This window comes from Microcebus murinus, chromosome 26 (assembly GCF_040939455.1).
Source record: "Microcebus murinus isolate Inina chromosome 26, M.murinus_Inina_mat1.0, whole genome shotgun sequence".
NCBI lineage: Eukaryota > Metazoa > Chordata > Mammalia > Primates > Cheirogaleidae > Microcebus > Microcebus murinus.
The window spans coordinates 16,919,753-17,063,931 of NC_134129.1; the positions used below are offsets into that span (position 1 = coordinate 16,919,753).

General features: G+C 43.9%; 4 protein-coding genes across 14 annotated transcripts in view; 2 read left to right on the forward strand and 2 right to left on the reverse strand.

Moving 5' to 3' along the window:
* Positions 1–5,357: 5,357 nt before the first annotated feature.
* Positions 5,358–37,193, reverse strand: SPATA18 (spermatogenesis associated 18). Of its 3 annotated transcripts, XM_012768760.3 has the most exons (13): positions 36,868–37,193; positions 29,299–29,404; positions 29,050–29,165; positions 27,649–27,761; positions 21,686–21,781; positions 19,441–19,689; positions 17,022–17,319; positions 14,875–15,033; positions 13,865–14,040; positions 11,170–11,293; positions 8,902–8,985; positions 5,833–5,878; positions 5,358–5,536 (listed from the first exon to the last, which is right to left on the reverse strand). In XM_012768760.3, the coding sequence occupies exons 1-13, from the start codon at positions 36,952–36,954 to the stop codon at positions 5,529–5,531; spliced, it is 1,662 nt and encodes a 553-aa protein (XP_012624214.1). In that variant the 5' UTR covers positions 36,955–37,193; the 3' UTR covers positions 5,358–5,528. The 3 variants fall into 3 exon arrangements, 2 of the variants coding, with proteins under 2 accessions (XP_012624214.1, XP_012624216.1); XM_012768762.3 differs by lacking the exon at positions 21,686–21,781; XR_001155152.3 differs by lacking the exon at positions 5,358–5,536 and having other exon boundaries at positions 5,831–5,878; positions 11,120–11,293.
* A 9,134-nt stretch (positions 37,194–46,327) lies between these two features.
* Positions 46,328–59,506, forward strand: SGCB (sarcoglycan beta). Its single transcript, XM_012768759.3, has 6 exons — positions 46,328–46,409; positions 48,731–48,940; positions 51,362–51,547; positions 52,231–52,422; positions 52,750–52,881; positions 55,975–59,506. Exons 1-6 carry the CDS (start codon positions 46,377–46,379, stop codon positions 56,176–56,178), a joined length of 957 nt encoding a protein of 318 aa, XP_012624213.1. The 5' UTR covers positions 46,328–46,376; the 3' UTR covers positions 56,179–59,506.
* Positions 59,507–59,537: 31 nt separating this feature from the next.
* Positions 59,538–78,194, forward strand: LRRC66 (leucine rich repeat containing 66). The gene is made up of 5 exons (XM_075997919.1): positions 59,538–59,901; positions 63,175–63,672; positions 67,388–67,557; positions 73,298–73,487; positions 74,898–78,194. The coding sequence occupies exons 2-5, from the start codon at positions 63,180–63,182 to the stop codon at positions 76,928–76,930; spliced, it is 2,886 nt and encodes a 961-aa protein (XP_075854034.1). The 5' UTR covers positions 59,538–59,901; positions 63,175–63,179; the 3' UTR covers positions 76,931–78,194.
* A 14,987-nt stretch (positions 78,195–93,181) lies between these two features.
* Positions 93,182–144,179, reverse strand: part of DCUN1D4 (defective in cullin neddylation 1 domain containing 4) — an 80,542-nt gene continuing 29,544 nt past the window's right edge. For 4 of the 9 annotated variants that reach the window (XM_012768751.2, XM_012768755.2, XM_012768752.3 and 1 more), the window contains 10 exons: positions 140,969–141,039; positions 140,741–140,780; positions 131,716–131,830; positions 127,873–127,964; positions 120,068–120,138; positions 115,537–115,628; positions 110,211–110,319; positions 98,918–99,022; positions 96,623–96,725; positions 93,182–96,522 (listed from right to left, as the gene is read on the reverse strand). In XM_012768751.2, coding sequence (XP_012624205.1) covers positions 96,467–96,522; positions 96,623–96,725; positions 98,918–99,022; positions 110,211–110,319; positions 115,537–115,628; positions 120,068–120,138; positions 127,873–127,964; positions 131,716–131,830; positions 140,741–140,780; positions 140,969–141,039 — 854 coding nt within the window. In that variant the 3' untranslated portion in view covers positions 93,182–96,466. Of the gene's footprint in view, positions 96,523–96,622; positions 96,726–98,917; positions 99,023–99,044; positions 101,289–110,210; positions 110,320–115,536; positions 115,629–120,067; positions 120,139–127,872; positions 127,965–131,715; positions 131,831–140,740; positions 140,781–140,968; positions 141,085–141,174 lie in introns of those variants that run through there. The other 5 variants (XM_075997813.1, XM_012768753.3, XM_075997816.1 and 2 more) reach the window with 4 other exon arrangements.

Sequence of the window (144,179 nt, forward strand, 5' to 3'; positions counted from 1 at the left end):
TAGTTAGGGAGGGCAGAGTCATCCAAAAAAAAAAAGTGTACAAACTTTGGTTTCCAACAATCAATGTCATTTTGACCTACATCACCACCTCTGGCTATTCAACGAAGAAAATCTGAATTCAGACAAAGAAAACATTAAGAAGAAAATCTGTCATTTCCACCAAAACATCTCTTAGAATGGTTAGCCATGCATGTCGGCTGAAATTGGGGTTACACTCAGCTCCTTCCTAGAGCTTTTTAGACTCTACTTATCACTACCTAAGACACGGTAGTGCTGAGAGATTATATTGGGTTCTAAAAGAAAAGAAGAAGAAATGCTTCAGGTTTCATGAAACTAAGACAACTTCATTTCCAGGCTTCTCTTTGGGACGTTGGTACTTTGCCAAGTAAACAGACAAAGCCAGATTTCTCTATGCAATGTTCGGGAAAATTCCAGTTGAGGTGGGCCACCTGTGAGGTCTAATATTTAAATATCAGTTCCTCTCTAGGTTAGATTTTGCTCTAGAGACTCGTATGAATGATCATAAAAATGTTCCCAAGTCTGAATCATCCAGGTGACTTCTAGCTCCCTTGGCAGACGACCATCACTAATCAAACTATGACCAATGGGGACACATTACTCTAAGTCCATGACTCCAAATCACAATTATACACAGTGAACACAGATGTATTAAGACGGAAAGGAATGACTTATAAAGTTTAATCAGAAAAACATTCTGACGGCTCAACCAAGAAGCTGTCCAAATATGAGAAAACAAGAGAGAAAAAGTTTAAACTCTAGGGAAAGATAAATAAATTGCTACTCATTCTCAAACTTTCCCTTTTATTGAAAATTTGATTGTATAGTCCATAATTAGCCATATATTTATATGTACGTAGGCAGATAAAAAATATGTTTCACTAAATTTTCAGTAATTTACCTATTTCTGGATTGTAGCAAATAATTTAACATTCTCAGAGGCTTTTAATGAATACATCATTTTCCATTTAGAAAGTTCGAGGGAACATAACGCATGCCATAAATTATTTCTGCAATATTCTGCTTGTGGGTCATTAAAGTGTGGTCCAGACCAGTGTTTTTCAAACTTGCCTGCTGATGTTGAAACTACAGATGCTCCCAGAGATCCTGAGTCACTGAGCTTAAGGTAGGATCCAACAATCTGTCTCCAATAAGCATGGGTCATTTTCATCATCAGACAAATCTGAGAATTACTAATAGACATTGTCATTGAAGTTATTGAAGATCCAAGTATAATCATGGCTCAGACTTATGGAAAGCATAATTTATATAAAAATTAGCCATAAAAAATGGTGATCTAGTATCTTTTGTAACAACCTCGATGGGAATGGATACCATTCTTCTAAGTGAAATATCGCAAGGATGGAAAAACAAACACCACATGTACGCCATACTAAATGGGAATTAATCCATCAATGCTTACGTGCACATACGGAAGTAAAATTCAACGGAAGTCAAGCAGATGGAGGGGGGAGGAGGACTTGCGTAAATTCACACCTAATGGGTCCAATGCACACCGTCTGGGTGAAGGGCACACTAAACCGCTTTTCTAAAACATATTTTACAATAAATTTTAATACATTATTTCAACCGTGTCACTAAAATAATGGCTTACACTATATTGAAATACACCTGTTACCTACTGTACCATTTATCATAGTCACTTGTTGTTCACCCAATAGAAAATAGACACAGCCACCCAGTTTTGATAGGCAATTGCCAGTGACACCACGGAAAATATGATATCCAAATGCTGACATTTAGTAGGCAGTTTTTTAAGGGTCAAATTTTTCCATCACGTTTTATTTTAAAATGAGAAAATCAGTTTCTTCTTTATTTTTCAAAGCCTCTGCCCACTGACTGTATTAAGGCCAACACACTTCACTGCTTCGGTGTTTAAGTGGCATATACTGAATGTCACTTGCCCATGTGGTTCCTAGGCTCATATTTCAATGACCTCATGTAGTGTGATACTGGCTTCTTAAAAGCCCTGTAGCACCTTACCCTTAATTATAGGTATGAAATTATTCAAAGCAATACTACTAAGAAATCTTCCAATCAACCCAAACTTTACAGAATGCTATTGGCAGGGGTATGCCTCACAAAGGATTTGTGGGGTGCCTAAAAGCAAGTTAGCATGGCCTGCAAATTACTGTCACTTAGGAATGTAGCAAGTGGGGCACACAGCTGCATAATGGGAGGTATTTGAATTGATCTTATGAGCCCTTCTTCCCCTCCCTCCTATTTTTATTATTAATGATCTAGGAGTATAGGCTCAACAGATATTTGCTAAAAGATTAATTCACCTGTAGATGGCATAATTTGAGTTATATTCTCTTATGTACTTCACCACACTATCCTACCATTCATTGCCTTTCATAGCTTTTTTATGTAGGTATTTGCCCCATACATTCATGTATTTAAGCCCTTCAATTGATATGTAACATTTTCTTTTTTGCATTTGCTATACTCTAATTCCATTTTTTTTTTCTTTCTCCCGTCATATCTGCTCTTTATCACAAGAAAATCACCAGGGAATGCAACGGGACATGGCATTAAACTCTATAAAAGCCAGAACCTTGCCCACTACTGTATTCCTAGCAGTGTGGACTATGGGTAGCACACAGGAGGTCTTCAAGAAGTATTCGATGAGTGTATGAATGAATAGAAGAATAAATAAACCCATAAACAATGGACTGAAATGATATGTCATGGAGAAATAAAAGAAAGCAGGATAGAATCTTATTCTAAAATAAAAGGCCCCGGAACAAGACTACATAGTGCATTGGATGAACAGCTTCCTTGCCTATAAAATTGAGGACACACCTAGGTTTGTTGCGTGGAGGGACCGAAATAATGTAAGCGAAAGCTCCATGAAAATGGTGAAGCACTACTCAGAGACAGCATCTTGAATGTGACAATGAGCTGCGAATAAAATAAAATAAAGCTGGCAATTTAGCCTGCAGTGTGGAACTGCAAAGACACCGGAGTCATCCTCAGAGCAGGCTGCGGCCCATAGGTACTGAATGAATTTGGAGATCTGGTTCAGGCCTCACAGATCAGAGATGGAGAAATACCATTGAACTTGGGACTATGGGAGGAAGGCACTTCCTTGCAAAGAACCAACAGCTGCAAAAGCACTTTTTTCTTGATTTTATTATTAGATGTTAAACCAATAATACAGAAAACTAACATTTACACAGTTTACAAGATAAGAGCTTTTCATTTTTCAAAGTCTCTAAGGTTAAGGTACACCCCCAGATGAGCTATGTGTGACCTTTTTCCAAATCAGGGTACGTGTGTTCAGTTCCTGAAAAACAATTCTAATATGTAGGCATTCTCATTACTTAGCGAAATTTTAGGAAAAAACATTTTAACATATAACACAAAGTAACTGTTGCATGGGGGTTTTTTTTGTTGTTGTTTTTATTTTATTTTAGCGTATTATGGGGGTACAAGTGTTAAGGTTACATATATTGCCCATGCCCCCCTCCCCCCTCAAATCAGAGCCTTAAGCGTGACCATCCCCCAAACGTTGCACGTCTCACTCATTGTGTTTGTGTATACATTGCATTTTCCGGGAATACAATTGCTGTGTAAATTAAGATTGTTAAGTTTTGTGTTTGAAACATTACTAAGAGTTGACCACCATTTCAGAAAGTCGTATCTGATAACTACCCTGTGATTTTCCACTGTCAATATACATATTGATCTGCATTTGTAGCTGGTTACTCTACATACAGGTTCAGGCATCTAACAACTTAATTTTATCTTCTAGGGTGGTTATACCCAAGCTTTTTTACTGAAATACATTTTATTAAAAAGTTCTTTTCCTTTTTTCTACTTTATATTCAGTTAGAGTACCAAGTTCATTGTTTAAAATTATACATGGATATAGGTCATATTAACTTTGACTTTCATTTCAGGATATCTGGGATAAAATATCTGTCATAAAAGGGACATTGAGTCTGGTAGGGTGAAGAGAACCACTAAATTCATCCAACCTCTTCGCTCTGCAATGAAACGGAGGCTCAGAGAGGTACAGTAACTTGCTCAAGGCCACAAAGCAAGTTAATGACCAAGGTGGGACTAGCAGCTACCTGGGCATCTGGTGCTCCTTCTAGAATACTGCATTGCCTCAAAGTGATGACTACATAAATACGCAAAGAGGGAGAAAAATTGAACTCACACCTCAGAATGAGTGGGTGACCATTAGACTCGAGGGGTGGGGACTGCGGAAGTCCCCCCCACAACCCATCTACCTTCCAGCCCAGGGGCAGGATGCTCTAGAGAAATTGCTGTGTTGGTTTGTTTTCACCTGAAGAGCACTGGGTACTGGGTCTGGCACTGAACTTATTGCGGGCTGAGCTGTGGCCAATTCAAAGCGTCTCTCTAAAAGGTATATAAAGAAAGCAGACATCTGTGAGGCTTGAGTTGAAGGCTGGCTTGAAAGTAAAAATAAAATAAAAAAAAAAAAAAGCAGAATGAACATTATCTCAAGAAAACAACATCCCATTCTTATTTTGAACGTGAACTTTCAAGAGTACTTGACGGTGAAGTCAAGGGATATATGCTCAATTTAAAATAAATCACTGGTGCCCCTAAATCAGATCAATAAATAGTGCCCTAGTTTTAGGCCTTGAGTTTAGGTATTTTTAATCAGATGGAGTTCATAGGAGGTCTGAATTTGCAAACGACTAGGTAGAGTTGGTAAAATGCATGTCCCAGGTAACTTTTATATTTAACATGTGCATTAAAACAGTATAAAGCATTCCCAGGAGATAAACAGGAGGTAATTAACATTTATCTCACAGCTGACTCCTAATCAAATCGCTGCTCCGCATTTACAGAGCAAGAAAATTCTCTCAACTAAGCAGCTTCCACGTTCCTTCAGTATTCAACTAAACCAAACTGGGCACTCCCAAAATAAGAACAGAGGGGAAGCAAGCCAACTAATTATATTCTCTTAAATTTTCATCTTCTACATTTAGCCTTAAGTCACTTTGGGGAACCTGAGCTCCCCAAACCTTAAAAGGAAATTAAAGCACCCAATATTGGTTTCAAGTGAAAGCTGATACCAACTATCATAACGTTTGTGCTCACTCTGTAAATTAAAATGACTCCTCTTCTCTTTTGGACTCAGTGTGGTAAAAACACTTTTCCACTTGAGTTCAAGACAGTTGCTACTGAAAAGAGCCTGGTATTTTAGGATGGAAATCCTGCACCTCTGTAATGGACTCTGCTTCGAATGAATATGATCCTAAACGCCTATGCAATCGTTTTTATGAAATTAATGGAATTTGTGTCTATAAAAATAATAGAATAAAGTGCAATATATCTGAGGTTACAAACACGCTAAGCCAAAACATTTAACTCTCTGTGCGGAGTGATACACAGAATTGCCTTTTCACATTATCTTAAGTGAGGTCGGAGGCAGACAGCAGGCAGGTGGAGGCCCCGGGAACTTAGCTGTTACGACGAACTGCGGCAAAGGAACATGTCTAGTGGCTTTAAAACCCTAGGGAGAAACATAAACAGTTGATTACTATGGCCGCTTGCTTGGATTTTTCTTTTGGAAGCACCTAAATGAAAGAGGGGAAGCTGATCTAGGTTTGCAGCAATAAGACTTCTGGGTTGGGGTCACCTCCCCCGTAGCCCTTAGCACCTGCTTGGGAGGCCCAGAAATGACAGGTGTGAGGTGGATGGAGGGAAAAGGTGCTTCCTAGGAAGCAAAACATCCATTTTGCCGCACAGTGTTGAGTGCTAGAGTATTAAGGAGCAGAGAACTTGATCCGTCTTAACTGTCCCACTTACTTGGCAATACACATCTTATTGGAGAAGGGCTCCGACTTCGAGATATCTGGAAGACAGAAAAGGGTAACATGAGGCACATAGTAGATGGGGCCCAAAAGACGAATCCTTTTGAACATCTTTTGTCCTAAAAGCAGCTAAATAATCGGCTCCAAGGCACTTTAGAACTATGATTTTTCTTCCCCTTACAGTTGACCACTGTGATTCCTTTCATACTTCCTGAAGTTAATGGGCACCCAATTTTAAATTATATGGTATATTATATATATATAACCATATATATATGGTTTATAATTTACATATAAATTATATGGTTTAAATTATACTATTCGTTAAAAGCTGGGCCCAGTGGCCTAAGAGCAGCCATATTGAATTCAATGCTTTTTAGAAAATAAAAATAAGTATTATAATCAACTAATTAAAGCTAAAATAATGATATAATCTCCGGGCAGATCCTTTATATACATTAATTATCTCACATGTCTAAAACTCTGCCTTATTAAGGAAGGTCACCAAGCAGCCAGAAAAGAAATCATTTCTCAAATTTCAGCTTTACTTGCACTAAGCAAAAGGTACCATACTGTAATCCCACTGATGCTACAGGCATCATTCTTACTCTGAGTTTTCAAACCCATTAGATAAACAGATGCTAATGGAGATGGAATCTGTTCTGGATGATTCAATACCTCAAATAAGCCACACCTAAAAAAAAAAAAAAAAACCAGACTAACCAAAAATATCCAATTTTTTTTATTGTGCAGGTGTACCCAGTTTTATTGTAGTGAAAGGATGATAGAAAGAGACAGAAAGTTGGCAGCAGTTTCACCTTTGAGACTATTTCCTATCTAATGTTCAAATTAATTTGTTCTTCCTAAGCGAAAAAATTACGAGAAAGAGAAAGAAAGTGGTTCAAACCTGTCTAGGGGCTCATCACAGAGGACACTGCAAATGGATGAGCCTTCCAGTAGAGTCCTGAGTTAAAGTCTGCCCTGTCTGTAGCACAGTAAGTATCTAATCTTACTCTTTATTCTGATATGTCATCTCCTCTTAGAATGGGGAGGATTGTGATTTGCCCAGTACGGTGCTCTCAAGATTTCCTTTTTATTTATCAATCCACTGAATGCACTATCCTTTTGCTTTTCCCTACTGGAATACTCATTTGTAAATAAGGATAATTAAACTGTATTACAATCGCCACGAGCAAAAGGACTGTGTGTCAGATGCATGACTTTTCCATTTCCCCAACATTTCTTGGGCCATTTTCTTCACTCGAATCCTCCTCTGTTTCCCAGCCCACTGCAATTCCACCCACTCTGAAAGGCCAGATCAAACACCCACTCCCTCATGAACCCCTCCCCCTTCCTCATTCCCAAATCCAGAAGGAACCTTGAGCTCCTTTGATGGTTCCAGCCCCCTGTGCTTCTTTATGGACTGCATTATACTGTGTCACAGTATAAACTCAGCGATTTATAGACTGGGTCACATTCAGTTACTTTGTTTAAATCATATTGATCTTCCTATATTGGGACCCATTCAGGGAAGAGATGGTCTTTTAGTCAGTTCTGTGTCCCTCTCAAATCTAGCACCCCCAGATACAGAAGGAATGTTTGATAAGTACCATGTTTCCCCGAAAATAAGACCTACCCATAAAATAAGCCCTAGCAGGATTTCTAAACATGTGCGCAATAGAAGCCCCACCCTGAAAAATCAGCCCTAGTGATGGGCGTGGCTATGAAAATCAGCCCCAGTGATGGGCGTGGCTATGAAAATAAGCCCTAGTGATGGGCATGGCTATGAAAATCAGCCCTAGTGACGGGCGTGGCTGCGCAGCGCATCTGCACAACCCATGCGTGTGGTCGCAGAGCAGGAAAGAACACGAGCAGCCCTTCTCATCTGCCCCGTGAGAGCTCTAGTGCTCCACAGGAGAGATCGGGGCCAGTGGTTCTAAAGGAAACAGAGTTGCAAGACATTCAGGATGGGATTCGGGGTTTGGAGAGTGAGGATGATGTTCCAAAAGAAGATGACATTTGAATCAATGTAGATTTTTGTACTGTACTTAAAAAAAAATAACACATCCCCTGAAAATTTGCCCTAGGGTGTCTTCTTGAGGAAAAAATAAATATAAGACCCTGTCTTATTTTGGGGGAAACATGGTAGGCATGCTAAAGCCATGATAGATGCTCACAAAACCCAGTAAGGAATCCGGGTCTTAGGAACTGTTGGAGTTTTTGTTTTTATTTGTTTGTTTGTTTTTGTTCTTGCCAAGGAGGTGTATGTCACACCACTAGGGCCACAGCTGCGTGTGCCAGAGACAATTTTGGGGAAGGAGGGCAATCTCAGGTGTGGTTCTCCTTCACTCTCTTCTAAAACAAGGTTGAACAAATACTTAAAAGAATTTTTACTGGCATAGCCCTGTCTTCAAAAGGTACTGACTACACATCATGTGTTGAATAATGAACAGTGGTGAATCATAATAATCATTTTAGAGATGGTATCTCCATAGTGTTCAGAGATGTTTTTGCTGTTGTTTTTTTCTTTCTTTTTGAAAGACATATTAGTAATCTTTCCAAGCGCTAACACATAAAGAAACAAGTCTTATTTTTCCTACTTTGAAGCTGGGGACAAATTAATACCTGCAATGCCCTCTATAAAGCATTGAAATCCAGACCATTTGAGTAATTTCTCCAAACTCACATAATACTTGCTACAGGAACCAAGGACCTGTGTCCAAATCAGCTGACTAAGGTATCCTATTCTCTGTTTAGAAAACCATCTGATCTTAAATAGCCCATTCCACCCACAGATTAAAAAAAAAAAAAACTATGAAATAAGTAAAGTCTATTATTCCTTGAACTAATCAAGAAGGAAAAAAAACTACCTCTACTTCTTTCTAGAATGATAAACTCCCAAGCCCGCAATGGTAGAAAAATCAACTTGGGGTTAAGCATTCTTGCGACAGGTTCTCTGTCTACCTGTAGATTTATAATCACCTCTTTTATAGGCGACTGCTGAAGCAGAGAAAGTGTCAACCACAGACGAGCTTTGTGTAAAAATAACTAGACGAATACGTACTGCGCTTAATCCAATACGGCTACGGGAGCAAATAGGACTCAAACTCCTGCTTCGACATCGACTTACAGAACGCACCGAGCTCCACTTGAAAGGGAGAGAGAGAGAGAGAGAGAAACAGTCAAGAGTTTGTGAAAGCTGGCATGGCTTAAAGCAACTTGCATATCCCGCATGATTAGCAATTTTACTGATGTGATCACACTCGCCCACTATTGTGGAGACCCCCAGCTCCTGTCATTCCCTATAGCTGCCCAATATCTGGCACTTCTCAGATAGAATCCCATCACAGTGAAATTTGGGATATTCCTACTCTTGGTGCTAGCAGAATTTTTTTTTTTTTACGAGTAAACTGTTAGAAATTTACATTCCAGTTTGTAAGCGTAGGAGAATATAATCTCCCTGTGGGCAGGGATTTGCGTCTGTGTCCTTTTTATCCATTGCTAAATCCCTAGCACCTAAATAGAGGTGGCTTGGGTCCTAAATAACTACTGAATAAAAATAAATCGTTGAATGAAACGAATGAATGAATGAATGAAACACCACTGTTGCCCATCTACTCTCTAACTAAATGAATAAGTAATAAGAAAACTATACACACTAAAATGAGATTTTACTAGTAAAAAATCCTTCTTCCACATCTCCCTTCCCTCATTATTTTTCTTTTCCAAGTTCTTTCTTTCACGGTATTATCATTTTGTTTTAGACTTTAAGTCCAGGCAAATGTTGGTGACATGTTTGACGGGAGAGAAGAAGGAAGTTAAAAGGCCATGACCATTGGATGTGGGACATAAGAAGAGTGGCTCTTTCCCCCATCCCCTTCCAAACTGCAGGTAAGAGTTTCTTAGCAGAGGGTGATGCTGCAGGAGCAAAAAGGATATTTTATGAGATCGTTCATTATAGAGCACGTGTAGCTGTCAGATCAATAAAACCTAGTTTCACTGGGCTTAACTTTATTTTATTTTTATTTTTTTGAGACAGAGTCTCACTCTGTTGCCCAGGCTAGAGTGAGTGCCGTGGGGTCAGCCTAGCTCACAGCAACCTCAAACTCCTGGGCTCAAGCAATCCTCCTGCCTCAGCCTCCCGAGTAGCCGGGACTACAGGCATGCACCACCATGCCCTGCTAATTTTTTCTCTATATTTTTAGTTGGCCGATGAATTTCTTTCTATTTTCAGTAGAGACAGGGGTCTCGCTCTTGCTCAGGCTGGATTAGAATTCCTGACCTTGAGCGATCCTCCCGCCTCTGCCTCCCAGAGTGCTAGGATGACAGGCGTGAGCCACTGCGCCTGGCCAAGCACGTTCTTTTGAACCGGCCAAACGGAAGCATGACATGACTATAAAGATAGTGTTTTCCGTAATGGGATTGTTAAGCTAAAAATAAAACCCCTCTTCTTAAGTTCTTTAAAATAAACTACTCCACTATATGTGTGAAGCACGTCCCCTAACCTTCAGTTCAAAGAGGACAAGAACAGAGACCAGCCAGCTGGGGGCTTTGCTCTGAACCGAGGGACTTCGCTTCATAATTAACTCTTTCTAGAAAAGGCAGGGGTAAAAACTACATAGCGTGAACCACTGCATAATATCCAAGCCCTCGCGGCCACCAGTCCATGCCCCAATCCCCAGTCCCCACTGCAACCCACACACGCTCACTCGCACGCACACAGGCACGATGCCTAAGGCTCCATTCCGAAGGCTGCTCCATTATTTAACATGTTCAAAACATTCTGTAACCAACGGCTGTAGGAAGCAACCTTCCCAGACAGATTGGTTCCTCTCTCCCCACCTCCTCTGCCCCCTGCCTCCATCCCTCCCCTCCATATCATACCAAGGAGAGAAAAACAAAGCACATTCATCGTTTCCCAAGGTGGAGAACGGCCAGTGAAAATTTGGCAAACTGATTCCTGAAGGTTCGTTAACCACTTTTAAGTGCTCAGAATTATAGGACAGCCTCCAAACGAGATGAGTACAAAGGAATGCGTCCTTCAAACATCATCAGATTTCTAAGATGGGGCAGGCAATTGCGCGACTAGTCCCATTTTATAAATAGAGCAACAAAAGAAAAATCACTGCCAGGAAATTATGAAGAATCATCGGAAGAAGCAAAGACAAGAATCTGTTTCTTCCCCCAGACCATCTCCTTCCTCTCCTTGGTATGAAATCTTATCAAACCGCTCTCTATGAGCTTCTTTTATAGAATCTCTGGGTTTATAAATGTTCTCGAACTTGTGAATCAAACACTTGGGATGAATTGTCACTATGCAAGGCCACCGTACAAAAGCCCCTCTCCTGGTGACAGCTTCTCCCTTCATAATGACACAGTCATTCTCCATGAGAGCAGGCCACACGTGGTACAAGACCAGGGGAGCAGTGAAGTCCGAGTCGTAGCTGCGGCGGTACCTATTTTTTTTAAACACACAAAGCGAGAAAGAGAAGTTAAGCGATTGTGCGGCATAACTGGGGAGGAGACAACGGTATAAATTTTCATTGTTGTATTGTGCTTAGATCTAGATTAAAGGTGGATCCTGACTCTGTTGCTAAAGAGAGATGGTCGTGGGCTCTTAGAACAGGAACCAGTAATCACCAGGGCCCGGCACGGACTCACTAGGCCCAAGTCATGCCAGACTGGTCTTATTCCTTCTCTTCTCAGGATGACAAAAATGGCGATTCAGGGACATGCTAGAGATGTAGCCTCTCTGAAATCCCCTCAAGGCTTCCTGTAATATTTCTCTTGCTGTCTCTGTGGACAAGATTTTAAAAAAATAATAGGTGGATGACTGACTTAGTAGGTGGATTAGAAACTAGTTCAATGATCATATCCAAAGAAGGGGCAATTAATGGATCAATGAGAACCTGAATGGAGAATGCTGAGGGCTCTCTCTCTCTCAATCCAGTGATAAGTCAAGGTGTTTATCAATGACTTGTATTGCCAAATATGGAAGCCATACTCAAAGGTGGGCGTGGACAGTAAAAAAAAAAAAAACAACTAGGTGCAGTAACAACAAAATAGCTCAACAGGCTGGAATAATAAGCTGAATTTAATTAGATAAAATGCAGTGTGGATGTCTATGAGGTCCTACAATTGAGTCTAAAAGTGTTCAACTGCACAAATGGAGGAGATATATATCTCAGCCATATTTCGCAGCACAAATGAAACTACAGCAGGTGTTAGTTGTACTCAAAATGAATCAACGGTGTTATAAGGCTTTTAAAAAAAAGAAAAGAAAAACCTGCAAATGAGCTGAATTAACAGAGAATAAGAATAAAAAGGATGTTAGTTCCTCTACCCTGGTCAGTTCAAACTAAAAGCCTACACTCGGCTGTGGACACCTTCTTTAAAAGGAGTACACAGAAGAGCATAGAACACAGGCCAAGAAAACAGATCTATTTGTCAAGAAGTCGCAAACCCACTCCGTATGAAAAAAAAAAAAAAAAAAAAAAAACCTGAAGCCACCAGGCCAGGAGGAGGAGGATTTGGGGAACTGCTTTCAAATGCATGAAAGGCTGCCAGGGCGGAAAAAGCCTCAGCCTTGACCTATGAAGTCCTAGAAGCAGAAGCAAATGCAATCACTGTTAGGAACTCCGATTCCTAACTCCAGTTCCTGCGCAGCCGTCCAAGTGCACAGGCCACACAGAATGCCCAAGGAGCAGCACATTCCCTGTGGTTAAAGTCACGTAAGCAGGAGGCCCAAGGGAGGACGGTGACACGTGGAGAGTCTATAAACTAAAACAGCGGATGGTCCCGACTGGTACTACCCATCCTCTGCAGGAGAACGGAATAAAGGAAGACAGATGAAGTCAATATGCTCCATAAGGGCGTCCAAAAGATACAGCTGCAGTGTCATGACCTGATACCCAGCTCTTCTATGAATGCGTGCATGTTAGGAGCAGTGATCTGAACGAACTAGAAACAGGGCAAGAAAATACGACGTGCCATAAGGCCATCGAAAATTGGGCTCACCATTTTTGGAACTTTCATGAGTGAAAGAAAGGTATACGGTCTCCCTCGTGAACAAGCCCACAGGAGCCCTGGGTAGCCGCCTTCCGCAACTCTACATCCTGAACAAACACCCAGAGCTAACAACTCCTGAGCACCCGCCCCATGCCAAGGCAGCATCCTTAAGTGCTTTATCTGAATTATCTCAACTAACCTACAGCTCTAGGAAGTACGCATTATTATTTCCCCCATTTGACAGAGAAGAAATTAAGGAACAGAAAAATCAAGTACCATGCCCAAGATTATACGGCTAATAGATGGTGGAGCCAGAATCTGAACCTAGGCAGCTTGAGGCCAGACCTATGATCTTAACCAGCAGCTTGGCCTTTTCCCAGATAATCTACAGCTACATCCTAAGATATTATGAAATCCCAACACAATGTTTTGATTTCTTCTAATTTGTAAGGGAAATATTTGCCATCTAAAACTTGGTAGCAATCTAATGGTCCTAGACAAAAGAGGCAAGAGCATTTGTTTTCTCACATTAGTGTGCATAAGGAACAAGCACTGGGTGCTTGTTAAATCTGCAGATTCCTGAGCCCCACCCTACGCCTACTACGTAAAATATCGTGAAATGCAGTCCAGGAGTGTGCATTTTTAACAAGTACCTTGAGTAATTCTGATGCAAGTGATCCACACATCATACTTTGAGAAACATGGCCTAAATAACGCAATAAAAGTTAGTGAAAGGTAATACACATTTGTATTTATATAGCGCCTTGCCTTTACAAAGTTCTAGACAGGCTCCAGAGAACTCATTAGTTCTCCCAAAAGACCAACACCTTCCATGGAAAATGGCGCCAGGAGAGAGTCCTGCCTGCAGTCCAGGCACGTATACAGCGGGGCCTGGAATACAGGTAGTGTCTGTGGGTTTCCCACCCACTGTGTTCTTTTTTCCTAAATTGTTCTCAGGGCACAGAGAAGAGAGTTTCTTTCATGAGCACTCCCGTCGCTTCTGCGCCTATGTCTCTTACTTGTAATCATTGAAAACTTCTCCGTCTGCCCCAAATGCAATATCTAGGGGCGGTTCTAATGCCTGCATCGCAAAAGCAATGCAACATATCTCCCGGATGAAGTCGCTGAGGATGCAAAAGTCAACTTCAGGAGGGAACGAAATCTTGGGGTTGATATTCATGGCCCGGATCACGTCCTGAAAAACAAAAGATGGCATCGCCTTGTTACCCACCTGTGGAAAGAAGCTCTGACACCTTAAGGACGTTATGGCTGACGAGAGGTGGGAAAAGGACACGTGAGTGACAATAAGTTAAACCAGAAAAACATGCGCATGCGCTACAAGGAGAAAGATGTTGTCCCTCATTGATAAGGAGAGAGGAAGGAAGTCAGGGTACAAATGACAGGCTGAGAGAGTCTCTCTAAAAAGCTAAAAGAAAAAAAAAACCTTTCATGGTTTTTATTTATCATTTCCTTATTTTTCTATTCTGAGGAAATGCATGATGTGCCAACACAGAACTCTCACTTGTTCAAAATCTATAATAATAACCATTATAACAGCTTGCTTTTATTGAATATTTACTATGTGCCAAGTCTTGTTCTCAGATTACCTGCTTCCTTTCATTTCATCTTCTCAATAACTCTGTGGGGTAAGGGTCATTGTTGCTCCCACATAAAGATTAGGAAACTAAAGCACAGAGAGGTTAAGTAAACGTGTAAGATCACACAGCCCGTAAGTGGCAGGCAAAGCCAGGAAGCAAACCCACACGTACCTTTCCCAAAGCCCTTGCTCTATCTCCCAATCTTAACAGCCCGCCTAAAGAAGCTAAGACCATTTTTTTTCCCTCATAATATAATTAAGGAAGAAATAGCAATAACAATGAGTGCTGTTAAATAAAACTGAATGCTGTTCCTTTCTTCTCTTCCATTATATAGAATCAGCATTAAACACTGGATGGATTTCTGGGTTATTAGCATTCAGTGTAAACAGTGCCAGCAATGAACCACTCCCAGTAAGAGACCCAACACTTACATTGACACTGCTTTGGACATCATAGGAATCGAGGTGACAGATGATATAATCCGAGACAGCATTCTCAAAGTCATTGGACCCTGCGTAGGATGGCGTCAACGATTTCCTCACACGGATCTTGAAATGTCTGAATGCCATTTTAGCTACATGGAATGCCTCCTGCATGCAGAAAACGCAGCAAATTTATTTGGTGGGAAGAGGTAGTTTGTAAAGAATGTCAAAGAGAGAAGTTAGAAAGAATCTGAAATTCGTCATCGTATCATTGGTCTTCTAATAACTAAATGTTGAACAAAATAATCTCTAAATCTTGAAAAGTACACAAATACATATATGACAATCCATGTTTGCTAATTTCAAGACAGATGGCCGTTGTTCTGGTAATTCTGAGTGCAGGAAGCAGAGATTCAAGGACACAAATCCTCTGCTAGGAGCCCATCGTGATATCATATAACTGGTCAAGAAATAGGAGAAAATTATCAGTCTAGTGTTTGTGTTGCACATAAATACACACCAAGAGTTGGGCATGTTTCCTGGCCTCTGTTAATTCAATAAATATTAATTAAATGCCTATTATTTGGTCTGCACTGAGCAAACACAGTTATGCAAGACTTGGTCTCTAACTTAATAGAGCTTTAACCAACTCAGTGAGAGATTCCTAATTATATAAACCAGGGGTTGGAAATTTTTTTTCTATGAAAAACCAGATAGTAAATATTTTAGGCTTTTCAGGCTACATACAGTCTCTGTCACATTTTTTTTTAACTCTTTAAAAATGTAAAACCATATTTTTCTTAGAAATACAGGCTGGGTCTAAATATGGCCTATAGGCCATGGTTTATAAACTCCTGATATGAATGAATAACTACAGGATAAAGTTCCATATTTATGATAATTCTGCCCTCATACCAATGTGTTGCTTTTGTACTTGAAAAGTACAAAATGTGTTGCTTTTTTAAATTTGATGATTCTCATTATGAACTCTTAGTATCTCAGCACGGTGCCCATCACTGGAACAAAGATATTTGCTTTGGAAAGTGAGGATTGCATATGTACACTTCTAAAATCTGTCATACTCAAGTAACAGAAATGCTAGCAGTTTTAGTAACTATTCATAGTTACATAAACACAACCACAACCTTCTGATTTGTCTAAGAACTGAAGGAAACCAATCAAACGATAGCCACTAGCAATGCTACACTCACTGTGTGTGCATATGCCAGGATTAGACAAAAGGTACCATGCAAATCAACTACGTATGATTACACCCACTTGAGATAGTCCTGTATTTACAGATACTTCTTCGACAAATATCTGGTCAATATAATGAATATGAATAAATAGATATGAGCAGTTATTGACTGTGAAAAACAATTCACCCCCAAGTGTTTGGGAAGGAAGGAAGGAAGGAAGGAAGGAAGGAAGGAAGGAAGGAAGGAAGGAAGGAAGGGAGGAAGGGAGGAAGGGAGGAAGGGAGGAAGGGAGGAAGGGAGGAAGGGAGGAAGGGAGGAAGGGAGGAAGGGAGGGAGGGAGGGAGGGAGGGAGGGAGGGGAGGGAGGGAGGGAGGGAGGGAGGGAGGGAGGGAGGAGCAGTTATTGTAAAAAAACGATTCACCCCCAAGTGTTGGAAGGAAGGAAGGAAGGAAGGGAGGGAGGGAGGGAGGGAGGGAGGGAGGGAGGGAGGGAGGGAGGGAGGGAGGAGTAGTTATTGTAAAAAAACGATTCACCCTCAAGTGTTGGAAGGAAGGAAGGAAGGAAGGAAGGAAGGAAGGAAGGAAGGAAGGAAGGAAGGAAGGAGCAGTTATTGACTGTGAAAAACGATTCACCTCCAAGTGAGGAAGGAAGGAAGGAAGGAAGGAAGGAAGGAAGGAAGGAAGGAAGGGAGGGAGGGAGGGAGGGAGGGAGGGAGGGAGGGAGGGAGGGAGGGAGGGAGGGAGGGAGGGAGGGAGGGAGGGAGGGAGGGAGGAAGGAAGGGAGGAAGGGAGGGAGGGAGGGAGGAAGGAAGGGAGGGAGGAAGGGAGACTATGGAATCTCCTCCCCTCGGTGACCTCAGGATCTGCCAGTCTTTATAAGACATTCCATCACTTTAGGCAACCTCTGTCCCGGCTGCCCCCCCGGCGCAGGTCTGCGGCCCAGGGCGGCGCCACCTACCACGGTGGCGATGTAGATGATCCGCTGCACCGTCTCGGCCTTGTCTATGCAGCGCCGCAGCAAGCACTGCGCGTCCAGGCGGGCCTGCGAGTATGCGTCGCTGAACCGGGACAGGAGCGCAGCCTTGCGCGCCACGTTGGACAGTTTGGAGCGGTTCGGGGACGGCGTCCTGATCTTCAGGTGGGTGGAGGGGCTGCCAGACCGGCTGCGGCTGCGGCTGCGGCTGCGGCTGTGGCTCCGGCTGTGGCTGCGGCTGTGGCTGCAAGGGTCCGGGCTCGGAGACCGGCTCCTGCTGGGCCTGTCGGGGAGCAGGAATCAGCCACGCGAACGCCGCCACTCGCTTCTCTCCGGTGGCCCTGCCCTCGTGTCCTTCCCCCCAGCAAACGGCAACGGAGCCTCGGACCCCTGGGCGGGCCGGCAGCTGCCTCCCGGGACCTCACCAGGCCTCGTGAGAAACGACTGCGTCCTGCAGCGGCCTCAGGTACGCCAGATTTGCGCCGGGAGTGACAATTAAAACGCACCTGCACTCGCTCAGCACCTCGCTTTGGCCTTTAAACGGCCAAGTCTGGTCGCTGGCCAGTGTACAGAGGAGGGACTGGGCGTCCAGGAAAGTGCACAAGCCCTCCCTTCCTGCAGCAGCCCAGCCAGCGGGAGCCAGGGTTCGAGGCTCTTCTCATCCTTCAGGTCTCAGCTTAAATGTGACTTTCTCAGAGTCCGGCTGTGACTGCCGCACACTGAAAGGTCTTTCTCCTCCCTGCCTGTAACTCTCTCTCAGGGACCGACTTTTCTCACATTAGTGCAACCACAACTGGGAACTTGGAAAAATCGACTCGACTCGTACGCATAGTTACGACCCGTCTCCCCTACTAGACTGGAAGATCCAAGGGTCCCTGCCTTGTGGTGTGGCTATTTCCACGCTGTTGTGTCTACAGCACTGAGCACCATGCCTGGCACGTGGTCGGTCCCCATTAATCTGCTCAGGGAATGAATGAATGAATGTGCGAGCAAACATTTACATGGAATGCTACCCTCACCTAGGGGTGCTTACACGTGATTCAACAAGCACGCCACACAGCCTAGTGGTACAAAATGGAATGAACAGACCCTTGAACAATGAGTTCTGTGCTCTTGTCCTAGAGCCTATGGCCTCACCCCGCCGTACCGGTGGGAACGTTGTGATCGTTCCTCCTCTCCAGAGACCGGTTTTACATGCATCATTTTTGCCCTAGTTCAGGGTGAGGGTAGAGGCTGGAAGATCAGGTGAGCTACTACGTGTGGCAGCACCACCTGGTGAGTTGCAAAGTACTAAGTGGAAAGTGCACCGTTATGAAGGAGGAAGTAAATTATCAGACTGGCTAGCCCAAGAAAATGGGCCCCCCAAAAGGGAAGTTTTATAGAAGAAACTATGGGCTCGTTTATAGTGTCTGCCGCTTCCCATGGTGTAAACACTCTACCGTGGCAGAAAGGCACGGAACCGGTTCTTGGGAGCCAGTACACGTCAGCACCAACGCACCCCTGGCAGAGTGATTCCCAGAACTGAAGGACTAAGGTGACAATTAGCAAAATCGAGATGGGGGCAGGGGTGGTGGCTTCGATGGCCTGGATCAGGGCACACTGGGGGAGAGGTTGTCTAAAACAATAAGAGAAATGCAGGCCAGGCAAGGTGGCTCACGCCTGTCATCCTAGCACTCTGGGAGGCTGAGGCGGGCGGATCACTCGAGGTCAGGAGTTCGAAACCAGCCTGAGCAAGAGCGAGACCCCATCTCTACTATAAATAGAAAGAAATTAATTGGCCAACTAATATATATAGAAAAAATTAGCCGGGCATGGTGGCGCATGCCTGTAGTCCCAGCTACTTGGGAGGCTGAGGCAGGAGGATCGCTTGAGCCCAGGAGTTTGAGGTTGCTGTGAGCTAGGCTGACGCCACGGCACTCACTCTAGCCCGGGCAACAAAACGAGACTCTGTCTCTAAAAAAAAGAGAGAGAGAAATGCAGAGACTCCAGAAAGAAACCTCCTGCTTTGTCCTTAGCACTGTGTTAATGACCCGTCTTAAGATCTGTCTGTCAGTAGAAAGGGATTTCACAAGAACGCTTAACCTTGCACCTGCTACCAAACTGAAGCAAGATACAAAAAGGGAATTCCCCGCGGTGACATGGACAGTCATGCCTGGAGAGAGGACTCCTAGGCCTCCGAGAAGAGGGCCCTCGTGTGTCACGGGAACGTTCCCTCAACACTTGTGCGGCAGACCCACACGAATCTGCTTTCAAGCAGAAGAACTTTCCTTCCATGTATCTCTCAGCCCCAAATCCCCCCTCCCCCCCTTCCTCCCCACATACCAGGTGTTGTTTTTTTTTACCACTAACTGGGCAAAAAGAGAGCTCAAATGCAAAAAAAAAGCTCCGTGAGAGTGTGTCCGACCTTCTTTGGAGCGGGGACTTTTCTGAGGACAGAACGGCTATCTCGTCCTTGAGGTTTCGCATCTGGCTCTCGTAGCGGGACGAGGGGTCCGCGTCGCGCTGCTCCGAGCTGCGCCTGGACGAGCTGTGCTTGGTCGTGACGCGGGGCGAGCTGCGGGGCGAGCTGCGGGGCTCCGGGCGCCGGCTGTCCAAGTCCCGGCAGTCCGAGCTCCGGTGGCGGGCCTTCTCCTGCGATTGCAGGGACTTCAGCCTGGACAGCAAAAGGCAGGGGGGAAGGGGGGTTGGGGAGGAAGAGGAGAGGGGAGGGGAGGGAGGGAAGGAGAGGACCGAAAAGTCATAAGTGACAATTGCCATGTTTAACAGCAGACGCTTCTCTACTTTGCCATTGTTGCATTGGAAAACTCTGACCAAAATTGCACACCCAGAGGGCCAGGCGTGGTGGCCTACGCCTGCAGTCCTTGCACTTGGGAGGCCGAGACCGGAGGATCGCTCAAGGTCAGGAGTTCGAAACCAGCCTGAGCAAGAGCGAGAACCCCGTCTCTACTAAAAAAAAAAAAATAGAAAGAAATTAACTGGCCAACTAAAAATATATATATATAAAATATATATAAAAATATATATATTTATATATATAAATTAGCCGGGCATGGGGGCACATGCCTGTTAGTCCCAGCTACTCGGGAGGCTGAGGCAGGAGGATCTCTTGAGCCTGGGAGTTTGAGATTGCTGTGAGCTAGGCTGATGCCACGGCACTCTAGCCTGGGCAACAGAGTGAAGTGAGACTCTGTCTCAAAAAAAGAAAAGAAATGCACACCAGAAACACAAATTAGCAAGAGCAGAATTGCCAGGGTCCAGTGTCACTCCCAGTGCGCCGCTTGCATGGGAAAAGGTTCCTAAAGGAAGGATGCTATTCACAGAGATCACTAGCAGAAGCAGCGTGGACCTACAGACATGCCGTTCCATATTGGACTGATCTTAACTGCACAAAACTCTGAAAACATTTGAGCTCCAAAACCCAGTCCAAAAGCTGGTCGAAGATATAATCTCCTACCCTCACTAGAGCTCTTCAATTCTCTGAACGGGAAGAATACGGGGCGAAACTACCGTGGAAATTAGCTAACATCCACAAGACTGGCTGGAAGTGTGGAACTGTGAAAATAACGTAGCACAGAAACAAACAAAACCCTTTAGAAGTAAAACTGGCATCCTCACCAAGATACAAACAGGCATGGCCACCAGAAAACAGAAGCAAAAGCCGTAAGAGAGAATGTGCTGAGATGAAAAAAGGCAAGGGTGTAAGATGAGAAGTAAGATTAAGAAAGATGTAGACAAGCTAAAAATGTAATAGAATGAAAACCTGCGCTAGACGCAGTAAACGAAATTGGTGCTATGGGAAATCAATGAGTAATATGATCAATGACTTTGAGAAAGTATACCAAATAGGAAATAAGAGATTAAAATGATGATGAGGAGGAAGACAGGAGTGGAAAACAGAACACCATTCCCAGCTAAGATTTATGGGTGTTCCTGATGAAATCAGAATAATTGGAACATGTATGAAGACAATCAAATGGACTGTGTGTGTGTGTGTGTGTGTGTGTGTGTATAAAATATCCCTCCCATTAGCTCATTTTGGGGGGGAGGGGGGGTCAAAATTAAGATCAAGGAAACTATGACCTTAAAGGATCAGTGTTTATTTTCCCCTTTGCCTATTCATCTTTAAGGAATAATCTGAAATTTAAGATTTTCCATAAAAATTATCCCAGTTTTATTTCCAATGTTGAATATTAGTATGCAAATAAATATGCAATATTAGGGAAATACCCAGTTGATGGAACATGATGAACTTATGTAAAACTAAGTTCTGCAGTATTTTTTTTCTTAGTGATAGAGAAAAACAACATCAAGTGAAAAGGTAGGATCCAAAATTGTATACTTATATACTTTACTCTGTAGTCTCAATTCTATTTTTAATATATTAACCAGAAAGAATATCAAATGTTAACAGCAACTGGCCCTGGAATTATGAGAGGGTTTTTATATTCTTTTACACTATGTTATACTTTGGAAATTTTCTATAGTACATAGATAGTATTTTTATAGTTAAAAACAAATGTAAAACATTAATAAAAATATTGCTGCCTTTCCTCATTGATTGTGAACAGATTTTTTTAATGGAACACCAAAAAAGCTAAGTTTCAATGATTCATCAGCAGGCTGCAATAATCCTGTCATTTTTTTCTTACTGCTTTTTTAGCTGATTTATTTCCTCCTCTGCAGCCAAAAGGGATATGGCCGATCTGGTCTTGGTTTCTTCAAGAGTCTTTTCAGTTTCAGCCAGACTGTAAGAGAAATCAGTAACTAAAGATAGATTTTTTTCAAAATTGGCAGACTTTCTAAATCAAGGCATAGGTTTTTGGGGGGAACTTTTGGCACATACTATAAATTCAACATAAACAAGATGAAGTTATAAGACATCTGCATCCAATCAGATAATATAATGTTACAAATATTATGGTGGGCTTGTATGCAAAAACATGCTGACACCCTTTGCTCAACGTCAAACACAAAGAAAGCTACTAAGACTATGTAATAACCATTAATATTAGAATGTGAAGGACAAAGAAATGTGTTCGATTCCTCCATCTCACCCTCCTAACTCATCTGCTCTGATTACACCAAATTCCCAGGTTGCCCCTCTATAAAATTCCCATTTTTCTACAATAGACCGATATCTATTCTCATTATTTTGCACAGGACTTTAAAAAACCATGCGCCCACCTATAAGGAAATCACACTTGACTTCCAAGTCCTTCACATCTTCCTGCCTCTGACTTCCACCACTTACTGAGCACAACTTCCCTGAGTTTTCACCATAGCTCAGTCATTGTACTTTCAAGGACTTTCTTCATTGTAGACAAATCATAATAAATCATACTCTTTCTTTAGGTCTATCTAAATTTAAAAATAAATGGGGGCTGGGCGCAGTGGCTCATGCCTGTAATCCTAGCACTCTGGGAGGCCAAGGCGGGAGGATTGCTCAAGGTCAGGAGTTCGAAGCCAGCCTGAGCAAGAGCGAGACCCCATCTACTAAAAATAGGAAGAAATTAATCATCCAACTAATATATATAGAAAAAATTAGCCAGGCATGGTGTCACATGCCTGTTGTCCCAGCTACTCGGGAGGCTGAGGCAGGAGGATTGCTTGAGCCCAGGAGTTTGAGGTTGCTGTGAGCTAGGCTGGCACCATGGCACTCACTCTAGCCTGGGCAACAAAGTGAGACTCTGTCTCAAAAATAAAAGTAAAAATAAATGGGAGTGGGATGAGGCCAGGCTCAGTGGCTCAGGCCTGTAATCCTAGCACTCTGAGAGGCCGAGGCAGGAGGATTGCTTAAACTCAGGAGTTTGAAACCAGCCTGAGAAAGAGCAAGACCTCATCCCTACCAAAAACAGAAAAAACTAACTAGGTGTGGTGGCACATGCCTCTTGTCCCAGCCATTCGGGAGGCTGAGGCAGGAGGATCACTTGATCCCAGGAGTTATGAGGTTGCAGTGAGCTATGATGATGCCACTGCACTCTAGCAGGGGCGAGAGAGACTCTGTCTCAAAAAAAAAAAAAAAAAAAAAAAGAAAATGGGAGTGAGATGGAAGACATTGGATGAAGACCAATGGTTCGCAATGAAGTTGCCCCCAGTGAGACTTGGGGTTTCTTGACTTCCCTGTTTCTTGACTTCCCTGTTCCCTGACCCAGCCTCCCTGCATCATCACACCAGTCCTGGGGCTAAGAGAGTAAATCTGCCCTCTGCACTCACACCAGCCTTCCTCCTTCCCTCTCCATGGAAGAACAGCAGAAGGTAAAAACACTGGGATTTTCACCTAGACAGTGAAGCAGGCTGAGAAATGATAGGCTATCAAGATCCCTATCAATCCTGAGGATCCCAACCAATCACATACTTACCCAAAATTCCACCCCACGCCCTCCTTCTCCTCCTGTAAATGCCCACTTATCCATCCCACTCCACCTACCATCCAACTATCTTAAGCAAAGTGTGTCTCCCCTACTCCCGAGCTCCACTCCCATCTATCTCATTACATTCATGCTGTAACTACTCGAGCACAAGGATTTTTATTTTATTTATATCCCTACCCCCAGGACCTACAACAGTGCCTGTCACATGGGAGATCTTTTTGTTTTTTAATGAAAAATGAATGAATGAATGAATGAATGAACAAAATGTTTAAAGCCTAAAAGAAAGCCAAAGTAGCATTAATTTCCTACATATAGCTATTGGAGGCTGCAATGAAATTAGAGTGTATTAATTCAAATACGAATATGTTACAGGTTTTAAAAAGTAAATATGGGAAAATAAACATTTTTTTTATCAAGAGAAAACTGTAGAAAGTGAAAAGAAAAGAAAATGAGCCAAGAAAGGAAGGAAAATATAAGCAAGAAGAAAGAAGATTTTTTGTTTCTCTCCCAGCACCTACAAGCAAACATACATGCTCATTTCACATGCCTGGATGACACGCAGAGAGAAGAAAGAGAAGAACATTCATGTGCCAGAATTGCTTCGTGCAGGTTAGCATTCTATTTAAATGTTTTGTTACACATTTATTCATTCACTGAGCAGATCATTGGGAACTGACTACGTGCCAGGCATGATGCTCAGTGCTGGAGACACAACAGTGTCAAAATAGCAATACAAGACAAGAATCCTCTGGATCTTTCGGTCTAGCAGAGGAGGCAGATCAGAAACGTGCAAGCAAGTCCATTTTTTAGAGTTCTCAGTTGTGGTAAGTGCTCTTACGAAAAAAGCAGGTCACTGTGAAAGAGAATTGAAGACGGGGAGAACAAAGACCTTCCAATGCACGGCACAAGTCAGACTCTTGAGAAAGTCGCATTTAAGCTGAGACCTGAAGGATAATAAAGAGCCATGCATGCAAAGTGCCAGTGGGAGACTAGAAAGTTCTTTCAGGCAAAGGCCTCACGGTGAGGAAGTAGGCAGTAGACCGGGTCAGGGAGACTGACCTGGGATGAGGGAGGTGCAGAGGTTGGGCCAGACCCGGCAGGCTGCTGCAAGAGCCTGGTGAGAAATCTAGAATTTTTTTCTAGGTATAAAAGAAGGAGACTAACAGCTTTTAATAAGAAGGGTGACAAGATACCGTAAAAAAAAAAAAAAAAAAAAAAATATATATATATATATATATATATTTGCTAAGCAGAAAATGTAGTTAAGCATGAATGGAAGCAGGAAGCATAAAGCCAGTTGGAAGGAAGACAGCTGGTAAGAAAGCCAGTTGGAAGGAAGGAAGAGATGGCAGAGGGCAGTGGTGGCGGAAAAGAAAGAAAAGGACAAACAGGAGAGATTAGGAGGCAGTTTCAACTGGACGTTCTAATAGATCAGATATAGGAGATGAGGAAAAGCGAGATTCATAACCCAAGTCCAGGCATAAAGTCCCATGGTCTTCCACTGTCTGGAGTTCCGTCAAACCTAGGCAGACCCGAGCCCATCAGCCCTGTGTTATTGGGATTTGCACCTTTGGAACTGAGCCAGAACCAACCCATCAGCACAAGGTTAGACACAGGGAGCCTCGTTGGCTGGGCCATTCACTCCAGGGCCTTAGGAGACATGTGAGCAGAGAGTAAAAGAAGGAAGAGAGAGATGGCTACTATAGAACAGGGGAACAGCTCCATCATTTGTGATACCTTAAATTAAAAAAATAGAATAAGAACTACAAGTGGGTTAACACCAAACAAAACTAGGAAATCCAGGGAAAAGCAGCAAGCCCCTTCCTGCAGACAGCTTTCAGACAGTTGGGGTGGGTGGAGAGTGTGTACACACAGATAGAGAGCAAACAGGGGGAGATGTATATAAAAGGATATGTGGGTGTTCTTAGTACTGTCCTTGCAAATTTTCTGTGTTTGAAAGTATTTTCTAATAAAAATGTTTTTTTTTTTTACAAAAAAGCATGCATTGGCCGGGCACGGTGGCTCACGCCTGTAATCCCAGCACTCTGGGAGGCTGAGGCGGGAGGATCGCTCAAGGTCAGGAGTTTGAAACCAGCCTGAGCAAGAGCGAGACCCCCGTCTCTACTATAAATACAAAGAAATGAATTGGCCAACTAAAAATATATAGAAAAATTAGCCGGGCATGGTGGTGCATGCCTGTTGTCCTCGCTACTAGGGAGGCTGAGGCAGAAGGATCACTTGAGCCCAGGACTTTGAGGTTGCTATGAGCGAGGCTGATGCCAAGGCACTCTAGACCGGGCAACAGAGTGAGACTCTGTCTCAAAAAAAAAAAAAAAAAAAAAAAAAACAGTGCTTCTGTCTCACTCCTGTAATCCTAACACTCTGGGAGGTTGAGGCGAGAGGATCCCTTGAGCCCAGGAGTTTGAGGTTGCTGTGAGCTAGGCTGATGCCACAGCACGGCACTCTAGCCAGGGTAACAGAGTGAGACTCTGACTCAAAAACAGAGTCATTGTAACAAGAAAAAGAAGAGGGAAGTCCTGGCCTGTACTGGTGCTGACGGTCACCAAGAACCAGCAACGTTGTGAGTCCTGCCTTACAACTAAAGGCACATGAAGGGGCCCTGGTCGCCTGCAGCAGTTGCCAGCTAATGTCCCAGGAGACCTGACCAGACAAGGCACAGCTCAGCACAAGCACCAGCACAAGACACTGGTGTCTAGGTGGAACCAAGGCCAGCAAGAACCCAGAGAGCAGGACAAGACCAAAACCCCTTGCCTTCCGCACCGGGAGAAGATGCGAGCCTCCCTCCCCTGGATGCCAATCAAAAAAAGGACGAGGGGAAAGGAGACCCCAGGAGAGGACAAAAACCAGTCTTAATGCAAGTTTGCACTCGGAATGAATGAATATTTACACAAAAGGGACGCCAATAAACCAAAAAAAAAAGCCTGTGTTACTTTAATGTAGCAAATGTAAGGATTCTCCTCCCCCACTCCAAATTCAGCTGACATTAGTTGAAGTAAATTGGACATTTTATCCTTTTTGCATATGACGTGTGTAACTTTTGACTGCCGCAGTAACACAACTGCACTGCCTATGATCCCAACTGGGAAAATGGATGGGGGTGTGGAGGTGTGTGTGTGTGCCCAGGCGCACAAAGAGAAAATGTCTGGAGTGAAACAGACCAAAATGTTAGCAGAGATGAGGTAAGTGGTGATTTTCATCTTTATATTTTTGTTTGCTGTGTGCATTTTGAGAAGGAAATTTGGATAACTTTTATAATCGGGCAAAACAAAATCCACAGGGATGTTTTCCTTTTGGGGAGGAAGAAGGAGCTCTCAGCACATGTTGTCCCACTACAAGCCTCCACTAGTTTAAAAAACAAACAAACAAACAAAAAAAACCACCTCCTTGCTGTCTCTTCCATTCACGCCAGCACGCGCAATGCTGTGGTAGGAGGAACACCTTAGTGAGGGACTTTTGTTAGGCACGTCAAACCCATCTGCATGCCTTCCTCAAGCACAAGCCCAAAGTCTGCAATTTTCTTTGCGGTGATTGCCTAAGATCACTCCCCTGGCTCTGCCCACAGCATCCATCTGAGATCTGCTGTTGCCCGGCACTGCTTCATTTTTTTTTTTAAACAATACATTTTTATACCTAATAGCTATTCCAGAATCTTGAACTGTTCATCTCTTAAGGAGACGAACTCTAACCCTCAGCCAGGCGTATATGTTCCCCAAGGTGAGAACAATGATCAGATAGATGCAGCCAGCTTCATCTTGCTTTTGCTCTGTCTCTTAGTTTTCCTCTTGACCTGACCTTTCACCCCCGTTCACTCTTTCCCTTCTGTCTCTTTTTTTAAAAATTTGCCTCCCAAATGATAGGTTTTCATCTAACAACCTTTACTTGTTTATGATATGGGCTGATGATGGCCTATGAAACCAAGGAGTCCTAAAATAATAGAGAGATTCAAATTCAAGGACACAGCCTCCAACTCTCTCTCTCACACTCACACACACGCACGCACACACACATGCACATACGCACACGCGCACGCGCACACACACACATGCATATGTGCACGCGCACGCACACACACACACACACACACACACACACACACACATTATATTACTTATTTGCAAATGCCCACATTTTACATAAGCCATTATTCTCCTTTCAAATTTAAAATGTAATTAATCTGAGAACAATCCTTTTTGGAAAAAGATAACTTGCATTCCTCTTACTCGTCTTGAACCTTGTTGAGTTGATTACGGGTCGAGTTCAAATCGGAGTCTAACTGTTGTAAGTCTCGATCCCGAGAGCCAGAATCTTTATGTCTCTCCTTGTCAAATGTGTCCTGAAAGATACACGAATCAAAAAATAATCTGAACACATGACATGGTATGGATGTTACAAAATACATTAGGCTGAGCAAAAGAAGTCTGGTGCGTAATACACGGTTCTGAGTACGTGGGTGGCTCACGCCCGTAATCCCAGCACTCTGGGAGGCCCACGCAAGTGGATTGCTGGAGGTCAGGAGTTCGAAACCGGCCTGAGCAAGAGCGAGACCCTGTCTCTACTACAAATACAAAGAAATTAATTGGCCAACTAATATATAGAGAAAAAAAAAATTAGCCGGGCATGGTGGCGCATGCCTGTAGTCCCAGCTACTCGGGAGGCTGAGGCAGGAGGATCGCTTGAGCCCAGGAGTTTGAGGTTGCTGTGAGCTAGGCTGGCGCCACGGCACTCACTCTAGCTTGGGCAACAAAGCAAGACTCTGTCTCAAAAAAAAAAAAAAAATCAGAAAACTGGGTGCCCTGGGGGTGGCACAAAGAATGCTCTGGAATGATTGAAATGTTTTATATTTCAACCAGGGTGTGCGTTTACATGGATATATGTACATCAGGGAGATACATATATATATATATCAAAACTCATCAACCTAAATTACACTTCAATTTAAAAAAATAAAAAGCCTTTGAAGCATCATCCTACATCTCTGTACCGAGAATGGCACCCCCAGGGGGTGAAAATCTGAGAAGCATCCAAAAATCCTCAGTGAGAAAAATTTTTTAATGACACCTGATGTCTGCAGAGAACTTTCCATGTGCTAGGCTCTGGCCAAGTTGTTTCATGTACTTGTCACATTTAATTCTCACAGTGACACTATTAGGTCAGCAAAATCATTGTCCCCATTCAACAAATAAGCAAACTGAGACATAAAATGTAGCCATCTCCCGAGGGCCATAGAAGGACTGGTTTTCCGCCCGGTGATCTCCACGCAGGAATCCCTCGGCCACTACTATCTCTAAGGCTCTCTTGCTCAGAAGGGACGGCACTGAAGCCTGCCATTTCAGAAAAGAAGTTGGGTTAATCCCTATAAACATCTAAAAGTAACATTACTGATGTGTTGGTTGCTCAGACATTATGACGTGATGCCTTAAGAAGGTTCGTGTTCTTTTCCAGTCCGGTCTCCAACTTTGCAAAAACTGGCACTGCCCTATGGAAACCACCAATGTCAATCACAAACTGTGGACACTCTCTGCCCGTCTACTGGGGTTAAGTTTCCTTCTCATCCTGGGAGTTTCCGATGAGCTTCATTTCCCTGTTGCAGAAAGTCAGGGGTTGTCCCTCAGCATCCTTACCTGCAGAGAGGGGACCCTGCTGTCGACAGGTTTTCCCATGGAAGCAGCAGTGAAGGAATTCTCCAGCCAGGGCAAGAGGCGTGATTTGATCGTCTCCACGCCGTCATTGTGTCCTCCTAAAAGAAGACACACGGCAGGTCGGCGGAAGACACGAAACTAACCGCGCAAACTCCATCAGAGAACACGGGAAAGCAGGAAGCGGAGAGAGAAAAGAAGAGACAGCTGGAGGGCGAGCAAGGCCGTTCTCACCTTCTTGGGCCGCTGTTGTCAGGATCCCAAAGAGCTGTCCCTGCACTTTGGCAACTTGTTCAATGAGTTCAAGGCAAATGTTTAGATTTTGATCGCACGTGTTTGTCTGTGAAGGCAAAACAATAGGTATCAGGGCACTTCCCTCGCTCCGGGGCCCACTGCAGGTGGACAAGGGCCTCACGTGGCCCAACGGCTGCCCGCTCTGGTGTGCTCCTGCTGGCAGAGACCGCAGTGTGGTCACCAAAACCTTCTTCCCTTTGCTCCCAGGCGCACAACTAGACAACCTACCCCAGTTTCCCTGGCAGTTCCTGTGGTCGTGGAACTGAGTTCTGGTTACTGGGACGCAAGGCGAAGTGTGCCCTGTCCAGGCCTTGCCCAGAAGAAAATGTCTTGGGCGATTCTTGTCCTTCTCTTTCCCCATCTGTCAGCCAGATGCAGAGGGGCCAGCAGAGGACTGGGGTGCTGGAGCCACGAGATTTGTAAGGCTGCTGACCAAACACTGCACTGAACTGTTACACGACTGAGAAAGTCGGTGTGTGTGTGTGTTAAGCCATTGAGATTTGGGTGTTTTTTTTTTTTATAGCAATAATCCTACTCAGTAGAACCCCACCAACAATCCCTTTATAAAGTGAATAGACAAATTCATAGACAGATTCATTCATAAACAAATTCATTCAACACAATTCACATCACTGCCCAGTTTATCTGCTTTATTGGTTCCTGTCCTCCACAGAAATTCAATTCATATATTGTATGTGCACAGAGAACCCTACTTCTCAGCAGCAAGGAGGTATTGCTGGATTGAGGGTACGACAGAGAATAAAAGGCATATCTGCGTCAACAAGGGAAATGGTTCAGACAGGCAGTAAACTCCTGGAGCACAGACAGCGTGCCCGTCCTGTTCAGCCCTGCATTCTATAGCGTCTAATTGTTCAAACTCAGCATGTTTTGGATGGATGAATGCAAGTGAGACGATTCACTCACTTTGTATTTATTATATACTTCCTATACGCCAGGTACTCTTGGTGCTTTACATGAATAAACTCAGTTAATCCCTGCACTGGTACACTATGAGACAGAAGTACTATGGTCATCATTCCCATTTCGGATGAGGAAACTGAGGCACAGAGAGGCTAGGTAACTTGTCCAAGGCCACCCAGCTAGTAAACTGTCAGAGCTGAGATTGGAACCCACGCAGGCTGGTCCCAGAGCCTGCATTCTTAGATCACGGTTAGTGCTGGGAGGAGAGGGAGGACTGGACAATGAGACAAAGAATGAATAGGGACAGGGACACATGTGGTGGCTCACGCCTGTAATCCTAGCACTCTGGGAGGCCAAGGCGGGTGGATCGTTCGAGGTCAGGAGTTCGAGACCAGCCTGAGCAAGAGTGAGACCCTGTTTCTACTAAACATAGAAATAAATTAATTGGCCAACTAAAAATATATAGAAAATCTTAGCTGGGCATGGTGGCGCATGCCTGTGGTCCCAGCTACTCGGGAGGCTGAAGCAGGAGGATCGCTTGAGCCCAGGAGTTGGATGTTGCTGTGAACTAGGCTTATGCCACGGCACTCTAGCCCGGGCAACAGAGTGAGTTCTGTCTCAAAAAAATAAAATAAAATAAGAATGAATAGGGAGGGCAGCCAGGGAAAAGCCCCCTGAGGAGGGGACTCTTGAGAAGATTCAGGGCAGCAAAGCACTGGGGAAAGAGCATGGCGGCTAGCAGGAACAGCAAGGGCAAAGGCCCTGAGGCAGGAACAAATTTGGCGACCCTTGTGGACCAAACGTAGGTCAATGTGGCCGAAGCACAGAAGGTCAGAGAGGTTGACAGGACAGAGCCTGGGTGGGATGTGGGTGGGATGGAGATGGGACGGACTTGTAACTAAGAGGGCAGCCAGTTCACTTTCCATGCCCAGCCAGCGGGCCCTGGTGACTAGCTCCCTCACGGCGTGGATCCCTCCTACAGCCGTTTTCCCCCCTTCTCACTCTTCTATTCTCTCCTCCCACAAGTCCATGAGTTCTTTTAAAAAGTGACCTTGTCTTTCTCGTATATCAATTGCCACTAGCAACCTAGCAAACTGAAGGGCCCAAACAATGTCTGGCGAATGAATGATTTAACAGCATAATGTCGCCACGATCAGAGCATGTAAAGCCCGTGGCCTGAACAGCCATCTCTATTCCTTCCTCGTGGAACCCGCGGCTCCTTGCCCTGGCTGTTTTATACCCGCCCTCATCACCCTGAACTTCAAGGACCTGTTTCCAGGCCTCTTGCCCCCTGCCTAGATCATGCCATGTGCTGAGTGGACAGAGAATGAGCTTGGGAGGCCAGCAGACCTGGGTACGTCAGCTCTGCAGCTTGCCACAGTTCTGTGCAGTCCTGCACAAGTTACTTAACCTCTCTGAGCCCATTCCCCTCCCCCCCACCCCCTGCCCATATGATGGAACAACAATGCCTTGCTGAGTGTTAGGAGATTAAATCTAAATAATGTATGTCCCAGCACCTCAGACACAGAAGGTGCTAAACAATTAGTACCTACCACATGAAACAAGCCAGGGCCTAGAGATAAGACAGACCTTTGCTCAAATCCACTATCCTTTTATCAGCTCTATTCCCTTAGAAGAGACATTTAAGCATGAGGCTCCATTTCCTCGTATTTAGGAAGGAGGTGATCTCATGAGCTAAGTCAAGTGCAGAGCCTAGCATAAATGGGAGTATCACTGTGGTATTGTCACCATCTGCTCCTCTGCCCTGCCGGGTGCCTGTTCCATTAGTGGCTGCCCAAAGAGTGTTGGTCTAATGAGTTTGTAGACACAGCTTAAATAACAGAAGAGAATACACCATGCCAAACAGTTCCCGTTTCCAAGACATGTCACAGCAGGCTGCACCTTCCAACACAAAGCGTTGCACAAGTTACTCAATTTGCAATAGGGTCACATTATTCTATTAAACACTTATGCGCACAAGGTACATAGAGCGAAGATAGCAACTAATTATACTGTCTCCAAAGCACAGACTCTCCATATTCCTTCATTCATAAATCACTGAGTTCCTATTATATGTAAGGACCTGGCCTGGCAGCTCAGGAAACAAAGCTACACCTAAAAAAAAAAAAGAAAGAAAAGAAAGAAAAAGTTGCCTGCTGTCCATGCACTCAGCAGCTGAGGAAGTGGGGTGGAGAGTGCGTTTATATTAAGTGCTCTACATGGACAGGGAACTCTAGGAACAGCAAAAGAAGCCCCGAAGAGGGGACCCGGAGAGGGAAGGGAACTTCAAGAGGAGAACAGCAGGTACCAAGGCCAGGAAGCGGCAGGTACATCAGGGAAAGTGAGTAGGAGTCCAGACGCCAGATCTTGCCACATGAAGGGTTCTGGGCTTCATCCCATCACCAAAAGATCTGCCAAGGCAAGGGAGGGAGGGTATGACGTGCTCAGATCTGCTCTGCATTTTACGAAAATCACAGAGTGGACTGTGAAACCACTACCCAGCCACGAGAGGAGACCCAGCAAGCCCGCAGAGAGGACGGACAGTTCCGTTTGGTTCATGTTGGGCTGGTGGGCCTTGTGGAGCCACGTGGCCCTGTCTGGGAGGCAGGTGGCCACCCAGGTCGGGAGCTCCAGGGCAAGGCCCCAGCTGGAGATAGATTTGGGAGCTGCCAACATCTGGGAAGTAGCTGAAGCCATACCATTTAACAAGAGTCCATCGATGCAGAGAAATCAAGAAGACAGATAAGGGCTGGGGAAAAAGGGGGGCTGGATGTGACCGACCATCGGGCAGTATCTAGCGACCATTATGAGGGCAGTTATAGCAGGAGGAAGGGGGGCGGGGTGCTTGAGATCTTTCCAGATTGCACTGGGTTGGAGGAGCAAATAGGAGTTGAAGAAGCAAAGGCAAGGAGGCCAGGTTACCTTTCCAAGAAGTTCCATGGTGCGGGGAAGAACAGCAGGGCAGTGGCTTCGTTCCCAACCCCTCAAGGCCACCCCTCTCTTGCCCAAACAGAAGCTCCAGAACCATGGAGCCTACATGTTGCTTAATTTCCAAGGTCCTCCATGATAGGCCTCTATCTGACCCACCCTGCCTCATTTCTCCTCTGTCCCAGTCTTCGGGCACATGTGGCCCCTGTCTGAAGGGACCGCCAATCCTTAGGTCCCTCTCATTTCCTGTACTCCCGATCACCCTCAGCGTCCAGTCAGCTCTTTCCCCCACGAGAGCCTGGTCCTCCCAGGCTCTCCACCAATGGTTCTCATACCCGATTTCTATTCCTCACCTTCAATCACTTCCGCAGCATGAAAAAGAGAGAGAGGGAAAACATGATCAATACGCTTGTCACTCAATTCATAAAACTGTCAGTACATGTTTTTAATCAACTTTCCATCTTCAGTTCGGGAAGCTATGTAAACCCATCAATTTCAGCACAAGAGACAGCAATTTCCACTTTAAGAAACTTCAGTCTCACCCACACAAAACTTGCTTCCTATACGTTAGATAAGAATTAATAGTGCAAAAGGATTCATCACACTATTGCTGATTTCCCTGGCTTTTGGAAAGCTTAAGGGCAATACAGGGTGGTGAGGGAAGTTCTTTGGAAGCTTTCAAGGCCTCTTCACATGCTGGCTATCACAGGCTACAGTTGTTTCTCTAGGGAGGTGGCAGTCCCATACGTGGGCGGCCCTTCAAGTACCCTGTTCCTAAAACGGCCCTCTATTCTAGAGTGTGGCTGACTTTTCTACATCAGAAAAAGTTTCCAAAAACTCAACCACAAAGTTTTCAAACCAAAGTACTGAATGTTAGATATAAGAAAAAGGCTTATGTATGTATACTCCCAACAATTTAGCAAAGCTTCTATTAGGATTCTCCACTAGATTTTTACAGTGTCTAGACCCACGGTTGGTATTTCCACTGGATTTCCTTCATTATTTATTCTCCTTAAGTATTGAACAATGAAGATGTTTACATTAACAAGCTTGTCCAAGATGAAAATAAGAGAAGTCAAATAATATAGTATGTTGACTAAGAAGGAGGGTAACAGTGGCGGGGAGTCTGTTTGATCTCACCATGGCAACCACAACAACATTCTGTGTGCTAGGAACCAGGCACATTTAGGCATAGAGGTGGCTTCTATTTCAACCACAAAGATTATTCTAAAACAAAGAGACGAGACCCCTCTTTAAGATCTCTTTTCTATGCTGTTTTCACTTGCTAGTGCAGATTTCTGGAACACAACAGAAGAGCAACGCCTGAGGAAGCCTCCTTGCATTACCAGCCCTGACCACCATACCCACTCACATGTTAAAATTTAATAATCAAGAGTTTCCAGGTTGCAATGTCCTGCTGTCTATTATTTTACTTTAAGAAATGTACTCTTATCCTATCTTGGAGATGGGGTTATCAAGGGTAGAGTAAGTTTTAACCACTTGCTACTATAATTATACAGAGTATGTTTAAAAAATAACAAATCTCACAGCATCTGACCCAAATTAACTCGCTTAGTCCACAGGACTCTGAGGAAAACAAAAGCATCTCAGAGGGAGAAAGAATTCAGCCCAGAATTGACTTCCTCTAGATAAAGCTAACATTTTAAAGTTAATTTGTCTTATCATGTTTCCATCTCTAGGGAGTAATTAGGTAATCAGAATTCAGTTCTGCATATAAGGTTATTTGAGCCTTTTGTAGAGTTAGTTGATCAATAAAACCATACCAACGTTGCATGATAAATTTGGGGCACATGGAAGACCATATACTCTTCCATGAACCTTGAGGACCATTCTCAGAGTCTTCGACCTTGTTTACTAAACATGCCAGGATGGTTTATGAGACGTTAATTCGTATAATTTCTTGCCTAAAGTATCACCCAGCCCCACTCATTCTCCCTGGAGTTTCTAATTTCTCCATCATGGAACAAGTAGAGCAACCTTTCTAGAACATAATCCAAACATGCCTCCTCCCCGCATAATGCTTTCTGTTTCTCCCCATTGTCCTCAGGGGAAAGTTCAAACTCCTTTACCGCACCACCCAAGGCTCTTCATCACCTGGCACCAGCCGCCCACCAGTTAGTTCCAGGTCATCTCGCTTCCACTCCCTGCCTTCAACTCTTCACAGCTCCTCCCTGCCCCCACCCCAAATCTGCCCGCTTTTCCATGCCTCCCTGCCTTCTTGCACATGCTCTTTCCTCTATCCTTCCCTCCTCCTCCTCAGAGTTCAGTCAGACCACCGAATAAAAATAAAAAAGGGTGAATACTGGGCATGGATTAGAATTTGCTATTCACAACTTTCTCAGACTAGGTAGCAAGTAGGTGTGCTTTTAAAATTAGGGGGGGGGGAGGGAGACCCAAGCCTTTGGGGATAAAGAGATAATTTTTAATTTTCCTGAATTCTTGATGGAGAAGGAATGGTCAGCGCTGGTTCTTCTCTAAAAGGGAGCAAAGAGAGGAAGCAGGACACACCAGAAAGGAAGGCTAAGGAGAAAGCTGTCCCTCTCCACTTCCGGAGCCCTGGGTAAAGGGTGAATGGATATTCTGGCTAACTTTTTTTTTTTTTTTTTGCAGGGTGGTAAAGTTTTTTGGAGTAACTGCTTTTTGGCAACTTTTTTCTGTATACATTTTTATGAGACAATTCATGCTCATGGTAGAAATGGAAGCCCAAGGGACCCGGGACAGGTAGGAGCTCAGAAACAAGCCCATCTAGACTCAAAAAAAAAAAAAAAAATTGAAATCCTAAAAAGGAACTTGACACATCGTCTGGCCTGATCTCTCTTATTTAACAGATGAGATGCTGGGACCCAAAGAGGTTAAATGAGTTGTCCCCATCATTCGGCCAGCTCAACGCAGCGCCAGACCCAGGACCTGGGGGAGCTAACTCCAATTCACAGCCAGTTCCACTTGCTGTGTGACAAGGGGACACTCGTATTTAAGGCGGAATGACCGAATTCGAAGCAAATTCCAAACTGGGGTTCCACTTGGAGGGGGGTGGCGGCAGGGATTAACGCGACTGGAAGAGTGTTTACGGGTTTGACGACAGAAGCCTGGCTTCTTACAAAGGCCTGGCCAACAAACGCCCCTCGGCCTCGGTGTCCCTTCATTGTCACGCGGCCCAGCGCGCGGGCGAAGCGAGCCACGCTGACAGGCGACGTCTCTGTGACTTCTGGGTGATGACTCTGGGGGAGGGGCGGGGGAGGGGATGTCCATCCACACCCCGTTTTTTCAGATAAAACCCCCGGGGTGGCCTCAGGGTGGGAGGCTGGCGGGAAGGCAGGAGCAGGGGTGACGTGGAAAAGAAGGACACCAAATGGGGGCAGGCGCCTCTCGCGGGTCGCGCCGGCGAGGGGGATGGGGAACGCGGGACCGAACTCGACGACGGCGACGGCGGGGACCGCGGGGATGTCCCGTCGCTAGGGCCGCCGGCGTCCTTGGTTACCGCGCTTGGCTAGGCCTCTCCGCGTCCGACGCGGGCCCTTCCTCCCCCGGGGTCCCCGTCAGGAGTGGCGCCCGCGGGCGGCCCTGAGGAAGCGTCGCCGAGGGTGGCCGTGCGGGGACCCGAGGGGGACCCCCGGGGCGTCCCCCCACCCCCGGACTCACGTTGTACTCCTCCAGCCAGCAGCACAGCTTCTCCTGCAGCGTGCGCACGCACTCGCTCGACACCAGTCTCCTCAGGTTGTCCGCCATGCTCGCTGTTCCGCGCGGCCCCGCTGAGGGGGCCGGAGGGGACCGGGAGCGGCCGCTGTGGCGGGAAGGGTGTTCTCCTCCCGAGGGGCTCAGAGCGCGGCTGGTGTTGCCATCGTCCTCCCGCCCGGGTCGGGCCGGGCCGGGTGCGGGAAGCCGCGGGGAGGTGCCCTGGGCCGCAGCCGCCGCACCTCAGCCGCCGCCCGGCGCGGTCTTGCTGTGGCTCCCCGGCCGCCGGCCCCGGCCCGGGCCATAAATACCCCGGCGATTATTGAACAAACCTTGACGTGGCGGGCCCGCTGCCAGGGACGCGCCCGGCCCGCGCCTTGGCAACGCGGCGCCGCCCCGCCCCGGCCCGCGCGCCCGCCAGGCCCGCGCCGCCCGCCAGGCCGCTCCATGTGGCCGCCGCCGCCGCCGCCGCCGCCGCTGCCGCTGCTGCTGCTGCTCCTGCTGCTCCTGCTGCTGCTCCTGCTGCTGGTGGCCGAAGGCGAGGGCGCCAGAGCCACGGCCACGCGGGCCCCGGCCGGGGCTGGAGAGCGCCAGGACTCCCGATGACCGCGCCGCCGCCCCCCGGTACGGGGACGCGGGTCGCGGCGCGGGCTTGGGGGCACACCCGGGTGACCTCGCACGTGCAGAAAAAGCAAAAAAGTTGGCTCCCCACAGACGTGCTGCGGGGCTAAGCTCTGTCTCTCGGGAAATCACCTCTTTGCCCCCCTCGCCTTTATTCTTTCACCTCCCGCTCCTTTTTAATGCTTGGTCACGACGCGGGGTTCACCCGCGTGCGGCTCGCTGTCACTAAAGCTCCAATGCTTCCCTACGTCTTCTGGCTTTCGCCTTGTTCCTTGACCCGCTGGGCTGGGTGGCCCAAGGCAGTGGGTTTTTGGCCCCTGGATGTTCACACATTAAAGTTAATGCCTCAGGCGTGCGGGATTTTAGAATCAGCAGACTCTAATCCATGTACATTATTCACCCCTTTTTAGGGTGATGCAGCAGTCTGTATTTTAGTATGTTTTTTTTTTAAGAGTCATCAGGCGCTATCAAGCTTCATTTAATCCCGAATTCTCTTAATTGGGACTTTGTGAAAAGTTCAGACCTGGGCTTGGCACTGTTGCAAAAGTGTACTGTGCCGTCATTTACGGTGATGCTGTGAGCTGCTTAAGAAATGGACCGTTTCAGCCTTCGTTAAGCACTTTTTAGAAGCAAGCCCTTGTTTCACACACTAGCAAAAAAATCATTCTCATCTATTCATTAGAACAGAGGGGATGGAGCAGGGACTCAGCTAGCTAGGCTAGCTTAACTCAGTTGCCTTTCTTTAGGTACTTGTAAATCCATGGACGTTGCACGTATCCAAGTATTGTAAAATTAAGCATTTTCACCACCTCTTGTTTTTATTTCTCTTCATTACAATGGTTTTACTGTCTGCCAATGAACATGAAAGGCTAATTTCTGGAGCCTGTGTTCCTGCTATTTTCTGTGGACCACAAAATAAGGACTACAAGGGTGCAACATGCTATTTTATTAGAGTAGAATAATAATTACTAATGTTAAGGGGGGGAAAGAGAATAACTAAATATTCATTAGACATCTTCCTTTTAAAAAATTATATATATATATATATATATGGAAGAAGGAAGAGAATTGAGAAAAACCTCAGTTTTCTTAATTTGGAGCTAATCATTGCATATTTCATAGACGATTGGAATCTTTGAAGAGTCCTATTTACTTATTTATATAAAAAATAAATTGGAACATTTGCTTATGTCAGATGATCAATGTTTGGCATATGCTATAGTAAGTGCTCTATAAATCTATGATCATTATTATTAGGAATGTAGGTGACAGTACTTAATAAATAAAAATAGGTTGGAAACAATCTAAATTTCCAATAGGGTAATGGTTGAGCAAATCATTCAATGAAATGTTGTACAATAAAAATCTTGTTATTGAAGAATACCTAGTATCTAGAAATTTTCATTATATAATGTTAAGGGGGGAAAAGCAGAATAATAAATTATATATAGTGTTAAATTATACAATGTGAACTCAAGGTATGATTATGGGTGATTTTAATTGCTCGTTTATACTTTTCTGATTTTCCAAACTTCTACCATGAGCATGAATTGTTTCATAAGAATTTATACAGAAAAACGTTACTAAAAGCAGTTACCCAAAAACTTTACCATCCTCAAAAACAAGTTAGCCAGCCGGGCGCGGTGGCTCACGCCTGTAATCCTAGCTCTTGGGAGGCTGAGGCGGGCGGATTGCTCAAGGTCAGGAGTTCAAAACCAGCCTGAGCAAGAGCGAGACCCCGTCTCTACTATAAATAGAAAGAAATTAATTGGCCAACTGATATATATATAAAAAAATTAGCCGGGCATGGTGGCTCATGCCTGTAGTCCCAGCTACTCGGGAGGCTGAGGCAGAAGGATCGCTTGAGCCCAGGAGTTTGAGGTTGCTGTGAGCTAGGCTGATGCCACGGCACTCACTCTAGCCTGGACAACAAAGCGAGACTCTGTCTCAAAAAAAAAAAAAAAAAAAAACAAGTTAGCCAAAATATCCATATTTAAGCCGCTGACTCAAAACAGAACATGCTTTGGCTAAATGTCCATACTAATTTAATAATGAGACTTATAGAGTCTCATAGATAGAATGGATCTTTGAAATCACCTTAGAATATGCTACCCGGTATTATTTATCTCTACATATACTCTCGCCCCACAACTAGAGTCAAGACCCATAGGCCTGTAGTCATTTCATGTACAGCTTGGTTCAGGAGGAAGTGTTGTGCATAGCAGGAACTTGTGCTTATCGACAACAAAGAAGCATAGATCTTCCACTCAATGACTCCAAACAGAGCAAATGTTTCATGTATTTATTATTTATCCTCCATTACTTCCAAAAAAGTATCTGAGATGGCGTTAGATTAGGAATATTTTTAAGGGAAAAAGCAAATATGCCCAAATTTATGCCTATGAACTAAGATTGAGCCTCATTTTACATTTGTTTCTGCACTTAGAGGAAGCCAAAGAAGAAAGGAAAATTAGTTTTTATGATTATGATTATTTGATTTCTCAAGTACAAATACCAGATTTTTTAATGGAAACACATTTTCCTGGCCAATTCTAAAATATGTTTATCCTTTTTCAAAGAGTATAGAACAACCTACATAGATGAAAGGTCCCTAATAACCTTTTTTTTTTTTTTTTAGAAAATATAGAAACAATCTTGATATGATTGTTTCTTTTTCTTTTTTTTTTTTTTTTTTAAACAGAGTCTCGTTTTATTGCCCAGGCTAGAGTGAGTGCCATGGTGTCAGCCTAGCTCACAGCAACCTCAAACTCCTGGGCTCAAGCAATCATTCTGCTTCAGCCTCCCAAGTAGTTGGGACTACAGGCATGCGCCACCATGCCCAGCTAATTTTTTTTCTCTATATATTAGTTAGCCAATTAATTTATTTCTATTTATAGTAGAGACAGGGTCTCACTCTTGCTCAGGCTGGTTTTGAACTCCTGACCTGGAGCAATCCTCCTGCCTCCGCTTCCCAGAGTGCTAGGATTACAGGCGTGAGCCACCGTAGAACTTCCATACCTATAGGAATAAGTGGATATCTTCATAAGTGGGGACCTTAATAATGGTCCCCTCTGCAGAGCTTTTGATGGGTACTGAATAGCAGTTTAAGAGAGTAAGATGGAGGCCGGGCGCTGTGGCTCACGCCTGTAATCCTAGCTCTTGGGAGGCCGAGGCGGGTGGATTGCTCAAGGTCAGGAGTTCGAAACCAGCCTGAGCAAGAGCGAGACCCCGTCTCTACTATAAAATAGAAAGAAATTAATTGGCCAACTGATATATATATAAAAAATTAGCCGGGCATGGTGGCGCATGCCTGTAGTCCCAGCTACTCGGGAGGCTGAGGCAGAAGGATCACTCGAGCCCAGGAGTTTGAGGTTGCTGTGAGCGAGGCTGACGCCACGGCACTCACTCTAGCCTGGGCAACAAAGCGAGACTCTGTCTCAAAAAAAAAAAAAAAAAAAAAAAAAAGAGAGTAAGATGGGCAGGGGGGAGGGGTGCGGGTATATACATACATAATAAGTGAGATGTGCACCATCCGGGGGATGGTCATGATGGAGACTCAGACTTTTGGGGGGAGGGGGGAAATGGGCATTTATTGAAACCTTAAAATCTGTACCCCCATAATATGCCGAAATAAAAAAAAAAAGAGAGAGAGAGTAAGAGCCTGGAGTGCACGTAGTTTACCTTGCTGATTACAGAGTCCCTGGACTTTAAATTACAAGCATGCAGTCAACATGGTTGATATTTTATTTTATAAAGCTGATAACCCTGCTTTTTTTTTCTTTGCATGTGAAAGAAAATGTCAGATAATTAAAGATTCTATTTGGAGAATATTTTGGTGCTCAAATTTTGTCCCAATTGAATTAGTTTAAGACATTATCAACTAGGCAATTTTTGGAGAAGTTCAAAAAACAATAAACATGGTACGTGGACATTGTTGCTTTATCTCACCTTTTGCCAGTTAGTGAATTCTCGTGACTTTATGTAAGTCTTTAATCACTCTGAGCCACATTTTTTTCCATCTATAAAATGAAGAGCGTGGATTAGATGAACACTAAGAAAGCCTGCAGTTGACAGTCTTTCATGCTGCTTTTTTTTTTTTTTTTTTTTTTTTTTTTTTGAGACAGAGTCTCACTCTGTTGCCCGGGCTAGAGTGAGTGCCATGGTGTTAGCCTAGCTCACAGCAACCTCAAACTCCTGGGCTCAAGCGATCCTGCTGCCTCAGCCTCCGGAGTAGCTGGGACTACAGGCATGCACCACCATACCTAGCTAATTTTTTTTCTATATATATTAGTTGGCCAATTAATTTCTTTCTATTTTATAGTAGAGATGGGGGGTCTCACTCTTGCTCAGGCTGGTTTCGAACTCCTGACCTTGAGCAATCCTCCCGCCTCAGCCTCCCAGAGTGCTAGGATTACAGGTGTGAACCACCGCGCCTGGCCTTTCATGCTGTTTTATCTCCCATACTGGTTAGGTTCAGGATTGAGCAAATCTCGCCTTTTATTCCAATTTATGGTACACAGTTCAGTTTGGGTCAAATCTTAATTCTGAAAGCATTAGCCAATCGCCAAAAGTCGAGCCCTTTTTTTGCCATTTATTCTGCATGCTGGCTGGAATAACGACTATTTCTAACTCCCAGTAAATAAACAAGGAATTTCTCTACAGTTGCACTTTTGATAAATTTGAACCCAGCTCAAACCGACAAACCTTTTCTAACACCCCCCAACCCCCACCCCCACCCCCACCCCCAGCCGCAAGACCTCAGAGCACATCGCTCTCTCCTTTATGTTTTCTCTCTTTAACTTCTGGACCTGCTCATATTGTTAAAATTATCACACTGTATTATATTTATTTGCTTCCTATATAAGCTTGTGAGCTTCTTCAGGGAAAGGAGAGAGGTTTATTTAGTTTTATGTCCCCAGCACAACAACAGGACATGAGAAAGAAAGAAAGGAGTGGGGAGGAAGGAAAAGAGAAAGGAAAGGAAAGGAAAGGAAAGGAAAGGAAAGGAAAGGAAAGGAAAGGAAAGGAAAGGAAAGGAAAGGAAAGGAAAGGAAAGGAAAGGAAAGGAAAGGAAAGGAAAGGAAAGGAAAGGAAGGGAAAGGAAAGGAGGGGAAAGGAAAGGGGAAAGGGAAGGGAAGGGAAGGGAAGGGAAGGGAAGGGAAGGGAAGGGAAGGGAAGGGAAGGGAAAGGAAAGGAAAGGAAAGGAAAGGAAAGGAAAGGAAAGGAAAGGAAAGGAAAGGAAAGGAAAGGAAAGGAAAGGAAAGGAAAGGGGAAAGGAAAGGAAAGGAAAGGAAAGGAAAGGAAAGGAAAGGAAAGGAAAGGAAAGGAAAGGAAAGGAAAGGAAAGGAAAGGAAGGGAAAGGAAGGGAAAGGAAAGGAGGGGAAAGGAAAGGGGAAAGGAAAGGGGAGGAAAGGAAAGGAAAGGAAAGGAAAGGGGAAAGGAAAGGAAAGGAAAGGAAAGGAAAGGAAAGGAAAGGAAAGGAAAGGAAAGGAAAGGAAAGGAAAGGAAAGGAGGGGAAAGGAAAGGGGAAGGAAAGGGAAGGGAAGGGAAGGGAAGGGAAGGGAAGGGAAGGGAAGGGAAGGGAAGGGAAGGGAAGGGAAGGGAAGGGAAGGGAAAGGAAAGGAAAGGAAAGGAAAGGAAAGGAAAGGAAAGGAAAGGAAAGGAAAGGAAAGGAGAAAGGAAAGGAAAGGAAAGGAAAGGAAAGGAAAGGAAAGGAAAGGAAAGGAAAGGAAAGGAAAGGAAAGGAAAGGAAAGGAAAGGAAAGGGAAGGGCATGACTGGCTGCTTTATATCTGATGTCATAATCCCCTTGAGGCGGAAGGCAGAAAATTCAACAGCCAGTTGGTTGTTTTTATGGTGTCATAATTCTACTACCCAGCCAGGAGCCATTTGTTCTGAAGTGTAACGTGCCAAACATCTAGATGGAACAGCTTTTTGAAAGTCCTCAATTTTGTCTACTCTGAATTTTACCTGTGTCCATCAGCTGGGGAAATTTTTAATTTGGGATTTTAAGAAGCCAACAAAAGATTAACTGAATCCACTCAGTGAAGTGAGAGCTGTGTGTATGAAGTTCGTGCTACACCAAACATAAATATATGCAATAAGCTACAAAGATATACAGTGAGATGCTCATCTTCATTTCCAGTCTTCCTCACTATGGACAGTTGCAAATCCTTCGCTAGTGTGGCCATAAGAATAGTCTGTGTTCTGGCTCGAATATTTTTCCAAGCACCCCTCATCCACTCCTGGGTGTGCCATGCTATTCTTGTCTTACTGCAGTCTGTGTTGGGATCTTGTTTCCTTGAATGAGGGCTTGTATTACTATTTAAAGAAAATCTTTCAGCTTTTGCTGTCCTGCTTGCATTAAGTTGCCTTTCCAGTGTTTATCAGTGACGTTGCCAAGGCCTTGTGTACTCCGAGGTACTTTGTTCTTGCAGGTAACAAAACACTTCTTTGTATACTTAAGTGTTCTCTAACCTGAGTGCTCTATGTTCTCCATTCAGCAGCTTCATTTTGTTCTCTGCCCTATTGAGTGAAAGGAAAAGATTTTTTAAAAACACCCATTGGAGAGAAAAAAATTGGTTGGGATCTTGGGATATTTTGTGCTTTCAGCTGGGCAGAAGCACAGACCCATTTCCTGTGTCATACCAATGAACTCAGAGCACTACTTCAGGATTTTGGGGGGACAATTATCTCATGCCCACTATTGATTAAAGTACAAAACAAGAGGAAAATATTAATACATCACAACTTATCACCTTAGCACCTAAATAAACTATAGAACATTTGCAACAAATACAGATTAGAAGGGAAAAAAAAAAAACCAAGGTAGACATAGTGTGATTTTGGAGGGCCACAAAATATTCCTTCTATCTCAACCCAGGTTTCTATCATAGTTTGTTCAAAAACGAAGGCACCCTTGCCCTCAGTCTGTTCAGCTCTGCTAACTAAATGCAATGGCAAAACCATAGTTCTGTGAAAATAGCCATTGGTGGAGCCAATAGCCATTACGTTGGTACAGTGAGTATGGCCAACGTACCCTTAAGCACCTCAGAAGAGAGATATGGGATAGCACGAGACTCTCCTACAGTTCTGGAGGCTAGAATTCAAAAAGCAGGACTGGTTCCTTCTGGAGGTTCTAAGAGAAAATCTGTCCCATGCCTTTCTTTTAGCTTCTGGTAGCTGTCAGCTGATTTTCAGATAGCCAAAGGGGTATTTGGTTCCAGGAAAATCAGTGATCAGATATGTCACCCACCTAAGTGGGAGAGATGTTGGCAAAATCGAGGCAGGAATTCTGTGCTTAGAAACTGGGCTATCAGGCAGATTTATTAAGTTTCATTATTGGGCTAGATATTGGAGATAAAAGTTTGAGTAAGACATCTACCTACCAGATAGAACACACCATCTTTTAGATTAAGCAAGCCAGTAGACAAGATGAAATACAATGCAATCTGAAGTGCTACAAAAGGTTAGAAGCAGAAGTTAGGGACAGATTTGTGGGGATCTCTAAAGCCTTTATAGAAGATGGAACATTTGAATATTCTTGGAGGATGAGTAAGAGGGTGCTTGCCAGAGAAAAAGAGGACTTCCCCAGCAGAGGAAAAAGAGGCAAAGCGTGGGAAAGAAGGGCTACATTACCAGATCTGGACATAGGAACTCAGCATCAGTCAAAAGCCCAGTTATCTGATTTGAGAAACTGGACCAGAGACAGACTCTCAGCAGAAACTTACTGCTGACTCCCACAGCATTGGGCTACAACTTATAGTTTTCCCGCCTAAGATGCAGGTTTGTCCTAGAGACTGAGAGAGGAATGAGCCTAAAGATGTGAGTCCAGTGGTTCCAGCATTTGGGGAAAAAAAAAGAAATGCGGAGAGAGATGATGACCAGCTAGGTACTGACATTAGCTAAAGTCAGGGAAGAGAAGGGAAAAGATGACGAGAGATCTCCTATGTGACAGGTTATCTAATTTAAACTTCATAGACATCCTCTGATGGAAAGCAAGTAGGCAGAACAGCGAAATAACCACTCAGGTCATCAAAAAGCAAAACTGACCTAGTTCTAGAGAAAGGAACCCTCACCAGCAGGTCTCTTTGGTGCTTCCTGCTGAGCTAGGTGGCCCCAGGGCCCAAAGGTGCTAGCTAGAGGTGATCCAGCTACCCCAAGGAACAGTTCTTGCACCTTGGTTGCTGCTGAATTCACTGCATTTTTTTTTTTCAGCTAAAAGGATAACTGGATTTCATCGACAACAGGGTAGGACGAGGAGTGTGTACTGAAGTTCCTTGTGCATTTGGGTGCTTCCTGGTGTGCACTAAATGCCTGTTAAATCACGTTCCCATATGTATCATCAACGTTGTCCCCAAATAGTAAAGGCAAAAATCCACCCCCAATACCAAAGGGAAAAAACGTCAGACTTCATAGGTCCTCCAGGCATGAAGCAGCCCTGGAGTGATTCAACATCCTCCCTGAGGGCTCTCGGCTGTCAAGACTTCAGTCGCCAACTTGGCAACTTGCTAGCTCCGTCCACGTCGCCGCCACCCGGCCGTCCTGCACGTGTACCCTGGATGTCGCCCCTTCCCGCTCTGCAAGGCCCCAGCCCTCGCGACCGGGAAGGCAGGCAGGGGAAGGCGACAGGCGTCCTCTGTTTCTGAGGGCGCCCTTTCGGGACAAGGAACCCCCATCAGGCCCTTTCCGGGGTTCTGATCAAACGCGCCCCGAGGCCACAGTCCCTGGTGCACACCCTGCGCGCTCGGAACCTCCCTCCCCCGGAGGCGCGCGGCGGCGCCGGACGGGTGAGCGCGGCGCACCGGTCCCCGCCAGGGCGCATGCGCAGCGCGCGGCGGCGGCGGGCTTGGGAAGATGGCGGCAGCGGCGGCGGCGGCGACCGAGCAGGTCTGTGAGCCCCGCCACAGCCTGAGGCTGGAGGAGCGGGGGAGGCCGGGTCCCGCTGGTGGGGCCGCGGTGGGGTTGGCCGGCCGGCAGGGGCCCGGGGCGCGAGGGCCGGAGGAGGCCGGGCTCCGCGGGGCGGGGCGGGAGGAGCTGTCCGCAACCGAGGATGCTGGCGGAGGTTGGACCCCCAAGGCGGGAGCTCCCCGGCCCGAGATGGGGACCCAGCCGCGGCTCTGCCTGGCCTGGCTGTCCCTCGGCCAGGGGAGCAGGGGTCTCCGCCCGGAGGGGCTGGGAGGCGGCCGTGCCAGCCCGGAGCCTGCGCTGGGACGTGCCCTGCTCGGCTGCCAGCGAAGATGCAGATAAAAATAACCTCGGCCCCGGCCGGGAGGCTGCCCTGACCCCAGCCAAGAAATGGTCAGCTGTTGTCAGGGTGTCAGCTTGCGGCCACTCCTTGTTTCTGCCATCCCCGATACGCAGACGCCCCAGGTCTCCCGCTCCCACTTCGGGTTTTGGAGATTCAGTCCCCGGTATAAATCTGGTGCTTCCCAAACCTGCCTTGTCAACTTGGAACTTAGAATGGTTGAAAAGGCTTTTTCTCCCCCAAATCAGGCGCATGTAGATGCATATGTGTGTAAGTATATGTTTACACATATGTATACAATTGTTAGGGTGATGTATTATAATAAAAATGATTTTCACAGCCACTTTTTCTCCTTTTACTGTTTTTTTTCCTTGAAAAAACTATGATGTGATAGTTTCTCTTGAAAAGTCTCATTCTTCAACATTATTGAAAAAAATTAGTAAAGTTGTGAACGTTCTGTTTGAACTTTGGAAGGAAAGATTTTCTTAGGTAATTTTAACTGTTAGAGACCTATTAGATCTATGTCGCCAGAGGGCATTAAAAAAAGAGGTGAATAATCTGCCTTCAAGGAGCTTAAAGTCAAACAGCCAGATAAATGCAGAAAAATCAGCTAAAGACAATAGACAAGCTGCAGATTTGTAACAGTAAAATAAAATCTAAAGGGACAAGTGAAACTGAAAGGCTTGGAGTTGTTGAGATTAAAATCATTCCTCAGCCTTCGGGAGTTCTCTCCTATTTTATCAGCTTCTGTTTTAGATGATTCTTTTTCCACCTATAGCATACCTATTGATACTCTTGAAGTTCTGTTTTTGCTTTACACAAAATCTGGGCAATGTAATCCATTCCTCAATCTCCGCTTCAAATTTATGCTTTTATGTCTCCAGCCCTGAATTTAACTGAATTTTCCATAACTTTTCAGAATTGGACTATGTCATAGTCACTATTAAGAGGGTTTCAACCATCCGTTCACTTGGTTAACCTGCCCAGAAACTGAGTGATGATGTCACTGCACACAGCCAGTACATTCATGAGACTAGGAGAGTGAAAAAAGTAAAGTAACATCTTAGTGTTATTTTTAAAATACACACCCCAGAAGAGGTTTGGGGAACCGTCTCAGGACTTCCTACCCCATACTTTAAAAAGTGCTGTTCTAGAATAATGTTAGCTTTAGTCAGTCAGTGGAGTTATAAGTAACAAACTGTGGCAAGCTTTCCAAGCTCTTTTCATGTAAATGAATACACACACACACACACACACACGCACACACAAACACACACAGTTGTCCCTCAGTATCTATGGGAGATCGGTTCTAGGACCCACCCCCCACAAATATGAAGATCCACAGATGTTCAAGTCCTTTATATAAAATGGTATAGTATTTGTATATAACCTGCTCACATCTTTCCGTACTTTAAATCATCTCTAAATTACTTATAATAACCTAATACAACGTAAATGCTATGTAAACAGTTGTCACACTGTATTTAGGGAATAATGACAAGGGGAAAAAGTCTGTACGTGATGAGTACAGAGGCAGTCATGCATTTTTTTTTCCCAAATATTTTCAGTCAGCAGTGGTTGAATGCATGGATGCAGAACCCACAGATATGGAGAGTAAACAAATTGGTTAATTACTAATAAAACCAAAATTGCCTACTGTAGGATATATATGATTATACTGCCCAGAAGTGAGCTGTACACTTTACTGACAGTAGAATTATTGAAAACAGAGAGGGAAAATATGTTACCAGTTAGTTGCACTAAAGATTCTATCTATAGTAACTCTATAAGCACAGTCATGTCCTTACTGGAAGCCTGCAATTCAATGTGACTTGCAGGTTATTAGTGGAAAATATATCAGGAACCAGTTCGGCTTTCTTTAGTTATGAATTTGCGCTTAATAAATAAATGCATCAAAAAGAGGAGGGCACGCTTGTTCCATTACGTTGTGTTTTGTCTTTAGCAAAGTTCCAATGGTCCAGTAAAGAAGTCCATGCGTGAGAAGGCTGTTGAGAGGAGGAATGTTAACAAAGAGCACAACAGTAACTTTAAAGCCGGATACATTCCAATTGATGAAGATCGTCTCCATAAAACGGGATTGAGAGGAAGAAAGGGCAATTTGGCCATCTGCGTGATTATCCTCTTATTTATCCTCGCTGTCATTAATTTAATTGTGAGTATACAATACAGAATACTCTTTAATTACCACGGGGCATTTTTCATTGTTTTCCTGTGAAATCATGGATTTTATTTCTGTAATTTCTTTTGAGACAGTCTTATTTTCTGCTATTCTGTACATGTTTTCTCTCTTACTGAGTTTTAATGAATATATATTTAAAACCTAATATGCTAATATTTGCATATATTAATTTCATTTTGAAACAATTGTTCATGGATTCTTCCCTTTAATGGACTTAACTTTTAAGAGGGGTAGAGTTGTGAGTCTCCCACTAGCTCAGTTAATAGAGCATGAGCCTCTTAAAAAGGGTAGAATCAACTCAATTTGAAGAGAACTTTGCCAAGATGATTTTATTGCTTTCCCCTCTCCCAAAAAGTAAAATCTTTTGTTTTCATTTAACTTTCTCTACATTTGTAGTGTGGCCTCCTCAGCTAGATTTTAAAAGTATGGCCGGGCGAGGTGACTTCACGCCTGTAGTCCTAGCACTCTGGGAGTTGAGGCAGGCAGATTGCTCAAGGTCAGGAATTCAAAACCAGCCTGAGCAAGAGCGAGACCACGTCTCTACTATAAATAGAAAGAAATTAATTGGCCCGCTAATATATATAGAAAAACTTAGCAGGGCCTGGTGGCGCATGCCTGTAGTCCCAGCTGCTTGGGAGGCTGAGGCAGGAGGATTGATTGAGCCCAGGAGTTTGGGGTTGCTGTGAGCTAGGCTAACGCCACGGCACTCACTCTAACCTGGGCAACAAAGCAAGATTGTCTCAAAAAAAAAAAAAAAAAAAAGATTTTAAAATTATAAACCCTTTGATGGCAATAAATGGCTGTATCTTGTAGTCCTGAATCCCAGTTTTCAAGGAATGCAAGCTGGTTCACACAAAAGTGCTGAGGACTTGATAAGTTGCCTTTTCCAAAGATATTAGTATTTGCTTTTTTAAAGAAGAAGCCCTTTTAATTTGAGGTTGTAACTATCTGAGGGTTGAATTTAAAATACTCTGGCATGTGTGTAGACAGGTATTTTCAGAGAAAGTGATAATTGGTACACCCAAAATTGATCATGAACATGATCTGCAGCAGTTTTAAAGTGATTCTTTTTTATTTTCTACTTCTAATGCCCTCAAGCCAGTGCTTTTGTATTTTATGTACATGCAAAGCGTTTGTGTCTACTTATTCACTTAAATCAAAAAGAGCTGATATTATATATTTCATAGTAGGTAGCTTTACTTAGAGCAAAGATTCTGAGTATATTTTATCTTATAATTTATTCTATTGGAGACACCTGGTCAAGATGGAAGAACAGGGACATTTTTATCCTCTTGTCTAAAAAGCTCATCCCAAAGTGACAATGTCAATAAACAGAAATATCATTGAAGAAAATAGGAAGCAACTGAAATCCTAAACCATAATACACGAAGACAAAAACTAGGAGGAAGAATGGCAAATAACTTATCACAAGGAGAAACTGCTTGTGTGTGTGTGTTGGAGAGTGAGTTGCCAGATCCTAAAAAGCCTCAGGAATATCTTGAAAAGCAAGAGTGAGGCAGGAACCAAAAACAGAGAACTTGTTTGAAAAACCTATATAAGGAGCAGTGATATCCCTTCCAGCCAGCCGTTTAGACAACCACCTCTCCTACCCCACACAAAACCAGAGTCTCTTCACACACTGGACCAGAGAGGGCTCTTTCTGCTTGAGGTTGGGACTCATAGAACATTTTATTGAGAGATTTTACAGAAGTGTTGGAGGATTTGAGATTTAGTTAGATTTTCGAAGAAACTAAGCAAATTGAAAAAAAAAAATTATTAAACTCAGAGAGAGACAAAGTACAGGAAATGATACAGTATTTGGCCATCATAATACAGTATTCGGTTTAGCAGTGAACAATATTTACATGGTCCTAATACTGAAGATATTGAACATGAATTTAACCAAAACTTGAGATTGGAGTTGGGAGAGAAAAGAGGTATAAATGAACTAAAATTCTTACCTGCTAATTACCTGCTAATTCTTACTGCTAAAATAGGAAATTAGCAAATAAAACCTAAAATTGGCGAATGAAGGAATGATAGTATAAGTATATTACTTGGAAATATGGTGATAAATTCTAGACAAAATAGCTAAAATTGTTGAAAGTTGTTGTCCCTGGGAACGAGATATGGAGAGGGTAGAAGAAATAAGAGACTGTCCTTTTTTCATAATAGACGCTTTAGCATATTTTGACTTTTAGCTATTTGCATGTAATACCTTGAGGAAAATAAAACTGGTTTTGTTTATAGGTGGAAAACCAACTGATATGTTCATCTCACCCGATTAAACGTTTTAGGAGGTTTTTAATGTTTTGGCAATGATGTCTTCTATTTATTTTCCCATTCTGTTAAGTGTATGCAGCTTATTAACAGTGGGTTTGTGTTCTTTTTCAGATAACACTTGTGATCTGGGCTGTGATTCGCATTGGACCAAATGGCTGTGACAGCATGGAGTTTCACGAAAGTGGTCTGCTTCGATTTAAGCAAGTATCTGACATGGGAGTCATACACCCTCTTTATAAGAGCACAGTAGGCGGAAGGCGGAATGAAAATTTGGTAATCACTGGCAACAACCAGCCCGTAAGTTCCCTCCTTAGCTGCAATATTGTGTGAATGGAGAGGGCATTAGAGAAAAACTCTATGCAAAAACCTAGAGTAGATTATGGGAAATAGACATTTTTTCCTTTAGAGAAAACTAATATATTTATGAATATTTTAAAAATACATTCACAAATATGAAATGTTTGATAATGCTGTTGGTTTTATAACCTATGAAAGTTAGATGCTTTCTTAATATTCTGGATTTTGTTCAGTGGTAGCATTTTCTGTGACAGATGTGATTAATATGAGAATATATAGGTTACTCTTTTCTCGTCCGTAGAAGGAAGCCATTAAGGAAGCACCTTCCCAGGTTAGAAGAGCCTGTATTTTGGGGGGAAATCTGGAAGAGAATATGCCAGTCTAGTCAGTGGCAGCCCATGCCAACAGGCTGCTATATCACAGGTTTTCAACTGAATAAAACCTCAAGGAGATATTACCACCACCACCACTGCCCATCTCAGACCTTGGACTGTGTTCCCCAATACCCATGTATTAGTGCAGAGCAGTACAAGCAAAGAAATAATTGAAAGCAAAGTAGTTGAAGTTAGTCTATTATTGTAGTTTTTAAAATAGTGCTTTATAACGTTCTTTATCATGTTCTTAATGAATTTTGGTTGCAGTATTCCTTGAAAATGTATTCACAATAAAGTGTTTTTCTGAAGATTGTTTTTCAGCAAGGGACAACAAAACTCAGTGTAGAAAAGAACAAAACCTCTATTACAAGTGACATTGGTATGCAGTTTTTTGACCCAAGAACTCAAAATATCTTGTTCAGCACAGACTACGAAACTCATGAGTTTCATTTGCCAAGTGGAGTGAAAAGTTTGAATGTTCAAAAAGCATCTACTGAAAGGGTATGATTTATTTTCTTTGCTTTACTAATGGAGAGCATTATTGTCTAAAGCTATAAAGTGGGAGGAGAGTTTTACTATTTCATAGTGGTATGAAAGAATATATTCCAGGACACTGGAAAGAATTAGTTCTAGATCTATCATTAACTAGCTTGCGTGACCATTGTCAAGTCATCTCTCTTTATCTCAATTTCTACTTCTATAAAACCTGAATGAAAACACCATGCCTTCCATAGCTCATGGTGGAAACTCCTATTTCTCTCTCTTTGATAACAATTCTCACATTAATTTAGAATTTATTTTCAGTACTTTTTTTTTTTTAATTTTCAGATTACCAGCAACGCTACCAGTGATTTAAATATAAAAGTTGATGGGCGTGCCATTGTGCGTGGAAATGAAGGAGTATTCATTATGGGCAAAACCATCGAGTTTCACATGGGTGGCAATATGGAGTTTAAGGCTGTGAGTATTTTTTTTTTTAAGTTTAAGAGAATTCCTAGGTTCTTAGATACATAAATTCATATGTGGAATAGCACGCAATTATGCAAACTGATGTAGTTGTATATTTTTTGACATGGAAAGAATTTCAAAATGGATTGTGAAAGTAAGTTACAAGATAATTTGCAAAATATATCATTTTTATTTTTCAGAACATATGCATGTTTATAAAAATCTGGAAGGATATGTTAAAATGTCAACAATATTTAGCTATGGATAGCAGATAACATGATTTCATTTTATTTTTACTTCTGTTAGCACGTATTTTTTTTTTTTTGTATAATGATCACTTGTATTATTTTTTAGAAGGCTAAAAAAAAAACCTCTAAAAGAGAGTTCTGGAAAATCAAAGTAAGTATATATGCCCTGAAGTTGTTGTTTTTAATTAAACATTTTCATAGTCCTTCTTGAGTTTTATATCCATCGATGTGAAAAAAAGCAATTATTAGCAAATGTATTTTATTTAGATATGTTTATTAAGAATATATTTTTAATTTGTTATTAATTATAAAGGAAAAAGACTTTTGCCTTTATGGTGGCTTTGAAAGTGAAGTTTTCTTGTGCTTTGCAACTTTTATCTGAACTTTAACAGGTATCGTATATCATGTAAGGAAGCCATAAGTCTAAAAACATTTTTTTTTTTTTGGCTCACAATTCTGGTCCAAACATATTTATTCAAAATTACTTTGGGCACCTACAATATCCTGTTGAACTAAAGCTAATTAAATTTGTCTTACCAAGCATTACATGACAAACATAAACTTAAACCTGAGGACTTATATATATATAATTCTTTCCTTTTCTAGAAAATTTAATTTCACAGTTCTTAAAAAAATAATCTTTAAAAAATTAGTTGTTTCACATTCATAAACAGCTTTTCCCCCCTAAAGCACATAATCCCATCTCTAAATAAAGATTAACATAGAATATAATTCTTGCCAGAGACTCAGTCACAGTACCGAGTAGGTTTTACGTGTATCGTGGTAGGAAACCATTCTTCTAAGAGAGCTAGCTGTATTGAAGGATGGCCACAGAAGGACTGTTTTTCTCTCTACTAGAAAGTCAAAGAAGCAAGAGATGTGAGAGATTTGTACACAGACCACTAGCAAGTTGACCTAAATGCTTTAATTTCTCTCCTTGCAAATTCTTGTCCCGTTTCACCTTGTTAATGTGACAAATATTAAAGTACTTCGAAACATACATATCCGTTATTCCACTGATACAAAGTTAAGCAAAAGAAGCCAGTTTTAAAAAGATAATTAGCTTTATAATTAAGTTAACATTAGTGGTTGGTTTTTAAAGTGTATCAGCTAATCCTTATAAATAATTTTATCAAGTAAAGTGCTTTCTTTTCAAAAAGCCGCTTAGGAAACAATTTAAAGAAAGTGAAATTAAATGAGCACAAGATGGCAGGCAGCATTGGAACAAAATCTGCAAACTGGTCCCTTAAGAAGTACTGTGTTTTTATCCCATATAGTACTACTACACAATCAGCCATTTCTACTACTTTGTAACCAACTTCCTTTCTTTGCTTTAAATGCCCTCGATAAGCTGATAACTCCAACATTTGGAATTCCTGTTTTAACCTTTCCCTTGAACTAAGATTCACATATCCAACTGCCTGCTTACCTTCTCCACTTCAGTGTCCGATAGGTATCTCAAACTTAGTAAGTTTAAAAGCTCCATGTCCTCCCTTCCCTGCAAACACGCATTTCCTTCTGTGTTCCTGTTCTGCTACTGACACCCATCCGTTCATCAGCAAAACTTCCGGCTCCACCTTGGGAGGCTGCACAGAGTGCGGCAGCTTCTCACCAGTTCCGCCGTCACCCCCTGCCTGGACTGCTGGGCTGCGCGTCTTCCTGCCCGGTCTTCCTGCTGCCGTCCTGTCCCCCTGCAGTCAGTTCTCTACCCGGCAGCCAGAGCGATCCTTTCAAAAAGATCACGTCACGTCCCTATTCACGAACCTCCAAATGGCTTCCCATCTAATTTGGAATAAAATGTGAAGTCCATTGCCTGGCCTTACACGTCTTGTCCCTAGTTATTTCCTGTACTCCTCTCCCCCTCACCCTCTGTGCTTTGTCCCCATGGGCCTCTTAACAACTGTCCCTGGAATACCAGGCACATCTTTGCCTTGGGGCCTTTGCATGCGCCATTCTTGGAGTGCCCTTCCCCAGCCACCTGCACAGCTCACCTCATCCGCTCTCACCGACCTCCCGTGTGACACAGGATCCCTGCCTGGGCTCTCTCTACGGACCCTGCTTTATTTTTCCTCGTAGCACCGATCCCATCCGATGTCCTATTTTACTTGTTTAGTTGTTTAATGCCTCTACCGCATTAAAGTATCAACTCGATGAGAACTTGGACTTTGCCTATTTTATTTACTGCTGTATCCTCAGCCCCTACAACAGTGCCTGGCACATAGGAGGCACTTAATTCTTATTTGTTGAGTGAATGAAAGGAAGAAGGGGGGAGGAGGGGAGAGAGAGGCTTAGGAGTCCCTAAAAAGAAAGGATTTTAAGGACCTACAAGAATGTTTCTAAAAAACATCAGGTTCGAAATAAAGAACATCCAGTCTGCTTCGAGTGCCTGGTCTTCAAAATTATGTGGTTTGAATCTTCATTTATTGTGTCACAGAGACACTGGAAATTAAAATTAATTCCTTCCAGAAGAAAAAGTCTTTTCCTTCTCATCATCAACTTATCAATCAGTAACTTTGTTATAATTCTCTTAGGACTTAAATGAAAATGATCTGTAACTTTATGAAAATCAGCTTTATTATGTACTTAGGAATGTTGATATAATTTTAACTAATAATTGAGAGATGAATTGTGTTACAAGTTTGTTGATATACATTATGGGTTAAATAAGCTAAGAATCACTAGGCGAATCTTGGTGTCAGTTTTGTTTATTGTTTTTGCTGTTGTTTTGCCCATGACTTTACTCTTTCTTACTGCCTTTTTTTATTACCAATATTCCACTAAGTTGTTTTTTTTTTATTGACTTTGTTGTATACTCATTCTTGGAGGTAAGTAAAGCATATGATTGTTCTCCTAACAGGAAAACAGCATCATCCTAAATGGGACTGTGGTGGTCAGCACCGCCCGGCTACCCGGTTCCTCCGGGGGAGACCAGCTGGGCGCCGGGGACTGGGTGCGCTACAAGCTCTGCGTGTGTGCCGACGGGACGCTCTTCAAGGTGCAAGTCACCGGCCAGAACATGGGCTGTCAGGTATCCGACAACCCCTGTGGGAACACGCATTAGAAGAACCCCAGAGGTCGTCAACATGTTCCTATCTTGACCTTTTTGTAAGAGTGTGCATGGAAATCATTATTTTTACAGAGTTCGCAATAACTCATTGTAATTATTTGAACTGCAGAGCACTGCTGTATCTGTTACGTAGGCTCCCCGTATTTAAAATGTTCCGGCCCAGCGCAGTGGCTCACGCCTGTCATCCTAGCACTCTGGGAGGCCGAGGCGGGCGGATTGCTCGAGGTCCAGGAATTGGAAACCAGCCTGAGCAAGAGCGAGACCCCATCTCTACTATAAATAGAAAGAAAATTAATTGGCCAACTAATATATATAGAAAAAATTAGCCGGGCATGGTGGCGCATGCCTGTAGTCCCAGCTACTCGGGAGGCTGAGGCAGGAGGATCGCTTGAGCCCAGGAGTTTGAGGTTGCTGTGAGCTAGGCTGACTCCATGGCACGCTAGCCCAGGCAACAGAGTGAGACTCTGTCTCAAAAAAATAAAATAAAATAAAATGTTCCGAGAGCCTAAATCTTAACACATTTATTAAGTAGCACTGATCTTCAGATTACTGTTCTCTAAAACAAGTGTGAGAAGTGAATAAAATCAAAATTAATTTTTAAATAAGTGTTTTTAAATTTCCACTGTCCCTTTTCTAAAGGATAAAGGGCTGAAGCGCTGTTTAGATTCACTGTAAGCAAGCTTTCGGTGACTCTAGTGGGCATAGATGCACTTAAGATGTTAAAAGGTACACCCCCAGTGCTTCATGCTCTGCCTCTTGGCTTGTAACAGGAAAGACCGATTTCTAGTGCTTTCACTTTGAGCCATATTTTCACAAGCAAGTGAAGTCATTAAACAACTTTACGTATGTGAGATCAAAACTATGGTTTCCTAGTTTTGCATTAGGAAGAAAATATCCTGAATAGAATGTTTACTTGAAATAATGATGATAAATAATAAGTGTTCACAATGTGGTAGAAACTAAAACACAATCTCAGCTTTAACTTTTAAGTAATAATGATAGCTCTCATTTATTGAGCACCTTATTATACATCCTAGGCATTGTCCTAGGTGTTGCATGTATAATATCTCTAATTCTCACCTGTAAGTAGGTGTTCTTATTACAGTTTTACCCATTAAGAAACTGACATCAGAAAAGTTAAGAAACTTGTCCAACATCCCATAGTTAAGTAGCAGATTGGGATTGGAATTCAGCTGTGACTGAACCCTAGAATGAATTCATGGTACCTGATTCCAAATGCCATGTTCTTTTCATTATCTGCATTGACTTTTCAATTATTTAAAACTCTAGAAAGATGAGCAAAGATTAATTTCAGCTTACCTAAGAAGATAAGAATTAAAACAAGTATGCTTACTCTAGTTAAAAGAAAAATAAATCTCATGTCAGACAAAAAAAAAAAAAATCACTGTCAGAGTTTAAACTATTTTAAGCCAATACCAAAATCTTATACTACAGAAAGGTCAAATTGGCCTACTTGTGAGTCACCCCGGTTTCCCAGCCGATGGGCCTTGGCACACTGGGGCACCCACGTGGTAAACAGGGGGTGCCAAGATGTTGACACCCACAGCTCTGGGGCAACACAGTGGAAAGTGGGGAGGCCACAGGCCCAGACAAACTGCAGGCCGGGAACGGCGGGGTGGGTTTCGTGCAGCAGGCCACACAAACGTGACCCTTTTTGACGTGTGGCAAGCCTGGAAAGTCAGTCAGGAAGCACTGGGCCAGGGAGTGCCAACGTAGGGGGTGACCTGAGGGATTTTTTAAGTAAGTGTAAGAGTTCGTCTTTGCTCCTGATACCACTCTCCCATTGTAGTTATTTACAGCCTCCAGCCAGTTGATTTTTCCTGTATTTCATATTTGGTTTGAAAGAGACATGGACCCCTAAGTAGTTTGCTGTAAAATAGGCGACAGAGCTGTATCCCGGGCTCTGCGTTCAAGTGTGACCGCCTTCTGCCAGGGTCACTTTGTGTAGATAAGACAATCAACCAAAAGAACAATTTGTATTCAGTATAGTCGCAGTTCTCTCTGAGAGAAAAACCAAATACCTTAGAGATCATGCAGTCATTAAATTATACTGAAATAAGGACTGACTGACTACCTAACCCTGAGCGCAGTTCTTAAATGAGAAGTGAGATTTATAACTTCAGAGTGCTATTATGAATAGTTGTAGTGATATTTGAACCCATTTGAGTATATTCAATATCATTTAATATCTGAACGATATTCAGAAAAAAATCGCTGGAATTTTCATTCAGATGCTCAGTATATTATTGTTAAATTGTACATTCATTACTTGTCTATTCTATTTAGATTTGTTTTGAAAGTTTCTTTAAATAAATATTGTTACAAAAACTACAGAACACTATATTACAAAGTATTATTTATTGAATTTAATCCATGGAAATACTCTATTTTTACTCCTCTTTGAGAGGTACTTGTGTTTTTGATACATCGCCATTAAGTGCTTTTGACATGAGAAGATATTTTCATGTTTTTATAAAACTGATTGTTAACAGATGTAGCATTTTAGGATACTTTACAGGTAGTCCTTGCTTTTTCACTGAAATGTAAATCGGAAAGATTCCCTGGGAAACAGAACAAGATCAAAGCCATCCATTTTACCTGTGACCTGTTTTGATTAACAGAAAGCATCAACTACTCATTCTCGCCACCAGATGGCGCTTTTCTATAAACTGAAGTGCTAACTTTGCCTCTCCCTGCTGCTGTGTGTTCATCTCTGCACTGAGCACCAATAAAGCGAGTAGTAGCTTTGGGGGAGGTGACTGACAAAGATAGGACCCCGGAGAGGGGGTGCAGGTGCATGCTTATTTAAATGACCACAGTATTCTAGCAGTAGGTTGCAATGACAAGGGGGACAAATGAAATAAATGCAAGGTTTTTTAGAGACTATCTAATGGGCAGCTATAGGAAAAACATAAAACAACACAAAACAAGGACTGCCTTTGCATAGTCTGAAATATTTTAAAATATACTTATTTGTATTCTTTTTGCATTGTGAAAAAAAAACAACAAAATTTTGTGTGATAGTTTTGATGGTGCAAGGTAGAATTTCTACCTAGTTTTGAATGAATGTTTTTTTAAGGAGGTAAGAATGTTACGGTGCTAAACTTGCCAAGGAAGAGACCATTGAAATGCTGATAAATTTAGTAATCTTTTTCAACATGTTGAGGGGGCAAAGATTAAAGACAATGCCATATAAAAATAAAATTGTAAATCTGTTTCAGATAGCTAACTTGAGTTTCAGTTAATTCAGTGTGTAATACCTATTAATGACCTTTGTTTACAATAAAAATTCTATAAATTGTTTGCTGTTCCTTTTTTAATGGTTATATATTAACAGGTTTCTACTCAATCATGCAAACCTGGTGGATTCAATTATGGCTTGAAAACGCAACAGTATCAGTTATTTATGTAATCTGTCTGGAATGCTAGAACTCAGAGTTAGAAAGTCGCCGTTCCCAGTTTGGAAAGTCCTGCCTACCCTCTGTGCATTGCAGAAGGCCTCTCTCCAGTCAGTGGCTCTTCCCCAGGGCCCCAGGGAATGCCCACACTCACGTGGCAGGAGAGGAAAGGGTGACTAAGGCTTGCCACTGAGCAGCTGGGACGACAGGATGGGTGGAGCCTAGAGGCTGAGGTCTTAAATCCTCACCTGGCTTGATCCAGATATAGACCCATTTGAGAACTACCGAGGATCTTAAGGTATGTCTTAGAAGCAATGTTACTTTCCACATCTTGTCATGCAAAATTTTTTCTTTCAATTTTGCCACCTTCTCTTTTATATACGAATGAACTCTTTGTTTCCTTTCTATTCCTGGTTTCTTCCTACTGCTTTCTCCCTATCTCTTTCACATACATGCACACACCCCTAGTATTTCTAACTGCTTCCTCATACTTCAGCCTGACTATGTCTATTTAGAGATTTATTATGTTTTTCGGGCCAGGCGCAGTGGCTCAACGCCTGTAATCCTAGCACTCTGGGAGGCCAAGGTGGGAGGATCGCTCAAGCTCAAGAGTTCGAAACCAGCCTGAGCAAGAGTGAGACCCCGTCTCTACTAAAAATAGAGAGAAATTAATTGGCCAACTAAAAATATGTAGAAAAAATTAGCCGGGCATGGTGGCGCATGCCTGTAGTCCAAGCTACTCGGGAGGCTGAGGCAGTAGGGTAGCTCGAGCCCAAGAGTTTGAGGTTGCTGTGAGCCAGGCTGACACCACGGCACTCTAGCCCAGGCAACAGAGTGAAAGACTCTGTCTCACAAAAAAAAAAAGATTTATGTTTTTGTAATTGTTTCCAATTTCCCCAGCAACTTTCTGGAGTTCTCAGTGGTTTCTCTGGAGTTCTCAGTGGTTCTCTACCTAATACATATAAATTTATATGTAGTATAAATAATTTTGTTTTACAAATTAATAGCTTTCACTTTAAGATATAAGATTATCCTTCTCTAGCTGTTTTGAACTCAAATCTATTAGCTAGTGTATAAATCTCTTCAGCTTTAAAAGAACCAAGGCAATAAAAATCTTTATGAAAAAGTATTCTTCAACCACATCTTTCTCCTCAGTACTGCAAAGTAATGTCCCTGTGGACAGTGATTATATTTTTTGTTGCTGATATTGTTACCTTAGCTTGCTGTACAATTGCATATGTAATGATTACAGCTTTGAATGTAGAAATATCTGTCTGACTGGGCAAATTAATTCAATTCCTGATATTGCATAAGAGGCACGCTATAAAAATAAATCACTCCCCCAAGCTGTAGGGCACCTTTGCAGTTCATAGCCACGTGCACCTGAATTTAGATGCCCTTCAAAATATGGGAGAATTGACCTTGTGTGGAAACAAAGGTTTAAAAATTACATTGTGAATTTCATTCACTTCATGCATTCATTCACACAAACAGAACAGAGCCCAGTGACACACTGCAGACTACTAAAAATATAAAACATTTTGTACCCTTCCGGGAGTTCAAAACAGACACGAAGTAAAGCAATAGCAATTCGAGACAATATTGACTGTCTATCAAAGTGAATGGTAGTAACATGCATTTATTCATTCAGTAAACATTTACTGAAAGATTTCTGTAAACATAAAGACAAAAACAGAGGCTAAAGCAGGAAAAAGGACCTCAGACCATAGGCTTTGAGGTAAATCTGGAAGGATATGTAGAATTTGGGCTTAGAAAAGGAAAAGACATTTGAGCTCAGAATTAGGAGTGAACTAAAAGCTAACTTTAGCATGAGATATGCATGCATGCTTCTTTGCACAAACCACATCTTGCAGTTGGTCCACATGCACTTAATCATACTAGGTCATAATTTCAGCCAGATAAGGCTTTGTAGGCCAACCTGAGAGATCCGAGCTATAGGCGATAAGGAGCCCTTAAAGATTTTGAATGAAGGAATGATATGAGGAAAATAGGATTATGAGAAAATAATCCTTTGGAATCACCTAGAATGAATCAAAAAGAAGGAAAGTCAAGAGGCAGAGGCAGGAAGAGCAGTTAAGCCACTCAAGGATTTCAGACTGCAGTGATGAAAACTAGAATGGATACCACCAGAACAGAAAGGAAGGGACAGTTTGTTGTAAACTTATATATTAAATAATGTGACTATTTGTACAATGCTTGGTTGTTTTTTTAAAAGGAATTTAGTTTAATTAAAACAAATCACAAAAATTACCCATTTACTTTTCTTTTAAGTTTATCTTTGTGATACATTCAGCCACTGTAATTTGCATATGCTTCTTTTAAAACTTTCAGTTGCATCTCAAGAATTTTTGGTGAAAAAGAGACTTGATATTTCTATATCTTAGTACATCTTCATGGTTCTGAGGCAGAACATCCTTTTTATAACACATTTTACATGGTATATATATCTACATGATTTCAAAATGACCAGGGGATGGTCATGCTGGAAACTCAGACTTGTGGGGGGAGGGGGGAAAGGGCATTTATTGAAACCTTAAAAATCTGTACCCCCCATAATATGCTGAAATTTAAAAAAAGAAAACCACAAAAAAAATAAAAAATCAGTTTGCAAACGAAAAATAAAAAAGACTTGAAAAGTCACAGAACCCTCAAAGCTTATAGTTCTAGCTGTAAAAAAAAAAAAAATTAAGAGTCTCTTTTGTGAGTTGAACTTTCTATTCATAGCTATGGGTGGTTCACAGTTCAGTGTGAGTGGATATCGTTCATGTAATAAACCACATGGCTGATTACAATGTCATAGATAAGCATAGTAGACTTTGTTCGGTACTAATGACCAGCAAAGAAACAGAGAAGTCGTCAGCCTTGGTAAGGTTTCACTCACTCCGAAGCAGACTACAGTGTCAACGATACTGGACAAGCCAATGCAGAGGTGAGGCCTAAGTGAGTATGCATTGTCTGGAAAATCAGGGGATTCCTTTCTTTAAAATGTGGCATAATTTTAAGGCTGGGCGCGGTGGCTCACGCCTGTAATCCTAGCACTCTGGGAGGCCGAGGCGGGCGGATTGCTCGAGGTCAGGAGTTCGAGACCAGCCTGAGCAAGAGCGAGACTCCGTCTCTACTATAAATAGAAAGAAATTAATTGGCCAACTAATATATGTAGGATTAGCCGGGCATGGTGGCGCATGCCTGTAGTCCCAGCTACTCGGGAGGCTGAGGCAGGAGGATCGCTTGAGCCCAGGAGTTGGAGGTTGCTGTGAGCTAGGCTGATGCCACGGCACTCACTGTAGCCTGGGCGACAAAGCGAGACTCTGCCTCAAAAAAAAAACAAAACAAAAACGTGGCATAATTTTAATTTTATACTATAGGTATACCGTTTTGGCAGCTACCTTTTAATGCCCCAATTTCTAAGAAATCACTCATGCACTAAAACTGGCAATCAAGGCAAGATAACTCTCCTAAATCTTAAATTGAAACTTGAATTTTCTGCTTCTTATTTGCTTTAGTTATTACATGTTATTTTGAATAAGTCAACTCGTTTTCCTTCTTCCAGGCATTATGAAAATCTTCTGTTTCAGAGTTATCACCATAGTTATAGGTCTTTCTTTTACTGGGACGATGACAAATCCATCAAGAAAAAGCAGCATTTCATTCAATTCTGAGTGCCAGTGGAGTGAGTATCTTCTGACAAATTGTTCTTTTACCAGAAAGCATGATATACCTGTGGATGTACCACAGACAGCAGCCACAGTGGATAGAAGTCTCAGTTTCTTTAGAGTTCTCTTACAGTCTCACACGAGAAAAGAATGGAAAAGAAAACACCTGGACCTCAGTAACAATCTCATATCGAAAATAACCTTAAGGCCTCTCGCCTATTTGCGCACTTTGGAAGTATTAAACCTCAGCAACAATGCCATCCTCTCCGTCTTATTGCATCTGCCCAGGCCTAAGTCTTCATGGGTGAAAAGCCCCAGAGGCAGCTTCACAAACGGGCTTCCGTTCCTAAAGGTGCTAATTCTGCAAAGAAATAAACTCAGTGCCGTTCCCAAAGGTGAGTACCATTTTAAAAGATGTGCTATGACGAGAAACAGTATGGGAAGAGTTAATGTTTTACGTCCGTAAGAATTCCATGTTCGTTTTCAGAGTCAAGGAAACAGAGGAAAGTAAAGCTTATTTGGATCAGAGCAAATATAACGAAACGAGTTTCCTAGTGGAATTGGAAATTATAGTGTGTGGAACTTATAATCAAAGCAATTTAACCTCCCATTAGTATAATTTACATTAATGTTATATGGATTTGTCGAGAGACATTTGGACGTATTTAAGTGCTAAATAATAATGCATGAGTTTAAGTTTCCTACTTTAATTATCATATATTTGTTAATATAGAAAAGCAGTGGGAAATAACTAGTTCAGATGCTTTCATTATATAACAATTCAAATTATGTTGCCATATTAATAATTTTTATCATCCGAGAATACATTTTACCTCTACTTATCTAATTGTCCTCCAATTGTAGAACAGAAATATTCTAATATTATATTAGTGTATAAACTTTCTGATTATCAAATCAAAATGAGAATTCTGTATTTCCAACATGATACTCCATATATCCTCCTATTATAATAAATACTCATCTGCCATTCAGTAGCCTACGTGTTTGAGTTCCTTAACTAATACACCAAGGCTCAAATGTACCAGGTTCATGAGGCAAAACTTCCTTTGCCCTTTTTATATTCCAGAGTGCTAGATAATTTCCTTGCCTTGTCTGTTTTTCAGTCTTGTTATTGAGAGAGGGGGTACTAAAAATTTTTACTATAACTGTGGATTTGTCTATTTCTTGCAGTTTTATTGTTTTATCCCCAGATATTTAGAAGTTCTGTTGTTAGATGCATAAATACTTAGGGTTATTATGCCCTCTTGATGAATCAACTTCTTTATCATTATGAAATGATCCTCTTTATCCCTGGTAGTGTTCTTTGAAATATATATATATTTTTTGAGACAGAGTCTCACTCTGTTGCTGGGGCTAGAGTGTCATGGCGTCAGCCTAGCCCACAGCAACCTCAAACTCCTGGGCTCAAGCGATCCTCCTGCCTCAGCCTCCCAAGCAGCTGGGACTGCAGGCATGCGCCACCATGCCCGGCTAATTTTTTATATAATTTTTTTTTAGTTGTCTTGCTAATTTCTTTCTATTTTTTTTTTTTAGTAGAGACAGGGTCTGGCTCTTGCTCAGGCTGGTCTTGAACTCCTGAGCTCAAGCGATCTGACCACCTCTGCCTCCCAGAGTGCCAGGATTACAGGCGAGAACCACCACACCCAGCCTGCCTGTGACGTTTTGATTGATTTGTTGCCTTAACGGTCTCTTGCTTAGTCTGTCCAACTAAAATGAACATTCGGTAACCTAGATGGCACAGCCATTTCAATGAAGTCATCATCTCTCTGCATAATCAGTCTTACAATAAGTACCTTGCAGACAGTAGACAAGGAATAAACCCTCCTGAAATTGCACCAACCTGATTTGTCGTATGGTAGTTGGTTAAAGACACATGCGAGAACAGAGTGGAAGGAAATGTAAAATGCAGACTCTTTCTTGCAAGACGCACATGGGAAATCAAATCTGAGAGACTGCTGCGACTGGCACCTTGCTGTCAACCTTTATTTGTTTTCAGTGCCAAATGGAACTGCTGGTCACACTCTGGAATCAGACGAAATGCAAAGGCAGAAACCAACATTCAATTTGATTACCGTGTTTCCCTGAAAATAAGACAGAGTCTTCTATTTATTTTTCCTCCAGAAGACACCCTAGGGCTTATTTTCAGGGGATGTGTTATTTTCCCCTCAAAGCCTCAGCTTGCAGCACGCACAGGATGGCCAGGACCTGACGGGGGGAGCCAACCTTGTGGGTGGGGCTGCCCGCACCTTTTCGGTCACCTCTGGGATAGTAGCTGTCAGGATGGGGCGGATGAGAAGGGCTGCTCGTGTTCTTTCCCGCTCCGCAACAACACACATGGGTTGTGCAGATGCGCTGTGCAGCCACGCCCGTCACTAGGGCTGATTTTCATAGCCACGCCCATCACTAGGGCTGATCTTCATAGCCACGCCCATCGCTAGGGCTGATTTTCATAGCCACGCCCATCACCAGGGCTGATTTTCATAGCCACGCCCATCACTAGGGCTGATTTTCTGGGTAGGGCTTCTATTGCACACATGCTTACTAGGTCTTATTTTCGGGGAAACACAGTATGTTGCTAGAAAACATAATCTAGCTATATAACTTATTACCTTTGGAAAATACAAGAATGCCTAGAAAATAATCATAACATCAACCACAAGTAGTTCTAAAAAAGGGACGTGGCTACAAAATAGAACAAGAAAATCCTGAATCTGGAAGAATTCATTCATGTACATAAAGCATCAAAATAACTTTCCTCTGTTGCCATAGCAATATGATTTAGTTTTACCTACTGTCCAGTCAAATAAATATTTATTTACCGCATCTTTCAATCAAGGTTAGATTTTTAACTGATGCTCTTATTTTAAAAGTGACACATGCTCATTGAAAAAGAGAATTCAAAAGTGTGTACAATAAAAAGAAAATTTCCTTCCTTATCCTCCCTCATTTCCCTCAACCATCCTACTCCTAAGTCTAACTACTATTATTAATAGTTTATTTTATCTCCTTCCAGGCCTTTTATCTGCTCACTCAAACTATATGTATATGTTTGTGTGTGGCTCTTGTTTTGAATAACATTGGAATTTTACTTTGTACTATTTTGCAACTTTACTTTTTCCTTCATGTTCAATCAGTTTACATGTTGATCTACCCCATTCTCTTTTTTTTTTTTTTTTTTTTTTTTGAGACAGAGTCTCTATTGCCTCGGCTAGAGTGCCGTGGCGTCAGCCTAGCTCACAGGCAACCTCAAACTCCTGGGCTCAAGCGATCCTCCTGCCTCAGCCTCCCGAGTAGCTGGGACTATAGGCATGCGCCACCATGCCTGGCTAATATATATATATATATATATATATATATGTATATATATATATATATACATATATATATATATTTTTTTTTTTTAGTTGTCCAGGTAATTTCTGTTTTATGGTAGAGATGGGGTCTCGCTCTTGCTCAGGCTGATCTCAAACTCCTGAGTTCAAACGATCTGCCCGCCTCAGTCTCTCAGAGTGCTAGGATTACAGGCGTGAGCCACCACGCCCGGCTGTACCCCATTGTCTTTTGAGACTACATATTATTTCATAGCACTACTATAACATACTGTAACAATTTCTCAGTCAAGAACTATTAATGTTGCCTCTAGCTTTTCACCATGACGAGCAATGCTGCAGTAAATATCACCAGTTTAGATTTTAATTTACTTTTTTTTTTTTTTTTTTTTTTTTTTTTTTTTTTTTTTTTTTTGAGACAGAGTCTCACTTTGTTGTCCAGGCTAGAGTGAGTGCCGTGGCGTCAGCCTGGCTCACAGCAACCTCCAACTCCTGGGCTCGAGTGATCCTTCTGCCTCAGCCTCCCGAGTAGCTGGGACTACAGGCATGCGCCACTATGCCCGGCTAATTTTTTATATATATATATATCAGTTGGCCAATTAATTTCTTTCTGTTTATAGTAGAGACGGGGTCTCGCTCTTGCTCAGGCTGGTTTTGAACTCCTGACCTTGAGCAATCCGCCCGCCTCGGCCTCCCAAGAGCTAGGATTACAGGCGTGAGCCACAGCGCCCGGCCTTAATTTACTTTTTAATTTTAACAGGACTATGGAAGCTGAAGTCGTTGCAGAGTTTGGATCTGTCATTCAATGGGATATTGCAAATCGGGTTAACTGATTTTCACAAGTGCCTGCAACTGGAGAACCTCTATTTAAAGAGCAACAAGATATTCAGAATTCACCGAGAAGCCTTCAGGGATCTCAAAAAATTACAGGTTCTAAAATCATTTTTGTAAGATTTCAATACGCTGACATGTGGGCAGTGACATTCGGAGAATATTTCCATTGAAGAATTTCTTCATGTCCAGTTGTACTGGCTGTTAATCAAAAAAGATACATCATATTTTAACATCCCCCAAAAGAGCTGAAGTCACTTTCTTGCCTTAAAAATCTTGCCTCAGAAGCCATAGCCACGAACACGAATTTTACTGGGACATACTAGCAGCAAGAATTGGCACATTGTTTTTCAAAATCAATTTAAATCCAACCAAGTTCCCACTTACCAGTTGGCAAGAAATTAAATCTTAGCTAAGGCTGCCACCCTAAGCTGCCAGGTCCGGCAAAGGTCTCGGGGCTTTTATGGGATCTGGAATGCTCGGGGAGGTCTCTGAGCCACCCCGGTGGATGCTGAGATGTCACCAACCCAGGACTAGATGGGCCTCTGAAAGCAATGACCCTGTTGCTTCCATGACAACACTGGGCCCAAAATAATAAAAATGATCATGACAATAGTTCACACCTGTATAGCACTCACCCCGCTCCACATGTGGTTCTAAACATCAGACCCATATTGAGGGGGATCTGTGTCACTTTTGGGCACAGCAGGCACGTGGCGGTGAGTCTCCTTGAGGCCCTGGCACGGCGAAGGCAGGGAACCCCTAAAGCCCTGCTCCAGGTTTTTTGAGACAGAGTCTCACTTTGCTGCCTGGGCTAGAGTGCCATGGCATCAGCCTAGCTCACAGCAACCTCCAACTCCTGGGCTCAAGCAATCCTCCTGCCTCAGCCTCCTGAGTATCTGGGACTACAGGCGTGCACCACCATGCCCGGCTAATTTTTTCTATATATTTTTAGTTAGCCAATTAATTTCTTTCTATTTTTAGTAGAGATGGGGTGTCTCGCTCTTGCTCAGGCTGGTCTCGAACTCCTGACCTCCAGCGATCCTCCCGCCTCGGCCTCCCAGAGTGCTAGGATTGCAGGCGTGAGCCACCGCACCCGACCGGCCCCTGCTCTAGGTTTAGCAGCTCCAGCCCCTTCTCCTCCAAGCCCTTTCCCCCATGCCCTGCCCTTTTGTGAATCTATCCTAAAACCTCCCCTCACTGGGCCTTCAGCCACCCCGGAGTGGCCTCCCGTGTGACATCCAGAGGTGGTTTGGGGACAGTCTTGTCCTGCGTCTCTACCACCCCCGTCACACCCCCCAGTCTCCCTTTAAAGTCCAGTACCGGTCAATGGCAGCACAATGCGAGCCACGGATGCAATTTTAAATGTTCTAGTAACTAAATTTAAAAAGTAAACATCAGGTACATTTCTTCTTAGTGATATGTATTATTTAACCCAGTATTCTCAGATATCATCTTTTATGCATGTCATCAACATAAAAAATTATTAATGAGGTATTTAAAAAATCCCTTCTCATACTAAGTCTTCAAAACCCGGAGTGTATTTTACACTTAGCCCACGTTCCCGTTTGGACTACCCACATTTTGATTGCTGCGTAGCCGTGTGTGGCTCGCGGCTGTCGTGTTTTTAGGCAGCGTCCACACAGACGACAGAGGTTCCCCTAGGTTCTGTAAAGCACTGTTCCGCATGGCTGCAATGCAGGTCTCCAGCTGCCCCTGTCCTTCCAGAACAGTCCCGGGGTCCCTCCTTTACAGAGGGGCGTCTGGTGGTCTGGGGAGGCTGCGGTGACAGCCAGCTGCCTGCCCTTAAGCCTGGCCTCGGCCACCTTCCAGCCACCCCATCTCTGGCAAGTGATCAAACCTCTCTCTGCCTCGGTTTTCCCACCTGAAAAAAAAAATGGAGATAACTCAGTTCCTTTCTCATAGAGTTTTGTGAGAATTAAGTGTTTTCATACACATGCAGTGCTTAGAACAGTTTTTGGAATAACAGCAAGCTCTTTACAGACTACATATATAAATTTTTTATTTTATTTTATTTTTTTTTTTTTGAGACAGAGTCTCACTTTGTTCTCCAGGCTAGAGTGAGTGCCGTGGCATCAGCCTAGCTCACAGCAACCTCCAACTCCTGGGCTCAAGCGATCCTCCTGCCTCAGCCTCCCGAGTAGCTGGGACTACAGGCATGCGCCACCACGCCCGACTAATTTTTTCTATATATATTAGTTGGCTAATTAATTTCTTTCCATTTATAGTAGAGACGGGGGTCTCACTCTTGCTCAGGCTGGTTTCGAACTCCTGACCTTGAGCAATCCGCCCGCCTTGGCCTCCCAGAGTGCTAGGATTACAGGCGTGAGCCACTACGCTGGCCATATATAAATTTTTTAAGTGGCCACAGTACCTGATTCTTTTAACATACAGATCTGTTTGTGCCCCTTCTTAGTTAAAACCCTCGTGAGACTTCACCCTGGGCCCGGCCCCCATCTGCCTCTCCGGCCTGCTTTCCGGCCACTCTCCTTGGTCCCTGCCCTCCCTACTTACTGACCTTGCCTGGAAGAACCACCAGGTGTTAATCCTGTCGGTTTCTGCCGAATATCACTTCCTCAAGGAGGCCTTCCCTGGGCCTCCAGATTGAATTAGGCCCTTTTTATGCACAATTATAGCATGTTATACTTTTTTCCTTGTTGCACCTATCCCAACTGAAATTAGTCAGTTTTAGGTATGGCTAGTTGTTAACTCCTAAGCCCCCAGAACTGTTCTAAGCTCTTTAAGGACATACTTCATGTCTCTTATGTTTTCTAGTGCTTTGCATATGCCAAGTACCTGAAACCTATTTTAAAATACTTTGAATAAGTATATTACTTATTCAATAAGTAATAAACAAAGGAATGAACGAATGCATGACGATCATGGATAGGTATATTCCCCATAAGTATCTATTGCTGCCTAGCAAATGACCGCAAACTTAGCAGTTTAAAACCACACACATATATCAATTCACAATTTCTGTGGGTCAGGAATCCAGGCGTAGATTAGCTGGGTGCTCTGCTTTAGGGTCTCTCAAGAGGCTACAATCAAAGAGTTGGCCAAAGCTCGAGTCTCACCTGAAAGCCCAGCTAGAGAAAGCTCCATTGCAAGCTCACATGGTGGTTGGCAGGTTTGGGGTCCCGTGGGCTGATGGTGGAAGGGCTCCGTCCCTGGCCAGCTGTCGGCCTAAGCCTGCCCCAGTTTCTGTACCACGTGGGCCTTTCCAAAGGGCAGTTCGACATGGCAGCGTGCGGGAGAGCCAGCAAGGACAAGGGCCTGCTAGCAAAAAGAACCTGACAGTTTTATGTAATGTCATCTTGGAAGTGACATCCACAAATCACAGGTCCTGTTCACACTCCAGGGGAGGAGATTACTCAAGAGCATGAATAATCAGGAGACAGGATCCCTGGAGACCATCTTAGAGTGTCTGTACAGTAGTTGTCAGGGCAGATGATAAAGCCGACTTAACTTCAAATACGTGGTCAGATTGCCTGGGAACCTCATTTAGTATATCATATACTGATTATAAATAGTACATTTGTGCGTGTAATTTGCCCTATGTCATTTATTTTCTGTGCATTTTAATTGTGCTTTATGAGTCTTCTGCAGCTTGCCAGCTGCCGCAGGCAAACTAACAATCAGCTCCCAGAGTGTGTTAAATGCAGCTGTAATGCTCAACACCCTGGAACTGCCCAGAATCGCACTATTTCTCCTTCTGTATTATCCCTTCTACGTGTTTGGCAATAACTCTGAACACTGGTTTTGGAACACGATGAACATATCTTGGTACCAGAAAGCTAAATACCAAAATGGATGTTGTTTTTCTTCTGGGAGATGAATTTAATACTTGCACTATTCTACGTGACTTCCCATGTGGGAATCTTTCCAGAAGCCAGATAGATTTTTTTTCCAAAGCATAAATTCGTCACCTCACCATGTTTAGATGGAATGAAATAAGTTTCAGTGACATTTCAAATTAGCATTTCTTTTCTTAATCTTATCCCATTCTTCTTAGATGCAATGATTTGTGAAGCAATATTATATGCCTCTCTCAAACTTTCCATCATGTACACCCCTTTTAAAAAGATGCTGGTGGATGGGTATTTCTTTAGGGAAACTGGACTATTCTGTTTTAATCTTTTTTTCAGAAATTATTCCTCCTGAATAGTTTTATTAATTTTCTGTCCTTCCTCCAATTTTGCTTTCAAAACTAGATTTCAAAACTGCTTTGTGATTTGTAATATAATAAGATGCTAGGACAAAAATAATGGCATTCAAAAGGAAATAACGACCTGAAAAACATAAGAATATTTCAATTTGTTGTTGAGGAGGTGTACGTAAGAAAGCTACCGATCTCGCCAAAGCCAATGCCAAGTGTTTGTTTCTTTTTAAACCCACAGTCTCCTGCTTCTAATTCTTGGCAACCTTCCTTTGAGAATCAACACTGCTTGGCTACTCAGCACTGCAAGATTCACTCTCACTACCTAAGTTCACAAAAAGCTCTGATTCTACACGTAGTGGTCTTGTCTGTAGCCCTGTGCGATCGTTTGCTTGGATAAGCTCTTCTTAGGCATTCGTATAACCCAAGATCTAAATGTTGTTTTTCCCCTGATGTCTATACAACAGTTAGTCTTGATAACCTTCAGCCTTTCTGGTTTTCATCCACAGTCCTCTTATTTTAAAGCAAGGGTTGTATTTTCCTCTTTGATGATTTTCTCTTCTCCTAATACCCACCTGCCCCAGCCCAGACCCCAGGAACCTGCCCTGGTGCCTCAGCTGCAGGCCTCCTCCGTCCAGCCCTTCCTTCACTCTCCTGCCAAGCGGGCTGGGGCTGCAGGAAGGGGGTGTGCTGCAGTGGAAGGCACCCAGCAGTGAAGTCAGAGCACATCTCAGCTCTGCCATGTCATCGGTTCATTCCTTTCCAGTGTTTACTGAGCACCTGCTACGTGCCAGGGCCCCGTGCCAGGGTCTACTCGGGATATACCTCACGGCCTAGTCCAGTTTCTCCCTCTGTATAGAGGAGAAAATGAGGAAGTAGTTAGGAAGATCAGAGGTAATGCATGCAAACCAACCAGTAGCGTGTCTGGTAGGCAGTGGGGCCCTGTAAACGGTAGCTAGAGCAACTCCCAACTAGGCTTTCCCTGTGGTATCATGCTACGGCCATGTCCAGCTTCAACGGATCCCGTGTTCTTAGAGCCACTGAACCCTTTCTGTTCCCCCAGGTTCCCCTTCATTTCTGATCAGACTAGAAAAACGAGGCATCTTGCATGTACCGAATAGCCGTGGATACAGAGAAAATACACTACTGCCCTTGGGATGCCACTTGATGCAAAAGATCTCTCTTTGATGCTTCTACGTCAGCCACGATTCTTCTATGTGCTATGTTCCCATCATCCAGTATTTTCTGCTGCTTTCGAGATCGCAGTGCCCCTACAAATTCTAGACCTGGCATCCAATTCTAGACCTTGAGAACATGAGAGCCCAGGTTTTATTGAACAGTACAGATCACAACTCACAGGAAGCAAGAAGAGAAAATGATCTGCTACAGGCACCGTACTTGAAGCGCTTTCACATACAGCTAATCCTTACGGCAGCCCTGGGAGGCCGGCTCAGAGAGAGTTATCAGTTTGCTAATACTTGCAGAGTTTTTAGGGGCAGAGCAAAAGATTTAAACCCAGTGATTTCCTGACTCGGAAACCAGTGCTAAAGTCACATTGTCTCCATGGAGACGTAAACAGTATCTTTCTGGAACTTGTTTATTTTTGTCTCTAAATGTCTTTATTCACGGCGTGTCCTAAATGTGTTTCTGCTCGAGCAGGTTGTAGACCTCAGCAACAACGCTCTGACCGCTGTTCTACCGATGATGGTCATGGCCCTAGAACTGCCCCATCTGCAGGTGGACTTGGCCGGCAACCGATGGCAATGTGACAGCAGCATGGCAGTCTTCCAAAATTTCATTTCTGAATCCTGGAGGAAAAACTGGAATGTCATTTGCAATAAGTCTCTTGGTAAGTGGGCAGTACTTCTCTCTGAAATGGTCCCATCTGGTTTTGTTGTTGTTGGTGGTTTGTTTTTGGTTTTGTTTTGTTTTGTTTTGTTTTGTTTTGTTTTGAGACAGAGTCTCACTCTCTGTTGCCCAGGCTAGAGTGAGTGCCGTGGCGTCAGCCTAGCTCACAGCAACCTCAAACTCCTGGGCTCAAGCGATCCTCCTACCTCAGCCTCCCGAGTAGCTGGGACTACAGGCATGCACCACCATGCCCGGCTAATTTTACATATATATATATATATATTTTTTTTTAGTTGTCTAGCTAATTTCTTTCTATTTTTAGTAGAGACAGGGTCTGGATCTTGCTCAGGCTGGTCTTGAACTCCTGACCTTGAACAATCCTCCCACCTTGGCCTCCCAGAGTGCTAGGTGCAATGGTTCCATTTGAACTAAAAGATGCACGTAAGAAATGTAGTCCCATTTGAAACAATGACAGTCCCTCTGAAAGCCAGAGCACCAATCCCTGCCATTAGTCAGCCCTGGGCTGTGTGTCCCAGAAAAATCATTGGTGCCTAACTGCTTTCCTGAGTTCAAGAACAATTTTCTTCACGTGGTCAAAGAAACCTAGTTCGGATCACACAGAATCAAGTGGATTTGGTCAAAAACAGAAATTTAACTAAAGGAGCATCTTGCCCCGAAGCCCCAAAACGTCACAGTGTTTCCCCAATTCTTAACAAATAATTAATGAAAGAACTTTTAAAAATGGAAACATCGTTATTTTAAATTCTTGCCAACATTCTGGAAGTGTGATCTCATACCTATACGAAACGGACACACTCATTCCAGAGGATGTTTTCCTGCGATTTGTTCCTCGCCTGGGAAGTCTCCCCTCTTATTTCCCCCCTTTTATAAAAACCAACAGCTGGCGTCCCGAGGGTGGCGGGCAGGGCGTCGGGAACCGGGGGACGGAACTGGATCTTTCTGCTGTTTACAGCACTGGGGAATGGCGAGGAAATAACACTGCAAACCTCGTAGGGCCAAGAGCAGGGGTAGCAGGGGCCTGAAGGAACTTTCTGGCAAATATGGGGCAGGTGAGGTTACGGAGGAAGGAGAGGCCGCGCGGCTGCCCCTCTGGCCTGGCTTCTCCCCCCACGTGGGCAGGAAGCCTAAGACCCTGGACCTCCTGCACCGTGCGCAGCGCACCTGGGCCTGACAGCCGCGCAAATGCGCGCGCAGCCACACGCACGCTGGTGGCATTGGACACGAAAGAATGGACGAATTAATAACTAGATAGATAGAGATTTCAAACGACTTATCATTACGTGATGCACACTCCGAGGGGCAGCCAGATGCAGGCTGACGAGGACTCCGGGAGCTTGCAAAGCCCCTGACTCGACCTCCTGTCACTCAGTGCGTGTTTTCCGTCCCCCAGCTGCAGGGAACGACGAGGCACGCCACCGTCCTCCCGTGCACGTGAGCCGCGGCAGTGTCGCTGCAGCGGGGTGGCCCGGGCCGGGCGGGCACCTGGGCGCCCCCACCCCAGGGCGGCGCAGACGCGCGCGGGACGTGCGCGCCGCGGACCGCGAGGAGGACGCCGCGGGGTCCCTGGCGCTGGCCGTCAGCCTGTCGGTGGTCATCACGTTCCTCGCGGCTTTCTGCCTGGGCGCTGTCGCCAGGCCTTACCTTGACCGACTGTGGCGACGGAGTGGCTGCCGCGGGCGCCCCCGCCCGGCCCGCGCCTACTCCAACGCGGGCTTCTACGAGGACATCGGGCCCGTGGGGACAGCCCCGCGCCCCTGCGAGAACCGGGACCGGCTCTGGGTGGCAGCGCCCAGCCCGCATGTCGCCGCCGCCCGTCCCGGTTGGGCCCCGGGAGGGGACAGCTGGGGACCCAGCGGGCGCGACCGTCCCCGCCCACACCCTGACGCCTGCGACCGCGGAGCGGCTCCAGCGCTGGCGCAGGGCCGCGTCTACAGCAGTGACGTTCCCGGGGACCTGGACTATGACACTGTGGCCCAGGAACAGCCTGCAGCGGGCGTCCCGTCGGTGGCTGGCACGTCCCCAACGGTCTCGGGCTGCAGCCCCAGCGGCTGGGACCCCGCGCTCTCTAGAGCAGCGGCAGCTTCTGGCTGGGAGATGCATCTGAAAGCACGGGGGACTGGAGAGAGCCAGGAGGGAGGCGACACCGCGCAGTCACCCTGGGGAGGTGCGCGTTGGCCGATGGCGTTTTGCAAGGAAATACCAGCGAGCGCGCCCCAGGGTTTGCGGGGCGCCCCGCAGCACAGGCTCGAGGGGGCTGATGCCCCGGGACACACGGCCCCAGCTGCCTTTCCTCCCACCTGGGGCCGGGGCCTGGATGTCGCGCCTGCTCACGAGGAGCCGGTGCGCGAGGCTGCCCCTGCTGACACTCAGCCCGGGCTGGAGAGCCACCACTACGACGACGACAGCGACGACGAAGGCTCCCTGTTCACTATGAGCTCCGTGAGTTCGGAGGGGGCCGGGGACGGCTGGGAGGCCGGGGAGCCCCTGCAGGACGAGGGCTCAGGGGCAAGCAGGGCCAACGTGACCTCACCAGCAAGTCTTGGGGACAGCGTCACCTTCCAGAATATTCTAGGGAGCTGCGAGAATCAGGGAGACGGGTTTGAGGAACCTCTCGTTTCTGGTGCAGACTCTGGTCTCTGCAAGACTCCTCTGGAAAACACCTCTGACCTCAGTGCATTTGAGGGTCCGTCACCCTTGCCCAGGTCACTGGGGAATAGTGCCACAGCGCATGAGATGCCCGGCGTGTGTGTTTATGACACGGAGCCTGAATCCGAGCCAGCAAAATGGCACTGCTCGCTTAGAGACTTGGAATTTTTCAGTGTGGACGTCCTGCCACCAACGCCACCGAATTCTGCAGAGCCTGATGAGAGCGTCAGAGACTCGGGCATCTGTCAACAAAAACCTTCCCCTCGGGGAGCAGGCACAGCCCAAAGAGAGATTCCTTTCGAGATCACCGCGGGGCAAACCGTGAGACCCTCACAACAAGACCCTGAGGGGGATGGGAATTCCGACGAGCTGGAAACTGAGGCAGATGATGGGTTTGCGTGTCCACCTGCGGACTGGGATTCCAGCAAAGCTATAAGCCAGATGCAATTGTTACAGTCCGATGGTGATGAACCCGCTCTTCGGAGGGAAGGAGGAGGAGGGGAATATTTCGAAGAAGGTTCCAAGCACCAGGCACCCTCATTCCGAGAGCTTCCAAAGGAAACCAGCTCGCTAAGAGCACAAGAGCGCCTCAGTGACGGAGACTGGGGTGAATATTCAGAGGAGAATCTGTTGCCCTTAGAAAAAGGTGGTTCTGGCGTTCATTCCCAAAGGCAGACCCAGAGCAGTCCGTTGGGGGCTGGTGTTCTAGGTGAAGAACAGCTAAACCACGACAAAGACAAGGGCATTCAACCCGATAACCAAACGGAATTCAAGTGACACTTTTATTTTATTTTTTTTTTTTGAGACAGAGTCTCACTTTGTTGCCCAGGCTAGAGTGAGTGCCCTGGCGTCAGCCTAGCTCACAGCAACCTCAACCTCCTGGCTCAAGCAATCCTCCTGCCTCAGCCTCCCGAGTAGCTGGGACTACAGGCATTCGCCACCATGCCCGGCTAATTTTTTGTATATCTTAGTTGGCCAATTAATTTCTTTCTATTTATAGTAGAGACGGGGTCTCGCTCTTGCTCAGGCTGGTTTTGAACTCCTGACCTCGAGCAATCCGCCCGCCTCAGCCTCCCAGAGAGCTAGGATTACAGGCGTGAGCCACCACGCCCGGCCCAAGTGACACTTTTAGTACAGACTGAAGCACTTGTATGGAAATGCGTAGCAGGTTTCGATGAATTCGGCACGAAAGCTTGCACAACTTTTTGGAGGTTGAACACGAGACTGCAAAATTGGGAGAATTTAGAGCAACTAAATATCTTTAATAAGTTATGTTAAACGAGAAGAAGGATGGTTTTCTAGAATGAAATGTGAATTACAAACCAATTTTCAAGAAAAGCGTTGATGTTTTTCTGTAAAAGATGTCAAACTTGCTAGAAGGTTCATTTTTCTGTTGCCTGAGCGTCCATTCATTCGGGTTCATCACATTCCCCGAATGCCGTCCACACGCCCCTCGCCCACTGAGCAATGAGCTTCTGGTAATCAGGACGAGAAATAACGTCGAGAATTATGCAGAGAATAACAAATCCTTACCGCCACCTAATTCTTTTTTCCAAATGTATCATTCTGTCCGTCCTTATTGCTAGTGTAGGTAACTGCGCTGACGGTGGGAAAGTATTTATTCCACTTTGGAGCAGTTTCCAGTGAATAATGAGATCAGACCTGGAAGAGCGCACCGTTCAGACTCACCTATTCTGTAGGTGAGAAACTTAAAGCACAGATTAGTAACTGTATGTGCCCAAGGTCACCCGGCTAGTTCTTATTCTCAGGCAGAGAACGGAATTCTCTGTTTCTGTTTCAGAGAACAGAGAGAGAAAGAATTCTCTTTCTTCCTGTGAATGAAGACAATCTTTATCCTTCCATCTTTCACTCTGGCTGTCTGCCTTCTGTGGGCTTGCGCACTGGTTAGGAGGCCCTGCCACCCACCCAGCAGAGTTAGAAAACAGCCTTTCCGGCCGAGTGCGGTGGCTCACGCCTGAAATCCTAGCACTCTGGGAGGCCAAGGCAGGAGGATAGCTCAAGATCAGCAGTTGGAAACCAGCCTGAGCAAGAGTGAGACCCCGTCTCTACTAAAAAATAGAAAGAAATTAACTGGACAACTAAAAATATATAGAAAAAATTAGCCGGGCATGGTGGTGCATGCCTGTGTCCCAGCTACTTGGGGAGGCTGAGGCAGGAGGATTGCTTGAGCCCAGGAGTTGGGGGTTGCTGTAAGCTAGGCTGACACCACGGCACTCTAGCCTGGGCAACAGAGTGAGACTCTGTCTCAAAAAAAAAAAAAGAAAACATCCTTTCCAGAATGTCATGGCATCTTGTAGACACTCTTTTCCGAAAGCAGCAGCTGCCTGTGGCAGCAAATGCCATACCTGACATCGTAGCTGCTCCCCGCGCCGTGACAGTGGGTGGCACTTTGCAGCTGGATTCAGCCTGGTGCTTTTACCCCCAGAACCAGCCTGCATCTTCCTCCTTCCGCAATCTGAGATGGGCTCTGCAGAGCCAGCGACAAAACCGGGGCTCCCACGCCCCCTCCCTCCATCACTCCCGAGGTGCACCTTCTTCCTTCCACGCCATGCCTTTCCCACGTGGGCGGGTCTTTCCCTCATTCTACCTGGGCACACCTCGTGCCAGGCAGCAGGGCACCCCTACATTCACGAGAGCAAGAACAACAAAAATGGCCCTCGATTTCTTTTTTTTTTCTTTTTTTTTTTTTTTTTTTGAGACAGAGTCTCACTTTGTTGCCCAGGCTAGAGTGAGTGCCGTGGCGTCAGCCTAGCTCACAGCAACCTCAAACTCCTGGGCTCAGCGATCCTCCTGCCTCAGCCTCCCGAGTAGCTGGGACTACAGGCATGCGCCACCATGCCCGGCTAATTTTTTGTATATATTTTTTTAGTTGGTCAATTAATTTCTTTCTATTTTTGGTAGAGACGGGGTCTCGCTCAGGCTGGTTTCGAACTCCTGACCTTGAGCGATCCGCCCGCCTCGGCCTCCCAAAGTGCTAGGATTACAGGCGTGAGCCACCGTGCCCGGCCCTCAATTTCTTTAAAAAAAAAAAAAAAAAAAAAATTAGCAGGAGTGTGTCTGTTCTGAAACTGTTCCTGCTAAACACAGCCTCAGCCCTGCGTGCTCTGTCAAAATCTCCCACAAAACAACAGGGGAGGAGAATAGCACCCAGCACTGCTGGCAGAAACTGACGTTAATTAGGGCTGCCAGAGTTAGCCAATCAAAATGCAGGATGCCCAGTTGAGTTCGCATTTCAGATAAACAACAAATACTTTCTTAAGTCTGTAAGCATGTCCCATGCAATATTTGGGACCTCTTTAAAGTATTTTTTTCATCGTTTATCTGAAATTCAGCTTCCACTGGGTGAGCTGTATTTTCTCCAGCAATCCTATTTTAATATTCAAATTAAATGAACTGATAAAAATCTTTCACGCACTGTACAGAGAGGTTCTGCAGTTCCAGCTAGGGGGAGAGAAAGCGAATTTTCTGAGCTACCTTTGCTGCAGCAAAGAAGCGACTGGATGTCTGGAATGTTCTGCGTGAGGCAGTAAGCACATACCACCCGTGCCTACAAACGTGCTTCTGTCAAAACCTAGGCAATGATTTACAAAACAGTAAAAATGGAAATTTGCTCATACCCTAATGGGTGAGGGGCAGGACGCAGAACATCAAGTCCTGCTGGTGGTTGCCAAGAAAAAACAAGATAAAAGACAAAAAAAAAAACAAAACTGCAAAAGTGTTTCCTTGCACGGAAGCAAAGAGTTACTTGTAGGGAGAGTGGATTGTGTAAAATCTTGGAGAGTTTCGAAAAGGGACAGCCTTCCATTGTGGGCACTCCGCCAGTGGCAGCCGGCCGCTCACACACATACCTGTCCACCTAGCCTGGACTTCCTGGCTTCAGAATGCAGCAGCTTCTATTTTGGCTGCCTCAGCAGCCTGGAAGGAATTGCTTTCGGTTAATTCCATTTAAAATACCGTAAGCACATTGAAAAATACCATAAGCACTACTTTGGCTTGCTGAATTGTATGCACTCATGCATGGGAATGCTCTCGCATTTACCACTCAATTCGACCGAACCTCCTCTAACATACAAAATACTGTGCAAGCCGAGGGGTGAGGATGGGGTGTGAGGCTTCGAGAAGGGGGGTGGGAGGGGTTGGCCCAGCAATCCTGGCCTGGGAGAGGGCAGAGAATCTAGTGGGAAAGGCTCATCAAGACAAACTTCCTATACCAGAAGCACAAACGTGATGTCCAGAGAGCCCCATTGCACGTTTGGAAAAGCAGAGCAGAGGAGAGGGAGTAGGAGTGAGAGCCTAGAGAGGTGGGGACTAGGCATGCTACGCCTTTGTCCATATTTTAAAATAATTCATGAATTTATGCAGAAGGAACACCAGTGTGTTGTTTAGACCAGATATCTAAATAATAAATGTTAAATTGCATTCAAAACTACCCAAATGTAATGGGCTACGGCTCTACGTGTGTCAGTGGAGGAAAAATCAATTTGCAAATTCATGAACCAGGCTCTATTTACATTTAGTTATGAAGGCCTAACCGCTTAGAACAGTCTAAATCTACAGATGAAAGCATGTGGAAATTTTATCTCTGAGCGTGTAACGTTATCAACTGCAATATGTAAGCGAAATTCAACACACCAGAGGAAATGCAAATGAATGCTTGTTCATATGTGAATAAGATTACCATTTAAAACAAAAAAAAAAAGAAATGTTTTCTTTTTTAAAAATTGTGAATCCTGACCCCCAGAAGGGAATGCATGGCTCGCCTTTTGTTAGTCTCCATTAAAACACAGCTGGCTCGGAACCCCTGCCTCATTGCTTATTTGAAAAGAACAAAGGAAAATCCCCCAAATCTGAGCAAGTCCCGAAGCAGCAACCATGAAACTGAAGAACTCCTCGGGCACGCGAGAGGTTGCACTTTTCAAGCAGTACTATCCTCCCAGGGACTTGCCATCAAACCGTTGTTTATTGATGCATCTCCTTGTGTGTGGTCTGCCTTCCCAATAAAGGCAAAGATCTTTGTCTTGATCCCTGTAGCATGCCCGAGCAGGGGACAGTGCCTGGCACGCAGTAGGTGTGCCACCAACATTTGTTGGTTGAACAAATAAATTTTGACTCTAGATGAGCCAAACAGAAGCAGCGCTGTTGAACATTCTATTACGGATGGGCGTGAAGTTCCCAGACTGGTCATTCTCAGAAACGGCACAAGAACGAGGCACTCGATCTCTACTCGTGACTTCAGCTGATTTCTCTGGAAGCCTCCCCATGTTCCAAAAGACTGAAAAAATTAGAAGTGTGTTTACCATCCCCGAGGTTCAGTCTAACTCTTTCTTCACTCAAAAAACATTTTCATTAAATGTCAAGCGAGAGGGAGCTACCAAGAAGTACTGGCTCTCTGACAGTTTTCACCATTGGAAGGAAGGCGACTGCTTTGAACCAACTTTTCTGTGCTTTGATGAAAAGAAATGCATCTGTAATTATATTTCTTAAAGGAAGTGGGCACGGATTCCTGGGGTTTGTGATTTGGCATGCGCTCCAACAGAGTGGTGGTGGGGGGAGAGGAAACTATTAATCGTCCTGACTTTTTAAAGTGTGCAAAGTATTTACAGCAAGGGTTGTGCATGCTCCGTTAGAAAGAGGGAAGGGAGAGGTGTTTTTCCACTTGCTCTTTCCAGCTTTTCCTCTCTGCCTGCATCTTTAGCAGGGCGCACCTGGCTCTGCCCTGATTTTCCAGCCAGGCTGAATGCCGTGTGTCCCTCCTCCTCCTCTCTCCAATGCCCTAACCCTGTCTGGGCCACTTTGCTTCTCCGAGCTACCTTGCTCCCGGTACAGACAAATCTCTGCCCCTTTTATTTCAGTGCAGCAGGGGTTAGAAATTTTTAGGAAGAACTTTATTAGGAATCTGGAGCACATGCTGGGATTAGGCTGGTTTTCACCAGGGTGATCCTACCGGCTGTAGGAGAGACTGGGATATTTCAGTGACAGTCGGCATCCACAGCTTGCCCTCGCCCCTGAAGGTCCCCCTATCAAAGGTGGAACGCCGGCCACCGCAGCAGGGGACAGGGGGGGGAGGCCACTCCAGCTCCCTGCCCCAGCGCTGGGCATGCATCTATCCGTCCAACCGGTCAGTGCCTGGACTTCCAAATCGTTGCATAAGTTGGGGAAGACGGGGACTGGCAGGCTTTTACCGCCTGGGGGTCACACCAGGGCTGCCCCCGCAGAGTGGCCTGACGCAGGTGAGCTCCCTTGCTGGCAGGAGCGGGAATGCTTCGCTTCTCCTGTTTCCAGCCTAGAGTCTCGCACCAAGCCTCCTGGCCCAGTGTTCCCAAACACCCACGAGGATCGGTGCCCCTCTGTGAGGAAGGCTTTGCCAACCCACTGAGATGTGAGGGATGCAAGAAATGCACCCAGTGTTTTATATTTTTCGTAAACAAGGAAGATAATGGGTTTGTTTGATTTATTTTTTAATTGTGAAATTCACATGACATAAAATTTTCCATCTCAACCATTGTTTTTTTTTTTTTGAGACAGATTCTCACTCTATTGCCCGGGCTAGAGTGAGTGCCGTGGCGTCAGCCTCGCTCACAGCAGCCTCAAACTTTTGGGCTCAAGCAATCCTCCTGCCTCAGCCTCCCAAGTAGCTGGGACTACAGGCATGCGCCACCATGCCCGGCTCATTTTTTCTCTATATATTTTTAGTTGGCCAATTAAGTTCTTTCTGTTTTTAGTAGAGATGGGGTCTCGCTCTTGCTCAGGCTGGTTTTGAATTCCTGACCTCGAGCGATCCTCCCGCCTCAGCCTCTCAAAGTGCTAGGATTACCGGCGTGAGCCACTGCACCCGGCCCATCTTAACCATTTTTAAGTGTACATTTGACCAGTGTTAAGTATTTTGATGTGGTGGTGCAATGGATCACCCCAATTATTCATCTTGCAAAACTGAAACTCTGTCCCCATTAAACAACAGCTCCCCGTTCTTCCCTTCCCCAGCCCCTGACTGACAACCACCAGGCTACTTCTTGTCTCTGTGAACTTGAACTTGACTATTCCAGGTATTGCATATAAATGGAATCATGCAGTATTTGTCACTTTGTGACTGCTACTTATTTCACTTAGTATAATGTTCTCAAAGTTTATCCGTGTTATAGCATGTGTCAGAATTCCTTTCCTTTTGAAGGCTGCGTAATATTCCACTGTGTGACCAGACCATATTCTGCTTGTCTGTTCATCCGTCCCTGTACACTTGGGCTGCCTCCACCTGTTAGCTATTGTGAATAACGCTATTATGAGTGCTCATGTCCAAACAATATCTGGTCAAGTCCCTGCTTTCAAGTCTTTTGGGTATATGCCCAGAAGCAGAATGGCTGAAATCATATGATAATTCTATTTTTTAATTTTGTCAGGAACCACCATACTGTTTTCCAAAGCAGCTGTACCGTTTTGCATTTTCACAAACAGTGCGTAAGAGTGCCAGTATCACCCCATCCTCGCCAACCCTCGTTATTTTCTAGTTTTTTAATAGTAGCCATCATAATGGATGTGATTATGTAGAGTTTTTTTGAAAAGATAAACTTATTCCCTTGTCCTTTCTTCTGGGATTGTGTCTTTTCTTACTTTTTTTTTAAAGTTAAAATCTCCTTTCTTTTACCAAATGGTGGCAACCATAGACGGTATTTTTTTTTTTTAATATCCTTACATGGGAACCTTAAAAGTTGACATTGTTACATCAGTTATTGCAGTTGAAAAGGAAATTTCAGGTCATGAAATCCAAGTCTAGAAAGCTATTGAACAAGAAAGAGCAGTAACAAATGCACTAATATCTGCCTGGGGTATAAGAAGGGAATGTGTTTAAAAAACAAAAAGAGAGAAAATGAATTGAGTCTATCATAGATGCAATAAGGACAGAAAATAGATTGCCAATGTCACCACCTCTGATCTAGGATGGACACTGAATAGACAGCCTCACCCACCCAACTCCCTGTAAGGCAGTCCGTGAGTTGAGATTAGACGCAACAGAAACAGAATGATCTGTTCAGCTGGCCATATTTTACATTCTTCTTTAGACTTTTTTCCATTTAAATAATTTATGGAAAACTGCTTTCTTTATGTGGCCAGTAACTCCACTGGAATTTGTTTCAAATCACAGGAAGTAAACGGAAATTACTGATAACAGGTGCTTTTAGAAATGCTATGCCACACAGACCCCCCTCATACACAGCAAAAAGTCTAGAAAAGCAATCTAATGCATGCTGATAAGCATTTGAAAGATTTCAGATGGTATTTTAGATGTTCTCCTACTATAGGCCGAAAACCATTCAGGCTTCTATATCTTGCTCATAATTCTTAGCACCAAATATGTACATATAAGACCGGAAGAGGAAGGGGAGGCCAGACCAGAAGAGGAGGAGAAGACCAGACCGGAAGAGGAGGAATAGACCAGACCGGAAGAGGAGGAGAAGACCAGACTGGAAGAGGAGAAGACCAGGAGGAGGAAGAGGGGGAGACCAGACTAGAAGAGAAGGCCAGGCTGGAAGAGGAGGAATAGACCAGACCGGAAGAGGAGGAGAAGACCAGACTGGAAGAGGAGAAGACCAGGAGGAGGAAGAGGGGGAGACCAGACCAGAATAGGAAGAGGAGGCCAGACCAGAAGAGGAGGAGACCAGACTAGAAGAGAAGGCCAGGCTGGAAGAGGAGGAATAGACCAGACTGGAAGAGGAGGAGAAGACCAGACCGGAAGAGGAAGAATAGACCAGACCGGAAGAGGAGAAGAAGACCAGATCGGAAGAGGAGGAATAGACCAGACTGGAGGAGGAGGAATAGACCAGACCGGAATAGGAAGAGGAGGCCAGACCGGAAGAGGAGGAGACCAGACTAGAAGAGAAGGCCAGGCTGGAAGAGGAGGAATAGACCAGACTGGAAGAGGAGGAGAAGACCAGACCGGAAGAGGAAGAATAGACCAGACCGGAAGAGGAGAAGAAGACCAGATCGGAAGAGGAGGAATAGACCAGACTGGAGGAGGAGGAATAGACCAGACTGGAAGAGGAGAAGACCAGACTGGAGGAGGAGGAATAGACCAGACCGGAATAGGAAGAGGAGGCCAGACCGGAAGAGGAGGAGACCAGACTAGAAGAGAAGGCCAGGCTGGAGGAGGAGGAGAAGACCAGACTGGAAGAGGAGGAATAGACCAGACTGGAAGAGGAGAAGACCAGACTGGAGGAGGAGGAATAGACCAGACCGGAAGAGGAGGAGAAGACCAGACTGGAAGAGCAGGAATAGGTCAATCCAGTTGTCAAATTCAGTTGTTTCCCTCTCATTCTCTATGTTCAAAGTGACTTTGGTGGCCACTGCCTACTACTGGGAACTCCTCTCTCAAGGTGTTGCTATTGTTCTGGCTTTCTTCTTTTTTAAAATTTTCTTTTAAATTAAAAAATAAGTGTTCTTAAGAAAAAAATATATTGATTTCATATGGCAGAATTTGCAAGAGATAATATCATAGCACTGCTCAGAATATCCAACCTAGGTAAAATTAATGAGATGAAGCCTTATATTAGTGGCTGCTTTTTGAACCAATAAAACATGCGAAGTGATGAACTGGCCGCTTTAAATGATTATCCTGAAGGCTACAAATGTATTTTAATAATTTTGGGACACATTCTTTTGAATAATTCCCTGGACAGTATATAGCCATGCATTCAGAACAGGTTTGATTTCTGAGAATAACCAAAAGTGACTCAGAGCCACATCTGGTGAAGGTGATTGGAATCATGCAGGGAAATGCTAGTTCCGCCCCCCCAAAAAACCAAGATATGACTGCAAAATAATATAACTGATTTGTAAACCTTTCTGAAGGCAATTCCAAAAGAGGAATTCTGAAACTATTTTAAGTAAGGGAAGCATTATCTGAAAAAGTGCCTAGGTGCCCAACTTAACTACGCTGGAGGAAAATCTGCAAGTTTAAACTCTGGTATGAATAATAGGCGGGGAAAAAACCACAAGGAGACCTCATAACTCCCTCTCTTGGAAAACCAAACACAAGCTGGCAACCCAGAGACCACATCCGGCCCACACTTTTGTTTCTCTTCAGCTTGCAGAGCATTTTTTTTTTCAAAAACTTGGAATTTGTTAATTGTGAGATTTAATTTTTTTTTTTTTTTTTTTTTTTTTGAGACAGAGTCTCACTCTGTTGCCTGGGCTAGAGTGCCGTGGTGTCAGCCTCGCTCACAGCAACCTCAGACTCCTGGGCTCAAGCGATCCTCCTGCCTCAGCCTCCCGAGTAGCTGGGACTACAGGCATGCGCCACCATGCCTGGCTCATTTTTTTTCTATACATTTTTAGTTAGCCAATTAATTTCTTTCTATTTTTAGTAGAGACAGGGGTCTTGCTCTTGCTCAGGCTGGTTTCGAACTCCTGAGCGCAAAGGAACCTCCCGCCTCGGCCTCCCAGAGTGCTAGGATTACAGGCGTGAGCCACCTCGCCCGGTCTTAAATTTTTAATCTTAATTTCTGACTAGTTGTGAAAAACAGAACTGGGATGCTAGTATCAAGCCTGCTCTGCAGCCACACCCCCTGGGTCGGGTCCCAGCCCTGCCACTTTCTACTTGTTTGACCTCCAGTAACTTACTTAACCCTGCTGTGTCTAGGACTGGAGGTAACATTGAGTTCTTTTCCCCATCTGAAAAAGAGCACCTCCCGGCCGGGCGCGGGGGCTCACGCCTGTCATCCTAGCACTCTGGGAGGCCGAGGCGGGAGGATCGCTCAAGGTCAGGAGTTCGAGACCAGCCTGAGCAAGAGCAAGACCCCGACTCTAATATAAATAGAAAGAAATTAATTGGCCAACTAAATATATATAGGAAAAATGAGCCGGGCATGGTGGCGGGTGCCTGTAGTCCCAGCTACTCGGGAGGCTGAGGCAGGAGGATCGCTTGAGCCCAGGAGTTGGAGGTTGCTGTGAGCTAGGCTGATGCCATAGCACTCTAGCCTGGGCAACAGAGTGAGACTCTGTCTCAAAAAGAAATAGCACCGCCCACACAGGGTTATTGTGAGATTCCGATGGGATCATCTATTTCCTGACAGTAGTAAGCCCTCGGTCAATGTTGTCTCTGTTATCGGGACACCCAACTCTCTCTCCTGCAGGAGGAGAGCAGCGGCTGCCCTGCTGACTGGGGACAAAGGGACTCCGGGGGCGCCATGGTTCCCACCTGGTCCGCTTCACCCATGCACCTGCCCGGCCCCCGTGCGCGTTTGCAGTTTGCAAGACACTTGCCTTGGAGTCACGGATCTGGCCGAACGCCACGTTTCAACGGAAGGAAAGAATCGCCTCCCGATCGCAGAGTCAGTTGACCGCCGCGCTCAGGCCTGCAGTCTGCCCGACCCGGGCCACTCCCAGTGCGCCTGTGTCTGTCACCTCAGCCCAGAGCAGGGCTCCCTCCGGCCGCCCCAGTGAGCCCTAGCAGGGCCACGAAGCCGCTCACAAGGCGCACAGCCTCGCAGAGCAAATGCGATCTCTTTCCTTCATCTCTACCGGGTATCGTTCCCGGCTCCCCTACCCGGTCCTGGATAGCGGGAACGACAGTTAAGACTTGGCAATGAAAAGCATCTGTATCTCTCCCAATGTCTACTCTTCCCTCTTGCTCTGGTGGCACCTGAGTCTATGAGGGCCACCCGCTGGGGCTCAGAGTTGGCTTTGAAGGAGGTGTCTCTGCCCTGTTCTCTGGCCAGAATCGGCTGTCACTTGTCCTGGCTTCGTCCAGGTGACCTCCCCCAACTGGCTCGCCGCCACCTGGGTGCCCCCAGCACTGCCACCCTGAGGTCTGCCTCTCCCTTTCCCCCACTCCCATCCCTAAGGCCAGCCCTGAGGCCACCCGGGCCCCGTCACTATAATCCTCTTTGACAAGGTCCCCAGGCAAAACCTTGACTAAGCTCCACGTCTGCCCAAGCCCGGGCACCCTAGAGAAAGGGTCCAAAGTGAAGCCTGAGAGCCAGGAGGGACAGCCCTGGGAGGCCAGCGTGAGAAGGTGCCCACAGCAGGGTGGGGGACGCACGTATGTGGGGATGCGCAGAACTCCCGCTGTGTCCCCAGCCCCTGCGGGCAGTACTGAGGCAAGCCAGATCCCTATTAAGGAAATGCTGCACTTGAACTTGAACCTGAACTTGAACATAGTGGGGTCTGGCTTCCGCTGCAATAGCGCCCACGGGGCCAGGAGCAGGCCGTCAGCCAGTGGGCAAGGTCAATGGCATCGCCTGGGGCCAGCTGTGCTCTCAGGCCAGGCCCTCCAGGCCGGCTGGCTGAGCATCCGCAGTGGTGGCCCCCAGGCTGCCAACAAGGAGAGAAGAAAGCCAGAGACAGAAGGGGTCCCCGGGGCAGGCAGCAGCACCATGGTGGGCCCAGGAGCACGTGGCCAAAGTAATCTGGGGAGGCCCAAGAAGGAGGCCCGGTCCCGCCTTTCTGGGTCACCACGGGATCGTCTAGGGCTGAGCGGCAGCACAGGGGAGCCCAGAGCAGCCAGGACAGCCAACTGCCAGCCCTCCCTCTGCCGGCCACGCCGGGCTCGGACCGTGGGGCCCTGGCTGGTGATTGGGGAGCAAAAGAGAGGTGGTCGCACCCCCAGAGCCCTGACGATGCCGGCCGCGTTTCCTGGTGACCTCTAACCCAGGGGCCACCTCCGCATTGGGAAATGTCACCTCCCACCTCCTCTCCTGCCCCGTCTCTTAGCATCTGCCCCGAGGCCAGAGGGGGACAAGCTCCAACCTCCCCATTCCGTTACCTCACATCCTTCTCTGGCCAACTGCAGGCCTGCAGGCCAGGCATCTATGGAAGAAAACTCTCAGCATGCTCCGAGACGGTTCTGGACCTTGTTAGGAGAGGTGTGACAGCCAGACAAAGGGCAGCTGGCTGCGACGGGGGCAGACAGACTCCTGCACGCAGTGCTCCCCGGCCACGATGCAGAAAACCGCCCTCACCCTGCCCTGGGTCTTTCTTGCGAACCGGGTGGGTTTCCGCAGGTGGGTGCACACTCCGAGGCTTCCCGGGCTCCCGTGCCATTATGCTGGCTCCCGCCCTGCCCCTGGCAGTTCACGAATCACTGCAGCGGAATGCTTCTGACCCACCCCGGTGGCATCTAGCAGCCCCTGCCCTGGGCAAGCACGTGCTCAAGGCGCAGCCCGCCCTGCCCTGCCCGTCGTTGGATTTCTAGCTAGCTGCTCGCTCTGCACGCTGCGCTCTCCGATGGGCGGAGAGCAGGCGTGTAAGTAGACTGCGCTCCCCGGCGCGGTGGCCTCATCCGTCCCACTGGAGCCCTGAATAGGACAAAAAGGCGAAGAGGGGACTCCTCTTGCCCGGCTGCAGGAGCTGGAACCTCGGTCTTTTCCAGCCGTCACGCTCGGACTGAGATGTCAGCCCTTTCAGGGTCTTGAGTCTGCTGGCTCTTGGACTGGCGCTGTCCCGCTGGCTGTCCTGGCTCTCAGGCCCGCAGGCCCCGGCTGAAAGTCACACTATTAGCGTTCCCGGTTCCCAGACCTTCGGATTCAGACTTCCATGGAACTCCGCATCGGCTCTGCTGGGTCTCTAGCTTGCTGACCGCAGTTTTGAACTGCTCAGCCTCCAGGATCGCGTGAGCTAACTCCTTAACAAATCCACCCCTCGTGTGTATATATAAAACATACATAAGCAAATGCGCGCACACACACACACACACACGCACACACGCACACACACGCACACACGCGCACACACACGCACACACGTGCGCCCACGCATGCGCCCCTATGCTTCTGTAACTCTGGAGGATCCTAATGCAACCCACCACCTTGCCCCCGCAGCACCCTCTGAATGCCCAAGCCTGACTTACCAGGCACAGTGGTTCTCAGATCTCCTCCACGAGTCTGAGCTTAAGGGGGGGGGACCCCAACTCCTAGGTAGACCCCAACACTGTGCCTGGCACACAGTACGCAGTGATCGAGTGCCTGGCGAACGGTAAGTCCCTGCAGGGCCCACCTTCTGCTCTCCTGCCTGCTGGGGCCGCTCCCGACGGCCTCGGCCAGACTGCCCGGGCGGCTCTGGGCCTTCCCTCTGCCCTTGGAGCGACGTTCCCTCTCCTCCCAGTCTCCCCACCGCAGCGCTGGGACTGAGTGCCCGGCTCTCACGGGGCAGGACCTGGGGGGCCGAGAGCAACTTGCACGATGTCAGGGCCACATTCAGCTGTCACTTGTGACAAGTGACACGTTGAATGTGAACTAAGAGTACAGGGGCCGTCCTCTTTACCATCGCGTGTACCCTAAGATTTCTAGAGAACCCTGGTTTGTAATTTTAGATATTCAAATGTAGGCGATTCTAGGACGTCTCTACTGCAAAGCATCAGAGGCAAAAAAGAAAACGACGGACCCTCTACGGCTTGCTTTTCCTTAGCCAGGATTCTTCGCAATCCATATTCTTCAGAGAGTGATTGCAAAGGGATTTCTTTCAAAGGACGGAATACATTTCCTCTCGAGAAGAGATTCTACATTTTAAATGATGTTTTAAAAACTTCCCACTTGATTACCATAGTCAATTTTTGTTTTTCAGTTTCCATTATTCTCAGCATAGCCTACTTACTCTCCATGATTTCTAAGCAAGGACTTCTATACATGGGATGATTTTTTGTTAAGGCAATTGGAGATACATGCAAGAAACAAACTCAGGCAGGGAGAAAAAACTAAACATTTTACTGCTGAACGTGCCAAACGTGGTGAACGCGCCGTATTTTGGATTATCTTCTGCTTTACAAGCTTAGAAAGGCAAAGAGGAGGCCGGGCGCGGTGGCTCACGCCTGTAATCCTAGCACTCTGGGAGGCCGAGGCGGGAGGATTGCTTGAGGTCAGGAGTTCGAAACCAGCCTGAGAAAGAGGGAGACCCCATCTCTACTATAAATAAAGAGAAATTAATTGGCCAACTAATATATATAGAAAAAATTAGCCGGGCACGGTGGCGCATGCCTGTAATCCCAGCTATTCGGGAGGCTGAGGCAGGAGGATCGCTTGAGCCCAGGAGTTGGAGGTTGCTGTGAGCTAGGCTGACGCCACGGCACTCACTCTAGCCTGGGCAACAGAGTGAGACTCCATCTCAAAAAAAAAAAAAAAAAAAAAAAAAAAAAAAAAAAAAAAAAAAAAAAAAAAGAGGGCCAGAAAGCTTGATGTCTTATTCCCTCACATGATTGGGTTTCCCTCTCATCTAGCTATAACAAAGTTCCAAAGTCAATTCTTTTCTAAAGGAATCGTGAAAGCTCTTCTCCCATCCTCTGCAAAGAAGCTACACTACACACAAGGATCTGGAGATGTTCCGATGAGTCACTCCGGTGTGATACGACACATGGGACAGCAGCCCTGGAAACCCATGTCCTCGCGTGGATTCAAACTAATCAAGAAAACTGCTGTCCCGAAAGAGGCAATTTTCCTCTTCACTTCTGCAGCCCTGGGTAGACCTGATCATCTTCCATTTTTTTTTTTTCCCTGTGGATAATTTTATTTTTCATTTTTTCCTCTATCCCATCATTTCAAAGAGCTTAAAGATGTCCCGTACCTTCCTTCCTTCCTGGGTACGTCTGCAGTGCACACCAACCGGGTTTGTCCAGAGTAGGCATCAGTGATTTCTTCTCTCCCCAGTCAACCTTGCTCCAGTTCCACTGCTGGAGAACTTTGTCATTTCCTCTTACTGTGCACGTGCTGCTAGTCTTGTCCAGCGGAACGCACTCTTCCGTCGCTGGGTGACGTGCTTCGTGACTTTCTGCTGCCTAAGGCTTGCCATGTCCCAGTCCTTCTCATCCATCTGAGAGTAAGCTTCGTCCTTTACCTCACCTGCTGTCCCCTCTCTCTCTGGGTGTCTGGAAGAATCGAGATTTTCTTGGTTTGATCCTCAGCTTTTGGCGCAAATCACAGTTGAAAGAACCATCTATGTCGCCGACGTAAATAGCAGGCACCTGGGTTTGGGATTCTGCTTCTTAGGAATCTTGTTTTCTACTTCCTCCTCTCTTGCTTTCCAGCTTCTAAAAATCGTAAAGTCAGCATCAGCTCTTCCCGGGTTTTCTAATCTTCACAGGACGTTTCTTAGGTCCTGGCACTTCTTGGCCCAGACAGGGAACTCTGTCACTTGCTTCCTCCCACAGGTGTTTTCTGGCCGTCCAGGAAGTGCCAGAGGTCCTGCCCTCGGGAAGCCCACACTCCAGCGTAAGACACTTCAGAGCGCTGCAGCCAGGGCGGATGCGGATGCGTACTTACAGACTAACTGGGTGGCAGCCCCGGGGGTAGTAACAACGGTCATTTCCGCCTGGTTCTTGGTGTACAGTAAGCACCCCATTATTAGCTCAATGTTTAGAAACACACAATACATGGCAGTAAATTTCTGAAAATCACTATTTTGGCTGAGGAGTGTTTGTAACTATCTTTAATCAAAACATTTGTAATACTCTATCTGGAAGTGTTTTCTAGATTAAAAGAGACTGGCGAAGTATGACAATTAAATGAAATGCTTATTCCTGGATTAAAAATAGCTGTCAAGACTATTGGTACAAATGGGGAGATTTTTCGCCTGGGCTGTATATAAAACAATAGTATTGTATCACTGTTAAACTTGTGTTCCTTTTTTTTCTTTCTTTTCTTTTATATTTATCTTTTTTCTCTTTAGTTTCTTTCCTTGTGCACATATCCTTGGTAAAACTTGTGTTCCTTGTATTGAGGTTATAGGAGAATGTCCATATTCTCAAATATCAGTTGTAAAGTGTCATAATGTAATTTCCTCTCAAATCATTTAGAAAAAAGTATATCTAGAGAGCAAGAACCACATACACAGAGTGGGGCAGGTGATGTGATAGAATATTAGCAACTGGAAAATCTAAGTGACAGGTATAAAGGTGTTCATTATATTATTCTTGCATTTTTTTTCTGTAGCCTTGAAAATTTTCAACAGAAAAAGTTGGGAAAAATCAAACAAACAAAAAGTACTTTAAATGCTTTTAAAGAGAAAGAGAAGAAAGAATTTACAAATCAGTTCTGAAACCAAACACAAATACTTTTTATTTATGGGCTATCATTTTACATCGATTCCATTAAAACCTAAAACCAGTTTGCTGTACTCAAGTTAGGTGGCATAATAACATCATTTTAGTTAAGCTGGGAGTCACAGGACTTGCACACTTTTATGAATGTAATGCAAATACTGACGACACGAAGCATTCACAGTTACAGGTTAGCTGCTGTTCATTTAACAGTAACCCTCAATAGAAATTACTTTATGAAAAAAAGCAACCCACATTTTGGTCTCATTTACAGACACCCAACATTTTAGTTGGTCAATGAATTCTATACATTTATTATACAACATTCGAAAGAATAAAAGGATAAGGCTTACAGAGGTATTTTAGCAGTTGTGAGAACAAAAACCAAGGGCACAAACTAACTTTTAAAGCTTTCTGTATAAACTTCAAAAGCACTGTTAAAATCGAGACCGAGAGGCAAAAGAAATCTGTTGTTAAGCCAGAATCTAGAGGTTTGTCTAGTCGGATTTATAAAAATGTAATTGAGAGTTCATGCTTCAAAAAAGGTGCACGTAATATTACGGTGGACATTTGTGGCAAATCAAATAATGAAATGTATGACCTACCGCAGCAGCGAACATCTAGAAGTTGTACTCCATTACGACAGAGTATTGCCATGTGGAGTTCAGAACACAATGGAGAGAGAGGGTGTAGACTTCGGTACTGAAGAAAAACCAGCAGAAGGCACCCTAATTTACTTAACACTAGCAAGTAGACAAGCTGTCGATGACGGTTCAGCTTTTTGTGTAACTTAGGACAATTCCTAAGAAAATGCATCTTAATATTCTGTCCAACTCTTTTTTCTCCCCTTAAAAACAACTACATAGAATCAAGAAAACCAAGGGCAAGCAATCTGCCATCAGTAGTCACAGAGGTTTATTTTTCAAGGCAGCTGAAGGATTATTTGGAGTTGTCTAAATATGCGAGATTATCTCTTTGGAATACTCACTTTCACATCACACATCGTGAAATAGCTTTCACTTGAGTTTTTCTCCCGTCATCAAAATGTTCACTGTGGATGAAATGGAACATCTCCCCTTGTAACAATTCTTTCATCTGAGGATTAACTGTGCTCAGCGTTGAAAAAAAATTCTCCAGATTCTAACATAACATTTAAAATAATTTTACCTATGATTTGTATTTGCTTTAAACAAAACTACAGTTGATCAAATTTAAAACCATTGCCTTTAGAGTGTGATATATATATATATTTTTAAACTTTATGGGGGGACTTTTAAAAAATGAATCACTTCTCTACAGATGCCAGCCTGCCTACAGCCAGTCACCAACCACTGCAATACACACACATCCGCTACGCGAGTCTCGCTGGCTGTTGCTTGCCATCAACACTTTCTGCTCTTTTCAGATATTAATTTCTGCAAACTGATATTAATTTGTAAGGTTAAAAGTCAGTCTACAAACAAGGAATGGTTAAGTATGCTTAATCACTACAGAGTTTTAAAAACTTCTGGTTTATTTCACAGCAAACCAAATCTTTCTATTTGATAGGGAAAAAAAAAAGTAGTTGCATTCTACCATATCATGATTTTGTATATGCACACACACTGTATATACATACAAAATTTCTGTCTTTGGTGGTTCAGTTAGGGAAAAAAAAATAATATGAAAATCTGAACACTGTTTGCAAAGAAACCGTAACAGTGGTCAAGAGTAGCATTGTCTGTGTGCTTTACTCAGTTAATGCCATTGAAAGGCTCACATGTCATCCAGAAGATTTCTTGGCCAGATTTCCAAAAAACCCAAACTTCCTCCAATCATCACGTGCTCAATCAAGGATCTTGTTGACAACTACAGCATCCACTCGTTCAAACGCACCATTAGCTCTTTATTTGGTCAAATCATTAGACTGTTGTGTTTTCACAGAACTTTAGGGACTGAATCAGTATCATTCAATAGCACCAGGTAGTTGGGGTGAAAACATGTTATCTCTACATTTCCTCAAGAAGGGTAAGGCCAAAAAAGGAGAAAGACATAAAATACAAACCTAAAAACACCATCTTGTATACTCTTGTTTCCTCATCCACATAAATAATGGCTGTCCCCCTTCTGTACAAATGACTCGGGTAATGACAAGTGGCCCCTCCAAGACAGGTCCTAGCAAGAACTGGGTCATCTCGATGCTGGTGGTTACGTGTCCACTGCCTGCAATGGACTTGCTGCCAGGAAAAGCCCAGCGTGACAGAAACGAACAAGGAAAACAAAACAGAACAAAACAAAACACCTCTCACTCGTAGTATGGTTCTTTTTTCAAAAAACTAGAAATTAGACACCATAAAAGCTGAACTAAAAATTCAAACCGCCACTAAAAGTGCTTTGCATTTATAAATTGCCAGCAAACCATGAGGTTTTCACGAGGAGGCAAAATGACTTTACGCAGAGTGGCACAGAGCACCAGCGGAGCAGACACTGGCTAGAAGAAGGCAAAAGGGGAAAAAAAGAAAAAGAGAAAAACCATTAAAGAATGTTTACAGGAATTTAAACCCCATTAAAAAAAAAAAAAGGTGCAATTTGAATTTGTTCATTTGTACCTATATTCAAGCTACTATAGTTTTAACATTAAAAAACAAAAAAACTATACCTTGCATGGTAGAAATGATTTGTGGCATGTCACCATGTCTACATGCTGAAATAATTATAACTTTCGCCATTTTAAAACGCTAATATTGTTGAGTAAACCAAATTACATTTGGCATTTGCCTCTGAAAAGTGAAGACTCCCACCTCCTACCAAAAAGTTGGCCTCTCGGACAGTAAGGTTAACTCTGGCAATGTTTACTCAGGTAACAGTTGTTTTGTCTTCTTCGCTGAGATGCTACGTTTGAGACCGGATAGAGGATGATTGGTTCGTTTGAAAAAAGGGACTAGAAATATGCCACAAAATTATTTTTACAATACATTTTTGAAGAAATAATCTCTAGGTGAAGCTTTTTCTTTTTATACACATATACAAAATTTAAACAGCAATATACAGATTATCACAGTGAGGACGTTGGCAAGTTCACCAATCTGTAGTGTAAATACAGGCCGCAAAGGCAGCCTTCCAAGAGAACAATGCCACACAGCAAGCAGAGCTGGCCCGTTCGCTAGCAAACACCAAAACGTCCCTGCGAGGGGAGACAGTGCAAGAAAAGCAGCATGCGCTTGGGTACAAACAGCAATTTATGGCTAATGGGTGACAGAACTGGTAACAGTGACTCTCTCGCTGCCGTGCAGACCGTCCTAGGACATCTGTTTGTCTTTATACCACTCCACGAACTCGTCCAACAAAACTGGCCCTGCGGAGGAGGAGAGAGAAGACAACGTGGCTCGGGGCTCGTCCCGGGGAGGAGACACGACAAGCATTCGCGACGGGGCGCGAGTGGCGCCGGTACTTACACGCGCCGTCTTCGTCGTAGTTGCTGAGGTCAAGGTTAATCGTTCTGCTAAACTCTAGGACATTGCACCACTGGTCTTTATTAATAACTTTGTATTTTGATTGCTGATGGAGGGAAAAGTGATATGAATTACTGACACTTAAAAGGCACAAGCGCGATGGTTTCAATTGCTGTACGCGTCAACTAAATACAGTTCGCGGAAGGTGAACTCTTTCCATTTGAGCTGTGTTAGGCACCGATCTAGGAGGAGGATGGTGACGGAGAGAGCAAGAGTAGAATTTAAGATGACAGTTTTCACTGCAACTCGACACAAAATGGCAAGCACATCAAAGGAACATGATTGTATAGCCCCAGAAGTGAAGCTTCTAGACTGCCAAAGTCCTTCTTTATAAAATGCGGATAATACCTTTTATATGAAATGGGGAGACGTTGTAAGGATTAGAAGAGATAATTCACATAGTTTATGTAAAGCACTTCATGCCGTGCTTGATACAAAGTAAGTGCTAACTAAAGAGGGGCCCCGTTAATGGTCCATGACATACTCAGTACTGCCCATGGCCGGGCTGTCTGTCACCTTAGAGCATGAGCACGGGCACCAGCAGGTCACGTGCACCAGCAGGTCCCACCATGAGAACTGCTAAGTGCCTCGAGCGGTCTCAAACCTGGGTGGCTCTTGTCACTGGAGAAAACTGCTGTTCTAATAATTCACAACTTGAATCTGATCATAAAAGAAACTGGAATAGCTGTGAAATAGTTTTTCTATTCCTCTTAGACAAGAAATATGGCATGTGTGTGTATATATATATATCTGAAAATCCGGTATCCTTGTATAAAGATTTAAAGATAAAATCCAAGAGCAACAACTTTTAAATCCTCACCGCTAAAATCGGGAACATAGTACAATGATACAAGTACATAAAAAGCAAAGAGAGTTGAGCCAATGGTTTTGAGGATGCAAACGCAAGGAAAGTTGAAATGGAAGGATTACTATCTCCTTTTAAAAGAAAACTGCAAACTAATAGAAGAGAGGGAACAAAACACAGACTACAAGTCTAACTTTCTGAGCAACGAAAAGCAAAGGCCAGTCTTGAAACAGCTGATGAGGAGCCTGGAATCATGCGAAGCTGAATAGCCTCACCACCAAGTCTTTCCGGCGTCAAAGCTCTTTACATTCAAGCGCAAGTCCTGCTTCATCCTCCAAGAACAAGTAGCTACCTTCCGTTTATTTTCCAAATAGTGCTAACGCATCTCATGGGGTAATGAGGGCAATCAGAACAGATCAAATGTAGACACAGATCATCAGATAAACGAACACTTCTTATATTCAAACCAGTTTTTATAACGTTCTCGAGGGGTCCCTGTTGGTAATGTTAAAAGAACTTTTAATAGCAGTGCTCAAAGAATCATGTCAGTTTCTCTGGACTGTGACATAAAGTAAGCTGTAAGAAAGATGATTTCAAGAGTGCAGCTGGAGTCAGGGTAAGGTCCAGATTTCCTCAAAGACCCAACGTCCTCGTCCGTACAAGCCAAGGACATTTGTTTTTTAACGGGGTTTGGGGCAGGAGGCCAAGGAGGATGCCGTATATGACAACCCAAGCAAGTCACGTGTACATCCCAGATGCTACCAGCCCCTGCCGGATGACGTTCCAACAAAACCAGCTCCTGATAACCAGCTCAAAATTTCTGATCAGCAATACTTAAGGCAAACAACCAACAATGATGGGATGAAAATGCTGCATCGCTTCTGATATAGATCTGAAAGCAATTTAAACTGATGGGGATATGGTCAGTTTGCCTAATACTTAGCTTGATCCTTAAGGTCCTCCTGTCACTTTTAGAGATAAGAGTAGATAAAGCAAAGTAGGATTGTAACTAAGTAGATTGCAAACTAGTTTTGGCAAGAAGGCAGATGGCTGTTTTTTAGCCTTTGCTTAATAAAAGTGGAAATTCATATAAAGTCAAAAGAAAGTAAATCTTATTTTTCTATTGTTATAAAGAGCAGGAAATCTAAACAAAAGTGAAGCTTTTAAAATGGGGACAAGAAAGGAGAGGAAAGGACAGAGCCGTGGCTGTTCCTGATGCATTTGTAATGTGGGCTGAGGCAACACAACACTGAACGCATACACAGATGCACTCCAAGAAGACAGGCAGTTGCTGACTGACAGCAATTATGTCACCAAAATTCCTACAGGCAGAAAAGTACAACAAACAAAAAAGTACATAAAATGGTTAAATAAAGTATATTTGGTAGTTCTAAGCAAGCAAACACACATTTCATAAAACAACAATTTGGTACCTCTAAGAATTGGTGAAAAACTGGAAAAAGGGGCCAGATTTTTCCTAATAACAGTCCCAACATGCACTTGGCAGTGTTTATGTCTAGGCTGCGCTGGTCCTTCTCCTGTTTAACAAACAAAAACAAGGATGAGCCAGGTGCCCCCAAATAATAAATTCCAGTAATCCAAATTTGGTATTTTACTTCAACAACAAATTAGTAAACAGCTCATTTATCACACACCATAAAAACCCTGAATCGAGACTGGGGAGGGGGGCAGGGACGGGAGGTCATCAAATACAAGGGAAGGCTTGGTCATTTCGGTAATATATAAACTCACTGTGAGAAAGATTCGTGTCACTCGAATGATCACCTTAATACAAAATCAGTTATGTAGTATCTACAATCATTTCATGGGATAAATACAAATCTATAACTCAATTACTTGCTTGACATTTTTGATAATTATCAAAATCATAATTGTTGACCCTAAAGTTCATGACTTAATAAAGTGTAAAGGGTTTGACTCCCATGCTTAGGAATCAGGTTTCCTTAATAAAAATGATGTTTCCAACAGTTTGGTGTCATTGATCAATTTTTTTCTTGTACCTAAGCATGTTGGAATTAAGTTCAGCTCATAATAAACGTTGGGGCTCTGGAGATTTTCTCCAAATCAGAGGATATATCCATCTACCCACTTTGGGGGAAAGCAGTTCTATCTACACAGCAGCCCTCCTTACCTTGGGTTTCTGAGATGTGAATTTCCTAGCAGAATGCCCCTAATCAGTAACCAACTGAAAGATAACATTTCAAAAGGGAACCAGTAAAAAAAAGAGCATGTAAACCTAAATGTGGGCAGATTAAGCTCATTCCACTTATATTTGCAGCTAGGATCCTACTTTCTCATTTCCAGCCTTATCTGTTTCCATTCCAGAAGTACAAGTGGGCAGTTTCTTTGGAAAGGAACAGAGGGCCGGGACTGCAAGTGCACCTAACAGCAGCGGCCCCCAACCTTTTGGCACCAGGGACTGCTTTCGTGGAAGACCATTTCCCCAGCCTGGGGGGCAGGCCGGGGGAGGCGGGGCTCAGGCAGCCGCGCCAGCAGCTGCAGCCTGGTCCCTAACAGCCACCACCCGGGGGGTGGGGACCACAGCCTTAGACATCCCGAGCTAGCCTCCACGTGGCAACGTAACTACAGCGGAAACGTGCAAAAGTGCTTGGCTACAGAGGGAGGAAAGCGCCTGCTGTCCCAGCGGCGTGGAATCTAAACGCTCCAATTCAAGGATGGCGCGTGATCGCCGTCAGCCACGTGTGTGGTCACACACGCCCCCTGATAAAATTAACTGTTAGCACGAGGACGCTAACAGTGAGGTGCTCTTTAGTACACAGAGTGTCTAGCCGTGACACTGAGCTGGGACTTCAACAACACGCAGCAAACATCGGGGCCTCTCTCAGCAGCAGCAAACAAGGCAGATGAAGATGCAGAAAGACGCTGCTTAAGGAAGATGCGCAGTGGATCTTTGGGGCCAGTCGTGGGTACGAGCGCTAGTCACGGACAGAACAGGTCAGCTGGCTCCGTGTCACCCCCCTGCGTTAGAAATCACACGACGTAAGTCTGCTGAGGGCAGGGGTCTCCCGATTCCACCGTTCTACACACACTGGAGGGGCTCCTTCCCACAGCGCTCTCTGCCTGGGCCTGCGCCACACGTGTCGTCCTGCCCGGGCGCAGTCCTCGCCCCCAGCGGAGAGGAACAGGGGAAGAGGTGCTCCAGGGACCGCCTGCCTCACACCAATGACACCCGTGGGTCTGGTGCGTCCTAAGGGCCTACGCTTCTGTGATGCAGGATGAAAGGAAATGGGAACCCTCCTCTTCCCCCGTGACACAGGTGTGCACATGGCAGCGGCACGCCGCACTACGAAGCAATGCACAAGAAAAACGGTGAGCCGCTGAGAAACGGCCCCACGGGACCGGGCCAGAGCCCCTCTGCCGAGTGGCAGCTCGTGCAGCGCCGGGCTGACGACACTGGCGCCCTGGGAAAGCTTTCCTTTTGCAGAGTTTGTGACCAGCCGCTAAACCCCCACATCGCGAGTCCTGCCGTGATGTGTGTGTGCCTTCTGCCGCCGCCACCGGTGCCTACGCCCCCATCACAATGGACATACACTACGGTGACAAAAAAAGATACAGAGGACCTGGACAGACTCTTCGCAACGACATAATCATCTGACAAACGGGTGATCACGGAGGGTCTGGGTGCGCATGTCTGGCGGGCACGCCAGAACACGGAGGGGCATCGGACTCACGGGACGGGGAAGCTGGGCAGCACTCACTCACTGACTCCTGCTCGGCAAGGGTGCCAGCCGGCAGCCCGCAAGCACTGACACCATCTTCCGCCTAGCAAACAAGAGAGAGACATTACGGATGCACTCACAGTACAGCCAGCACGGCCTAGGGGTGGGCTTGCAGCTGAGTGCAAATGACCGTCACTAGAGACACTCAAAATGCCTGGGAACAACACGGGCGAGGGATCCCACAAGCAAACATCTCCTGCACATCCAACTGAATGGAGGCACTCCCAGGGGCTTCTCGGATGACAATGACCCTAATGGCATTCTCCGCAAAGGGGATCCCAGTTTAAAAGTGAAATGAATCTCCCAGGATGCTATCAGGCGTCAACATTATGGGCATTAAAAAATCACCTTAACAAATTCAAGGAGTAAAGACATCCAAAAGCTCTTTACAAGAAATTGAAATAGTACACCACCAAACACCAATCCCGTGACCCTGTGCTCGAGTGGCACCAAAGAACAAGGGCCAGACCAATAGATTTCTGCACCCCACGGCCAGACTCTAAGCAGAAGGGACCCCGAGACAGCCTGCCAAGAGCCAATCGGCGTCTCCAGAAGGCCCAGCAAAGTTAAAGGAGAAGAAAGTGAAACTTTTCTCCCTACCCATCTCTTGACCCAAAATATGCACATATGTATTTCAAAAAATTTAATTTTCTAAGAGATAAATTAAAAAATGTGTCGTTTTTCAAATAAAGACAGGAAGTAAACAGGTTCTATACACCAAAGACATACCCAGCCCCCATAATACGTAACTAGACTCTACCTGGTTGCCCTCCCAAATATAGATTAAAAACAGAAGTGACAGAATGGTATCAGGTCTGTAATAGCATAGCAGCAAAACCAAAGAATCCTACTCTGAATATTCTAAGAAGTGATAAAATTTTATTAAGGTCTGACTTGGAGATCTAATAGAAAAAAGAAATAGTTCCTTTGTTTATAAAATATTGTTTCAGGCCGGGCGCGGTGGCTCATGCCTGTAATCCTAGCACTCTGGGAGGCCGAGGTAGGAGGACTGCTCAAGGTCAGGAGTTCAAAAGCAGCCTGAGCAAGAGTGAGACCCCGTCTCTACTAAAAATACAAAGAAATGAATTGGCCAACTAAAAATGTGTATGCAAAAAATTAGCCGGGCATGGTGGCGCATGCCTGTAGTCCCAGCTACTCGGGAGGCTGAGGCAGGAGGATCACTTGAGCCCAGGAGTTTGAAGTTGCTGTGAGCTAGGCTGACGCCACGGCACTCTAGCCTGGGCAACAAAGTGAGACTCTGTCTAAAAAATAATAATATTGTTTCAGTATGTCCTCCTATAAGATGTTGTGACAATTAAGTATTATTTCCTTAGGTGGCACAAATGACTTATACCATAACTGAAACAAAATAAAGAATTAATTGTAAATATGTAAATGTAAAACTGATATTACAAAAATAAATTTTTAACACATCAACTGCTACACCAAAAAAAATAAATTTTTTTTCCCCCTGGGGCTGCAGTGTTTTGTTACAAAAATAGAATAAAAACTTCAAAAATAAAACGATCCTTTCTAATTTAATAAAAAATGTGGGTTTTTTATTATTTTCTACATGTAAGTTATATGCAACTTGAAAAACAGTTCACTCAGCTCAAGGGAAAGAGACGTGTAAGTTACATATGCTTCACAAGGCCCCGGGCTCAAAACTAGCGTGAGTTAAATACAACTCACGTGGCAGTTAATGTGTTAAAGATCTAGGTATCCAGATGTGCTACATAGGAGGCCCGTGTTTCGGACAATCTATTTCCAATTTTCACCAAATTTTAACAGCTTGAGACTTTTATGTGAAAAGAGGAACCTTGCATTATTAAAATTATAAATTCAGCAGGAAAAAGAAGTCCACAAGATTTTAGAGCGAGACCAGCTGGAGTCAAGAAACAATATATAAATAATCATGATTCCAAACATAAATGGTGACGACCAAGTCAGAAATTGGTACGTGAAATCAGAAGACGTAAGGACAAGACCTCTCAGTTGACATTCTCAACTGAGACCACAGAGACTACAAAACACAGACACAGAGAAAACGCTGTCCCTTTCCACAACTACCTAAGTCAACAAAAGGTAAAATGAGGTGGCTCTAAAGGACTCACATCTTACATACTGTGGCTCAGTTTATAAAATGGAAAATATAGCAAATCCGTTGTTTGAATAGGAGTTTAATCATGCTCTTAGAACTGAGCCAACAAAACTTCTCACTGGAAGTCTGGCCCTTCTGCACCAGGGCAGGACTGCGATGCTGGGCAACATCCCAAGAACAGCACTGCAAACCCTCGGGCTCTGCCCTCGCCCGGGGCAGCTGCAAGCAGGCCTCGCTCGACCCCACAGCCCCCTTCCCACGAAGGGCGAGCGCAGAGAACGGGGAGACCCGATGGCCTGGCGCTGACTAACGTCTCTCGGGCCAATGAAAGAGTCCTATGGTCTGTCTTTTAGCTCATTCTCTTCAGCCGATCTTCTTGTTCTCATTAGGTCCTTTTTAAAAAAAGAAGAAGGAAAAAAAAAAAGGAACCAAGGAGAAATGGCTGTTTTATTTGAAGGAAGCCACAAAACAATTTTTGTTTGTGTAATGAATGTAAAAAAAACCCTATACATAAAAATACTGAAATGAAATTCCAATCGTATCAGAGAACTGATCATTTTGGCCTTTGAATTTCTATCCCACCGTCTCCCTCTGACAAGATACCACGGGGCGATGGCAGTTTTGGGGTGGGGGGCAGCGTGGCCCTAGAGAGAGGGGACGGCCCCCAGGCCACCTCCTCTCTGGCTCAGTTCCGCCACCTGCGAACGGACAAGACTGCGCCAGGTCACCTCTCAGTTTCCTTTCTGCTCCGAAGTTTCACAGTTCTGTCACATCCACAAAACTACAAAATAAGTTCTAGTCGAGGACAAATTAGGACAAACTTTATATAACTTTACAGCTAAGTAGTATTTAACTGGCTACAAGGTTCGAAGGTGAGGAAAGAAACTATCACCTTCTGGGACCACGGTCTTGGTGGAGAGATGTTAGAGGGGCCATATTACAATTTTTTGGTATTATGCTATAGTTTTTTTCCCTGGTATATTAAAAGCATAATTTGGAATGTTTAATATATTATCTACCATTGTTGCTTGCAATATAATATTTAGGATATTTAACTGTATCAAAAAGTTCAATATTCATTAAAGTGTGATTTTTTTTTTTTTTTGAGACGGAGTCTCACTCTGTTGCCCAGGCTAGAGTGCCGTGGCGTCAGCCTAGCTCACAGCAACCTCCAACTCCTGGGCTCAAGCGATCCCTCTGCCTCAGCCTCTCGAGTAACTGGGACTACAGGCATGCGCCACCATGCCCAGCTAATTTATTTTTTCTATATATTTTTAGTTGGCCAATTAATTTCTTTCTATTTATAGTAGAGACAGGGTCTTGCTCTTGCTCAGGCTGGTTCTGAACTCCTGACCTTGAGTGATCCACCCGCCTTGGCCTCCCAGAGCCAGCCTAAAGTGTGATTTTTAAAAGGTCTCCTATGTTAACTATAAGTTATCATCTCCAGGAGTCATTTTTCTACTAGAAAAAAAAAAAATAACGATTGAGAGTGACAAAAGAAGGTTTGAATTATGCTCCCAATCAGGATAGAGTAACAGAGACTAGATTTCCCTTTTTACTTAAAAACGACCAGAAAGCTGGACAGAAGACATGGAACAATGGCTTTCACACACTGGTACACAGGCAGCATAGGACTGCGATTCCTGTGAAAAACAACAAATAAGGTACGCCTTAGGTGATACCAGCTTACCCTGCGGAGGCGGTTCCCAGGCCATAGCAAAAAAAAAAGGGGGGGGGGGAGGATTCAAACCAAGCTCAGCAGTCTTGCTGAGCTGGAGAAGACAGAGCTTAGAGTTTGAGGGGCAAAAGTAACTATAATTTGCAGGGCAAAATATTAGCGAGGGGGCACCTGCACAGAGAGATCTGGAAGTCTCCAGAATGGCCTCCACTCTTTGACCGAGTACTTATTTGCATATATGTGAGAAGAAACTATCTGAGTTGAGAGAAGGAGCCACTGTAAATAAGCAAACAGAAATTCCCAGGGTATGCACACGGCTGGGAACAGTCTGTATTCCTACCAGCCAGCATAGAAAGATCTTATAACATACAGAGCATTGGATAGAACCCTCAAAAAGGATATTGCCCTACTAGTGGGCAGCCTAGAATAAAGACTGCTCTGGACCAGCCCTTCCAAAGGATCAGACTTAACTATGCACCAGAAAAAAACACAAACATTCAACACTATTTAAAGGAATACAACAAACCCCAGCAACCAACAACATAAAATTCACAATATCTAGCTCCAATCAAAAAAACGACTAGGAATGCAAAGAAGGTGGGCAACTGATCCATTCCCAAGAGAAAAATCAATACAAAGAGACCCCAAAATGTCAGAGATGATGGAACCAAAAGACTAAGGCTTATTAAATCAATACCTATTATAAATGTGTTCTAGATGCTCAGGGAGGTAGAAGAAAACATTATCATGATGAGGAGAGAAATGGAAGATATAAAAAGACCCAAATGGGACTTATAAAAAATAAAGTACATGAAATGAAAAATATGCTGGTTGGGAGTAACAACAGATTAGACACTGTAAAAGTAAAGAACAATATTGGAAGACATAGTAATAAAAATTATTCAAAATGAAACAGGACAAAAACTGGAAAAAATAAACATGGTATTCAGTGGCTTGTGGGAAAATATCAAGCAATCTAACATAGGTATAACTGTAATGCCATAAAGAGAGCAGAAGGGGAACAGAAAAAATATTTGAAAATATAACAGCTAAAAGATTTCCCAATTTAATATAAACTATAAACCCACAGATCAAAAATCCTCAACCAGAATAAAGAAAATTGTGCTAAGGCACATCATAATCAACTTGCTAAAAGGCAGCGAAAAGAGAATAAAAGCTGTCAGAAAATAAAACAAAAAAGACATTGAGTTCACAGGAATAAAGGTAAGAATGACATCGGACTTAAAGCTATCATGACGCAAGACAATGGAGAGACATCACCGAGGTACAGAAAGAACAGAGTGTCAACCTAGAATTTCTCATCCTGAAGTATCTTACTAAGTTGAAGACAAAATAAAAACTTAGAGATGGGCTGGGTGGGGCGGCTCACGCTTGTAATCCTAGCAATCTGGGAGGCCAAGGCAGGCGGATCATTTGAGCTCAGGAGTTTGAGACCAGCCTGAGCAAGAGCGAGATCCCGTCTCTACCAAAAATAGAAAAAATTAGCCCGGCATGTGGCACATGCCTGTAGTCCCAGCTACTCGGGAGGCTGAGGCAGGAGGATCACCCGAGCTTAGGAGTTTGAGGTTGCTGTGAGCTAGGCTGATGCCACGGCACTCTAGCCCGGGAAACAGAGCAAGACTTTGTCTCAAAAAAAAAAAAAAGCTTAGAGAATTCAACACCAGCAGATCTGTACTATGAGAAATGTTAAAGAAAGATTTTTAGATAGAAGGAAAATTATACCAGGTAGAAATCTGGATCAACAAAAAAGGAATAGTTAGAACAGAAATGGTATATATTTAAGTAACTACTATATAACAGACATTTTTGCCTATTTAAAGCAAAGATGATAACACACTGTTAGATTTATGGCCTAAGGAAATAAAACACACGACAACAGCATAAAATATGAAAGGGCAAAACAAAAGTATACTGTTGTAAAGATCCTTGCATTATAGATGAAGTGAACATTATTTGAAGATGGATTGTGAAATTTAAGAAGGTATACTGTAAAGTCTAGACTAGAGCAACCACTAGAAAAAATAAATGAAGAAACATCTAATAAGACAATAGTGGAAATAAAATAGAATCATGTAAAAAAAACCCCAAAAAACCTCAATCCAAAAGAAGGCATGAAAAGAGGGAAAAAAGGAACAAACCAGATGGAATAAGAGAGAAAAAAATAGCAAGATAGAAAATATAAACTTAACCATACCAACAATTACATTAACTATGAGTAGGTTTGGCATCCCAATTAAGACAGATATTATTGGACCCAACTATATGCTATCTATAAGAAATTCACTTTAAATATAAAGAAAAAAATAGGTTAAAAGTACAAGGATGGGAAGAAACCTATTATGCAAGTCTTTAGTCAAAAGAAGGTTGGAGTACCTATATTTGATTCTGACAAAGTAGACTTCAGGCAATATTACCCAAAATAGAGGCATTTCATAATGGCAAAGGGTCAATTCATCAAGAGGAGATAACAACGCTTAGTATGTCTAAACCTAACATCAGCGCTTCAAAAAACACGAAGCAAAAAGATGACAGGGGTGACAGGAGAAATAATCAGTTAACTCTTCTCTCAGTACTTCATAGAACGAGTGGAGAGAAATCACTCAGGACACAGAAGACCTGGACAAACTGTCGACCAACTTGACCTGGCACAGAACACTCCGCTAAGCAGCAGAGCATCCGCTGTTTTTAAGCACACATCGAACATCCATCATAGATCATAATCTAGACCATAAATCAAACAGATTAAAATTATACAGGTTACATTCTCTCTGCCTGTAAGAGTACTGAACTGGGTATGAATAGTAGGAAGGTTATCTGGAAAATCCTAAATGCTTCGAAAATAAATAACATACTTCTAAGTAATCAGTTGGTCAAAAATAAATAAATAAATAAATCACAAGGGAAGCTGGAAAATACTTTTAACTGAATGCAAATGAAAATACAGCATCTCAAAATGTGAGATATAGGTAAACACAGGAAAGCAAAAACGATTAACAAATTCATCTTACAGCATATTTTAGCTGGACTGAATCTATCTGGTAATTAAGTGATGATTAAATATGGGTGGCTGCTATTCACCATTACATGAAAGGGCTTAATTAATTCATGGATATTTATTAAGACTCTCCTTAAAAGCAAAGAACTTGCTGGCTGTTACTTAGGTGTACAAAGAGAGAAAACACAGAGTCCCTCAATCTTCCAGGAAACATTAAGGCCTGTACCCAAATTCCAGAGCTCAGCAGGGCAAACATCAAGGCCGTGGACGTGCAGGATGATCTGAGGCGGCCGTGGGCAGGGGCACCCTCCCCGCTGGACAGAGCCGTGGGAGGGCAGACGGGGGCTCGAGGCAGGGCCCAGCGCGACCAAAGGCAGAAAGGTCCAAAGGCCAGGAAGCAGCTAACGAAGTGTCACCACAACACAGGCGTGGCGTGGGGAAGCTTGGGACTTGACTGGCGTAACCCGCAGGCGAGCCCTGGAGTGGGAGAACCTCAGTCTGCGTGCTGGGTCTACTGTCTGTGAACAGTGTGGCCATGGTCAAGTGCCCCCCCTTCCCCGAGGCCCCCCCTCGTGCTCTGTGAGGGCACCGACCCCACCCTGGCTGCCCAGGGAGAACTGCGCTGCTGCGCCGGGAAGCGCCACGTTCACAGCGAGGCCAAGGGAAGGTGCTGAAGGCTTGGGGCGCAGGACGGAGGCCGGGGGACAGGGGCTGGAAGAGGAGCAATGCCACCCTACTGAACCGAGTTCTGGATGAAGAGTGCAAGAATGCGGAAACGAGGCTGCTGGAAGACCAACAAGGGCCTCAAAGGGTGAGGCCGAGGTAGAGGCACCAAGAAAGGTGACCGAAGGAGCCCTCGTGAGACGGGTCACGGTGACTGGCCCGGAACGGGATTCAAGCCAGGGAGAAGTAAAACAGAACCCGGATCTAGAAGTACAGGCAGGTATCTGGGAGAACTCTAACCCCTAAACAAGGAAGTCAGAAAATAGATTCTGGTGGAAAAGGTATGATGCCTCTAAATGAACTTCCTGTACTGTAAGAAATAGCTGGCTTGGGGTGGGGGAATCTCATGTGACAATTCAGTCCTAGAAACTATGCATCTATTCTACAAACATCTGGCAAATAACTTGCATATACAATTACACAGAGTGCCATTTAGTCAAACACTGTATCTGCATTTTACCTTATCATTTCTAATATCCATAAATTTCTATGCATGTTTTGATTTTATTAGAAAACTGCATAATGGAAAAATGCAGGAAAATGAGGGCACCACAGAGAACTAAATGCTACTGCAGATGCATCAAAATTCACCATCGAATAAACCTTTGGTGCTGAACTTGCAGAGCCAAAGAGAATAAAAAGTGAAAAAAATCAGTACGGTAGTAAGGAAAAAAAGAATCATTTGTCACCTAGTTTTCTGCTTTGAAAAAAATTATTCAAAAAAAAAATGCAATCAGTCAAGAAAGGCTAGTTACCTGAACCCACTAAACACACAGACCTATTAGAAAACATCACTCTAGAATAAACTATAACAGTGCAGGCTATAGATTGGTTCTGAATGAATACAATGCCAACTGGTACTTCAGAATTCACTCTCTATGGTGGCCAGGCTAAAAAGGAAGACTTTATTTCACTGTAATAGAATCACCCTCACAGACTTGGATTTAACCCACTATGTGACAAACAGGATAATCATCACTTTTCTAAACGATGATTAGAAAATTATGTTTCACTACTGTTCATTACACTTAGCTTGGGTTTGAAATTCACGTGATTTCCAAATACGATAACAGCACCCAAAGTGAAGCTGGATTAGATAAGATCAGCTTATTCTAGAGTAAACTCAACGGATGAAGGTTTGTTGTTCTGTGAGAGGGGAAAGCTCTTCCAAGCTTACCTAAGAGACGTGTAAGACAGTGTCTATCACATGCTGATGTATGAATGACTCAAGCCAATCGCAAGAGCCAGAAAGGGTGTGCCACCAGAGCTTTCTGCCCAGAACCAAACTTAGCTTTAAAAAGCATACGTGTCACGAGAAATGCTAACTAGCATCCTGGGAGTAATACTCAAGTTCTTTGCTGTGGTATATGTAAAAACAAATCTCAAAAGGCAATAAAAATGGGGAGGGAGGAGAGGGAAACATCTGGATAGACTCCAGAAAACTCACCCGTGCAAAGTCAAACGCATATCTGTAAATAAGTTTAAAGTTTGTAGAATCATTTAATAATGATCTTAAGTAATCCAAAGTATTTCTGAGTTTTTCTGTTGTATCACATCTAGAAAAACAGAATAAAGGCAAATTATGACCTGGATTTTTTTTTAAATGGGGACAGTAATATAAACATAATACCAAGGGAAAGAATAAAAACCCTTAAGTTGATACCTATTTTTTTCTACACTTCAAAAAAATCTTAAACATACAGAAAAGTTGAATGAATACTAAGTACCCATCTACCTATCCCCTTGATTCAGCAATGAGCCTTCTTCCAGACTGCACACTCTCCCACACACATGCACCTTGGCCCTGTCATTTGAAAGTTGCAAACACAATGACACTTCACCCCTAAACACTTCAGTACCATCACCGCTCTTAATACTGAATCAATGTTAACCCTCTTAGTTAATATACAGTTCACGCACAAATTTCCCAATCATTCCCCAAATTGCCTGTACGGCTGCTATTATTTTCAACCCAGGATCCAATCGCAGACGACACACTGCTCTTAGCTGTCACAGCTCCTTTACTCTGTAGAGGAGTACCTGGCCTTTTTCCTTCTTGACAATGGCGTTTTTTAAGAGACGTGACCAGTTATTTTTGTAGAGCGTCATTTTGTCAGGTTATGTCCCCGTGGTTATATTTAGGTGGAACACGTGTGACGAGAACACTACTACCGCGATGTGTGACCTTCCCGGTATGCTGCAGAAGGAGGCTCAGCACGTCAGTCTGTCCCCTTGCTCGTGACACTAAGTTGATCGCTATGGTTAAGGTGGTGGCCACCAGATTCTCTGTTCAAAGGCACTTTTCTCTCTTTTGAAATAGGATTCATAAGTCATCTGTGGGGTGGCATCTTGAGACTGTTCCTCAACAACCTGTTCCTCAACAACCCTTCACTCCACATGCACATTTTTTTAAAACGTCCTATTTCCCTGATGTCCCGACGTCCTCACAAACAAGCTGCGAAGACCCCACCCAGGGGACCAAGTGTACCTGCCGGTGTGACAAGGACAGCCCCTGCCACGAGGCCCCCTTCTTGCCCTCCACTGACTATGCCCAAGTGACATTCAAACACACCAAGGACTGCCAAAAAGGCTGGGGACCAAGAGTTATAAAAAACAAACAAAAGCACAAACACACCAAAATGAAACCCCTAACGCCATATGCTCATGTACGCCCCCCGACCCCCAGCCCCCTACCTGCCTGGCGTCACATGCCTCGCTCTCCAGGACAAGTACAATAAATCCTTTAACCACATATGCCCGAGTGCCATTTCTGTGGCCACGCTGAAGGCCACACAAGGGGCATGGACTGCCCCATTTTCCACACACAGTGGTTTCAGTATCCAGCGGTGACACCTGCCTGAATCAATTATTCTATCTGAAGATGCAAGATGGTGATTTTTCTAATCCTGTCATTCCTTCTACATTTATTGACTATCATTCTTCTACAGAGAAGAGCTCCGTGCGCCACTTTTCTTATTTTCCAGACTCAGGATTTTTTGCTTTTAATTCAGTACGTTACACTCAGCTACTAGCTTTGGGCAGTGGCCCCATAAAGCTGGCTCTAGTGTCCTTCTGTCATGTCCCACTAGTTTCTGGGCACTTCCTTGCTTTCCCGCACAAGATGTTCCGGCTCACCTCGTTCCTTCCCTACCCCAGCCCTGCGACCGGCCGTTTCTCCACGCAGCCCTGGTGATGGTGACCTGTGTTTACCAGTAAGTGACATGCTGTTCACTTTTCACATGGAAATACACTTAATTGGTTATATTTTTTTACAAATTAACTTTCTGCTTGCAATACCTAACTCTTAAAAATGAGAATCAGGAGTCACCATCTTCACCAGCAATATTAAAGCTTTTCAACGCTAAACACGTATCTTTGTATTTCTCTATACGGCTTTTATCTACTATGAAGTATAGATAATACAAATACCAAGTATTATCAACGTATTTTGCAAATTGTATAAACTAAAATATGGTTCATAATAAAGCACACCAATCTATTCTTACCAATACATTTGTGAAAGCCCTTTTTGTAGCTAACTACAAATAAGTCCCTGTGACCTACCCCAGATGATAAACGCTCTAAGATCCAAAAATTAGAGTAAATGTTTAATTTCCATGGGAACAGAACAATTTAGAATGCCCATTCTTTCTTTCTTATGGTGGAAAATAAAAAAGATTAAAACTATTTTAGAAGTCAGGAAAGACTTCTTCAAGGGACTGACACATAAGCTGAAAGGTAAGGAGGGACTAGATGCTTTCGGAGCGGCGGGGAAAGCTCTCCAGATAGCAGGAAGAGCATGTGCAAAGGCCCGGTGGCAGAAGGGAGTATGACAAGTCCAAAGGACTGAAAGAAAGCCACTGTCGGTCCTAGCTCTTGGGAGGCCGAGGCGGGCGGATTGCTCAAGGTCAGGAGTTCAAAACCAGCCTGAGCAAGAGTGAGACCCCGTCTCTACTATAAATACAAAGAAATTAATTGGCCAACTGATATATATATAAAAAATTAGCCGGGCATGGTGGCGCATGCCTGTAGTCCCAGCTACCCGGGAGGCTGAGGCAGAAGGATCACTCGAGCCCAGGAGTTTGAGGTTGCTGTGAGCTAGGCTGACGCCACGGCACTCACTCTAGCCTGGGCAACAAAGTGAGACTCTGTCTCAAAAAAAAAACAAAAAAAAAAAAAAAAAAAAAAAAAAAAAGAAAGCCACTGTCGGTGGAGTGGACAGAGAGAGAGGGAAAGAGGCGCGAGATGAGGCTGAGGGAGGGTCAGCACATAAAGGGCTTCTGTGCTCCACACTGAGGGTCTTTAAAATTAAATCCTAGAGACAATGGAAGCCACCTCCCACCATGGGAGAGACCTTGATCAGGCTGGCATCTTGAGACGCTCCGTCTGGACCTCTGCGGAGCAGGGCTTGGGGAAGGGAGAAGAGACCCTGAGATAGATCCTAGTTAGCACTCTAGTGCCACACCCCGCGTGGGGGCGATGGGGACAGAAGGACCCACAGGCAGCAGGGAGCAGGAGGACGCCCGGGAGGCAGGACTTACTTGACATTGGGTACTCGGCTACAGGGGTGGAGTTCTCAAGGGTGTGTCTATAAACAACCATTGTAACAGGCGAGGGTCAAAGAGAAGGGAAACTACCTAGCCCCAAAGTGCGAGGCCCAGATCGATCCCTGGTCTTCACTGGAAAGGTGGGTCAAGGACCAAAGACACAGGAAACTGGGCAGGTTTCGACTAGCAGCTTAGTTTAGTCCTGTCCAATCAGAGTAAGAAGAGAAGTTGTTTGTTTTAACAGATTCAAGAGCAGGAACCGCTCATTGAGATAACCACCATGTAGTTAAAATAAATAAGCTGCAAGTCTTTGGGCAGAGCTGCAAGAAGAAATGAGAAGTTCTGCAGCATGCCTGGGAACAGCCCGGCAAAAAGATGTCCCTTTGTCTTACAGACGTCGAGACGCTCAGAGATCACGTCTAACGTGTAAGGAATGAACAGTTCGTGTGTTTTAAACGTGAAACGCACAAAATGATATTTCTACTTTATGTACCCATTAAGAATGATTACCTGGGGTTGGAGCCGATATTGTCAATAAGACAGCTTGATCTCCTTTAAGGGGGACCTTGTCCCCACAGAGCCCCTGGGCGAACCACCATCAGGGGAAAAGGCCTCTGAGTCACCCTGTCCAGGACCATCGGTTGCCATCTAGTGGCTACTCAACAAGGACGTCCTGGGAGGGACCGGTTCCCACGGAGCCTGGGGTCAGGCCCGGTCCTGAGTGTAAGCCACCAGCCCGCGACTTTTCAGAACACAGCCCCGTCTTCAACCCAAGTCCCCCCACGCTTGCCTGTGTACCCTGTATAATAAAACTCACAGAAGTCACACAATGTCACCCTCCTAAGAGCAGCACTTCCCAAAACAAAATATGCATATGAGGTGGGATCATTTATTTCAGTTTGCTGCTGTAAACAGATTCAGAAGTGACAGAAATCAGTCCGGTAGCCCCGAAGGTTATAAAACTTTACCCTGCTACCCAGGAAAAAGCCTTCGTCCCTTCCCTTAGCCCGAAGGTATTCTGCCAGCCCGTCGTCAGTTTTACACAAAGTTAGCTACAGTTCCAATTCACTTTTTTTTTAAGCTTAAACACTCCCACCATTAGACAAATTCAACAGAGGTGACCTTAAAGCCACACGTTAGGATAAGAAAATAAATAAAACAGTTCATCAAAACAAGCGCTGTGTCTTCCCTGGCTGAGAATGATCTAGAGAGCGTAGAGACGGACGTTCCCCACTAGCTGCTGCCGTAACTTCCAACAGGCTCCCACGCCACTGTGACTTGCTCCAGACTGACAGCCCAGGGCAGGCTGAGCACACCACTCTTCTAGGCAGAGTCACCGAGACCGAGTGCTGAGTGCCAGGGGAAAGCCGCGTGCCATCCACCTCACCTGCACCTTTCAAAGCGTGACACAGAACAATCTGTTTTCTTGAATGAAACTCTCAGCAAACACAACACGTGTACACACGCACGCACACGTGCATATGTATACAAGCACAGAGCGAATACATAAAACCCGATTTTTTATTATGAACCAAGCAACATGAATAGAATCTTTATTATTTTTTTATCAGTAGTGTAATGAAGTTTTAATTTTGCCCAAAGCCAAAATCAGAATATATGAGAGAAGATGTCCAAGATTTTCACTTTTAAATCATACTTCATTCAGCTTTTTCTCCCTGTCTATAAACCAGATGCTAAAGCCTTTGCCTTTTAAATTCTAAACCTGCACCGTCCAATGCAGTGGTCACTAGGCACATGCGACTGATGAGCACTTGAGACGTGGCTAATACAAACTAAGATGGACCATAAATGTAAAATACTTCATTGATTTTTTAAAAAATATTAATTACATCTTGGAATGCTATTTGGGATTCGATAAAATATGTTAAGATATTTTATGTGTTTCTACTTTTTTCAAGTGGCTATTAGAAAATCTTCTTCAATTACACATGCAGCTCACACGTAGGAGACAAGGTTGGTCTACTTCTGTTGGACAGAGCTGCCCTAGAAGAATACTAACACACAGACACACACACGCACCATATAAAAACTTTAATTGCTAAAATTCACCCATCACAGTCCTCAAAATGGGTCTTGGTCTTTGGCCACTGGGGAAGTGCGGCCAGACCACCTGATCTGCTTCCACCTCCTGAGCTCCTGGGGAGGAGGGGACCGCCCGGGGACAATGGGGGAGGGGTACCCCACGTGTGCTGCCTCAGGACTTACTGTAGCGAGGTCATTCCTTTTAACCATTCCTGTAGAGTAAAATAACCCATGTTTTGTGCATCCAATTTCCAAGCTAGGACAAGCATAACTACCTGTTAAAAAATAAATAAAAAGACAAATCAAATCTCAGCAATTAAATACATATTTAACATTTTGCCAAATGCTTCTGTTCACGGCAGTTAAGTCACTGAAATATGAGCAAAGTGACTTCAGAAATGATTGCTAGTTTGGCAAACATCAAAAAAGACTGATAACATAATCTGCTGACAAGGGTTTGGTGAAATGTGTACTATTGTGACAGTGGAAGTATAAAGTGATTAAACCACACTCCAGAGGGCAATTTTGCAGTATCTATCAAAATTAAAACCAGTTATTGATTCAGCAATTCCACCTATGGAAAGTTATCCTGCATATATACTCAAAGATGTATATATTCAACAATATTTCCTGCAGTACTATTTATAATAGCGGAAGGCTGAAAATAGCCAAATGCCCACCAATAACGGAGTCATTAAATACTTCTTTGCCAAGCATATTCCATATAAAGGAATACTACGACACCATTAAGATGAGTAAGCAGAGCTACCTATGCAAATATGGAATAATCTCCAAGACTGGTTCAGTGAAGCAGCAAGAAGCAGAACAGGCCGGGCGCGGTGGCTCACGCCTGTAATCCTAGCTCTTGGGAGGCCGAGGCGGGCGGATTGCTCAAGGTCAGGAGTTCAAAACCAGCCTGAGCAAGAGCGAGACCCCGTCTCTACTATAAATAGAAAGAAATTAATTGGCCAACTGATATATATATAAAAAAAAAAAAATTAGCCGGGCATGGTGGCGCATGCCTGTAGTCCCAGCTACTCGGGAGGCTGAGGCAGAAGGATTGCTCGAGCCTAGGAGTTTGAGGTTGCTGTGAGCTAGGCTGACGCCACGGCACTCACTCTAGCCTGGACAACAAAGCGAGACTCTGTCTCAAAAAAAAAAAAAAAAGAAGCAGAACAATGTGTTAGAACATAAAAAGGTGGATGGTGGGAGTTGTATCACACGTACATTAAAGTCTGTGAAGTCAACTGTATACACTAGGGGAAAATTATTTTAAAGCAGCCCAGCAGCACTGTGCCTGGCCCAGTCACTTCTCAGTGGGGGGCAACCTCCCGGGTGGTGAATTTTCTGAAACTCTGTAGGTATTAGGGACTGTGACAACTCTGGCCTACACCACGGCTTGCCACTGTGTCACTTAGCTATTTTAGAAATAAGAGGGCACAGAGAACTGATGATGAATTCTAACAAATGCCTGAAGGTGTAGAGACAAAGTTACATTTCCAAAAGGTGCACCCGGCTCCAAGCTGTCTAAAACGCTGCACAGGGACAGAGCTGAGGCTGTCCGTGACCGGGGACAAGAAGAAGCCTTCCCTCTTACCTACCTCAAAAACCTAAGGAAAGGTGAGGAGCAACTAAAAAGAAAGTATGCCAGTCCTAAAAAGGTAAAGAAGAGGGACAGGGCCTTCTTAGGCCCACCCTGCCACTCCGAAAGGCTGGGTGGCTCTGGACAGTCACTCATACACAAGGGACACCCAAGTCCTAAGCGAGGGACCAGGCAGACACTGCTGATCCCATTGGAAACAGGCAATGGGTAGAAATACACGTGGCTGTGATACAGTTGGCCAAGGACTAAAGATACTCCACATCTGGCAGTTAATTTTATCTCTTTACATAGAACCTAAGGCTTCATTTCAGCTACCTGAAAGAACTATCCACAAACCACCGAACCACCATCCATGTACCACACAGGGTCAGATGGTGGTGGTGAAAGGAATCATGGTAATATAAAAACATGAAATATTAGGCAAGAAGTCATTTAGAAATCATTTTTAATGAGTCGCCAATGATTTAATTAGCCTTCGAGAGCCAACGTGTATATTAACAACTACAGAACAAGAGCATTTAGGAGATTCAGAAGATCTACCCTTTCACCTGTTTGCCAATAAGCTAGTTTGCAGACTAAAAATCTCTACCTTTGTCTAATTTATATCTAGACGATTAACGAAAAGTTTTCATTAGTGAAAACTTTATGGTTTTCCACTTTAGAAAATTAACATCCATGAAAACCTTCTAAATTTCCAGGATCTTTCATCAAATAAATTAGTACACATAAATTTTTTTAAAGTCGCTAGGTTTTTTAAGATTTAAAAAAATCTAGACTACTAGATAGATTCCTAGGACTGATTAGTAATGATTGTTAAAAAGGTTAAAATGATTATTAAACAGGTTAAAAATGGTGACTTAGAGACCAATGGGCTACTAAGAAGAATTTCCCAAAAAGAAGCGGTTATATGTTCTTCAAATTATTCATACATCAGTGGATTTTCTTCTAATCCCTCAGGTTTCTTGGATTTCTGACTCCTATATATCAATTTACCTAGGTGAACCAACCCACATTTTCTAATGCAAACCAGGTATGTTCCTAAACTATATCTCTACTCAACCTTCTGTCAGAAAGGTTAAAAATTCCACATAAACACCTGGCTTGAAATATGGCTAAAGAGCCCAAGCAGATAGTTGCTATGGGAAATTTTACACAAAATAGATGTTCTTAAGTTAACTAATAAGGAAGCTAAGTATTTAAAGAATTTTGCACATATCTTGGGAAATAAAAGTAGACTTGCATTTCAGAAGCCTGCTTAAATTTCCTAAGCTAAAAATATCAGGCAAGGTGAAGGTTTTAAATACTTTTAAGGTGCTTACTCATCAAGGCAGACAAGGCTTTAAAACAGCACCACTCGTTTTTCAAATGCTAATATCTCTGAAATTAGAATGCACCCAGAACTGAAGGCATATCAGAATTCATTTAGCAGCATTTTTGCTCTCTTAAGGATGATATCATACAACTTCTACTGGTGGCACCCTGGAATTGAAGTACATACAGTAATAAATACTTGGAATAATATTCTGAATTGGCCTTTTAGTCTTCAACATGATTCAACATTTTGAGACTATTTCTACTCCTACAAAAATGAGAGTTCTAAAGGACTTGTAACTGCCCAAAAAAGAATGACAATAAGAACTATCTTTTATTGAATTCCAGTACTTGGGAGTAAGGCCCTTTGAGGAGCTGTGCCTCCCCCCTTTCTCTTTTCAGGTAGAATCAACATCAGTGCTCCCCTGACCCCATAGGCCTTTCTGCTTCTGAGGTTAAATGTCCAGCTAATCCCTCCATACCTGCAGCCTGACCTTTGTCTCCTTGATCTTCTTACTCCCACGTAGGCCTGGGCCCTGCTGCCTGCTTCTCTGATCACGTGCTGACTACCATCTTCTTGGTTGAACTTCTAGAGCCACTCTCGAGCCCAACTCACCCTCGCCCCTCTGATTATACTGTTCAGAAAACACTCCACCAAAAGTCAGTGGAAATGGCCTTTTCCTACATCTATGGCCCAGGCCATGGACTTGCAGGAGCAAAATACAACTGACCCAGATGTCTCCAAACCTTTGCACCAAGTGGAGCAATTATCAAAATACTAATACCTGAACTGGAACACATTAAAATAAAAAATACAAGACAAAAAGCCATGTGATGAGTGAAAGACATTCCACAGGCTCTTTAGAAAATTTAAAGCATTACTGGCAAAACAGGTAATAAGTGGGATGGTGAACAACAGAGGCATAGAAATGTTAAGGGTAAAAAAAAAAGTTTGAAGAAAAAATGTGAAACCTCAATTCCTAATTTTTCTTTAAAATGCATGACACGTATACATGGGCACCAGATGTCTTGGAACCAGTTTGAATGAAGGTGATGATCTCTCGAGATCTCTTCCAGATCATAAATTCATTTAATATCTAGGACATAGTTGTCAAATTGGAGGCTAATGTGATATTAAACTGCATCGTTAATGAGCCAGGGCATGTGTCTATGAGCATAATTTTTCATTTTAGTGTAAGGGAGATGATGTGGGCACAGGGAAAAAAATATTTAACGATAACATGCTAAGAATTAGGCAAAAATAATTAAGCATATAAAATAACTCTTACTTTTTAAAAGGAAATACTTAGGGCTTTCACACTAAAAAGCAATCCCTTTCTAAGCTAAAACCAGGAAGTAAAAGATCTGTGAAGAATTACTGAAAATTACAACCTACTCAAAATCCTCATGAACAATTGTTCAAAAGTCCTGGACGGACGCTCCACTAGGCTGAAACCACCATGAGGAGGGACAGAGGTACACAGCACAGAGTGTGGTCCCCAGATGCTCTGTTGTAGGTATACATGCCCACAGCCCTTCTAAAACGCCTAGCGTAATTACTTAATTATGTACCTTTTTAGAAACAAGGAATTAAACAAGAGGGGAAAAAAAATGACTGTAGTTATACCATATCACTTGCAAGAAAAAAATCTGCTTACAAATCAAATTAGAATTGGAACTTTATATCATCTCATAAAAACTAACACACCATTACTTTTTTCATTATTGCTTTATTTGTCAAGGGACAAAGATTAAGAAAAATAACTAACTGATTTACTCAACTCTGCAAGCTAGACTTACATTTTCGGGTTCAACACCAATGTCTTCACAAAATTTCTCCATGCCTTCAGGACCTACAACATCATCAGTACCTGCAAAATACGGTCTTATATAAATGAAATCTGAGCATGTAGTCAGATGTACTATTACCACTATAACAACATTATCCTGTCATCAAATAAGACTTAAAGGCTGCAACTCATTTTGGAAGAAAAAAAAATCCAACTATAAATTTAAAACATTCTAGAATTTCAGTTATATCTTTAAAGGACTCTACTTTGTATAATCATTTAAATCAATTTAACATGATGTCTTCCAATCTTTGGAATACAGTACATATATAAAGCTACCTGAGTTCAATTCCTGATCTTTAAAAGTAGCTTAACACTGTACTCTTATTTGGCTAATAATTTTAATACATCCAATAACTTTTGGAAACATAGCAAAGAACAACCACATAATATTCTCTATAAAATTAATTGGGAAATAATGTATTTATTTTTACATAGGAAAAAAATCAAGTAGTTGTTCTGTTGCCGATAAAGGCAATTAGGCCCCCTTTTCCACTCTAGAGTTAGCTCTGTTTCTTCCAGAAAAGTATACACGTGTTTCAACCCTACTTTAGCTCCCATTCATTCTGCAACGGTTGCAATTTGGTTTTTTCTGCTCCTAGCTCTCCAGGGAAACTCCTTTTGCCAAGGTCTCCAATAACCCACTAACTGTTAAATCCAATAGACACATTCGATCTTACATGACCTCTCTCATATCTGAAACTCGGAAGCAGTTCTTTACAAAATTGTCTCTTCCCACAGCTTCTGGAAGCACCCTCTCTAATCTGATTTTCCTCCTTCCTCGCCCTCTTTTGGCTTATGGGTTTCTTTGCAACTTGTTAAATTCGATGTGCAAAGTTCCACCTTTAAGCCTCTTCGCATCCATTCTACACACTCTCCCTAGGAAATTCCACCACACTGGAGGTTTCAGGCCCTACCCAGGTCTCTTCCTAGCCTACAATTTCCCCCTTTCTTGGAGCTACCTGCTAATCACCATCCAACAGCACCACCTCCTGTTAACCGCTATAACTAAACTCTACCCCAAACCTACTCCTCCTGTGTTTCCCATTTTCCAACACCACCTGGGGAGAACCGAGCCAAACGTCTCACACCAAGCCTGCTGACCCTCCTGTATGCTGTCTCGGCTGGCAGCACCCCCAGAAACAGACACCTGGGCATCACCCTGTACCCCCTCACTTCCTGCACACCTCATTCCACAGCCAGTCACTGTTTCTTCACTGCACCTCTCCCGCACTGCCCGGGCTCAAGGCTTTATTCTCTCTACTACTCCAGCAGTCTGCTGAGGATCCCCCAAATCCAGAGCCTTTCCCCTGACTCCTCCTGCACACGGCCACCTGAGGCGTCCATCTCGAACACAAATCCCAGGCTGGCTTAACATCCTTCAGTGGCTCCCCACTGCCTGAAGAAAAAAATCCCAATAAGGTTCTCTATGATCTAGCGCTTCCCTTCCTCTTCAGTCCTGTATCTTTCCACCTGCAAGACAAATTTCTCAGAAATAAATGAATGGATATTGCAGAACGAATAGAAATTAAGGTGCAGAAACACCTACCCACCCGTGGCTTGCTCTGCACCATGTCCTGACACAGCCAACAACACACTACTCCGTGCCTTGCCCATCCTCCTCATCTCTCCCCCATGTCACTGGTGAACTTCGTCAACCTTTAAGACTGAGACTAGCCAGCCAGTCCTGCCAACCTCCCCACCCGCAGAGGCTGGGTCAGGCGGACCTTTGCGGCCACACTAGGAACGGCCATGCTAGGAATGGTTCCCACCTACACGCAGCACATGGAGTTGCAAGTCCCAGCTCATCTGTTTTCGTAAGCTCAAGAGCTATTCTATTCTTCTTACAAGCTCAGTATATACTACCTGGCACAGAGTAGTTGCCCAATAAAAGTTCACTGAACGGAGGAATGAATACCAGCACACAGGAATCACCTACACGCCCCCCATCCACCCATGGCCTCGAGACTCAGCAAGTCACCAAGCCCAGCAACCCACCTTCTTAAGGTGTCTCAGTTTCACTCAGATAACACTTACTAAATAAGGCATGTCCTGGAGCTACGCACTGGGGTAGCTGCTTGGGTACAAAGATGAGTAAGACGTGGTCCCCTGCGCTCACGAAGGGACACAGAGCACAGGAGTAGCTGCAATACGCAGTAATAACTAGACGACAATGGTGGCTGCTCTTGATAAGAATGAACATTAAAATCACCTGGAACTCTGGCTATAGAGTCTTACGTCACTTCTCTCCTTCAAATCCTTGGCTCCTCTAAAGTCCAAAATCAGGCCCTTCCTCATTATCTGGCCAAAGCAAATACTTTTTTCTCCATGCCATTATTTTCCTTTTAATCACAAATGTGCTATTTTGTCTGAAAATGTTTTGCTTCATGTATTCAAATCTGTTACCTTTTTCTGGGATTCTTTTATTCCCATTTTATTTTATATTTTTCTATATATTCCTAATTTTCTTATCTTGATCACTGGGAGAAAATCAGATAAAAGTTTATTTAATTTCAGGGTTTTTGTACATTAATATATGAACATGATACAAAGTTTCATTTAGAAGTAAAAAATATAAATGTTTTAAAAAGCCAAGTTTTCCCCCTAAATCCTTCCTAATGCCCAGAGACAACCATTTATGAAAGAGTAATCAATTTCTCCCAGTAATCAAGATAGTAAGATTAGGAATATATAGAAAACCATAAAATAAAATGAGAAAAAAAATCTCAGAAAAAGGTAACAGATTAAAATATATGAAGCAAAACATTTTTAAACAAAATAGCACATTTGTGATTAAAAAGAAAATAATGGCATGGAGAAAAAGTACTTGCTTTGGCCAGCTCATGAGGGCCTGATTTCTTCATGTCCTCTTCCTCAAATAAGCCATCTACAGCATTCTAAAGAGAATATATTCACATTTATTTGGTGTTTTTAAGTTTGCTCAGGCAGTTGTCTTTGCTTGCCAGGCAATAATTTAATCACATCATCCTCAATGAATGATCCTTTTTGTCTCTTCCTTTATAGTATTTACGCTCCGTTTCTTGCTCTTGTCTAACAGCAGTGGCTACTTACTTCCCAAACAGCAGCAAGTAAGAGCAGTGAGAGTGGGCATTCTTCTCTCATTCTTGATTCAAACGGGAAGACGTTTAGCATTTTATAATTTGCTATGCCGCCAGCCCTGGTTTGAGAGTGTATATATCCACAGGTGTGCACTCAGGCATTCATGACACACACTACATACTAACCCATCCACACGGCAAATGTTAATTCAAATGGAGAAGATATGGAGTAAAATAAAGTAAAAAAAAAGGAAGCTGCTTTCTCCCTTTCTTTGCCAGTTCGGCATGTATCCTACTGGATCTATCTGCTGTGTATTGATGTATGGGCAAATGTACACTGAAATGCAGTTTTCAAATTTGTTTATCTACAAACACGGGCTGGTGCTGAACCCGCAATCCTACACCTTGTTCTTCTCACAGACTGTGTCTGGTAATCTTCCTGGGACAGTACCTATCCATCTAGCCGACTCTTGGTAGCTGATACATTTTACATCACTCCACCGCATGCATCCACGAGCATGTGCCTGTTTATATATCATAGTTCTTGCCATCACTCCACCACTGTCAAAGATTTAGGCTGTGGAATTACAGAATTATTCTTCTGATAAGGAAATAGACATCTATTCCTATTTTGCTAAAAGGTTCTGTTTGCAGGAACAGATGCTTTTTTGGCATCTACGGATATATGACTTTGGGGAGGTGGTTCCATATAGCACTGGGGAAAAATTACTTTATAATTCTTCTAAAATTCCTCTCTCTTTGGTCTGTATTTTAAAAAGCTCTTTCCCTACAACCTGTTCTTGAGCCTTCCAAGCTGCCTGCGTTTCCCATTCCTTTGCACACGGCTCGAGTGTCTCCCGGCTTGCTCTTTCTCACGCCACACTCCAAGCTGACTGCTGCCTTCTCTGTCAACGTTCATCACCAAGATGACGATTCGCCATGGATCTGCCTGTTTGCCACGCTGGAAAATGAACCCCGAGCACAATGCTTCTGCTGACCGTACCCCAGAGCCTGGCACATAGTGTGTCTTCAACAAAGGGCTGTTGATGTACACTCTGCAGTGGCAATGTAAATTGGCCATGTCTTTCCTTTTTTCCCCATTTTATGCAGTGTCATTACATTACTTATATATACATGTGTGCACGTGTTTTAAAAGAGCAAGATTTTAGAGTATGATTTGCAGTGGCATGATTCTGTCAAAAGTAATATTTTATTCAAAATATAGTTTGCCACTGAACATTATATAAAAGCTACCCATAATCCTGCCACCTAATTTTTTTAAACTCGTTATCAGTCCCATGCACACATTTAAATCTAGCTGTAATCACATGGTACATGACAAATTTAGTGTAAAATACAGCCAAAATCATGGATTCACCTGTAGAATTAAGGTAATAACTTCTATTAAATAAGCCATCAAATACACCACACCGCTGGTTAACACAAAGTGGGTTAGAAGTGGGGTTTGAGAGGTGTGGTTTTAAAAAAAATTTTATTTAAAATAATAAGCTGTAAAATGGCCTAGGTGATAAGAAACTGCAAGAGTATCTGGAAAGGCAGATATACTAACAATAATCTAGAAAAACGTGGCTGTCCCACTTTCCCTGCCACACTATGCAGGGACCCCTAACTAAACACATTGGACCTTTCATGAGGACAGCCCAAGACCCTCACGCTAGTTTCCATAATTACAGCACACTGCGTCACTGAGGCAAATGGGGCCCATGGGGTCACCTTGGGTAGTTTTTAACATCTCTTCCTTAGCTGTCAGAACACCGTGTCACTTTTTGCAACTCACATGCCTTACAGTTTTTGGTAAACCAAAAAACAGTTCTGCCATAGAATTTAATTCAAAACAGAGACTACAGGTCTAAAGTCAGGGCTTACAGAACTATTATAACTTAAGGATGTGAGCTTTAGTATAACCCTGTGGAATTAGTGTTGGCACCTATGTATTTGACTTAATCCCTTATTCTGAGACATATTCCAGAAAGTGGAGGTTTATTAGACAAATTATTTATGTTGACTGGTTATTTTCATTCTAATGAAAAGAAATGGGACTCCAGTTTCAGAGAGAGGTCTACACAACGCGTCCCCACTCCACCCCAGTCACAGAGCTGCAGTGCCAGGGTACAAAAGGGAAGCCCGTAACCACAGAGAACAGGAGGAAGAGCCCCTGATGAAGGCGGTGTTATTTATTACATTTCTGGGAGTCAGCAACGGAGCTGATAGGGATTGAAAAGGTGAGAAGCTGCACCCTGGAACGGACGGAGGAGGGCTGGGGTTAACAGCCGACAGGAACTCGGACGGGCTGGCCGCAGACTGCAGGAGCCATGGAGAGCAGAGGGCAGGGTACAAAGTGGAACTGCGAATTCTGGAAAGCACTGAAGGTCCATCCATGTGAAACAACGGCACTACCGGGGCCCCTCCACCCCTCCACCCCTCCATCCGTCCACCGCACACCAGATTCAAGGGAGGGAGTCCGAGTTTATCCCTAGCCCAGACCAGCTGCTCTCGCTACGGAAAATGGCACAGGTTGGGTGTCAAAGCCCTTCTCATGCTCGTGCCCGGAGGCCTGGGGCCCCGCAGCCTGCTCCCCAAGACTCGTCCCACAGCACACCCTGTCAGTCACCCTGGTTCTTCTCACACTTCATTTTTCTTGAGTAACACTGACCTACAGTTTTGATTCACATGGTTGGGATATTCAACGTGAAAACAGGAACCAACAAGAGCTTTCGGTTACTCCCGAACGTCAAGCCATTTTCCCTGCAGATGAGATACAGGAAAAGCAGGGGTGGGGTGGGAGGGACACAACCAAAGGGGAGGTATAAAATAGGACAGCCACCTGCACGCAAACTTCTTAAAGGGAGGACTTACAAGGAACCGCTCAGCAGGGATTCCAAGGCGCCTAAATAATGTGGCTTAATGTTTATTCCCAAAATGTCACCTTTCTGCAGTCAGAGAATGGCAAAGAAGACAAATCGTGCCCTGCTTTCTTTTTAAAGAAAACACAAGTGTGGCTTATACCGTGGAAGAATTTATGTTTGCTTATAAAGGCAGGCACACAAAAGAATCAGAATAGCTGTGCTGTGATGGTGGGATTAAGTGTACCTTTTGTCTGTTTAAAATTTCTTCTTCATAATACATTTTCATAACAATAAATGTGAATCAATATAGGAAAACAAGTGATCTTCATAATCAAAGTGATAACAAATATGAGAAAACTTCATTCAGCAACCCTTTACTCAACACTTGGTAACCTGTCAATCCCTTTTACTGGGAGCACAAAAGGTTTCCACGGGATTCACGTTATAATGCAATAATCATGAAAACACATAAATCCTACCACCACGTAAGCGTTTACACTAGCGTCCACACTCTGCGAACAAAATCCAGCTCAAACTAATCAAAGCCACGAAGGAGAATTCACTAGAAAGATACTGGGGTAGCTCACAAAAACCCAAAGAACTACTACAGGAATGAGGACCGCATCCTTTTGAGTTCTTCCTTAGAACAGAGAGACACTCTTCTCCCAGCCTCAGGTGAAAATCCCTGAAAGATTTGTCTCACTGGCCTGGCCTGAGATACCTGCCAGTGGCCTGGACCCATCTCTCCAGCCAAAAGGGGCAAGCAAGGATTTTATCAGGAAAAGGGTGGGGGCAGGGCACAAACAGCCCACAGGGGGGAAAGCCTGGTTATGATACCAATAAAAGGAGATCAAAGCAAGTTATGAACACCATCCTATGGGAGAATAAAGAAGGCTATTAAGCTAATGAAGGAGCTTAAAAGAGGGACAGAGCATGTCAGATGGAAAAGTGGAGAGAAGCATTCTGTGCACAGGGACGGTGAGTTAGTTGTTTTTTATCCTGTAGGTAGCAGGGATGTTTTTAGTAGAGAAGAGGGGAGAGATTATTAGGGAATAACACACATGATCTGTTCTGGTTTTTTTGTGTGTTTTTTTTTAAAGTAAGACAACAGGGGCACACGGAACCTGGTCTGGCGCAGAGACTGATGACAAGAACACTGGTTTGAAGGTTGCTGGAAAAGGCAAGTTGATAGATTATGAAAGGGCCTGAAATAAGGGGAGGAAGAAAGAAAAAAAAAAAAAAAAAAAGAGCTTTCAGCTCAAACTTGTCTGAAATTTTCTTTTTCTCTTTTTACACCATACACAGCCACAATAATAAGTCCTAGACTGTGGTATTATATTATCCAACCAATTACAGCAAGCTGCAAAATGGAGACTAAATTTAAGACATTTTAAACGACAAAGCAAACATTTTCTGCCAAATGATCTTCCCAAACAGAGACACTTAATATAAAGACATATCCACTGCAATGCTTGAGGGTCCAAAGCAGCACAGCTATTTTAACTTCTGTGCTTAAACCAAATCATCACCCATTATCAGCATTCTAAATAGGTTTCTTAGCAATCCAAAGAATTTCTCCCAAGTGCATTTCATCTTTTCAGTTCCCTTCTCGTGTTCTGAATTCTTGGCTTAGCTGCTGGCTATAAATAGGACATTTAGTGATTTGTTTCAACTATGTCCTTCCCTCCCTCCCCGCTCTCTTCAACAGGGACGGACGGACGGACACACACCAAATTTGAAAAGCACACATTTTCTAAATTCTTTAATCTCCTCTCAGGTATTACTTATTTTATAAGGATCAATTTTAGATGGCATAAATGATTACCTACCTGCATATTCATAGAACCATTCTAAGCACCTCTTACTTGAAAAGGCTTCGTCTTCAGTCTTTATTCTAGTTGAATCATATTTTCTATACATGCTAGAAATTGAAAAAGCAGTTTTAAGTTATTTAAAGACACTGAGGTTCTTTTAAGCAGCAGATAATTTTTATTCTTTTCTCCAAACCAGACATCCATTCAATCAGTATTTTAAGTATATTTTAAACATTTTATTTCTCACATTTGAACGTTTCAGCTTTTATAACTACAGTGTTTAAACACAGTCATCCCTAATATAGAATTAAATGACAAGCACTTAATACAAGTTTTTCCCTGATTAACAAATAATCAGTAAAAACTGAATGGAACAGGTATTTGATATACTCCCTTCTGCCTCACTAGCCAGAACTAACTACAAAATGATAGTGTGATACGGTGAGAAACGTCTCCGGTGTACTCTCCAATTAATCATCCTAAAAATCACTCGTGTCTCTCCATTAAGTTCTCCTGACTTTTGTGTCTTACAAGTTAGGCTGGTCACAGAGCAGAGACTAAGGAAGAATCTGCCAATTTTAGACAACTCCCGAGACCATTAAGCAAATACACAGAAACATCAAATCATGTCCAAGCTTCCAGGAAGAAAATAAACTCAGGTGTAAGGTTGATGAGAGAAAGCCCCTTGGATGGTTTCCTGATTAGTACAACCTTAAAAACCCGAGGAGAGAGAAGAACAGAGAGCCTAGCTTCTGCTTTGTCGTCTAATTCTAGCCCTGTGGACACACTCAGCCTAAGCTGGGGAACTGAATCAGGAACCACAGAAGCCGCCTCCTGCCAGTCTGGGGCCTTCTGCAGATTTCCTTATTTCATGATAACCAGGGGCTGAGGATGGAGATGTTCCCTACATGGGAAGGGGGAGGGACAGTAACTTTAAAATAATGATTTGGGGCCAGGCGCGGTGGCTCACGCCTGTAATCCTAGCACTCTGGGAGGCCGAGGCGGGTGGATAGTTTGAGCTCAGTCAGGAGTTCGAGACCAGCCTGAGTAAGGGCAGGTAGACCCCTTCTCTACTAAAAATAGAAAGAAATTAGCTAGACAACTAAAACTATATAGAAAAAAAATTAGCCGGGCATGGTGGCGCATATCTGTAGTCCCAGCTACTCGGGAGGCTGAGGCAGGAGGATCCCTGGAGCCCATGAGTTTGAGGTTGCTGTGAGCTAGGCTGACGCCATGGCACTCTAGCCAGGGCAACAGAGTGAGACTCTGTCTCCCAAAAAAAATAAATAAATAAAATAAAATAATGATTTGGATATAAAATCTGAGTATACACATTTTTATAGCCCTTATTTATATATAAATTACCCAGTTATGTATATAAGCATTTTCTAAATATACTTGTTGTTCATATGGTATATATAAGATATAATAAAAATCACACACAGTCATCCCTAGTATACGCAGGAGACTGGTTCTGGAAACCTGACGACACTCAAATCCGCCCCTATTCAAGTCCCCCAGCTGGCCCTTCAGAACACGCATATACGCAGTCGGCACCCCACCAATACCAGACTTTCCTGCCACATTTTGGTTGAAAAAAAGCCCCCATATAAGCGAAACCTCACAGGTCAAACCTGTGTTGTCCAAGGGTCAACTGTATGACTCTTTTTACCAAACATTTATTCATGACCTAGACATTAACCAGATCATCAGTATACGCCTCGGATTAGAGATTCTGGTTTTAACACCAAAAAAAGAACATGGTTATAGGGTGTTAAATGACTCAAACTGCTAACTACCAGTTTTGTATTTCTTCTGTAAAAGGTAGCCTTACTACCTGAAAACAAGGTCGAACCGATAAGCTCCAATCCTGGGCTTAGACATTTCTATCTCAGCTCAAAACCCACAACTGGTCCACAGCCTGGAGAACTATGTATGGCACTATAATATTTGAATTTCAAAATGCTCTACATTTAAAAAAAAGAACCAGGCTGGGCGCGGTGGCTCACACCTGTAATCCTAGCACTCTGGGAGGCTGAGGCGAGTGGATCACTCAAGGTCAGGAGTTCAAAACCAGCCTGAGCAAGAGTGAGACCCCCCGTCTCTACTAAAAGTAGAAAGAAATTAATTGGACAACTAAAAATACATAGAAAAAAATAGCCAGGCATGGTGGCGCATGCCTGTAGTCCCAGCTACTGGGGAGGCTGAGGTAGGAGGATCGCTTGAGCCCAGGAGTTGGAGGTTGCTGTTAGCTAGGCTGACGCCATGGCACTCACTCTAGCCTGGGTAACAGAGTGGGACTTTGTCTCAAAAAAAAAAAAAAGAAAAGAAAAAAGAACCAAGACCATACAATGGAATATCATTCAACAAATAAAAGGTGCAAAATACTGATATATATACTATTACATGATAAGCCACAAAAACATGAGGCTAAGTGAAAAAAGCAAGACACACAGACCATTTATATGAAATGTCCATAAAAGGCAAATCTGCAGAGACAAAGTGGATTAGTGGTTGCCTGGGGCTGGAGTGAGAACAGAGAATGACTGATCGGGCATCAGGGATCTGAGTGGGGTGATGAAAATGTTTTAAAACTGGTTTATAGAGACGGTTTGAACAACTCACTTAACTTAATAAAAATCACTGAACTGTACACTTAAAATGGATGAACCTTATAGTATGTAAATAAAGTTGTTTAAAAAAAAAAACCCAAGATTGAAACTCAAACTACAATTGAACTGCCAGTTCTTAGTCTGGCTTTATCACAGTAAATTATATTAGACTGTGGTGAAAAATTAGTAAGTGCTATATAGTCATAAAATGCTATGTGGTTATTATGATTAGACAATTCCCTGATAATAACATTCATACCGCCCAAAAAGTATCAAGCAAACTGGCTTCCTAAAGTTGAAAAGTCACTAGCCTGAAGATTGCTGGTGATTATCTTCTAAATCACGACTACCTTCTTTTAGATAATACTCATTTGAGATATAAACAGGGACATTATGTTTACATTTTCAGAGTCCATCTCTCTACCCCTCCAACTGAGTTGTAACAGATGAAGAATTACAGCAAGAAACAGAAAATCTCATCTAAATCCCACTGATTTATAGATGTGAAAATTCAGGGCCGTTAGTGAAGTGACTCACAGAGCCAGAATGGGAAAGACAGAAAAAGGCACAAAAGATCAGACTATGATAACTGTTCACTGTTGTCTTTAAAAAAAAAAAAAAAAAAAAAAAAGGAAGTACAGCACTTATTAAAATCGGGACAAAACAAAGATGCCTAAAATAAATCTAACATGCTTTTGGAGTTATCAAAATTAACAGTTCACTCATCTGAAAGAGAAGTGGTTTCAACAGTCTTGTTTTTCACAGTTTCTATCAAATTCTCACTCCTGTGAGAATAAACCTCGGCTCGGCTGACGTCCCGGGCAGGTGTAGAGCATTCAGCACAGGAAGCTCTCCCCAGCCCCGCAGCTGGAGTGAGGGAGTAAGACCTTCTTAAAGAACAGAGACTGATTCTGTGGTCCTCAATGGGCACAGACAGAGAGGCTTTTAAAGGAGGAAAAAAAAAAAAAAAAAAAAATCAACTCTACCCCAGTTTTGGTGGATCGATGGATTGAGATAAAACTTTAATTTCTAAGAACTCAAATCACCGAATTTGTTTTTCTGTTCTACAAACCCAGACACAAAATGAGTGTCACTAAGTAACTACACGTTGAAAGACCGCCTGGCAGAACCAAAAGGGCATTCCAGTTGGCATTTGCACACTTAGAAGACCCACGCTGGGTCAGGTAGAGACGTGCATCGTCGACACACGCCTCATCGATTTTCGCCCGCCGTCTCCGTGCCGTACCTATCGTGTCTACTTTTCTTGGCAGATAAATCATCTCCAGAGGCGGGTCTTCTCTTTTTCCTTGGTGGCATCGCTTTACTAAAGCAGCCTGAAGAACTGCAAGACCGCAGACTTCCTACAAAACGAAGCGAAAGAGCACAAAATTAAGGTACACCGCACTGGAACACTTCCAAAGGATATTATTGCCAAAGTACAGATTTTCATGGCTTGTGCTGCAGAGGGCTTAGACGTTAGCTGTAAATGCTATAAAGAGAGAAAATGGTTTTTAGTTTCTCTTTGAAAAAATATTACAGTGAAGAAATAAACCTAGCAATGACACACAAATAATACTTCCCATCAACCCAAATCCCACCAAAAATAGAAGTTATCACAATTTCAATTTACTCTCCAAAAACACTCATATAAATCATCTGAGCTTCCTGCTTCTCTTACATGTCAATGTTCCTTCAAAAGGCACTGCACTGCTATCTCTCCTTTCTGTATTTTGTGAGGCAAGAGAATCTCAACCAGTAACCTTGACTCTAAAACACATACAAGCACGTCAGTCCCAACACTCTTAAGCTTCACGGGATACCTGATTTAAAAAAGAAAAAACAAAACAGGATTTGGATTTTGGGGGCAGAAGCCTGATACGACCTTGAGCAAAATTTCCACAATTATTTTCTTTTGTTTCTGCCACTGGAAGAAGATTCTGCCATTTGCGGTCAGGAAGCATACTTTCACTGGGTAGAAGATATCAACATGTAGGAACAACAGACAATAATCACAACCTCATCAAGCACTGACTGAGACCTTACTGTGAGCCGGGCCCTGCTCTGAACATTTGCATGCACTGACTCAAGTAAGCTCACAGCAAGCCGATGAAGAAAGAGAATCCCGACTGCCTTATGCAGATAAGAAAACAGAGGCAGAGCGGGTTAGGGACGTGGTAAAACTGAGATTCAAACCCAGGCAGTCTTGCTTGACTGTCTTAAACTGTCATAAATTACAAGACAATTAAAATGCACCATCGTGGCACAAGTGTCGTGAGATATTAAGTCATTTGGGTCCCACAATGACCCTGAACAACAGACAAGACAAACATAATTATTGCTACTTAACAGTCGGGAAGAACCAAGGCTGAGGCGTTCAAGGGACCTTGGGAGGTCTCAGGAGGAAGAAGGGGTGAGTTCTGGGCCGCCGTTTCTCCCTGCCTCGGCGCCTGCTGGACGGACCTGGGCCCCAGGGAGCGCGTGGACAGGACAGGGCCGGGCGCTGGGGTTGAAGGATCTGCAGTCAGCGTCAACCAGCGAGTCCCAGCTCTAACCCTGCCTACGCCGTTCCGCCACCCCCTCACCCACCTGGTCTTTCACCATCTGAAGAATAAGAACGGTGACATCTACCTCCTACGACTTTCATGAGGACAACACATCCATTTGGCAAGTGCTTGGGTGCCGGGGGCTGTGCTTAGGGGCTGGGGACACAAACGGGTTCTGACCAGCACAGCGACAAGTGCCAGGCCTGCGCTCACTGAGCTCGCACGACACAGCTCTCTGTCACGTGGGTATGGCTGGCGTGCTCGCTTTCACAAGCAAGGAATGTGAGGCAGACAGGGACTCGAAGTCACAGCTGGGAAGCGGCGTGCGGAGCTGAGTGCGAATCCAAGCAGCCAGCGGCAGGGCCCCAGCTCTGGGCCACCACTCGCTGCCGCCTCTATGGGGCCCTGAAATTGGGACACTGTGAGAGGCACAGAACTAAGGACACGGCACTGGGGAGTGTCCAGGGGCTAAAAACGGGAAAACCTGGGCAGGGAGAAGCCCAGGAGAGCGTAATGAATCACCCGGAGGCCGAAGGCGGAGAGAGCGCTTCAGGAAGAGAGGGCTCGAGGGCAGCCCAGAGGTGGAGGCAGGTGAGGAGTGAGGGCACACGCCGGCTCTGAAGGCAGGGGCCTGTCACACTAGCCAATGGTCACAACCTTGCTAAGAGCAATGCTGGGGGCTGGAATCTAAATCCCCGTTCATATTGAGGCTGCTGAGTTCCTAGAGTGACTTGCTTCAGGAACACGCAGCCAAACGCACCCTCTCTGTTACAAATCAGGAGAACAGCCTCGATGAGGCTCCCACCCAGGGCCTGGTACCCGACGGCGTGTGGGCTCAAGGCCCTGCTCGCCCCTTCGGCACAGACCCAGAGCCCCGACAGGTCTAAATCGAGGACCTGCAGTCCCCTTTCCTGGGGCCCACCCACACCCTGTCCTTCCGAAGGTGGGAACAGAGGGTTCTTCAGAGACACAAGGCACCCCCTTCTCTCTCTCCCCGCAACTGCAGTGACAACTGGAAGAGAAAGAGCCAGAAAGAATGCTGCCTACCACCCCACACCCTATTCAGTGTCCCTGAAAAACAGCGCCCCAGTTGCAAACAAGAAAGCATGCTACAAGGTCCAAAGAATTGCAGCGAGCCAAGCTTGTGCAGACTGCCGGCATGCAAGATTTATTCTCATCTATGAATGCCTTGGGGTGGGGCTTGCAGTCGCAGCGCCCGCCACACTGCCCAGCGATGGAAAGCACCCTGCATCTCGAGGCTGGCTTCTCCCTCCCTGGATGTGCACGCGTAAAGGAGAGACATGTTATTCCAACAGCAGTCAGGGTTTGGTTCTGAGCACCTGGTCTGGCAGCAGCCGCCCCTTTCCACAAACATTTGCAGAACACAGAGGAAAATGCACTTATCTCCTCAGTCCATGGGAAGAGGAAGACTGTTTAAAATAATGTCTTCACCAATATTCCCAGAAAATGTGGGTTCATTGGCTCCTCTACCACCTGCCTCTGCATAGGAACACTGCTGTAACGCCTGGCTTGCACCGAATCCTGCCTGTCAAGAGTGGCATGCTTTTGGTAAACATACAAACATAAGTGAACCAACTTCTTCAACTTTGTCTCGTTTTTTTTCTTATTGACGAATGCTTTCTGTTAAAAGCTTCACAAATCACTTTTTCTTGTGTCTGGGTAAAACTTATCCATATCTTGAAACCCAAACCTTCCCAGATCTGGCAATTTACTCTTGCATTTACTCAGAATTTTTATCTCCTAACTAAGAAGCATGACTTTTTTTTTGAGATCTCTCCACTCTAATCATCCATCAGTGTAAGTGAGAGACTGTGAAGGGACCAGTCTTCACAGAGAAACCGTTCCCCTGCCGGGACGTCCAGCCCAGCCCAGGCTCTCGGTGACCCTCGCACGCTGCCTCCGAAGAGCATGAGGTTAACTCAGACCAAGGGACCGGGAGGGACCAAGGACCACGTGGCACAGCTCTTCAAGGCAGAGCCACCCTGGGATCCTTGATGACAGTGAAACGTTTCAGGCTACACAGAAAGCAATTTTTTAATTCTGAGGAAAACAAATTTGCTTAAAATAATAATTTGCTACCATGCACTAAATCAGCAAAAGACACAGAGCACCCGGCTCAAGTGTGTCTGCCGCAGCCTGCTGCACACCGCTGTCTCCACCGTTAGCCCCAGGGTCCTAACTGAGCAAGAGCAACCGCTGGGATTTTTCAGGAGCACGTACAAAGGTCCACAATGATTTGTGAGGTCCTCTTTGGTTTACCTGTGCATACACAGCAGCTAATACAGATTACAATAATCAGACACAAACACTGAGTCATACAGTAGACTCTTAATAAATTACTTGTTGAATGAGTATGTTTCTAAAACATATATAAATCACATTCTGTGAAAAAATCAGTACCTTGCAGAGAATTAAAACACCTACGAGTAGATAATACATCATCATTTCAGATTGTTTTCCCCCACCTGTCATTAAAATAAACACTATTGGTCTCATTGAGAGTTAATACTCTGGAAAAGAAAGAAAAAAATAAAAAATTTAAAATTATATAAAAAATTAAAAAAAAAAAACCACTGGACTTTTAAAAAAATTCTAACTGCCAGAAAACTTAAACACAAATATTTAAGGAGTGTTTGCTTCTTAAAATAATTCTGTGACCCCTTTTTTACAAAAATACTGAAACACAAATATGTTCTATAATATAAATTTGTATTTATTTATATCATTAAATTTAGACTTCACTGACTCAGAACTTGCATCACTTAATCTACTTCAATTAAAAAGTTTATCTTTAAACAACAAAAAAATGGAATATGCAAATAATATAAATAAGAATGTTATGGAAAGTTGTCAGCTTCAGAGAATGAGCCGTTTTATCCTTTAAAAGTTATCTACTTAAGTACAAACCATCTGACATAGGCGAATATTAAGGTAGAGGCGAATATTAAGGCTGATGCTTTAGTATATTATTAACAATAATTACAAAGCACTTTCAAAGTTATCTTATTTATCTGCATAAATCTGAGAGGTATTTCTACATTTCTACATTAGATGAACAGTGAATCTGAAATCAATCCTCCTATCCTTAGAAGCTCTTTCTTAATGCTGTGGTGTTTATATAATCTTTAGGAAGGCAATAAAAATTATATACAGTTTTTACCCAATGGTTATGATTTGAGTTCAGGTTCATTTCTTTTTGATTCAGTGTTTCAAGAGAACACATTAAAATTTTTTTTAGCTGACCCCATCTGATTTCAAATAAATCAGATAGTCAATGCACACAGACTTTTTTCCCCACATTAAATAAGCAGAAATATTGCCAACATTTTTTCAACAGGTTTATCCTGGTATTTGTCACAGAAAGTCAATTTTAAAGGGCAACTTGAGTTCACCTGGATCAAACCAAAGACCTTTTAATGTTTATCCAGCTTGCTCTTTTAATAATTTAACTACACATGTTATTCTTAATAAACAGTGCCTACTTAGGCACTCCACTGTCTTTTTTTTTTTTTTCCCCAATTTTTTTGCTATGTGGTCCTCAGGTAGAGTCTGTGTCAGGATTAATTTCCCATAAGACACATAAAACTGTGTTCCCAATTTCTAGTCATCCCCAAGCAAGAGGTCTACACAATTAGAGAATTTTTCTGACTCTTCCAAACTTCACACAAATGCATGTTCCATACAAAAATCTCACAAAATAGTCATTCTAGTGAGCTTGTATCATTACCTTATTTCACTAATAACATTTTACATGGTTCATTCTGCCACTTCAGTGTTTTTATATAGCTATTTCACCTCACTTTTCACTCAACGTGTCACAAAAATATAGCAATTTAAGTTGACAGATTGTCTTTTAAGACATCTAATATTTTTATTTCATTTTCTTGAATGCATCATTGGACTACTTTGCTTAAGTGAAACTTAGTTTTTTCTACATGCACAAATTTTTATCCTATTATTTAAGATAAAAAATTTTTTTCTTTCTCAATCTAAATAATTTTGACTTCTGACATTTACCATCTTCCTCGCTCATTTTTTTGTCCTGTTAGGACTTTTTTTAATTCACTCCCTCTATTTTTGGGCTTCTCCGGAAATACTAATTCTCTCTGTCTTTTTCCCTTCAGTAGGGGGAAGACTGGAAGCACAAAAGGAAAGTTTTAGGGGGGGCGCAGAGCAGGAGGATACCCGGGCTCTTTTGACTCAGGTCTGACTCTTCCGTTTGCAGTGGTTGTAGGCACTGCTCAGACTACTGCTAGGCTAACACAGAGAAGCACTGCAGGCTGGGTGCGGTGGCTTACTCTTGTGATTCTAGCACTCTGGCCAGAGCAAGAGCATCTCTACAAAAAAAAAAAAAAAAAAAATAGAAAAATTAGCCAGGTGTGATGGCACGTGCCTACAGTCCCAGCTACTTGGGAGGCTGAAGCAGGAGGATCGCTTGAGTCCAAGAGTTGGAGGTTGCAGTGAATGGTGATGACTCTAGCTGGGGCTACAGAGTGTGTCTCAAAAAAATAAAAAACAAGGAAGCACTACAAGTGATTAAACTTTTTCAGACTTTCAGACATCAGAGATTTTAAGCTGTTTAATCTTTAAAGTATGTATGCTCTGTCAGGCACGAGAATCACAAACAATGCTGTAGCAAGGTGGGGAAATGTTAATGAAATGGGCCACTCTAAGAAATGACTACCACTCATCGACACTGGGCACTTACGAGGCAGCAGGCAGTGCACCAGCATGTCATACACCAAACATCACACCCATGCATCGTCACCAAAGGGAAAAACGGGAAGGCATGAGGCCAAATGCACTCTCCCCTTTCATCTTCCTTAATTATAACTTAGTTATTAAATTGCCACGTTTCAGGTTAAATATTTAGATGTGAAATTACTATAGTAACAACACTCATTTAAATCAAAAGTTCAAAATTAACTACATAATGTACAGAATTCAAAACTTAGATGTTTTATTACCGCAGCTGAAAGACAACCTCAGGGGTGTACAGATGCAAAATTCAATTTTAAAAATTAAAACTACACTAATTCTTAAGTCTTAAAAAATCCACAAAACCTGCCATCATATTGTTTCAGAATCAGAGAGAAATGTGCTTTTTTTTCTTAACTATTAAAAGTGGCCCTAAAAAATTTATTTCAGTATTATTCTTAGTAGCTAAAAGTTAAATACACAAATTTATATAAATCAATAGGAGGCTGGAGAGACATTATGATATAGCCATGAATTAGAAAATTCTGCAGCCATTAAAAAAGACAGCAGATGATTTTATAAATGTGTTACTATGAAAAGACCTCCAAGATTTCCTGAGTGGCAAAAAACAAGTGGCACATAAAAATGTACACTTGCATTTGGGGAAAAAAAAACATCATCATCACCATAATTTGGTTAACGCATATAATTTTAAGAAGTCACCTCTAGAAAGTCAAATGTAGAGTACCAGTGTTAGGCAGGAGCTGGGATGATAAAGTGGGACAAAAACTTTCACTTTTTATCTTATACTTTTTGACACTTCTTTTAAAACCATGTGCATATATTTCTTTTAAAACTAATGAAGAAATTGCCTTTGACTGCCCTTGAGTTGATCTGTGTTTACCAATAGGGAAAGATAAGGCGAAGGGACCCTCGGGCCCCTGCACTCCCAGACCACTCCTGGCAGTCTCCGCCCCGTGCCACTCCTTCCAGGGGTCTAGCGGGTGAGACTGAACTGAGCAGACAGCCCGCCAGCCCCTCTGAGCCTCCTACAGGTCTGCCCGCAGCGGTGCAGGCAGAGGGCATGAACGGTGCAGCCAAGGGGCGCCAACGCTCCCCTCCCACCGTCCCTCCGGGGTGTGGGGAAGGGGACAGCAGGTGCGCTGGACTGCACTTGCCTCGCTGTGGCCGTGACTCGGGTGAAACGCTGAGACGCTGTGCACTCCTGCCGCACATCTGCTGCGCTGCGCTTTCCAGCAAGACTGTTAACGTCATCTCTGCCTTATGCCTGACTTTCAATCAGTTCTGAACCAATTTGGAGAAGAGGGTAGGGAGAGCCCTAAATCTCAACAGCCTCTACGCAGTATAGTATGGACAGTATACCATCACTAATGCTAAACAGGAAAAAACATGGCTATAAACATATACATTGCATAAAAATGTCAGAAGGAACCAACACTAAACCCCACACTGGGGGAAAGCAGTGGGGTTGGGAGGCATGAAGAACGACTGTCACTTTCCATCACATTTACTTTAATGCTAGTCAATATTCTCCAACCAAGCATTGCTATGGCCTGAATGTGTGCCCTTCCCAAATTCAAATTGTGAAATCTAATCTCCAATGTGTTGGTATTAAGAAGTAGGGCCTTTGGGAGGTGGACTAGGTCTTGAGGCCCCGTGAATGGAAGTGGCCTCATGAAAGAGGCCTGCAGGAGCCACGTGGCCCTTCTACCATGTGAGGATGCACCAAGATGTGCCACCAGTGGGTAAAAGACCTTGGCCAGACACAAGATCTTGCTGGTGCCTAGACTTCTCAGGCTCCAGAACCAGGAGCAACACATTTCCACTGTTTTCAATGTTATGGAACAGTTTCAGTAGGATAGGGTCCAGTTCTTTGTTGTAGGTCTGGAAGAATTTGGCTATGAATGCACCTGGTCCTGGGCTTTTTTCGTTGTTGTTGGAAGGATTGTTATTGCTGATTCAATCTTACTACCTGTTACTGGTCTATCTGTTCAGGATTTCTATTTCTTCAGGCTTGGGAGGTTACATGTTTCCAAAAATCTATCCATCGGCTCTAGATTTTTTTAGTTGGTGTGCATACAGATGTTCACAGTAGTCACAGGTGACCTTTTGTGAATCCTCCCTAACACACTCTATGAAGCCAGTATCCTGATACCAAAGCCAGGAAAGGATACCACAAAAAAAGAAAGCAACAGACCAATATCCCTCATGAACACAGATGTAAAAATCCTCAACAAAATACTAACAAACCGAATCCAACAAAAAAATAATTCACCACAATCAAGTGAGTTTCATCCCAGGGATGCAAGGATGGTTCAACATATGCAAATCAATAAATGTGATTCACCACATAAACAGAATTAAAAACAAAAAAGGTATGATCATCTCAAAAGATGCAGAAAAACCATTCGATAAAATTCAGTAGCCCTTCATGATAAAAACACTTAACAAACTAGGCATAGAAGGGACATACCCTAAAATAATAAAAGCCATATAACGACAGACCCACAGCCAACACCACACTGAATGGGGAAAAGGTGAAAGCATTCCCTCTAAGAACTGGAACAAGACAAGGATGTCTACTTTCTCCACTTCTTTCCAATATAGCACTGGAAGTCCCAGCCATTTAACATTTATGGAATACCTTTCAAACTGCATTACTGTTGCACCTTTTTAGTATAAACTAAAATACTTTAGCAGAGAAATAAATGATATCTTGAAAACATTAGAGAAAATCCCTAGCCCCTTTGAAGGGGTTAAAGTGCTCTATCATAAACCAGAGCCCCAGAAAAGATTTCCTACTGGGAAGGAGCTGTAACACGCTGCCTTCACTACACTCTGAAAAACAACCTCAACCAAGTCACAACTTGCTAATGGAGTGTATCATTACATAACAAAACAGAGCATTCGTGCGTGACTTGATTTTTCTTGCACAGTTTCATATTAAGAAGTTTACTTAAAACTAAACTGTGTTAGATGTACAGATACCTGTTTGGTGATCGTCTTGGCCAACGTCTTCTGTTAGATTCTGCAAGAAATATGTTCATTGTTACCAAGGAAACACATGCCATACATCAAGTTTTAAAATTCAGCATTCTCATAAGCAACTGGTATCTTCATATCTAATTTGTTAAATCTAAATTTTTAGCAAATACAGTTACACAAAATGACTACTTCAAATAGTTGGTAATTTTTGTCTTTAAAAGATTGACTTACTAGCTTATTAAGGGTGTGATAGATCTTATGAATATTTGCCAGTGTTGAGAGATGAGAGTTCAGCTGAAAGTCTTGGAAAGAAAAAGGAGAAAATTCAGTGTCATTTATTTCCAGTACTGCAAAAAGACAAAAAAAAAAAAAAGTTCAGAAGTGAACATAAATGTTTAGACACAATTGAATAATACCTCAATTAACTTGATACTTACTAAATAAAAAACAACATGCAATTACTGACCTATCTCCTAGAAATAAAGTCAGACAATAAAGTTAAATTCCCATCCCAATGTTAAAAGTTCATGAAATTTTCATGTGAACTCCAAGGTAAAACAAATAATCCAGTAGTTGTAAAAGCCTGCCAGCAGTGAACTTGAACTTAATAGAAAAATATCAATAATGCTAGCAAATTAAACAAATCACACGAGTAGAAGGCAGGTCTCCAATGTAACATGTCCACTTTTCCCTCCCCTTCTCCAGAATTATTGGTACAATAAAGCAAGTTCGTGGCAAGAAAATGATAGAAAAGCATCCCAAGGTTTAGTACTTGACAATGTATTTGTCACTTATGCAACAGAGAAAACTAAAAAAATCTAAGCCCCTCCCCTCTCCCGTTAAACAAACAAAGAACTATCCTATCTTGCAACCTCCAAGTCTGAGATGCCAGAGCCCAACCATACAGCTGACAGAGCTCCCTGCAAACACTGCACTACTAAACGGTGCCACAGCACCAGAGGCAGAAGCAGAAATCACACTCCTGAAGAAACACCACCACACCAACGAGCGAATCCACACACCAGCCCTAATCACTCCAGAATCACACACTGAGTCATAGACAGAAGACAAATGAGGCTCCTCCAGTTTTGCATCCTGCACGATATAAAACTGTAAGTTAACCTGGTACGCTTTGAATCTCTAATTTTAAATGTTTTTTATACAGTTTATGCTTGCATAATATTGGGCTATACAAATCCAAGTTGAAAGTTTATGAGTAATTTCACATCTGAATAAACATCAATAGAAGTATTTTCATAACATACATTACATTCGTTGTTTAACAACGATTACATTCGTTGTTTTTTTTTTTTTCTTTCCTATCATAAAGCAAAGCTTAGGATGAGCAGAACCCTGAAAAGATACTGTAACTCTCCAACTTATGCTGTTCAGATTTAAAAAAAAAAAAAAAAGGAAGAGGAGGAGGAGGAGGGGAAAAAAGCACCCTTCACTAGAAGGTTTTATTTGGGACATGTATCAGATCCAAAGAACAGACCCAAAGAGCAGGGGCTACAAGGGAAGTTGTACCGCTGGGGCTGGCCCCTCTGGGCAGCTACTCTGAATCCTGAAAGCAAGCTGACCTTGCCCACACTTAGACAGCTTTACTGCAACCTCTCAAGCCAGCTGGCAATCCAGCCCTGGGCAGGCCCGCAGGGGCAGAGGGGTGGGCAGGAGCAGAGCCCCTGATATTCACATGCCACCATGGGGAGCAGCAGGCCACACCTGCACATGTGCACACGCTCTGCGTACTGCCCTGGCCTGCCTAGTGGCAGCCAGTGGTCTCAAACCACAGCCACAGCCATCTAGAATGGCCCAAAGAACCAGCATTTCTGGCCGAGACACAGCCAGAGCAGGGCCTCCGGTTTAGACACACGTTACTGGGTTTGCATCTGAACAGTGTGGCCAAGCTTAAGGTCCATGATGGCACAGTGTGGCTCAGAACCTGGATTTTCCATCTTAATTCATTCAGTTGCACAGAAAAGGCTTAAAAAAGCATCTGGGGCATGTGAGTGTATGTATGTGTATTGTGTGCTTATTTACTTGTGTTCACATTTAATAAACATGGATGGGGGGTCTAAAACCAGACCCCTCTCAGGACCAGCCAGAGGCTGTGAGGAGCTTCAACATCCAACTCTCGCACCTCCATCCTTCTACCAGCGAGCCAGAACTCCCTTTTTTTACTCTCTTAACCTAAAAATAGGAAGATGAATGATACATTCCATTCTCACCTTGAAATATAAGTTTAACTCCTGCCCCCCCCCAAGAAAAACCAAAACACACACTGAGAACACTTTAAGCTCTCGATTCTCTTCTCAGGGAGGCGACACAGAATGGGAGAGTAAGAGGCTGGCCAAACGTCACTCAGGCAGAGAGGTCTCTCCTACACCCCCACGCTACGCTTTTGTCATTTCGCCACCCTGCTGATTCAACTGCCAAAATCCACACGAGAGAATCTAAATGAAATGAAACTGATCAATCTTTCTCCTCCTTTATATGAATACAGAAGTAGTAGAAAAGATTAAAAAAAAACACAAGTTGTTCTCAAGTTGAAATGGGCTGGGCCCAAACCAAACTTCTTTCACCAGCCCGTTCTGCAAAACCCTTCTTCCCCTCCCAACACTCTTCCTGCTGCTCTCCCTACTCCAAGTGGAATCCAAGTGTGCTTGCACACGCACACGCACACACACACACACTGTCCCTGTCAAAAATCCCACTCTGCTTCACAACCTGGCTCTGGAATCTAACAGCTGGTTCAAAGTTCAGGTCTGCCAGTTATTTAACCTAAATCTCAGCTTCCTCATCTGTAAAATAAGGATAAGAAATTCTCATTCATAATGTTCTTGCAAGGCTGAAAACAGGATCCAATGCCCGGAGGTGCCAGACACCCATGACAACGCCTGGAGCGCACGTGCCCAGGACATGACATGCTCGAGGAAGGACATCAGTTCCCACTACACTCGCTTATGCCATTCTCCGTGCCACAGGGCCGTTTAAAACAGTCTCTCACTCTCCCTGGGTCCCACTCTAGCTCCACATCAAAGACCCCAAAGTCAGAGCTCCCTCTGCCATCGAGGCATGTGGCCTGGCACACCTGTACAGCCCGTGGTGGCACTGCTATGTTCCTATGCTACGAAGTGATGTTCATAATGATTGCGGGTAATCTCAACACACTGAGAAAAAATACAGGTGTGTTTAAGACCAGAGACTATATATGAGGTTTCACTTTACTAAATGCAGCGAGAAAAAAAGGGTCCATTTCACAAATCACGTGTCAGAAATTATCCATTTCTATGTCCGAGCCCTACCACCACACCACTGCTTCACCCAAAAAGAGGAAAAAGAAAGCTATGAAACCAATAGCAGGAATAATTTCTCTTTCGTTTCACCAATGTAAGAAATTAAGGAGAAGACATGAACTGGGGCAGGGGGAGGGAGAGACAAA

Bases quoted from the DNA above. Each gene is read 5' to 3' on its own strand.
- SPATA18 (XM_012768760.3), bottom strand. From the start codon at position 36,954: ATGGCGGACAACCTGAGGAGACTGGTGTCGAGCGAGTGCGTGCGCACG. The intron at 19,690-21,685 runs GTAAGAAAAAAA...TTTGCTGTCCAG, and splicing joins ATAAATCAGCTAAAAAAGCA to GCTGAAGTCCCTGCAATCGC. The intron at 17,320-19,440 runs GTCGGACACACT...GCTCCCCGACAG, and splicing joins AAGTCCCCGCTCCAAAGAAG to GCCCAGCAGGAGCCGGTCTC.
- SGCB (XM_012768759.3), top strand. From the start codon at position 46,377: ATGGCGGCAGCGGCGGCGGCGGCGACCGAGCAG. The intron at 51,548-52,230 runs GTAAGTTCCCTC...GTTTTTCTGAAG, and splicing joins TCACTGGCAACAACCAGCCC to ATTGTTTTTCAGCAAGGGAC. The intron at 52,423-52,749 runs GTATGATTTATT...TTTAATTTTCAG, and splicing joins AAAAAGCATCTACTGAAAGG to ATTACCAGCAACGCTACCAG.
- LRRC66 (XM_075997919.1), top strand. From the start codon at position 63,180: ATGAAAATCTTCTGTTTCAGAGTTATCACCATAGTTATAGGTCTTTCT. The intron at 63,673-67,387 runs GTGAGTACCATT...TAATTTTAACAG, and splicing joins ACTCAGTGCCGTTCCCAAAG to GACTATGGAAGCTGAAGTCG. The intron at 73,488-74,897 runs GTAAGTGGGCAG...TCCGTCCCCCAG, and splicing joins CATTTGCAATAAGTCTCTTG to CTGCAGGGAACGACGAGGCA.